A 134,325-nucleotide genomic window follows, 5' to 3' on the forward strand; every position below is an offset into this window, starting at 1 on the left:
ATGCCATCTTCTTATGACAAACCTTTCTCTAGAAAAGAAAATAGAATGTGAAACAACTCCTGCGTAAGTATACAGGGAAAATAACTCACTTCATTGCACACAGTCTGCACAGATAGTAGGGACACTCACTTGGTAGACCTTTAGCCTCTCCTTTTCCATATGAAAGAATTCAGCCACAGTTAGCTTGGTGAAGTCTTTCTTCATGTTTAAGAAACCACAGTTAGGGGAGCGTTTAATGTGTTCAGACCTGGCCAGAGAGAATGTAATGGGAGATCAGACACATCTGCTACACCTATGTATATCTAGCTCAACCAGAGTAGCCTGCAATCTGCTGCCAAAGCCAAAACACCACACAGCAATAAAAAGATTTTAATTTGGCATCATGCTGATCGAGATTAAAGAGCCGGTGTGTAGGATTTAGTGACATCTAGTGGTGAGGTCTGCAATCAACTGACATTCTATGTTGAGGTATCATGCATTAAGATTTCTCTTGTAATGGCTAAGTTTGGAATAATACAAATTCAAATTCATATCAAAATTCATATCTGAAGCTACTGCACCCTCTGACACTATAATATTCAGAAAAGGTAAGAGTTGTTTTTCTTACCAGGGATCGTCATCCGGCTCCCATCCCTCAAGCTCGATCAGACAGAAGAAGCAGCAGGCGACATCAGGCTCATTCTGACTGGGGCAGTGAACAAACCCAGCCTTGGCCATCTGCAATGACAAACAAAACCGATGCCTTCATGTCTGTAGCGCTTTGCGGCTACTGTAAAGTAAAAACAAAGCTGACAACACAGCGACAAAGATGACAAGTGCCATTCAAGAACAATTGACCAAAGCTGCTGGAGGATGAGTGTCGGTGAGACTGACACCAGTGGAGGGCCTCCTTTTGGCTCGGGGGCGGTGGTTAAGAGCTGGTAACATGGCATAATATGTTGCTCATCAAGTGAGGTGTCAGCAGCCCATCCATCATGACAAGACCAGGGTGGGCAAAGGGTCTGAGCACTGGACACCCCATGCAGTGAAACTGAATCTGGCACCTGCTTAACCACATCACAAGTTGTCACAGCCTTGGATATCAGGCTGTGGTATGAAATCGCTGTGCAAACGAGGCCGGGGCATACCAGTAAATATTTTCACCAGCTCTCAGTCATGTATTTTGTAGGTTATTGTAAATCAAAGCATAAGAGCTGTATGACACATCCCACACATGTGACCAGTCTGACCTCCTGCTGGCCCTGCCCCACCTATAAAGCTGTTAGTGCCTTTGTTGCAGACAAATCCCCCTCTTGTGTTTTGAAGACTTGACGGGCCTTCTGCTGCAGCACAGCAGCCTTCTTACCTTCTCAGGTGTGCAGTTGCAGTCCTCTCTAAACGGCCAGTCTGCAAAGCTTTGTTTGCGTGACTCCTGACTGTACATTTTGTCATACGAGAAAAACTTTGTCGTCAATGCATCTATGCTGTCCATAGCATCAGCAAAAACAGGCTCAACCTGAGTTCACTGTGTGGCTGTTGGTGTGTTGACGGCTCTTGCACACCTCCACAAGTGTTTTCAGTTTTGGCTGATTAACCTGTGCTCAGGATCAAGGTGGGCGGAGCGATGGCGGGCTGTTTGGTATGTTCTACATGTGTGACACCTGCAAGTCAGTTTTCCTCAGTGCTGCATTAGACTTGCATGTTTTTCATGTGGCAAAGACACATCTGTACATCCAGTACAAAGCGATGTTCCCTTCTCACCCGTCCAGAAGCTGCTGTGCTCTCTTCATCATTCACAATGCAGCTTCAAACACAGTTCAGAGCCACTCAAATTTAGTTAGTTATGAGTTTCCTTCAGAGTTTTGTTTCTGTCCTGATGCAGATCCAGTCGATTATATATGCAGATCACAGCATATATATTAACATAGCATATTTATACATTGTTTTTATTTTTATTATTCAGATTTTTTACTCTTATTCTCATCATTATTCTTCACTACACACTACCCCTTTTAGCACAACCTCAGGAACACCACCCACCCTACATATCAAGACTCATGCTAGGAGAATGAAACCTGCATTTGTTAGAAAAACGTAAAAACCAAACTTTAGCTAAAGATAATGTGATCAAATTCTCAATTTGAACGTGTCAGTATTGTTTTAAGACAGACTGTATTCCATAGCTGTGAAATGACAATTCATCAACCACCTGATTGAAAAAGGATTACATTCAAATAGCTTGAAGTCACATCAACTGTGTCGTCCTCATATGACACCTCAGAAAGAGAAGGCATTTAACTCCCCCTGGTGGCAGAAATTTAAAGATGCTGTTTGTTGCAGTGATGAATTCTTCCTTATTTCTCTTTTCCTGTCTCACAATGCAATAAAATGTCCAAAAAAAGCTTAATTAAAGACTCTAATGGCTTCGTAACTTACTTTTCTCTGCTTTTCCCTAATCTCTCAGAAACAACTTATATTAAAAGCCGTGCATCACATCGCGCTTTCCGCTCTGTCACAGATGGGTATGAACACATGGCTGCCACAAAAATGTCCAGTAATTCTTAGAGGGACACACTTTTCAGTCTTGAGTAACAGTTTTCTGCTGAGCATTTTTAAAGAGATTTACAAATAAATATAGCCGTAACCACCATATGTCAACTGTCCAATTTAATGGTTTGTGGTGTAAACTTCACTGCCCTGTTTATTACTGTGAGAGACAGGGACAGTCCTGGTGCGCAGTGTGTCCCTGTAACACTACCCCTCAGGCCCCTGGATGCTGAAATGTGCTTACAACTGTAAACTGCCGTCCTTTCCCCCTTCTAACCTTATCTTCCAGCAGAGCGCCTGAGGGAGCGCTGAGACGCACTGCGCCTGATTATAAGGCTGAGAGTGTGTGATTTTTATACTGCGTTTGTGTGTGTGTGTATCACACTTTTATAGCTGGCAGCCCTTGATGCTGTGCATGGTCTTATTGAGCAGTAGCCCCGGAGTGAACTGGACATCCACTGTACATTTGATGCCATGTTGCTGCAGCTCCAAGTGGCCTGCATGGTGGGCGGCTGCTCCCTGCAGTCAGTGCAGCCTAACATCTACCCCTGAACTTACGCATGTGCGTGTTACTGTTGTCACTCAGCACTTTTCCATACGTTCAACTCTTTTGCAATTTTTCTCAACATTGCTGCAGCATAGGTGCGAGGCTTATCACTTTGCTCTCCTTAATTCACAAGCTTTATGCCAAAAGTGGTCGTCTATGTCGCACCACTGAAAATATTTGTGCGGTTTGGAGCTTCAGCATAAAAGACCCACACTGGTTATTTACAGAGGTTTAAAAATGTTATATGTTTCTTCTCCTCCCCTAATGGGTGCACATTAATGAGAGACAGTTTTGCAACTGTTGGAGAGTTATTTGTCTCCCATGTGTGTCCTGTGTTTGACTCTTACTCCTCATGCCTTCATTGACATTTGATTCTCCCTGCCCTCATAGCTTCCCTGCTACTGCCTTCAACTCTGTGCTCTCTCCCTCTTCTGATACAACTGCCCTCACTTATTAAGCTCTGCCACGATTAGCTGCTGGAATCTCCTCCTCATGCTTTGTTTTCACACAGGGCTGAGAGTGGGAGAGAGGGAGGGAGGAGGTAGGATGTAGAGAGGTGGAGGGGAGGTGATAGAGGTGTTTGTGGTCTCTATTTCCAAATGTCCTTTAGATTGCCATCGTGGGTGTGAGGCTGCGTTGTCTGAGTTCGTAGCTCTTGGAATCTTTCTGAAATACAGTTGAGGATCTTTCCAGTTATTTTTCCTCCACTTGAAGAGCCCTGACTGGTTTCATGCTGGGAAGGATTTCACAGAGGAAATAGTTGTTTCTCACTGTGCTTGTATAGGATTCACAAAGTAAGAGCAGCAGGAGGACCAGAGGCACAATCAATGTGGAGCACAGGTAAGGAAGGAGCCTATTACCACCTACTGCTGCTGTATGTTTCTGCTTAAAATGATGCAATAGTATCTCTGTGGGGAGCAACAAATACACCCTTTTTTGCTCCCATCTAGTGTGTATGTGCAGTCATGTGATTGTAGGATGAGTTGTTGGTGCAATAAATATGCTAAGATGCAGCACAAAAACGACATTGAGTGAATGATTGGACAATGTGTGTGTAATAGATTGATCTTCAGACTGATTCTTCATTCTTGCTTCAAATGTCCTGACAGCTCCACCCGTTTTCTGCTGCCCTCACACCATCACTGAACATGGCACAGTCGGGTGAAGCTGATCTCATCTTGTCTGTGTCTGTGTGTGTGTGTGTGTGTGTGTGTGTGTGTGTAAATTCCATAGCAGGGATGTCGTTGACCCTTGACTTCCATGAAGATTGTTTTTCATCTGCCACCTCACTCTCAGTTGAGGAATGTCTGAGCTTTAGAAATAGACGATGATCCGCCGAGACGATAATCACTTCAAATTGCCGTGATTCTGAAAAACACACCACACTGCTAAAGACTGACTTGGAATGTGTCAGCCTAAGTATTTTGTCTAGTAAGGGCAGCAAAACAGGAATTAGCGTAGTGTAGTTTCAAGTATGAACTGGAAGCAGTTGAGGGGCAAATGATCTGTGGCTGGAGAGAAAGACGTCCTGTCCTCTGGCGCTGGTGTAAAAATGTCATGGGCGTGTGAGACTGTGACAGTCAACATCAACATTCTCCATCTCTGTAGGCGGGTGTGGATTCACAGCGCAGGCACACCCACCTGAGTACACACACCCGGGAATCCTCCAAAACCTTCAGTCTCTCTAGTTCTTTTTCTCTCTGTGAAGCTCTGTTAGGACCAAAAAACATGCATATACAACAACAGCAACATAAACATTAACAATGTATGGCTGGAACTAATGATTCCTTTTATTATCAATGAAGCTGTTGATTGTTTTCTCAATTAATTAGTTAATTGTTTGATTTACAAATATCAGAAGTCACTGTATCTGATAGCACAAGGTGGTATCAATTCTTTGTTTTGTGGGACCAACAATGGAAAAAATGTTAACTATAATATAAGACCAAGAAAAGCACCATATTATTAGATCTGTGAAGCTCGGAGTGTTTGCATTTCTGTTGGACAAGACCGATTGATTAGTTGCCAACAAATATCCACTGATTTATTAATCCATTAATCTTTGCTGCTCTATTACAGCAAGTACATAAAAAGTTTTTTTTTATACGATAGTGACTTTAATGACACACTTTCTACAGCATTGTTTTGCTTTCAGAACTCCTTTCTGTGTCAACCTGTTAAAATGTTCAGTTCACCAATCACCAAGCTTTTATAGTATTTAGTTAATGTGAAAGCATCTTTGAAGTAACTTAAGATCAATATAAAATGATAGAATTCAAGTTTTTGAACTGACTCTCTCTCTCTGTCTCTCTCTCACACACACATACACACATTTACACGCATGCACACACTCATGCGTTCGGGTGGGGGTACCTGCAAGGGAGTGACTGACACAAAGTACTGACTGATGTTGCCTCACATCACTTAGTGTGTGAGGCAACAAAAGCCCACCTTCATTTAGAACAATCAAAACACATGCATTGGTTTCTGAAAGTGTTTCCTGGGGGGAAAATGAATGCACAGGAAAAACATACTGTACAGCTGGCCACATTTCCTGCACATATCCACACCTGATCAATAGTCTAAATTTAGTGAGATGATTATCCCTCACAGTTGCAAACTGATATGCTTAGCTGTCAGACTTGCAGGCTCAGGCCAGTTCAAGGGGAATGCAGAGGGAATCGTTCATACTGAGTGTGCGCCATGACGGGCTCCGTTTTTGGAGAGAGAGATGATGGCTGGTTACCTGAGATTTTATAGTCTAATAAGCTGTGATTTAATGCCTGGTAGCTTTAGTAGATGCTTTGCCATATTTTGAGGGGAAGTGCAAGTATGCTGATGCCTGGTGCTTGACTCGCTCCCTCACCTTTGACCTTCATAGACAGTCTCTAAATTCACCACCGCAGTGCCAGGAGACACACGAAGCATGATATATGAGCTAGGTGTGGACTCTGTATCGACAAAAATCCTTTTCATTACACCGTGCAAGCAAACACTAGGAGAAGAAAAAGGCCAAACTAATGTTTCTGGAAAGTCGCATAACGCCCGCAGGCCCCGGCTCATGAAATATGGCTCGAATTTATGATCAACAGAAGTTGCATTTTGACACTGCGTTTGAGCTGCTGTAAGGAAGTGAGTTACAGTCTGTCTGGCAGAGCCGAGTGAGTCTAGATTTACTGTGCTTTCCCCCTGCAGCAAAGAATGAGGAAGACAGATCATAGCATTGTATGAATGGAATAGTTTGATGTTCTCTCACTCAAGTTTGATAAATCTCCCGCAGGCTGTTGCTGCACAACAGCTGGCAAGTCCTTATAAGTCCTTCATAGTCAGCCATCATTCCTTTCACATTTGACCTGCTGCACTCAGGCTCATATGCACTTTGCACAATTCACCAATTTACAGATAAAAACAGTTCCAGTAAGGGCACTGGCCTCAGCAGCTTTGTTCCGACTGTTGAACAGTTTTCTGCTTGAGTAAGGTATTTCTGATTCAGTCTGACAGGCCATCAATACTAGACCAGCTGTGCCTCATGTCTGTTTGGTTCTCTTATTTACTCCTGTGTGTTGACATGGCGCCGGGAACATATAAGCTTCTCAGTTTACAGGGGATCGTTTTTCATTATGTGACTTTACCAGACTGTTGTCTAGTACCGGGGTCGCTAAATCTGGAATACTTCAACAGATTCCCAGGGTCTGTTTGCAGGGAATTTATCCTGTGTTTACATGCTTACACCAGTAGAGGGAAGCAAAGGTTAACCACTAATCACCAACCAGGCTCAGTAGCCCTCTCTTGGCCTTCACACTGTGTGTATTTGTGTGTGGACTTTGGTCAGTCGCACTGGGAGACCTCACCTTCAGTATCCAGACAAAAGCTGGTCCTCATAAGGTTAACCATTTATTTTAGGGTTAAGAGTGAGACCTGTTTTCAGTCTGAAGGTGAGAATTAGGCTCAGGTTAAAGTCTCTGTGGGATAAAAGTTGAGGTTGGCATATGGTGCTTAAGGTCAAGGTTGGGATAAGTCCTCAGGGGATGAGTAATAAAAACAGGTTTGTGTGTGTGTGTGTGTGTGTGTGTATAAATGTGGCTGACAGGTAATGCACTGCTCATGCCGCAGAGTGAGAAGTCATGTACTGTTTGTTGGTTGAATCCATGGATCACCGTCATCTGGCCCTGAGTGGCAAAACACAACAATATTGGACATAACACAATAACAAAACAGAAAACACAACAGCCTGTAGTCCTGTTCAGTTTTCCCATAGACAGTGTTGTGTGACTCACAGTCAGAACACTTCAATGGCTTGCTTGGATCAGCAATCGTCGACCCATTCAGTTCTGTTATTGTGGTTTGTTTGGTGTTTTTCTCCTCAGAGCCACCATGTATTCATCATCATGTAGATAGGCACACAACACACACACACACACATACACACACGCACACACTAGACCTATTTTGTGTTTGACTCTCTCACACGAACCTTTTACTACAAAGTAGAATAACTCAGTTTAGTTAATTTGCTTATTGAGCATGTTTCCTGAGCTAGCCAGAGAGGCGTAGTTTAGTCAGGACAGTCCCTGGACAAAAAAAACTGCAAAATGGTCTTATAACAATACAAAGCTTGCTATTTTACTGGTCCTGCCTGAATCACATCCTCATAATTTCCTGAAAAATAATTATGTAAGTTGGTCCTTTTAAATGGAAAGTAGAAACAGCACATGTCCAGTTAATTAATTCCACTTAATTGCTGGTATAACCAATGGAATTTTTAGTCAGAACACAGCCGCTCAGCTGAACATGCAAAAATGGAAAATTTGTCTCCATCAAGCATACAGTTCAATTTGTATGAATAATAAAAAAATGAAAGGTTTGTTCTTTCAAGGAAAATCATTTTTTCCTTATAATTAGCGTCAATTAAATTACACAGAACTTAGAAATAATTTGGAAATTATGGACCTGTAAAATAAACTGCTGTTTCTCCTGTAGCTTGTGAAGAGGTATTTGTGACTGAAGTGCCTCTATCATCTCACATGAATAATGTCAGCTCATTATTCATTGACGATGTTCCCCTAGTGGCCACCTGACACATGTCCCATGATGATCACCCATCCAAAGGTGATAGAGGTCAGCGCATCATCTCTTGAGTGACCAGCCTGTGGCCAATGGCAAATGAAGGGACATAACAGGCCAGTTTCCTCCCCTCTTTCTTCCCTCTTCTGTCTGTTACCCACCAACACCCCTCTGCTCATATACCTGTCCAATGATGCCATCTGTCCTCCCCCCAGTGGCCTTCACCCCATTCCCGTGTCCTAACTCCTCTCTTCTGCCGTGTCCTCCCTCCCTCTTCTTACCTATGGATGACACAGGATCTCCATGCTCCGATTTCACACTCTCATCATGACATCCATTAAAGTGGCGCTGGGCCCTGGGCCCCCGTTGGCCCGACAGCACATTAGCACTCGGCCCATTGAACGCCAACAAGGGCCGGCTCTGAATTATTGATACCAACACAACTAATGAGGAAACCTTATCTAAGCTCTTTCACTGACGCACAAACACACACACACACACAGATGATCATGGAAGGAGTTGCAGGCATAGCTGTATTGATGATAACTATTGTTCCAGCTGCTGGTGTCCCATTTTCAAAAACTAATATTCTCAGCACTCAGTCCATTTCCTGCAGACACAATATTTGTTTATGTGTTGGATTCAGGGACCTGGAGGCTCGAATTCCTTTTCTAACTGAAGTTTGTCCTTTGTCCAAAATGTTTGTTTCTCATCTGTAAGCTCATTATTCTGCGTGTATGCCTGCATATTTTTATTGCTGTTGCAGGTGTTAGATCTTAGTGGCAGTTGTGAAAGCGGGACTTTAGTGCACCTTCGTAAGAGCTACCATATGCTCCATAATACCAACAGCTTTGAGTCTGTGGATTTTAGCCAAACTTACAGTCTGTAAGAATTTGTGTGGGTGTTTGTGGCCCCTCAGCGTGCCAGTGTTTACATACAATGCCCTAAATGTGTGCAGTGGAGCTGCTGTGCAGAGAGGTATTGGAGGTGTCAGCCACCCTCCTTAGTATTCACTCCAACACCCTGTGACTCACAGCCTCAGCCAGAGAGCGTGAGAAGGGTGGGGGTGTGGAGATAGAAAAGAAAAAGAGAAAGCGAGAGCAGGACAAGAGGAGGCGCTATGAACATCAGGCAGCGTTTTCTGTAGCCCCCGGCTCACGTGTTTGTATCTGTGTGTTTGCAAGCATGCCCGCCCAAGGGGATTAATTTTTTGACAGCTTTGTTAAGCCTTCTCTTAAGTGCTGAGCTTCTCAATAGCATCGTGGCTGTGTTATTTTCAAAAGTCTCTCGCTAGCTATCCTGGAAGAGAGACAGAGAGAGAGAGCGAGAGAGAGACAGAGGGTGGTGTTCGGGCATGACACCAGACGTTGTTTGAGCGGCTTTTTGGTGTGGAGGAAGTGGACCATAAGAAGCTGGCTGTGAAGCGCCTCTTCAATTAGTGACTGCATTGCTATGGTCCACGGTTTAATTCTCTCACAGCCCTTCTCCTGCATCCGACTGTCTGTCTTCGTCGCCGTGCTCCATCCTCCTGGTCGTCTCTCTTCTTGTCTCTCCACATCTCTTCATCCCTCTGTCAGTTTGTGTTTAGTTTAATCTCTGCCCCTCCTTCTTCTGCTTCCTCTGCTCTGTCGCTTTCTATTTCATCTTTCCCTTTTCGCTTGCCACCCCCCTACTCCCAGCCTAAATTCCATCCCTTTGACGAAACCACAGAGGTTGATAAAATGCGTAACCTTGCCTGGGCAGGTTAAGAGATGGACAGAGGAAAAGGGAGAAGGACAGAGCCACACGGACAAAAGGTTAATCTTTTAACAAGTCCACATACACATGGAGTCAAAGGACGGGGGAGGGGGGTAATAAACAAGAAACACAATAAAGAGATCTGACAATCAAGCTCTGCATAAGCAGGAGATGGATGAGAAGAATATGGGAAACGAATGGGAGAACAGTAGTTGAGGGGGGAGACGGCATTTTCAGTCAAGCTCTGTCTCTCCTTCATGACTTCCACTCTGCATGATGACAGGCGTCTGCCGTGGTTCCCATTGGTCGAGGCTGCCACCAATCAGAGCAGAGGCATGTAAGGTGCCTTTAGGTTATACCCAACCCCAAAAACAAGAAGCAGGCAGAGGGAGAGGAAGCCGGAGTGGGAACGGGAGTGTGTGTTTTGCAGAGAGAGACCAGAGCAGACAGTGACTTCACAGTGCATGGAGGACCTTCCCTCTGAAGCTCCCCGTGAAATGACACAGTTCAGAGGAAACTGCCTGTCAGCTGTTTGTTGGAGACCACTGCAATTCCTCCTGGCTGCTGTGGAGAAGAAGATCTTGGCTCTGTAGCCTCCTGCTGTGATTGGCTGTCACACTTTAGGCTCCCCCTCCTCTCTCTGACTCCCCTCTTCTCTCTCTCTCGCTCTCCTCTCTGCTGCTAACCCCCCTCCATACTGTCCTCAGGCTTACCTGAGCCACAACTGCAGAAACACTGGACCCCCTCCTCCACTCACACCCACACTCTCTCTCTCCCTCTCTCTCTCTCACACACACACACACACATACTCAGCTTTTCACCTGGAGAGGGCAGGCGCATGAGACGGCATGTGTAGCAGCAGCAGCAGTCTCTCCTCACATCTAGCGCTGCCTCTTTGAGTTGCCTCTTTCTGGAGAGTGGAGAGGAACTCTGAAAAGAGATTTTGGAGCCATTGTCCCCTGGCAAAAGCAGGAGAGACGGGGGCAGTGAGGGAGCACTTGTCAAGCCAGGGACAGCAAAGGCAACGCACAGCATGATTTTGGGTGAGTTGACGCTTTTTTCGGTGCATGGGATTTTGGAGAGGTCAGTCATGTTGTTGGATCATTAATCCCTACTTAAACTTGGCCACCAGCAGCTCTTCATTAATAGCGCGCTCGGCTTGGTTTCCATTCCACACAGACATCTGTCAATACTGAGCTCCGGGACGAACCTTTAAATCATGCTTAGTGCTTGTAATTACGATAATAGCGTGCCATTAATATGGCAGGTGTGAGTGATGACAAGGAAGGTCAAAGTGTTTGGAGCTGGACTATATCATTATGGGCTGTTTGGTCACATGACCAGACTCCACCATTCTCATGTCCTGCCAGAAGAGGTGAAGTGACAAAGACGGTTTCATATCGACCTACTGATAACTGATGACATGCAAATTTATACAAACTGTCAATCCAAAATTCTCTCTCTCCATGTTCTATATATCCCAAAGTCTATATATGTTATTACGCGATGTGTTCTACCACCACCTGATTTCTTCCTAACCTTTATAACCTTGTTAACCGGCGATGAGCACATGGTGCATCACACATGGCGTTTTTGTTTTTAAAAGAAAAACGTAAAAGGTTCAATCTTAGTTTGCAGTACAGTACAGCTTTTAGATGTTATACAGGGTTGTCTCTGAGTCAGCCAGTGCTTCCTGTTTTAGTATTCTGGTCTCATAGTGGCCATGTCTGAGAGAGGGGATTCTGTGTGGTCTCCGTGCTCCACATAGTCAACTCGTACGCTCATGCAGAGGATGGGAGCTTGTCACTGTAAGTCCAGCGATATGACTGATCCTGCTCATGTGCTGCTGTGTGCGTGGGAGGAACATGCGTGTGTGTTTAACAAGCATTGCAGTGCATGTAAGCTTGTGAAAGTGTTCTAGAGTCTTCTAATTTGTGTACGGTCGCGTCTGTGAGACTGTGTGAGGTCATTGTGTGCGCATTTGTTTTGTGTGTGTGTGTGTGTGTGTGTGAGTGTGTTGCTATGTTCTCTGCCGGAGAGGCCACTTTGTTTTAACGCATGCCTGGGCTGATTCAGGCGCAGCTCTGCTCCTCTGCTCTCCCGGCAGGCATGTTTTTCAGGCAGACATCTCTAATGATTATAGGGAGTCATGTAGTCTGAGGTGTGCAAGTCTGAAGCGTGCACGTTGAAGAGTACGTGTTCCTGTGAGTTTAAGGATCCAAGCAAGTCAGTAAAGTTCATGTCTGTGAGCATTACTGTTAATTAAATGGCTGTCTGCTAAACTTTCTCACTCTCTCTCTCAAGTTTTTTTTCTGGTTTGTTTTACATGGAGATTTGCGCCATTTAGTGTCTGTTTTTACATGGACGACATTTCCAGTTTCTGCCGCTGGTCAAAAGTGAACAATTACCTGACTTGAGCCTCATTTAACACTTAAACAAGCACTGTCTTGATCAGGTTGCAGGTGGCAGCAGCTCCCGTAAATGATATTTGGCCAGGATATGTCAACAGCAGCCTCGACCGCAGATGTCTCCCTGTAACAAACAGGTAAACTTGCTCATCAGAGCAATGGTTTGAGCTTAGGGTGCTTATTACTGTGAACTGTTTAGCACTGCAGGTGTGGTAGGGGTAATAAAACATGGAATGTGACTTCTGTTGTGCAGTACCATGAATTTTGCATTTGCAGGATCACTGAGTCCTGTCAATAGCTGTTCGCTGCACGTGCAGCAGCGTGTTACAGCAGCAATGAATGGCGTATCTCCCAAATCTGTGTGTTTTTCATCTTCTAATGGTATGTAAAATATTCTCCCTTCACACCTGCCAAAAAAGCTGACCTGGACTTCTCCCAATTAAATTGTCACACAGATAGGTATCTTCCATTATTTCTGTCCGAACATGGAGATTTTCCACTGCCTAACATTCTGCACCATTTGTGTGATGATGTGGCTGCTGAGCGATTTGACATTTCTGGCTTTCCTCCTCTGAAAAGGGTAATGTCATTGTAATGACCTTTACAATTCTGATGCTGGCTGATCTGGACCTCCAATCAGCAAATTTCCTGATTCAGCTCACTGATATAAATCTGCAAGGTTGTGATAACATATCTCTGATGAAGGGCAAAATGTATCATTTTTTTAAAAATTCAATTAAAAAAAATGTGTGTGATGTGTGTGTGGCGTGTGCATGCCTGTTTAAACCGCATATATCACCAGCTGTGTCTGTATGGCTATGAGTCTATTCCTATCCTTTGTTTTGTATGACCTTGAGGAAACCACCTTTCTCACTGCTGCTCTGTCCTTGACGTATTCACAAGTCCATGATAACTATCGTCATAGGCAATCCGGGGCCCTGCCAGAGGTCTTTGGCTGCTGTGATAGTGATGACAGTCCTGATGCTGATAATGGCAATGGACTTGCGGTTGTGCTGTACAGTGAGCGCCACACAAAGCCAGCTTAGCTCTCTGCCTGACATGGGCTCTGCATCAAGTTAGGGGTATGGGGCTGCTGCTGATGCTGTCTGTGTTTGCGTGTTAAAGTGCGTCTGCACTATCTTGGCAGAGAACAGAGTAGAAGCAGCGAGAGAACAATGGCAGGCTAATAGAGAACATGATCACCAGGCTCCTGTTGACGTAGAGCCTCTCGATTGACTGTGGTGTCATTGTGATCAGCCGCCATGTTGTCTAAAAAAACCTCCCACGCTTTCAGCTCGCTGATGCCTGGAGGGAGCTCCTGGTATGGAAACCGCTTTTAGATAAGAAATGTCTATCACGTCCTCTTGCTGTCACCCAAAATGTTGCATGAAGACAGTCTGACAAGCATTCCTGGGACAATCCACTTTGTTAGCTTCAGCTCAAGGTTTTTAGAGCAGCCTCAGTCACGATCGGTTCATGTTCGGTTGTTGTTTTACGTCGCATCTGTCTCGACTGTTTGAGTCAGAGCTGACCTCCTGAGCTCAGGGCTGTGAAGTCTATCTGTCTCTTTGTCTTTGTGTTTGTGTGCCCACTCCGGCCTCATCCGTCTTCCTAAAATCTGTCTCTCTGTTGACCTGTCCGCATAGCTATTGCTCATTCCATTCCCCCCTTCCGCTAACAGCCTGCGCACACTCACCTGGTTCCAGAGGTCAGCTCAAAGAGAAACCGGAGAAATATGTCTTTGAGCACATCAGCAGTTTTTTAACCCCCATTTTCTCCATGACTGCTCTGCTCTCTTTGTTTATGTCAAAGTGACACAGTAATTATAACTCCTTAATGAGCCAGATATTTAGTATGCATGGCACAGTTTGTTCCTTTAGGCTTCTTTGCATATCCAAGATATAACTGGAACGCTTTAGTGCAGCTGAAACTTGAGAATTCTGCAGTGAAACATGCTGAACAAACTATGCATGGCTAATTCTTAATGCTTTGGCAACACTGAGATATAAACTTTCCAAAGTGATTAGCACCTGCAAATAATAAATCTCGCTAAATCACTCCGCTAACTGACGGCTGCATTGGCTGATCTGTTATTTTAGTTAAAATGATAACAATGACAATAATAATAATGCACAAAGTTTGTTTGCAATAAAAAAATCAGTGTGCACTCTTTGCCGTTTTCAAGCAAATGGGCCATTGGCTTAAAATTTCACCATGTTGCTTTGCAGAATATCTCCTTTCCTTTCAGTGGGAATATTTTGTCTGGGAGTGGGGGGATGGCTGTGACATAGTGCTGTGTGATGAGAGAGTCCACTGCACTTGACCATATCACCTTTCAATAGCTTCTCTATGTGGCAAGGCCCTCAATGAGAAGACTTATTCTCATAATCATAATTAGAATAGGCCACATTTCTCAGGAGTGACCTAGGATGCGAGATTAATCTCTCTTCTCTTCTCTCTTCTTTCTCTAAGACTGGCTCTCTCCTGGTTTGCGGATAGGACTCCTCAGTCAAAAAGCCATTATAACGGGTCCCTTCCCTTCTTCCCATCCCTTCCTTGCTCTCCTCTATTGCTCCATTTGTTTATGCTGGAGTGACTGTGTGTCAGCAGGTTGTCAATACTGTCTGTAAGAGACTTTAATGAATAGGCCTGTTATCGGACTGGTGGGAAGGCAACCCATTGTGTCTGTGAGTGCACCTGTGTGTGTGTGCGCGTGCGTGTGGCCCATCTGTGTGTAGCACTGCAGAGCAGAGGGAGGTGGAGGTGTCTTTTCCTCCTGACTCCACACTGCTTCCCTGGCCCCACTGCAGTGCCCTCCTTCAAAGACCATTCAGTAAAGGTAAAGGCCAGAACGGCGCACAAGCACGCATGGTTTCATTTTGTGAATTAAAGTGATGAGGTCTCCTTTTTTACTCAAAACACACAGAATGCAAACACGATGCAGCTTTACAGCGCTTGCGTACCCTTGAATAAAACGTACAGTTTACAGCGACACACACCAGCGCTGGCACCTGCCACCACCAGCAGCCCGGTGCTGTTGCTCTGTGAAGCACAAAAATGCACCTGCGCGTGATTATGGTGTCACATTAGTGCATTCACCAAGGCAGCCTGGCTGACTACTTACTGGGAATCCTGGGGCTACAAGACACCTGGGAGTTGAAGCCTGGAAAATGTTCTGTATGCTTCAACAGTCACTCTGATCACAAAGTGGAAAGAGGCACAGATGATTCTTCACACTGCAGCTCTCTAGTGTTTGCAAAGAGGCACTGTTGGCTTTATCATGTTGAACATTTATTGTCGTTTACTTTCCTAATGTCTTCGCAAGACTTACCGCTTCTCATATATCTTACTGATATCTAGTCAATTACCCTTTGATTTGATTAATGCACTTGTACTATGACATGCTGGATCTTAAGAACCAAAGTTTACTATATTTACCATGTGCACTTGCACAAACAACTCTTTTGGCTTACTTTGTGTCAAACATATGGCCTGATGAATAGTCTAACTTCATTGCATTTAAGTGTGCACAATTTGGACACTGCAGTGACGTAACGGTTTGATTTTATACTCACGTTGCAATTGACTTGTCATGCATTGCTAATTAGCTAGCATCGGTACAGAAATCTAACTGAAATGGAGGGAATCTCTGTCTGTTTGTCTCTCCTTCAATTTTCTTGACATCTGATTGACTTCACATTTGGTGGGCGTGTTGCTCAGGACCCAAGGAAGTACAGTATTGAATGTGAAGCAGTTTGGGTTAGTGGTTCTTGAGAAACATAAAAAAAGAAACATTGCCCTGCATGTAATATAATACCCAAAGCCATGTGTAAAGAGGGATAGGGTTAACCCTCTCTGTCTCAATTATGGACCAGAGACCAACAATGTGTACTGACATGATCAGGTTTAGTATTATACATGTTTAAAGATATGCCTGCAAAGCACCCATGTGTGGCCACTTTGTGGTTTTTCACCAGTTGTATTTAACTTTTTTGTATTGAAACAAAACAATCTGCTGCTGCAGTGCTTGAAATAGCAGAATGCTACACGACATTACAGGCCAGATTTATGAAAATAGAAGAGGTGCATGTTCGAACAGCGTCTCATCCAGCCTGTGTGCTTTCTTTGTACAAAACCTGCTCATCAAATGTAAAAAGTCAAACTGTGTTATTGATCTACTGATAGGATCATTCAGTAACGGCGTTGGAAGGTGCATGAATAACAATTTCCCAAACAGCAGCCAAGCATAAAAAGGTTGAGCAAAGCTAACGTTTGGCGGCGATAGATGTTGCATTAATCATGCCTGCTCTATTTCTGTGTGCTCAGAGGAGAAGAGGGGTAGAAGATGAGGGGGGGGGGGGGGAGTGAAATGGAGTGAAAAGTGTCCTCATGAAAGAGAATTAGCTCCATCCAGCTCTGGGGGGAAGAGGAAATTCCTCTGAGTGCTGTTGAGATAGGGTTTCACACAAAGACCAAAAGAGAAATCAATTCTCCTTGAGATGCAGCAAGGTCAATTCACAGGGGCATGGCTAGAGAGAAGGAAGCTAAAGGGGAGGAAGAGGAGGAGGAAGAAGTTGATGAAGCAACCAAAGAATGGGAGAGCGGGATTTAACGAATAGTGTAGGAGGATCGAGATAGACTTAAGGGAGCATTGAAGGGATAAAAGCGGAGAGGAAATGAGCGAGCACCAGGATGAGAAAGATGGGATTTGGGGTAGGGTGACAATTTTTTGGTTAAAGCTGGCCCACGGGGAGAAACAGATGCTTCCTTCCCGTAACAGGCATTGAGCTGCTGTCTCTCGGCTTCATCTGACCCATGCAAAGAGGAAACCTGAGCAGTATATCTGACACACTGTTGGGAATGTCATTCTACAGCCTTGCATGAACTTTACTTCCTGCCACAAGGACGTCTCCTCACTCTGCGACCTCATCCATCCAAACAGCTCTCACTTTACGACCACAGGGTTAGCCAAGCACACAGACTAAATGAATAGTACTAGCTTTTGCTTCCAAGAAGCCTTGAGCGAGCTTTTAATCCTTAATGTTACATGAACAGCTCAAAATAGCCTAAATCTCCACCCCAAACGCCTTCTCCCTGCCAACTAAGTCTGTTCCAGTGTGTTTCAGTGGGGTGCATACTGGCTGATGGGATGCGGAAAGGCCTGGTGGTAAAAAGATGGCATTGGGTCGAGCTCTGACCTGCCCTCTGTACCTACTGTAGCTCCAGCAGAAGGGCTCTTTGGAAAAGGTGCTGGAAGCAAACTGGGGAAACCTCACTAGCAGGTAGTTATGGGATCTGTGTGGCACAGGGCTTAGTGCTGGCGTCTGGTATGCACACCTGTCTTCGCACAAGTTCTTCCCTGAACAAGCTGCCCTACCTCTATAGGGAGAGAGAGAGAGAGAGAGAGAGAGACAGAGAGACAGAGAGAGAGAACAAGAGAGGGCTCTGCCAGGACCTGCACCATAGCTCCCTGCCCCTGCCTGGGGGGAGCAGGGGAGGAGAAAGGGAGGATCAAGAGGGTGAGGTGCCAGAGGTGTGGATTAGAAGGCTGTAAGGGACACACAGGTAATGTGGTGTCTGAGGTCATTCATTTACAGTGTGATACTATGTTTGTTTATCTCGTTGCTGGCGTTCGTCTGTGTGTGCTCTCGGGTTCCTCTTGGGTCAGTTCCTGCGCACATTTAGTGGAAGAAAACTGAAGATCCAAGCACAGATCTTAGCGGTACGTGTAGAGACTGAAGCCTGGACGGAATCTCTGCACTGTCAGTTTCTCCTAATGTAGTCGCAGTCTCTATTATGGGATACACGGATGGCTGATTTCCCGCTTATATGTTCGACACAGCTCTCAGCGAACACTGAAACTCAGACAGTGGCTGTTATTGTGGTTCAAAAGAGCACTGATGAGATGTTACAAAGGGGAGGCAGGGAGGAAGGATAGAAACAAGCATTTCCATAAAATTAGCATAGTCTGGATCATTGCAATTGGCCCGATGAGACAGGAATAACAGCATAAACATAAGCGACTTCACATGGCATTCCTCACATCTGAATAATGTTTGTTAATGTTTGGGCTTGTAATGCTTATTAATTTAGCATCAGGGGTTTGACAGAGTGGCAGCAGTGCCACAGCAGTGGCCAGCACACATTGCAGCAGCAGCGTTTCTGCATCCATCCAAAATTTTTCCCATTTGTGCCTGTGATGACTTGTGTAAATGTGAGAGATTGTATTTACAGTAGCACCGAAGATGGTTTTTGTCTCTGTGCTGGGCCAATAATCACCAGCTAGCCGCCGCCACAAATCTTCATTAGCGGATTAGCCGGCAGGGAGACAGCTTGTGTTCTTTTGCTTTTATTGGTGGCCCTGTGTCCAGTGCTTTCAGCCTTTCAGCGTCTCCTCTTCCTGTCTCCTCTACTTAAACCTGTGAACATGGCCACGGCTCACCTGATAATTGCGCACTCGCAAAAACACAGACGTAGGGGCAAGCACACCCATGCGTGCCATGCTCTTTGTTTCTCTCAGTCTTTACCCTTTGTATCTCACTCTATCTCTTTCTTTCTCCCACATATGCTCAAGCCCACATGTACACAATGCTCACGCATCCTGTCAGTTTGTACCCTTGAGGTGCATCAGCTGCCCAGTGGGCACTCATACTCAAGACAGAACAAATTAAGGTCACAGTAGGGAGAGCCGAGCCAGCAAAGGACAACACGGTCTGCCAAGTGTATCCGTGTGTGCGCGCGTGTGTGTGCGCCCATATTTTTTTTTTGTCTCTTCCGACCTCTAAACAGTGGCATGACTCCAGAGAGAGCCATTGTGAAATGGCTCAATGTCCCACTCAAAGGAAAACTGACCCTCATTGCACCATTTTTTGCAGGATAAAAGGTGCCATCCCCTCCCTTTGAATTCAGCCTAGAAAACATAGCGATGAATGCTCTTTTGAAGGTTCTTTGAGATCACCTGATGAAGACTACTATTCAATTCCCTCTTGTGCCTGCTGGGAGTGTATTGACTCATCTAGGGCTGTTGTTGGCCCATCAGTGCTGTTCTGATACCCGAGGGTTGCATTTCACACACTTTGCTGGTGAGCATACAGCAGCCACGCACCAGATAGATAGACAGACGAATCATAAACTTGAATCCAATGACTTTTACATCTTTTTGTGTCCAGTTTCTGTCTATTTTACTCCTTTCTACCCTAGTACCCTCTACCTTTCAGCGGCACTCGTCTAGAGGTAGCTACGTTATCATACCGGCTGGTCCCAGTGGGGTCCAGAAGTTCCAGAGGGCTCGTCTCTGCCAGCCCAAGCCTCAGACCTCCCCTCAAGGGCAATATCGTATTCTGCCTGACTGTGCGCGCCTGTGTAATCCATAGCTGCAGGGAGGGTGACCTTCACAGCAGGCAGCCTCACAGCAGGCTGCGACACAGGCACTCAGGGAAGAGGACAGGCTGGGCAAAAAGGGTGCTGGGGGCAGGACACGGCAGTTCTTAGATAATTACCCTTTCATATTACACTTGCTACATGTGGTTGCTCTCTCTCTCTCCTGTGCAACAACTGCGATGAATATGAAAATGTTCTTCTCTAAAAGGCTATGTTTTAATAATAAATTTTACATTTTTGACAAGCACAGATTTATACATATATTCTCTTCAGCACAGTATCAGTTATTTTAGTGCCATGACTCCTAGTGGATTAAAGCTCAATCTAGTCTAAGATAGTCCTGTTGGAAAGAAATCTGTCACCAATCACTCAGTGTTAAAACAGTTTCCTGCGGTTTGCTCAGTCTTGGAGAAAAATGCTATTTATCATTGAACATTTGCTGTGCATCCGGTGCACCCCGCTGCCTGAGTAAAGGTGAATCCAGAGCCAGAAAAAGTTATTGACAGTTATGTGAGGAGATGACGCAGCCAAATAAGTCCCTGCTCATGAATGATGCATGTCCCCACCGGCCCTGATGGAGAAAGAGAGCGAGGCTGGATGACAGCTGGGGTGCTGTGTGTGCATGGTGCAGAACAAGGTGAGAGTCTTTGTGGTACAGAAAAGCTCTCTCTCTCTCGCTCTCTCTCGCCCTCCCTCCTTTCCTTGCTCTTGCCTGCTCACAAATATAAACAAAATCAGGAGTTGTCAGTGGAGCTGTTACTCTCCACAAGTCTCCTGAGCATGTGTCGCCACACAGTGACCTTAAAAATGGTCCGCCCTAATGCTCTGTCCCTCTCTCCACCCTCCCTCCATTCTCTCATCATCCCTTGGCTCCCTCTCTTTTTTCTCCTGCCTTCTTTAGCGTCTCCCTCTCACTGAGCCCCTCTATTTTCGTCAGAAACAATCACTGTATTTTCCGTCTCACTGCCCTGCACTGCCGCAGTCTGAGACTCTGATGGCAGGACGAAGAGTAAAGGGGGGGGGGGTGGGCGTGGGACGTGTGCAGCACGCAGGGCAGAGGCAGAAACAGGAAAGGCTACATAATGGTTTGTTGTCATCACCACTGTAGCGTCACATCTGTCTGTCCTTTTAGCAGCAGTGGAGCAGCAGCCAGCACACTGGCTGCATTACCAAGGCTTCCCACCACAGCGTCAGTGACATGTACAAGCATGCAAACTGAATATGCATACTGCACCACTGCTGTTGAGGCAAGATGCTTAGAGTTGCTGTCACAGCCGTTGCTTTTTTGGCTTCCCTTGCCACGCATATCCAAAATAAGCACATCAAGAGTGAGGCCAAAAACATATATTTTAACCAAGCACGAACATGTCTTTAACTCTGATGGCATATCTGTGTAAAGCTGAGGTCAAATCGAGAATCCCTCAAAGAACTGTAATTGCAGGCTTTCATATGTGCTTGACATTTTAGCAACAGTTCGTATTTTCAGAATAGTAGCAACTTGGCGAAAGCCGGGGGAGTGAAATGTAAATGATGACAGGGTTCTGCTTGTTTCCTGTGGCTATTTGCATTGTTGCAGATACAAACCAGTCTACCAGCTTATCCTCTTTGTCCTCTTCTTTGGACACATTCACAAACATGCATACACGCGCATATACATACGTCAGCATTGGCCTCAGGGGCTGCATCAATATTCATTGAATCTGAAACTCTGACTTGTCCCATTTGCTTGGTCTGAGACAGACGGGAGAGGGGTATTACTTGGAGGATAATTGTTGGTGATAAACTACCTCTCCAGACGCGGCTACATTGATTTGGACGGAGCGTTTGTGTAAGGGAAAGTAGCAGTGATAGATCTCAACACTTTACCAATGGGCCCAGCAAGCATTTGAATAAAACATTGTGCACAGGAACAACATTGTTGGGGAAAGCCATTAAGTCTCAGATTAGTAGCAAGTGGCTAATGCAGTCAGTCAGTGTGTAAAGCAGTGCAGCCCTGCACCACTCAAACAAACACATCAATCTGACTAACAGTGTGTGTCAACATGCTCCATGATTACCATGCTAATCCCAGTGCAACACACAGGAGCCCACAGGAGATCATTACAATCGGACATACGGTCTCGACTCAAATGTAGAATTCATTTTCACACACACACACACACACACACACACACACACACACACACGCACACACACACGCATATATGCTCCATTTTATAGGCCATTGGTAAAATTATGTTTTGGACAATCAGCACAATGTAAATGAGTGTAAGTGGTTGTGCTTTGCCATCACACGTACAAACATATACAAACAATGCATCTTTGCAGTTGCTATTCAGGCACCAATTTTAGAGCACTTCAGCAGTAATGTCATGCAAATGTACTGTGAGTGTTAGAGATTTCATGGTGTGTTAGTGGAGGGGGGAGTGCCTGCAGGGTAGAGAGGACTATGTGTGTGTGTGTGTGTGTGTGTGTGTATGAATGTGGTTTTGTGTGTATGGCGGGTAGATTTTAAATGTTATCATCACAGATGATTATTATAGTGGATGTAAATATGAATGTGGGAAAAAGAGAAAGGAGAGCTGCATGATGGTTATCCTGAAGATGTTTGCATGAATTTAATGGACCTGCGCTAAAGTAGTGTTTAATGTGAAATGGCAGCGTGCCCATGAAATAGTGTGTTGCTGCCTGACTACCCTCCTGATGTGACACACCACTGTGCAGAGCAAGGTCATTGTCTTCTGTGAGACAGATCTTTATATGGACTTGATATTCCTCCAGTTTGAGACTTAATCTAAATTAGTGATGGGATGTGATGCATAAATGTTTACTTCTGGTGTTTGGTTTGGCTTTATTCTGTCCTGTAATAAATATCACATGACACACTTATTATGTATTCACAAAAAACACACAAACAAGATATCATGAAACTATAAACAGCATATATGAATAAAACTGAAGCATGACATAGGATAAAAACACTAAAAGTCAAAATTATTTTGTTTCTATAACGGTCTTGAATTGTCTGTATAACCAGGTTTTTACCATCACTGCTGTGATATAAAGTGTTCATGGTCCAGCGATTGTTGATTGATTTAAATCATGAATATGTCTGACTGGATGATGGCTCGGTGTACATTTTCTCCTCGCTTTGTTCTTGAAACTGTAAGGTTTCTCAGCTTTCCTGCATGTGAACTGAGCACTTGGCTTCTGCACTTCTTAAATTAAACTTAGAAATGTATATTTTAATTTTATGATGCATGTTTGATGGCACTGAAAGAAAAGACACTTTTAACTCCGAAGAAGAGAGAAGAGAGAGAAGCCACAGTAATTTTTACTTTGTATGTGTGTCAAAGAACCCAAAATTACATAATTCTACATTTTCACACTGAAATATAGCTGAAAACATCTGCGAGAACAGTCCATAGTGAAACTGTTTATTTGCATAAACCACATTCTGATTCAAATAAATCTCTCCAGCAGCCTGTAGTCGATGGATTAAGCAGCTTTGTGTGACAGGAAGACCTGAAAGCATTAACCTAGCTCATAAATTATGTCATTAGTAAATCTATCCAGTCTATTTGAAACAGACTGTGTGACATAATGTGCTTTGTGCCTTTTTGTATCTGATCTGAAGGCCCGATCACTTGCACATATTTTATTCTGATGTTTGATACTAAACTTACTTGATATTAACTCTGATGAGAAAAAAGCAGCTATATCTGGACAGTTCATGCAGCACTGACTGCCATGAACTACCCTTTTGCAGTGTTGTTCAAATTTGGGATATGAGTGCTTCTATGTGCTTGCTTGACATCTTTCATTGTCACCTGGTCTCCTTAGGATTGGAAATGTGCTGCCGCTGCACACCCCAGTTTCACACACGCAGACACACACACACTCATCGTACCATTGGGCTGTCCTCCAATATTAATACACAAGGCTGGCGATGCTGTGGGACTGCATGCATGTCACACTGTCACAGCACAGCAGAGGAGAGCAGAGCAGGAGAGAGAGACAGAGGGAGGGGGACAAATTTTGGATGCATGGCATGTGGAGTTAGGATAACCATCTTTTCTGCAGCTCTCCTCCACCACACTGTTTGTTCAATTACCATTTACTGCAGAGAGAGAGAGAGGAAGAGAGAGAGAGAGAGAAGGGAAACAGAGGAAGAAAAGAGCACTGGTGATGGAGAGAGAGAAGCGGGGGTTGATGTGGAGGGGAGGTGCTCAGTGGTGCAGGGGATGAGGAAGTAGCTGTGAAAGAGTTGGAGAGAATAGAATGAGTACAAAAACGGGGGGGGCAAAAACATTCTGTATACAGCGGCAGGGACAGAGCGGAGGACATGGGGTGAGATGTGGTGCATAGCTGACAAGAAGAAGAAGAGCAAACACACACTGTCACATAAAGGCGTCACGTGCAGTGTCGTGTCCTAACAGTACGTGACGAGCTTGTGTGTGCTTTGTTTATGCTCGAACATTTGAAAACACAAAACCTGTGCGACATAGTTTACTCGTGTAACAGCTCCGTACATGCAGGGCGTCTGTCACGAAAAACTGCCACTGTTTCTGCTTTGATATGTGTCGTGGACTGTGAGTGTAGCCTGAAAAAAACATATTCAAATAGACTATTCCCAGCTCTCTGCATGGGGCTCCAACCATACCAAATTGAGATATGTGGTGATGTAGCTCGATCCACCAGCTACTCTCATCAGTTCTCCCCCTCATACTTGCATCCCCCCTTTTTAAATCCTAATCCGTCCCTCCCTATCTTTCTTCAACTCTCCCTTTTCCTCTACAGTTTCTCTCTCTCTCTGGCTCCAGTATACAGAGCAATTACAGAGATGATATCCACTGTCAGTCAGCGGCTCACAGATGAAGCTGAGCCTCTTTAACATGCTAATGGAACGCCAGATTCAATCAGGCCTTTGTATGGCAGAGGGGAGGGCAGTGCTGCTCATTAAAAAATAAATCATAATAACAATGAGGCCCCGGCTGGAATGGCAAGCAGCACCTAAGCCATGGTGTTGAACTCTCCCTCTCTTCCTCTTTACTCTGGAAACACTCCTGGTCCGTCATCCCTCTTTTTCTTCTTTTTTTATACCCGTCCTCCCTTTTCCCTCCAATGCAATCTTGGTGTGGGGGTGGATGTTAGCGAGGAGGCGGAGGAAGAGGAGGAGGAGGTGGAGAACAGGCAGGGTGCGTGAGGATGCAGACTCCCTGAATCATCTGACAAACAAAAAGAGATTATGTCAAGTCAGCACTCTGTCCTTTGTCGCCTTTCTCAATCTTTGCCCCTCTGTTCTCACTCTCCAAAAAGACCTCTGTGCCCCAGCCCTCCTCTGCACAGGCACGCACGCACACACACACACACACACACGCACGCACGCACGCACACACACACACACACACACACACACACACACACAACCAGCATAGCTAATTCATGTTCTTTCACTTCACCTATTAGAGCTCAAGGTCATCTCCAGGTCTTATAAATCCATGGTGCCCTCCCACATAAGAATTTTAGGATTTAATAGCAGGAACTGTTATTTGTACACCCACTAAGACACTTACTGTAAATACTATATTTACTGCGTCTGTAAACACTTAATCACAGGGCTCAGGACTCAGCGGTGGCCAGTTGCTCAAGGTTAAACGAATACTTCGACGTTTTGGGAGTTACACTTATTCACTGGTACCACTGACATATCTGTCTTTTTAATGTAAGGCTACAGCCAGCAGCTGGTTAGCTTAGCTTAGCACACTGTAAACAGGGGGGGAACAGCTAGCCAGGCTCTGATCAGACATAACAAAACCCGCCTACCAACACCTCCAAAGCTCAGTAATGAACACATTGTATTTTGTTTGTTTAATCTGTACAAAAACTGAAAGTCTGCGAGCAGTAGCTTCCTGGAGTCTCTGCTGGTTGCCTCGGAGCCAAGAAATAGTCCACATAACCTCCCATACAATGGCAAATTCTCATTTTTGTACAGATTAAACAAACAAGAGCCTGTTAATTAGTGAGCTTCAGGTGGATTTTGTTGCGATTTGACTGTGTCAGATGTTGCCTTTACGGCACCTGACTAGAGTCTTAAGTTCAACAGACAGATAAATGAGTGGTATCGACCTTCTCATCCGTCTCTCTGTCAGAAAGTGAATAATGCTTTATCCAAAACGACAAACTGTTGCTTTAAGTTCGGTGTCTTGTTTAAGATTGCCCTCCAGTGATTTACTATTTTATTTCCATGAAGTGTGTTGACTTGCAAGAGGCAGATTAAAAAAAATGGTCAAAATTGATGCATATTTTTTTTCCCGTAATGCAACCCAGTCATTCTTTCATTAGTGCCTACCGGCCTGGTGTGCACCAGTGTCTCTTATGCAAAACATTAGTTAAAAATGTGTAATCTCCAAACCCAAAATCATTCCCTCCAGAGCCACAGAGGACATTATGCTGTACAGCTGTTTTTACAGGCTGGGCCCTTTTTGAGTCGATTTTGATGCACAAATTCTGTGGAAAAGCCCTTTATCTCTCTTTGAGGCTATATGATCCCAACCCTCCACTGGAGGACTAGTGCTGCCCATCACCAGATGTCCCTGCTGCCCTTGTTGCAGGTTATGTTCGGAGCGTGAACCTGTCTCTGACCATGCCTACAGTAAGGTGTCCTTAAACGTCAGTGTGAGCTGAGGAAGTGTTTGGCCACAGGAGAGAATATTTGCTTCAGCGGTGTTTGGCTTCACAGTGGCGAACCTCTGATGTAATTCAGCTGTCACATTTAACAAGCATATTGCGCCACGTTAAGCGTCTGATATCCTCATTACTCTCATTACCATGCTGCTTTGGATAGGTTTTCAAAAGCCCAGGGCTCCTTTCATCCATGCTACTCTTTGTTTAAGATCTCTCCACTGGGGTGTGATTCATAGACGCTCACTTCTTCTTTATTCATCGTGCATCAACACTGGAGAATGCGAGTTTGTGTGTGTAAGTGTGTGCAGGTTTATGTCCATGTGTCTGTAGACCAAAGATTTATTACAGTCAATATCAACAAGAGCTAACTGAATAATGCATCACCTGCTATCCTGGAAAAATATGCTGAATATGCCTCAGCTGAACTTCAAGGTGTGGGAAGTGGCATGAAAAAGAATAAAGCTTGCTCTCGACTTAGCTTGTATGTATGAGACAAGAGGGGGAAAACACTGCTCTCTGCTTTGACAAATGAGCTCAGGTCTGGTTCAAGGAGGTTTCCCTTTTTCATATAATGAGCTATGCCAGGGGAATTAGCATCCATGGGGGGACTTTTTGTGTGGGTTTCACTTACGAAGTCTCAATCACAATATGCTGGCGCACAATCTCTGCGTTTTAAATTTCGGGTGTTGTTTTAACCTTTAAAAATTCTTACTGGCTTGCCCTGATTCTCTGAGCGCGCACGCCTCCCCGGCTGCCCGCAGTTCTTTACAGGGGGAAGGTGACAGATGCTGATTTAAACAAAAGTGTCATTTGTGGTCACACCAAAGACAAGTGACATTACAGACAAGACCCCTCCAGCACTTAAAGAGATTGGGCTGTGGTTGAATTGCCCAGGGATGAACACAGAGCACCGCGTTAGAGGACATGCTCATTTGCTGGGCTACTCCATATTCATAGACAATACACTGCAGGGCTGAAACGAAAGCAGTGGCCGTCAACCACATAAAGTCTCCTCCCCCACTCTATTAGGCTGATAGCGTATTGCCCTCTACCCTCCTTGGGGAATGGAAGTCAATGAAATGGGCTAGCAAACACTGGGGGTACATTATGGTTCCTGTTCTTCAAAGAGCACAGGTATATATTTTTTCAACCCCCCACATCCCCCTTTCACCACCCCATCATGCCACCTCCTTTTCTCCTCCCTTAGAGCTGGGGGTCTAATCTCGGACAGAATCTGGTGCCTTTGTTGTCGTCCTCCGAGGTGGATTTGGGTTGATCCACCTGTTTGTGGCTGAGTGATAGAATTCCATACCTGAGGGCACAGGTTTCTGGGAGGTGCATGGGAATAAAGTCGCCGGCTATTGTTCCACCTGGGTGTGTGACCACCGCCTCGAACAAGGCAAGGAGGGGAGGAGATGGGAGAGAAATGTGGGTTTGGGTGGGGGCTGGGTGGCAGGGAACAAGTGGGAGCAGATTTGAACAGGCTGCAGGGAGGAAAACAGCGGACAACAGAGGACAGGTGGAGAGAGGGAGCGAGGCAGAGATGGTACATGTTCCGGTGTGCTGCCTTCTCGGACTAAGAATGTCACCTTGTCCTCTTTCTCTCCCTCTTTTTCTGGTTGTCTCCCTCCATCCCTTTATCCCTCTATTCCTGTTGCAATGCACTGATACACAGGAAGCATTTTCCCTCCCCTTTCTACCAGTGCCATAAGTCTAATCTCCCTCCGCTGCAGTGGATCACTGTCTTTCAACAGACACAACAAAGCAATGCTCCGGTTCCTCCTCCATAGCATTCCAACAGTCCATCCGTCACTGACTCAGACATTGCCTACAGCCAGAGACATTCAGACACATCTCCACCGGACAACTCTGTGATCATCTTACAAACCTGACTGGCCCTCGGCCAAGGGAGGAGCATTCATTACAAAAGGAAAATACATAAAAAGATAGAAACCTGAGAGAGAAAGAGAGCAGACAGCAGGGAATTTAAAAGAGGACAGGGGAGACGGAGGGGAGGAATATGGAATCTGCGGTGAAGCTGGTTGTCTTTCTACAGTAGCTGCTGGGTGATTCACTCAGTTTATGCCCAGTTAAGGTGTGGTCACTGAAACTAGTTGCTGGGCTTAACATAATTGAGATAGTTACAGCACACCAAAGCACATCTGCAGGTAATCTAATTCATCCATGTAATGTGTGGCTATGCAGTCTTTTTTTGCAGCCATGGAAATATACAGAGGAGCTTAGAGGAATACACCACTGAAAGTCTTTTGAGTATAAAAGGCTCCTGTTGCGTGCTCCTTTTCTCAAGATGGAAGCCTATATTTCACATTGTTGGCTTTAATTCACAGCAACAATGAATTCCAACAGTGACTAACAGCAAAAAGTGTCAAATATCCATAGAAAGTTCTCATATCATTCATCACTACACATTCAACATTCACCTGCCTTACAGCTGCTATTGTCTGCACAAAAAAAAAAGAAAGCTACCTCTAAAGCTTATAGCCGGTGAGTGCTGGTTGCTCAAAAGATTAGTATCAGTTTGAATTTTCTTTCAAGGGTCCAGATTTACTTTAGAATTAAGCTTATATAAAATAGGTTTTGCTATGTAACCATGTCAGTGAGAGGAGTGCTAAGTTAGGGAATTAATATAAGCCAGTGCCCTGACAAGGGTAACCAAACAGGGGTGTGTGTTTGTTTTGTGCTCTCATTGTGACCCTCTCTCTGTGTGAACACTGTAGCAGCACTGTGTCGCCACAGTCGGACTGCGTTGAGCTGCGCTGCTCTGTTCTCTCTGTGTACCCATCATCCCTGGCTGTCCCCTCCCATTAGCCCTGACAGCTATTTGTCTGTCATTACTGACCTCAAAACAGCACAAACACTCTCCGTCACCACACACACGTACACACACAGGCCGCACACTGGCTGAGGCTTGCAAAAATCATTTTGTGCCTGCGCTATAGTTTAAACTTAATTACATGATTTCATCAGGCAAGGTGTTATAAAGATAAATATCGCATTGGAATGTAATGTGACTGAGGCCAATTCAGACATATTTTCATTAAGTCTATTAATCCTGTCCTGAATGGGTTGCTGCAAGTTGCAACACGAAGCCCAACATACGGCTACTCTCCCAAAGTATCATCATTATCAGAGCTGACATTGATTTAAGGTGGAACCAGAGACAAACAGGATATAAGTCATGTGTGAAGGAATAGAGTTGCATCATTTGACCGGCCCACCTTTACTGCCCTTGGATGGATAGATAATACAGATCCAGTGTAAAAAAAAAAGGCAGGGAAAATTACTGAGTCAAAGGATTTGACTTTGCAAAGCTGATCACAGCTCTACAACACATCTACGTTATGAATCAGGAAGGTCGCAACCTACTCTGGAGAGATCAGCCCACTAGATCTGTGTGCATGCATGTGCATGTCAGTGTGCGGGCGCGTCTCTGTGTTTGCGCGTTGCACCAGCACACAATCCCTCAAGCCCACTAGTAACAAAAGCCAACAGCCTCCAAAAGTTCAGTCGCTGCCGGACGAGGAGCCAGCAGGAGATTTATCTGAAGGATTAAAGGGGTGTGCATCTGCTTCTGTAACTCAAGGACATGCATTGGCCCTAGTGGGTATTCTAGACACTGTACTGTGGAGCTGAGGGTTGACAGGCAAGGGGTATCAGCGGCGGGCTGTCTTTATCCTCATTCCATCCCATTATTTTTGCATCATACCTCCTCCCTATTGCTCCCATCTTTCTTCTCTTCGTCTCTCTTGGAATCCCCAGTGAACTCCTCTGTGTCTACCAGAGACACAGACTGGCAATTAAATCCTCCCAGCCTTGATTCAGCTACTTAGGAGAGATCAAGGTAGGATCTTTTGGGGGGCTTTTTGGGGCCTGCCACTGTCATATTATCTCACTAGGGTGTCATTACCACCCCATCCACTCTGTCATTATCCACAATGCTCCCCTTTGGGAGAGACTTAAGGTTTACAGTGCCTTATCTTTGTGTAGAGTGTGCATGGTTTCTTAAAGAGCTGGTGTGTGTCTGGTGTTATTTCTTATATGTGACAATATTTTGAATGAGATGCTGCTCTTGACTTGTGTGTGTAATTAAATTCTCTGATCAGATTGCAAAGGGCAGCAGATTGACTTACTGGTGTGTGTATGTGTGTGTGTGTGGTTGTTGTGGAAGGATGGGAGGAGGATGGTGACCTCACAATTGGTTGTCCTTTCACCTAAAAATGTAAACTATGTGTGTGACACTTGCCATTTTGGAAGCTTTGATCACTCATTGGAGGCTGTTTTAACTTTGTCTAATCTTCATGTCGCTGCAGCTAGAGTATTTTTTTCAGAGCATGATGCCACACATGCTGCAGTCTGTACTTTTCTTGTACCTTACAGTACAATGAAATTAGCAAAATTGCTGTTCTCCAAATTGGTAGGTTGGGCAAAATCTAAAAGACCTGCAATTAGAGGGGAAAGTTTAACACCCTCCCTCTGATGCAGAAAAATGTACGCAGACACAAACATGTTAGCTTTGCAGTTATGCTATGCTGATGATAACCCCCACCCCTCCCCACCACCACCAGCACAAACTGAAACAAAGCCAGTATTCAGATGGGAGCCATTTATATAACCCATCATATTTCACCACTGGCACTGAACTGTATAGGGTCATTTGCAGTTTTCTGAATGTGTGTGTGTGTGTGTGTGTGTGTGTGTGTGTGTGTGTGTGTGTGCCAATGTGAATAACACACATTTGCCTTCTTTAAGGAGACAAAGCACAAGTCCCCATAAAGTATATCAAGAAATTTCAGGGTGAGGACTTGGGTTAAGGTTAGGGTTAGGTAAGTAGTGGTTATAGTTATGGTTAGGGTAAAAAAGTGATGGAAACACAACTCTATGTGTGCGTGTGCTTGTATGTGTGTGTGTTGTCACAAGTCTCACTGCAGTGTGTATATTTGGATTAAGGACTGAGACATGTTCTGACTAATACTTAGCACTGTGCCGAAGACTTGAGTAGAGGCCGCCGCATCATTTCATCGTAACTAAGCTCTCATAACCCCTGCACACTACCTGTCATATGCACAAGCACACACACCGTCAGACAGGCAGACACACAAACACACACACACACATACCTTACATGCACCATAAATGCACGGAGAAGCCGACTCGCATTTGAGGCAATGAAGCAAGTTTCAGCTTTCCCAGCTCTACCCTGCATAATCCTCCCATTAAAGCGTGGCATAACACCAGCAGTTCCAGGCAGCAAATCAAACAGATCTTTATCTGCATCCACCTACCATGTATTAACCTTCATCGGAAGCTAGAAATTAGCATACCGTGATTAGAAAAGATGGGGCAGATAAAGTTTGAGAGTTACATGTGGTTTTTACATTTCATAATCATTTTCAGGCACTAAAATAAGAACTTGAAGTGGCTGCTTTGAAGTTTCACAGAGGGGCTCAGTAGCACACTCTTGTGGTCACTTGCAGTCACACCTGCTCAGGTTTTGGGTTTTCCACCAAGCTTGAATGTGGAAAGCTTCGCATGCGTCTCCCTGCACTGTGTGAGCCTTGTTGCACTCAGTGCTTTCTCCGATGAAGCACATCACTACCTGTGAGTCAGAGGCTGTGAGTTCATAATTCATTCCTAGCAGAGGCTGAGGCAGCTGTCTGGAGCAGGGCTGCTGCTGCCACAGCTGTCTGTGAAGAGAGCATCCAGGATGGTAAGCAGCTCAGGCAACAGCCGCCAGACAAACACTCAGGGCTAATGACCTGAGCAGCACCCTGTGCTTCAGGATCTCGAGGTGACAGGTGAGGCACTGGGCCGATCCTGTGCTCTAAATGAATGCGGGAGAGCGTGTGTGCGTGGATGTGTGCAGGCGAACTTTAAACAGAGTCAGCTGCTTTATGATGGACACCGTTAAAAAGGCGGAGAGACATATGAGTCAGAGGAATGTTGCCTTTCATGGACCTGGCTGGATAATCCTCTACATGTGTAAAAGTGGGTGCAGTGAGGTGTGAGAGTGTGTTAGATAAAAAGTGAATTAAACCTTCTGGAACACCCTCTGTGCATGTGCACACACGTGTGTCTTTGATATGTGGGTTCATGCCAACCTCAGTGTGTGAGTGCGATTTTCTTTGTGCCCTTGAGCGAGGCTTTTCGCCAGGCCTGTGATTCTGCTGATTGCCCTTGTGGTCAGGTGAAAGGGAGGCACGCTGTCCTGCTGGGCCCGAGACATGAAGGGAATACTGAATGGAACAAGGCCAAATTTTCATTCTTTCTCTCCCTCTTGTACCCTATGTGTCCGCACTCTATCCCGCTGCCTCCGCTGCTGAAATGAATTGGCTATTCCTGCAGGCCCGTGCACAGCTGTGTACAGCACAGAATACACACCGAGCTGATCGTGAGGGAGGGAAGGAGCGAATGAGAGCGAGAGATAAAGGAGAGAGAGCTGGTAAGAGAAACAGAGACGGACAGACAGACAGACAGACAGCCATCCATCACACGCTACAAGCCATATGAAACAGTAGACCAGTGAGGACGTAAGAGAAAAACCTGACAGCTTTGTCTGACCACAAACACTGTAATGATAATAAGCCAGTCATTTTAGCTCCTGCAAATTCTCCTCCTCAGTGGTTACGAAATAGTCTGGCAGCTTCAGTTTGTATCTCTTCCTTTAGTTAGACGACGTGCAGACAGCCACCGTCCTCTGAACTGTCAGACAGGGTTTGAGGAGCTGCTAATGGTATTTCTACAGTACAAGTGTGGTGTACTCTGTTGTGTGTGAATGAGAGAGAGAGAGAGAGTGGGTGGAAAAGAGGTTTGATGAGGTAGACTATGTTGGGGGTTATGTTGAGGAAGCTCCCAGTGCAGCCCCTGGTCTCTTTAAATCATCTCACTGACTCAGAGTTCTCTCAATAATGCATACATAAGCCGAGGGCAGGTTTTCTCAAGATTTAGAGCCAGCAGTTAGTCTGAAGTCTCAATGCGGCGCACACACAAGGCTGATAAAGTCAATTATGAGCGCTGCACAGATAATCACGAAAGCGTCTGCGTGGCACAAAACTTTAAGATACCAAAAAATATTTCTTAGTTGTGATTTCATTATCAGATTATCAAATGTACTGAATCTTAGAAACGTTTCTGTTTTTAATGTTCCGACATCAAAGACATCAGCGGCACTGATCATAAGTATCATGAGTATTCGGTGCTAGTGTCTCCCTCCCCTCCGGCCATGTGGAGGACAGGTGCCCGCTTCACGGCCCGGCAGAAAGGCAAGTTGGCAGCCTGACTGCTACCACCTCCTTCTCCCGGCCCCTGCTGCCAAGGACCCTGGCACATCTGTGTCTGTCCAGCATGCCTGGTGCCAACTACCCTGCTCCCATTGTTCTCTCCTGAATGCACCCAACGCCCATGGGAAAGAAGGCTGAACACAGTGTGGCACAACCTACACAGCCGGTTAGATAATCTCAAGACATGAAAAGATTCTCTTAGCCTAGATTCTGGAAACAGCTTTTTGTCTTGCAGCAGAGATGAGGAAAACACCCGATGGTGATTTTTATAAGATTCTTCCTCCATCAGCTCCAGTTTCTAGACATTCACTGGAGTGAGTGAGCACAATCCTGCACGGGCATACTAACGTTACATAGTGTTGATGAAATATTTTAGCATATACAAAACAAAATTTGCTTTTCATGTGAAACTCATGTGGAACCCCTTTAAACATTTACTTAACTGGGATTTATTCATTATGCAGTTATGAAGTTGTGCACTTAATTTTGTGTTTTCAGCTTTTTCATGGTATCGACATCAAATCGTTATAACTGTTTGAGATGGGAAACACAAAACAGAGGCTGTTACCATGGGAAAATGCTCTGATCCTCCATCTGTTATTTGCACTTAAGTGGTGTGTTTTTTTCGTCCACTAGTTCAAACACAAATGCATGCACACACTCTCACACAAAGTTAGGGAATTAAAATGAGTCACAAGGAAAAGTATGATTGGGTAGCATTGAGTTGTGTGTGTGCCCACGTGTGTATGTGTGTGTCTAGATGTACATGTATTTCCCCAGTGGAGGCGGGGATGTGGCCAATAGCAGATTTATCAGGGCCACGCAGGCTGGCGAATTATTGAATCATCCGCTCTTGCCTTTGATCTCTCTTCTGCCTGCTCTCTAATTTTAACCCTCCTTCTTTTCCCCCTACACTCTATATATCTCTGCTGCACCAGTTTCCATCTTTAACTCTTTCCCCTCTGCCTCCACCTGCACAATTCGTCCATTGTCTGGCTCTCCTGCTGATATCTCTGGATCCACAACGACAGCGTCAGCATCCCTTTTTTATGCAAGTGTGGCCACACACACACACAAACACACACACACACACACACACGCACACATTTAAATGCTTCTACACTTGGCAGGACCCTCATTAAAAGGCATTTCCTGGCCCTCAACACAGACAGTTACCAACTTAATGCCTTTTCCGAAAACCTTCCTCTAACCATGATCTACTCTAACCACGATCTAAACCTAAACCTAAATTCTAACCAAAACTGTGTCTAATTTCACGGCACAAAACCCAGAAAGGTCCTCACAAAGATACAACCGTAGAAGCCACTGGCTGCTACACCAAGCCCTCTGGCAGTGTCCCGCAGGCCGTTTAAGAGCCCCTGCGAGCCTGGTAGGATTCCTGGCGTGTCAGAGGGTTTAACAACATCCAAATCACTGTCTGAGTCCTCTCAGCTCTTCCAGACTCGCCTGTCTGTTACTCTGCCTCACACAGACATTCACACAGATCGGGCTCTAAAAGCCAGTAGGGAGAACAGAGGGCGGGAATGTGAGAATACACAGAGTGAAGACAATGTTTTGTCTTCACTTACTTCTACATGCGGTAATCAGTTTTTGCTTTATTGGGGCTGCAGTTTACAGTTCAGATTGGCTCTTCATTGTTTGTTTTTTTATGATTGCTGGCCATAACAATTTTCATTGCTCAGTTAACTGGTGATAAGTTAGTCCATAAAATGCCAGAAAATTGTGTAAAATGTCCATCACAATTTCTAGCCAAAGCTTTTCTCTCCAAATTGCTTGCTTTGTTCTGCCAACAGTCACCAAAAATATCAAATCTGCCATGATAGAAAGGAGAACAGCAGCAAATCCTCACATTTGAGAGGCTAAAACAAGTGAATGCTTGGCATTTTGCTTTTTAATTAATGATCAAAATTATTGTCAATTAATGCAATTACCTGCTGATTAATCAATGAATCCATTCAGCACTGGTGTTACAGGTGTATACACTGTTGCGGCGCAGTGTGAGCTGCAGTTTTATCGTGTCATGTTCCCTTGTTCTGTTGTTTAATAAGAAACACCTTACCCAACTTATCATTTAATTAGCTCTGGCGCTAATGCAAGATTTTGTCAATGTGCACAGCAGAGCCCGGTGGGACCACATACAAGCACTCACTTATGTACACACAGCGCACAAACAGATATACGCACAAAAACTTGCGCAGGTCACACAGGCCCACTCCTGCGCCATACAGTGATTCGTTTGATTTACCCTGTGACGAGGTCCCTGAAGAGAGGTTTAAATTAATGGGGTAATTACACAGTGGGAGAAGAAAGCAAGCACATGATTTATGCACACTGACAAACACACACATGCCTCCACACATACACACACACTCGACACATACACATGTACACAGCGTCCCTGATGGATCAAGCTTTGTCTTTGCTCCAAGGAGGGCTGCTCCTCTCTCTGCTTTCTGGTCCTGAGCTCCATTCACTTCTTCAGATTTCAGCTCCACCTGCTGCTGCTGCTGCTGCTGCTGCAGAGCCACATTCTGTTCCCAGGTCAGCCAATCTCTCTGTTTGTCTGCCTGCCAGAGGCTGGCTGACCCACTGCCAGTAACAGTCTTCGTGTTCAAGTGCAGACTCACTGGGGAGCCTCAAACATTACTACTGTGCAACTTCAGCACAGACTGTGTTGCTCCTTCCAAACAAAACACACACCCACGCGCACACACTCACACACGCACAAATGCTTGCTCAAAGAGTCATAGACACGAGCATAGGCCATGTATTAACATGCAGTGTGGTGTCATGATAAATGCAGTCAAGAGGCAGCGTATTAGTCACGTTGTTAGTGGTGCAGCCCCAGAGGAGGAGCAGCCTTCATCAGTCATCGAGGTAGAGGTGGAGGAGAGAGCAGCTACAGGACCTCCCATCCTCTCTCATCACAGCAAACAGCATCTAGGAGGAGCTCAGTTTAACAGACTGAGTGAGGAAACTGGATGTTTGTACTTCTGAGAAATTTGTGAAGGTGCATACTTGAAAAGCGTGTGAGACTTTCTAATTCAGAACGCAAAGCACCTTTCAGTCTTTATACTGAAGCATAACAAAAACAGTTTTGTATGATACTGAAGAGTTCAAGAGTGCTGTGTCAGCCTGTGATGATGAAACAATCCACCAGCTAGAAAACCAGCAGCCATGAACTTGTTTCTCCTGCCGTAAGAATGTGTTGCGTGCGTGGACAGTGGTTTGTGCATTCGTACGTGTGTGTGCGTGTGCATCTTTGTGTTTGTTCAATGGAAGAAACTTACATGCCCAACTAGATGTAATGATGCAGTCATCTGCACCTCGAGGCCCACAGATGCGCAGCAGAAGGCAGCTGGGCTTCAGCTGAGACAGCACTTTCACTCAGTCTGACAAAGTCAGTCTCCCTCCCTCTCTCTTCCTCCCTCTCTCTCCTGCTCTCTCTAATCCAAACTTTGGAGACTGCATCTGCTAACACCACATTCCCCCAATGCGGCAGTGATATTATTTTCTCTGATCACATTCGGTTGACATAAAGCTCGATGAAAATGCAGAGGTGTCAAATAATGCACAAATTACCATGTGAAAGTGTGGAGGCAGGTAGAAACGAACAGCAGTAGGAAGCAGAGCGAGAGGTGGCAAGTAACGGAGCGAGAGAGTAGCTTAGAGCAATCCCAAAAAGGAGAGCAGCAGAGCTTTAAGTCTCGGGGGAATTTGAAAGCCACAGAAATCCAGTTGCGGATATTAAGAGGCTTAATCTAAGAGCTTGCTGAGGCTGAGTTTTGCTGTGTGGGCCCATCACTATCATCCTTGACAGAGGTTAAAGAGGAGACGAGGGGGGGGTGAGGAGGAGAGGAAGAGAAGGCAGATGGGAGCAATGGCGAGAATAGGGAGCCGTGTATCATTATGACAGCCTCGCATGCTTATATAGGAGAATTAAACATTGACATTGTGCACAGGTGTGTGCGTGTGTGTGTGTGTGTGTGTGTGTGTGTGTCTTTGTGGATGTGTATTACTCATGCTTTGGGGACATAGTATTGCACAGTCACTTTGTAGGGTAAATCGTTAACTTTTAGGCTGAAGACTTGGGTTATGGTTAGTGTAAATTTCCAGGAAATTAATCTAAGTCAATGCAAGGTCATCTGAAATGACGGAAACATAACTGTGTGTGTATGCGTGCAAGTGTGTGTATATTTTGTGTGTGTGTGTGTGTAGGGTACCCTTGCAGTGGTGTTCACAAGCAACTGCGTTTTTCAAATCCTGTGAAAATCTCCTCAAACAGCATGTTGGATACAGTCAAATCCAGGGAGCATGTGTCAGACCTGAGCAATCAGAGTCTATGATTCAATCATTCCACAATTAGACAAAATCAAGTGATCCAACTCCGGTGCATGAGTCAGGATGACAGAAAGCAACACACGCTGAGATGAAACTCATTATCATCAAGCTGCAGATATCTCCCAGGAGAGGAGAGGCGACTGGCAGGCAGGTGGATAAGAGGAATCCCCCAACGCCTCTGTGGCATTCTTTTCTTCTCCATGGCATTCCTGCTTCATTTGATGTGAATGTTTTTAGTATAATGAAATGCTTCAGTGATGTTAATTCTACAAAGCCCACACAACCCTCTGTATCGCAGCGTGTGTGCGCAGCAGTGCTGCTGCACTTTGGCACTCCAGTCTTGTCGCCTTGTCAGGAAAACCAGAACGTCTGTCCACAGCAATGATTTGGGCGTCCTTAATGGCCCAAATGCTGCTTTTCCGTCGGGGTGCCACAAAGCTTAGCTCTGTCTGCGAAGAAATAATTACTTTGCAGTGCAATTATGGCTCATTTGGAATTCAATGGCACAATCTAGGCAACAACAGCATGCAACCCATAATAAACAACTCAGTGATTGTTTTCTTTCTCTATTTTTATTTTATTCTTTATTTAAGTATATTACCAGAAGCTTGTATTGCTGGTTATTATCTTAATTGTAAAAAAACAAACATGGGAGCAGTCATACTGTTTTAGACATACGTTACCACATGTACATTTATCTATCTCTGTCTTTTTCTGTCTGTAGGAGGCATAAACCGGGCGGGGGCAGCAGTGCCGACGTTCTTGCGGACCCCGACTATGATCCAGCCTCACCTGGACATGAAGCCCTTCCTGCAGTTTCCCATGGAGACCCCCCCTCCACCACACAGCATGAGCCTCTTCCACAACTTCAACACGGTGAGAGCTGATGCAGACACACACACATACCGCAGTCTTCTGACTCACTCAGTGCAGTGAGGCAAACGCACGGGAAAGGCCGGTTTCTCTCCGTAATGCTTTCACATCGATGACTGCCGAATGCAACATATATTTTTCTAATGCCTTAACTTGCTTTAAAATGCATCTTTAAACCGTTGCGATGGGGTGTGGTTTTAGGTGACTTCTCACCCTTACCTTTAGGGGTCGTTTCCTGCATGTTGGGTTTCAAGCTCTCGTCATTCTAAGGTGCTGAAAACATCAGGAATGCATGTTGTGTTAATTAGGCCTCACTATAAGGGAAGTGGGTTATTTCTCAGACTCCAGTAATTCATGTACACGCACACTGTGCCCCATTCCTCAATTCAAAGCCAGTATTAAAGAGAAGTTCTAAGGCCATCTTTATGGCTGTGCATTTCAAACACCGCAGATTGTTTGATGTGGTATTTATTTCATTGGAGATGGACCTTCCTGTTTCCCCAGGCCCCAACTAACATCTTATCATTAAGATTAGACCGTAGAGACATTTAGCATTTCACCAACTCAGCATAATGTGCCGCCTGCTCCTCCAGACTCCATTAGGGAATGTCAACACATTCTCATCAGCAATATGTAAAATCACTGAACTTTGTATGTACTGTATGTGGGGCGATGCTATTCTTGGACCCTGTCTGCAACAGAGTTATTCTCTGCATGTGTCGGCCTGGTATATTTGGCTGCAGTTTGCAAAGGGGAGACACAACAATCTCCTGTCACTAATTGGATATTATGTGGCACGTGTCTCGACCACGTATGGCACCACAGGGATAGTAACATGAGGCCAGACACTGTTAAACACATTTTAATGATACAGTCATCTCAATTGCCCTCCATGGGCTGCGAGTGGAAGCTCTCACTGATGTTAAAACTGCAGTGCACCCAGCAGACATGGATTAATAGAGATACTGAAACGATGCAGGCACTCAGTTTCCACTCTTGCGTCTGCTAGCGCTTTCTTTCTTCTCTCTGTCTCGCTGGCCCCCTTCTGAATCTCTCTCCCTCTCCCTCATTCCGTAACTTCCCTCTGCTCCCCGTCCTCCTCTTCAGAACGTTAACTACGTCTGAAGGTCCAGAGGGATGCTGTGAATGTTAATAGCTGTTGCTGCTGATGACAGCGAGCCAGCCCTGAGCGGTGTTTTACAGCCTGCTGGCCAGGAGATGGGGCCATAGGAGAGGCTTGGAGGACATTCTGACCTTATGGATGCACCGCATACTGCCACATACGCGTGGACAGTACTTAAATGCTTTAACTGCATTGCATTAAATGGAGCCTGGCTGACGCATTCAACCTGATAGTACATCTAGGTCTAGTAGACCTAGATCCAGGGGAAATGCCAGAAGTATGCATTTTGCAGCCATATAAAATGCAAAACTAAAAGATTCAGCTTTGGTAGCTGCTAATGAAGGCTACGTCTTGATGTTTCCCTACAGAGGACGTCATGGCCATCAGCCTTCGCAGAGATGTTTTTATGTTTAATTTAGTGTTTTGCAGTTGAGTAAATTTATACAGGAAGACCTAGAGTAATAGAGTAAGTGTTTACAGCTCTGTTTACATCACTGACTATATTTTATGGCTTGTTGGGCTTTTAGGCAGACGGATGTTTGAGCAATCAGAGACTCCGCTTAGGTCTGGTCTCTTTCATATAACTGTATAAATAAAGGGCGAACTAGGATTAATTCACATTAAAGGTACCGTTCCCAGTGTTTTAAATGCCTCCTGGTGTCTGTCTGCACCAGCGTGCTGTGATAAATATGCATATGCACAACACTTCAATGAAGACACAGCATTATAGCAGCGATAACACTGAGAAATGTCCCTGCACTGAGCCGGCTGCTAGTTATTTTATCATTCTGTCTTAATAAGCGATCTGTGCTGAGTTTGTACAGTCTTAATGAGCCTCACATTGAGGGTTATTAGCCCCATAGTAGAGGAATGGCCTCTCCTAAAGCCATATACAGCTTTAATGGTCCCTCTAATGTGATTTGTCCTCTACCTGCCTGTCTCGCCCAATGTGCCTCGAGACAGTGACGAGGCTGAATTATTTATCTGCAGCAGCTGGTCCTGATATAGACGCACGCTTGCACACCTCCGAGCTGAGCTGCCTACCCTGATGTGGACCTAGGCTGCAAAGTCAGGAATTTTTGATGAGCGTGTCTAATCATGCACAACCACGTGCAAACTTGTTGAGTCTCACCTGCTGTCTCACCTCCCTTGAATTTTTATTTTTTTTTGCTCTCTTCCTAAGCAACACAGTCTCCAACAGTATGGGTCCTCCTTCAAGGCACATTTATTCCAGCGCTCCAGATTAATTAACTGATGAGTTAACATACTTGTTACTTTTATAGGTTTCAAACTGAGGCTCAATCAAAATAGTGGTCGTTCAGAGTATGTTTTGTAGGGCTTCATCAGATATGATGTGCACTGATGCCAGGCTGAAAGGCATCACATATGTCTTCGAACCACTGTAGCAAGAAACCCGACAAGAAGAGTATTGTGTCGGCGTGTGTATTCATGTGTGGTTTGGTCGGGGGTTGGCAAAAGCACCAGTGGCTGATGATGACATTTGATAGATGGTGCGAACTTTGGGAAGACGGAGGGGGGTCGAGCAGGAGGAGAGCGGGACACACAATCCTGGCTGCATCTGGACCGATCAAGTATGCGTGAAGAAGGGGGTGAGAGAGAGAGAGAGAGAGAGAGGGACGGAGGGAGAGAGCGAGAAGGGGAGGAGAAAACTGGAACCCAGAGTGAGGAGAACGCACTACGGGGAAGCGTGAGGCAGAGGCAGAGAAAGCAGCTGAGAGGAGAGGGAGGCTGAACAAAAGGGACAGGCACTTGTAAGGTGATGTGTCAGTGAAAAAGAGAGACAGTAAGGCAGAGATTTGAGAAAATCCTCACAGCATCCAGTTCTCTCAGAGCATTTCAAAGAGAAGCAGAGCGTGTGCCAAAAGAGGAAAAACAAAGCAATCTTTGCTGGCAATGCATCACTAGGCACAAGCCCTATTTTATTTATTTTTTTGTAAGTTAGTTTGTATTCAGCGTTGTCAACCAACAAGAAGGCTGAATGAGTGAGGAAGGTGCACCACACACTCTCAGTCTCACACATGCTGAGACCCAAACACACACCTCGGCCAGCAGCACACACACAGGAGGACCAATGCAGCTCCAAACTCCTGCAGACACGGAGGAGAAGAAGGTGAGTACCTTAATGCTCGGAGCTTCTCGCGTTTTTTTTGTTTTTGTTTTTGTTTTTCGCCCAACAGTATCTCAATCTGGGCACAACTCAAAGCAGCGTGCAGCTTTGAGCTTCAAAGGCTGTTTTTATCTGGCACGGTGCAGACTTCACGGTGACTGCCAGAGTGGTCCCACCGAGAGTCACAGAGCAGTGCATTCCTCATCGCTGGAATTCAACCCTGCCAAACGTTTTGTTGCAGGGAATTGATCAAACACACTAGAAGAAGGGAACAGAAACAAAGTAGGGATGAAAGAACGGGGGGGGGCGGTAAAGTAAAGACAACAAAAGGAGATGTTGGAGAGTTTAAGTGCATGCCGTTGTGCAGTGAGAGAGATGCTTGCTTGCTCTTCGGCCTTGTTTCTCCACAGAAGAAGGCCTGTGTTAGCAAAAGGCATTAGGGGGTTTGGGTCTTGAGGCCCTGTGGAGCTGTTGACATAACCGCTGAGTGATGCTGCTCTCTTATGTCCGCCAGAGCTGTCACCGGTTTCAAACAGCTCAAACTGACATGAAAGCTTCCAAAACTCACTCATTATTATTAGATTTTAGAGATAAAATTGATTTAGTCAAGAACTATTAACGCAGGAAACTCAAGCCAGTTTCAAATGCAGTTTCAATGCAATGCTGATTTTTCTCAAAATTGGTCAGAGAGACTCAGTGAGTTTTGGAAAATCCCTCTTCGGTTACATCACAATGCTCTGCTCCTATTTCATGAGGATATGTTTTGGAGAGCTTTCGGGTAAGAGGCCGTGTGAGCTGCCGGCCAAAAAGGCTCGCTGGCAGCTGGACTGTGTTTTTAACAGCTGAATCAACTGGATGGATCATAGCTGACCCACACCCAGAGTACTGAACCGGCTGGCTGGGGAGAAGCCCATGATTCATGTGTACAGTTACTCTACCGAGCCTGTTCGGCTCTTGTTAAAATCTCATCTCAGGGGTGGTGATGGGTCACAGCATGGACACCCACATACAGTATTTAACACAAAACTCTTCAGTTGTGTATGCTCTTAATGTGGGAGTTGGGGTAACTTTGAGTTGCTTGCTTTGTTGTCTTCAGCTGGGCAATGCGTGCTCACTACTGAGCTTTCTGTGCAGTTGCTCATGACAGTTATCATCCACCAACATCTTTGCTCAATATCTGACCCCCCATCTATCCATTTGAATTCACAGAAACAGCAGCAGCAGAGCCTGCTTTAGGCTGTTTCTGGGGAGAGGAACAGAGGGAGTCATGGAACGGGGAGTATGGGAAAGAAAGCCAAATGAGATAAGAATGTGCGATGTGAGGATGTCCGGCCTGGGCCTCCTTCTCTCTCTTTCTGAGCTCTTTCCCACCCCCCACCCCCTTCTCTATCTGTCCCAATTCATCTTCCTCTCCCACTCTCACTCATTCGCTCCTCCAGATGGTGTGTTTCTGCAGCGTCCTGTCACCCAGCTAAATGTCTTGGACCTCCTCCCCTTTTCTTCCTTTCTCTGTTTACCCGGTTTCTTTGGAGTTGCCAAGTAACAAGCACCATGCAGAAATTCAAATTGTCTGTGATTGAGTTATGAGGATATTCACTTTAGCTGCTGTTTTCTCTCCGTCTCACCAGTCTTAAGCCATTTGTGTATCAGATGAGGCTGTGGCTCTGGGTGCAACATAGCTTAAGGGAGAGCTTGGTGATTAGCCATATTAAAAATAGTGATGAGCCAAATTGAGTAATTTAGAGTCTGTTGGGCTCTCCAAACCAACAGACTTGCATCAGACTTGGAGGACTCTGTGGAACATTCCCTCACTGCCATATGAATTCAAAGCACACAGTATCATATCCATTCTGTTCTTCGGGCCAGGACTCTTGTTTGTCTTCATTCCTTTTCGTACCCATGCACTGCCACATCATCTTAGAAATTTTGCCCGGTTTTGCTGTAGACACAGTGCCAGGCAATTGTCTGTGGTGGAAATCCACACCAGTCATTGACTCCAGACTAATGCTAAGGTCAATTAACAACAGTCACTAGATAAATTCAGCTTCAAACACAGATAAATAATTGGAATGGAGCCCTTTTAGATCCGTACAGGCAGGGTCTTTTGTGTCTGGGACAGAGTTTAAGTGGGCGACTTAGCCACTGACACGTTGGGGAGCTGCTAAAGCGAGTCAGTTAAATTTATACGAGGTGCTTAACACAACAGAGATGATCGACGTCCCAGCTGAAACAATTAGCACAGGGACAGTATGAAGCTGCAACCTGGTCGGGATCAGATGCTGAGCTCGGGTAGGATGCAACAGATGTCTCAGTTGTGGCAACACAATGTCAACACTGACCACTGTTTGCAGCACATAAGCATAGACAAACAGTACAGACAGACACTGTAAAACTCCAATCTGTGTACTTTATCCTGCACTTCTTGTTTTCATTCAGACTTTTAGGTTTAGTGTAAATGGGCAGAAAAACTGTGGGCCTCTCTGCTCCACACTGGCCTCTATCTGCGGTAGAAGGCATAGCACATTTACACCTTACATCATTATGATGGACTGGCCTGTCGACTTGTACCACAGAGCTGTAGCAGTAGTAGAAGTAGATGAGTATGAATTACAGCTCACAGATTTCTAATGTTCTCTCTCTCTGTCTCTCCTCCTGTCATGTTTCTGTCAGATGGACCCGGTGCAGAAGGCCGTGATCAACCACACCTTTGGAGTACCATTGATCAAGACCAAGCGGCCAGTCATCTCCTGTAACGTCTGCCAGATCCGCTTCAACTCAGAGGTGCAGGAACATTAAAAACAAAAACACTTTCCCACGTGGCAGTAAACATGCTGCATCCTGCTGTTTGAACACTTACACTTTTCACCTCTTATACAGTTTCTGGAGGAATGTGTTGGAGGGCTCTCTGTCCTATTCTCTCTCCTGAGAGCGGGTATAGACACAAAGGATGTGGTGCATTTGTTTGGGCTTTGTTTTGGCAGTTGCGACCCCGTTGGAATTCAATTTGTTTCAGTTACAGTGTAGAGTTAGTGGAAGCAATAATCACTGCAGCACAAAGTCTCAAGAGCTGCCGCAGAAGCAGAAAGAGGGGACCAGTCTTTTTTGCCTGCAGAAAGGTTTCCTCTTGCCCGTTGACACGGACAAAGCTCGGTTCAGACTTTGAAAATGTGTGAAGTTAATTTCATATTTGTGTGTCATGAATTAAGGATCTCTTTAGAATTAACAGTAAGTTGTTTTCATGCTTTCTATAATTCTATCAATTATTTTTAACAGCAGCTTCATCTGTTTGTCCATATGGTGTAGTTTATATCTAAACTCATAATGGGAGCTTAATGGCACGTTATACCCACGGGCAACTTGCACTCATGACTGATAACAAATGAACGAAAACAAAAATCAGGTGGAAGTTTTTTTCATGTGAAGCAGTCCTACCTCAGTCTTTTCCTCTCGCTGTGGTTCAATGGGGTAGACACATGACAACATCAGTGCCAAATGTCATGTGTGCAATGTATAATTTGGCTGTGATTCTCCTTATTCAGTGGTGCAGACTTCAGGGCCAGGGCGTGCATCCATCCACAGTACACAACATTAAGGAGTGGACCAGTGCTATATATACTCTTCAGGTCTACAATCATGGTTTCCATGTGGTCAGGGAGCTTGCAGGGCTGTAATCTTGAGCCTGCTCTTTGCTGAGTTCTCTGCCGTGTGTCTTCACAGACACAGGAAACAGTTGGACAGAGATGTTTATATGATGAAATACTCTGAGCCTCACAGCTAGCAATCAAATAGGGGCTTCTTTAGTGAAGACACGTCCTGTCGGATAAAGTTAGGATATACAGTGATTCTGCAAAGAATTTAAAGAATTTAAATATTTAACTGAAGGGTTAAAATAATTTTTAATGATGACAACGAAAAGGAAAATACATGGAGCAAGAGAAGCAGCGAATGTGTCCAGATTCTACTTTATTTTTGCCATCACATCTATCTCAAAATAGAATCAAAACGGATTGAAAGGTATGTGCAGAGTGAGGTTGTAGCAGTAGGTTACACTTTTCCTGTCAAAGAATAATCCATGATGGATTTTCTATTTTTTTGACCCTGAGAGTGATATCTGGCCATTGTCTGGCCCCGTCCTGGACAGATCCGTCCTCCTCCCCCTCCTCATGCTGCCACTGATGTGAAGCACTGGGTAACTGACTCAAGACATGACTTCATTTTCTTCAGCTTCCTTTATTTAACCAAAAATCTTAACCAACCAAAACAAAATTAAAATCCTAACCAATGTAACCAACACAAATTAAACAAGGATAAATGTAATCTCTGTAAACACATCTGCATCTGAATACAGAATCTGTAGTAAGATGTTCGTATTGAAAGCACTTTCTATTTTCTATTTGCAGTCTGAGTAGTGCTGACTAATCACATTTGATTAGGTTTTGGTTGTATGCAGGTAAACAGAGTGGAGGGCAAGACATGGAGCACATTGACCAAAATGCCATCTCAGAATCCACCAGCAGTCACCTGATGATAATTTAACTTTTTATTACCTTTATTTTCATTTATCTGCATTCTGATGCAGATATCTAAAAGAGGAAGTCTTGGCCCGGATATCCGTTATATATAATCAGGATATCAGCTGGCTACTTTGCCGATAGGTTCCTCAGACTTAAGTGTGGCAAATTACAGTATACAACATATCTAGATCATATGCAGTAAAAGACAAAGTTCAGACAAAATCCAGTTACTGTAAGATGCATGAACAGGTTTCTATCTATGAGAAAGTAAGGGTCATGTCATTTTTATTTGTGCAGATGTGTGTGAGGTTACAGCTAGTGACACCTAGAGCAGCCCTGGATTACAGCATGTCCCCACTCCTGACAGATAAAAGACACACACAAACACACACTCTGCCGTCATTGTCACATTCGCTTCCAGTGTGCACAAGAAAGTAAGCACACACTGCAGGAAATCAGCAATGTCAAACTGTGCGTCTTTTGTGCTGTCCTACTAAACCCGGCTGGAGAACAACTGTCCTCCATGTTGCCGTAGAATGACTCCCCACCCACACCGTTCTTTTTTACATGGTGTCAAGTCAGGATGAATATTTCATGGATGAAAATAATACACTTCGAAGAACCCTGCGCTGCATTCCCCACCTCATATTTCCAGCCCTGTCTTGAGAAAAGGGATTATTTTGCCCTTGTTGCTGACATTTCTCCGTCTTCTTCTGCCATTTGTGAGTTGATTGGGTTGCTTGGGTCAAAGAAAGCAGCCCACCATGTAATGTCGTGATCAATGTATTTGTCTTCGAAGGATCCGGCTCTGCCGTCCTGCTCCCACCCCCTGCTCCCCTCATTTCACGCATCATTTTGCCAACATTCATTCGCCCCATTTGATCTTTCTCACTGTGCCTCTCTCGTTCTCTGACTGTCTCACTCTCAGCAACCTTCTCCACCTCTTTCTATCCGTCTCCCTCTCTCAAGCTGCATTATTTACAGTGTGGAAATGCCTAAAATTGCCTGCCACTACTTATTATAAGATGCATTCGTCAAGGGCATGGATTAGTGTCTGGCTCTGACAGCCCCAGTGCATCTTGGGAAAGAGGGAGAGAGGAGACTTGGAGGGGAAGGAGAGGAGAGGAGGGAAGGACAAGGGGGGAGGGGGGGTTTGTGCCTTGCTGTCCCTGCGTCGTGTGGTGGTGTGAGGTGTTAAACGGTGGTTTATGCAGAATAACCTTGGTGGCGTGCTGCATTAGTGACATCACAGGCTCCGTCGCGCTGCATTGACCAACGTCACAGTTGCTGCAGCGGGACCAGGCTGATATGCATCCCTTATTCTCTCCTCTCTCTTCTTCACCGCTCTCCCCCTCGATTCTCTCACTCCCCCCCCCACCACTCTGTTTCCTGCTTGTTTGTTGTGACAGTCTATCTTCTATTTTCTCTCACTCCTCTCTCCTTTTTTTCCTTCCTCTTTGTCTCATCTGGAGCTGCAGCTGTAGCCATGCTGTAACATCACAGCTTTCCCCTCAGAATGATAGTCATGCTGGAAAGCGCTCGTTCAGTTTGAACCCCCTGCATAATGAAACACAGGCATAACAAGCTGATACGGCGCAGCTTTTTTCCTCTCTCTGAGATTTGTCTCTTTCATCATTCACATTCTCGGCCCAGCTCTTTCACATCACCTTCCTTGTCTTGTAGCTCGCTGGCTAGGCACCATTTCGCCTTCATCTTCCCTTCATTCTATTTCCCGTCTCTCCATCCAGGACCTCACACTGATACTCAGCTGCTTGGCAGTTGATCCCCTTGGCTTGGTGGGAGAGGTTAAGAGAGCCTCTGTGACCACCCCGCCATGCACTGCCATATACCTCTCTATCTCCCCTCATTCCTTCTTTCATCTGAGAGAACACTTCTCTCTCAGCAGTCCCCTGCCCCGCCTCCCCCCATCATCGCTCTCTCCACCTTGATCTTCACACTTGCTAAAGCAGCTCCTTAAGACCCCTTTGACAGGGTACAGTTACAGAGGGTCAGCTATATCGAGAGTGCTGTTTGTCATCATGATTTGCCAGAAACGTGATCTTCTAAGCACTATAGCCACCGCCCCTGGATTACCGCGCCAGCTCACGTCCTGGATGCCATCAGGGACACACGTACAGCAAACATACACAACCGGCCTCTCAAACATTACTCATCACCCCCTGCCTGCTTTACCAATCCAGTCTATCCCGACTCCTGAGCCTCTGGTCAGTGTGATGTCCTAAGTGTCAGTCAAATTCTCCAAAGCCTTTCAGCACCTATGGCAGCTGTCAGCCGCTATTCAAGACCCCGTCTCTCCCTGGCAACTAACTGTAATCCAGCCACTTAATAATCATTTTCATGATCGGCCCCTTGATACGAACATTATTTGCCCAACACAGCACATAGCATGAAACATCTGCTGTGTGAGAATACTTGTGGAGATAGCAGGGGGCTCAAGTGCAGTACTGACATAATGTGTCTGTATCAGCAAGGAGCCTGTTTGTTTGTTTAATTGAGGGACACTTAAACCATGATAGAGGGGCCATAAAGAACGGGCGAACAGATGGCAAATAAAGTTAAATGAATACCCCCTGCGAATATATATGTGCATGACTGTATATGTGTGTGCTATTGTTTTGTTACTGTGAAGCTAAGCTTCTGGCGGCAGCTCAGTATAGCAACCCTACATCTCATCCGCCATGTTGTCCCTGACTCACATACCTTTGTGCAGACGCACAAACACAGGCGGACTGGAGACAGACTCCCCTGGTGTCCCGGCACACTCCTGACAAATGACACAACTCCGGTGTTTACTCTCTGAACAAACACATTAGCTGCTACCTAGCCTTTCATCAGGAGATTAGCCACCCTAGCTTCTGTAATGGATCTCTGCAGCGTTCTTTTTTCTTCACTGGAATGCCGGATGAGCTCCAGTCCCTGAAAACCTCCAGGCTCAGGGTCCACGTCCCCATTTTATCTTTTTTATGAGATATTACAGACAGGGGCTTTGCTGCCTGCTAGCATGTATATTTAGATTTTGACCACTCCACAAGCAAGCAATTAAGTCTGGGACTGTGCAAGAGCCTGACCCTTTTCAGCGAGCAGCTGAGGGCGATGGCTGAATTTATGTTGTAGGAACCCGTGTATGACAGCTTCTCACTGACAACGTACTGTAAGAATGTGTGTGTGGGTTTTGTATGTGGGAGTGTCAGTGCAGAACTTATGGGCCCTCCAGGCAGATAAAGTGGCATCCCACTGGCCCCAAGTTCAACTCTCTTTGGCATGTCTGTCAGCGTGACTGTAGTAATGAAAGCTGGAGCCAAGTGCTGTCAGGCTGTATGTAGAGGTTTAGACGGCAGGGTATGCATGTCAAGACTTTGAGCTCAGCAGTTGTGTCCAATGCAGACAAACAGATGATCCAAAAACAGATGTACTGTTTTTTTCTGCATGATAATTTGTTGTTAATTTGAAAACCTGACAAAAAAGATGATTAAGGGACAAGGGTTGTGGGGGTTGACAGGTCTCGAATGTATCCATCACTGCATCATTACATCTTTTTGTTCCCATGCTTGTAATCCATCTGTGTATCCACTGTAAACCCGCCTGCTGTCTGTGGCTCCACAGAGCATATTGAATAACATGCTGTCATAATGACATGCATGTGTGTACGGATGTCACAGTGAGTCTAATCCCGCCTGCAATGTTTTATTCACCTGTTGGCATTGGCGCTACCACATTAACATGTTGTTTTTTCCATGTTCTCCTGCAGAGCCAGGCAGAAGCCCATTACAAAGGAAACCGCCATGCCAGGAGAGTCAAAGGCATCGAGACCTCTAAGACTCGTCCTCAGGAGGGGGACAAGCCTCACACAGTGCCCCCCACCTCCTCCCCGTCTCCGCCTGGCGCCCCTGGCACTGCCCCAGACAGCGAGCCCAGCAAAACGGGTGAGAGAGCAGACGGTACTAACAGACACAGAAAAGGAGCTTGTGTCAGTTTTGTTGCACAACCTTGATCCCAAAAAAGTTGGGACACTATGTAAAACATAAAAAAAACAACAGAATGCGATCATTTGCAAATGACCTATGCTGATTTTGTTCCTGAGCCCATGTAGTAATTTCCTAACAGTAATGTGCTCACAAAGTGGTACCCAATCATGATTCGATCACCTGTTACCAATCAACCTGTTTACCTGTGGAATGTCCAAACAGGTGTTTTTGGAGTGTTCCACAACTTTCCCAGTCTTTTGTTGCTCCTGTCCCAGCTTGTTTGAAACGTGTACAAAAATCAATGTTTTGTCATTTGTACTGTTTTCAATTGAGTATGTGTCAAAAGGACTAGCAATCTGTCACATTCTGTTTTATTTGTGTTCTACATAGAGTCCCAACTTTTTTTGGAATCGTGACTGTAGAAATAATCATTACAGACTGCACAGGATGTCCAGAGGCTTATCGTTTTGTTGGGAAATGGAATGGAAAATATGCAAGAATAACAAAGGCATCTAATTAAAGCAGTTTTGCAGTGTATTGTTCTTCTTGTGAGCATCTCAGCTCTCTGTGTGGTCTGATGTGGTTGCAGCAGAGCTTATGGCCAAAAGCACTGTCACACAAACCACAGAAACTATTTGCACTCACAGTTGTGCCTCACACACTGACTGACATTTAGAGACGCTTCTTTTGTGAAAAAGCTGAATAAAAAATCTCAGGTGCCAGGACAGTTTAACAGTCTGCTTCTTTTTGATATGAACTGTTTTTAATGATAGTTAAGGTATTTTTGATTTCAGAATAGTGAGGAAGTGACTTTAAAAGTAGGACACAGATGAATAAGTTCCTTTCTGTGGTTCTGGACACATTAAATTACATGAAGAAATTCAATTTAGCCTTAACTTCAAAGCAGCCGGCCCAAGTCAATCTGAATGCAGCTACAGTTAGTAAGTTCTGGCAAAGGCTTGATGAAAACAGCCAATGATCAGGTGACTAAAGGCAAGTAGGCTGATAGAAAAACAGGAGGAGTCTGACCCAGTTTTCCAAGATGGTTGAGAAGCCTAAATTCAAATCATAGCACAGACTTAACCGAGTATATAATATCCAATATGCATTCGCTGCATCTGCTAGAGACTGAACAAATGAATAAATGTTCACTGTCGGAAGAGATACTCATGCTTCATTAGTATTTTTTTTTCTGTCTTAATTAGGGACAATAATGATTTATCTTGATTTGCTAAAAGCTGAGCAGCTCAGAGAGGAGAGTGGACTAACCAGCATGAAAACCAGACGTCTGGCATCCCACTTGAGTGACAGGCTGATCAAAGCAGAAGCATCATTACTGCACCACAGACAATCCTGTGTATTAGTCCGGTCTAACCACAGCAATGCTTTGTTCATATGAGCGATCCGGTTTGGTGTCCATCCATTTACGCCGTTGGCATACATGGCAGTTTCTTGGCGCCTTTTCAAGGAACCCCACTGTGGCGTGCATATGCTGGTGTGTGTGTGTTTGCACACTCCTGAGTGACTTATTACAAAGTGCAACACCATTTGCCACAGAGTCAAAATAGACCATGTTGCCTCAGCCCAGGATGGTGGTAATGAGTGCTAAGACTGAGAAAAAATAAAGATGACACCACTGTGGAAGAGTCTGATAGACCAGGATCTAAGCCAGCGTCTGATAGGACAGAGACAGCAGCTGATCTGACTTTAATTCACCACTGGCAGATTAATCTATTAGTTGAATGAGGATGGTTGAGGCGTCGCAAGCTCTTTCTTTAGCAGTATGTCTTTAGCTCTGTCTGTGTTGTCTCAGTCTTATTTTCTCTCTGTCTTGCTCATCTTCCTATTTCTAGTCATAATGCAGAGGCTGGGTACTGTGTGCCTCTGCCCTTCTCTGTTCTCCACCCAGAATTTTCCATTCCCTCAGTGTCACCGCTCTGTCCTTGGATCACACATGAGGCAACGAGTAGACAGGCCACGTTTTGTTGACATTTACAAAAGTTTCTGTAGCTGACTGTTTACCAGACATTTCCACCTTATTGACGGGAGGGCACAGGGCAAACATGAAGAATGAAAAGATGAAACTCGATTCCAATAAAGGCCAAAATGCAGCAACATAGCAGCACAGAGGCTTTAGCATTTCACTGTCTATGACCCTTATTTTATCCATAAAAATAACACTAAAGCTAAACGCCTTCTAGCTGATCCCAGAGTAGCAAGAGGGCCAGTCCTTTTCACTCTCCTTTCCTCATGGGGGATCTGAGATCGGCTCCAGGCCGGTTGCTATTAGTGAGGCCTCAACTCCAAGAGCACGAGGAGCCAAAACAAGCCTGCCATGATCGAGATCTGAAAGTAGCAACATGTGAAAGAATGCCTTTTTCCATCCAAGCCTCTGTCTCGTGACCCTAGAACCTTGTCTCTTCCTGGCTTGCCTGCACGCCTGCTTGCTTGTGAGTGTGTGATTGTGTGTGTGTGTGTGTGTGTGTGTGTGTGTGTGTGCATGTCCTCAGTGTGATCCTGTCCCTCCGCTCCATGGTCTCATGGGACAGATCTCTGGGAGCAGGCAGCTGTGCGTGGCCTCAACTGGGAAAGCAAAGTCAGGAGGATGGACACTGTGGTTTGGCCTGTGGAGACTAACACAGGTCACTCTGGGGCGGTTACTCTGAAACTGACACACAGATATGTAGGCTATACACATAATGCATGCACATGCATATGCATGTACACCAAAACACACAGCACACAGATGGAAGGACGAGAAGTTTTCCCACAGTGCAAATCCCCGACAACACAGAGCGGCATTTGTTGTTGATGTTGAGTGATTTTTCCTGTAAATGGCCTGTTTGTTGATCTGGGATTTCACACAATATCGCATTCCTCCGAGACAATCACAAACGATGCCGTAGAAGTACTGCGCATTATAACACTGTTATGACCTTCTCTTTTACACTGCATCATTTCTCATTAACATATCAAATGCAGTCAACAGTGATGGCCATGCTGAAGGCTAAAACGGCGAGTCGCAGCGGACTCTTTGAATGCTGTTGCTTCCTTAACCTTACGGCTATCAGAACAGGTCACACATTTTATAGCCCTCAAAGGGTTTGTGGTCAGAGTTGCCCCCAAAGAGGAGGCCCTTGGCTTTGAGGGATTTGGAACTGTGAGCTGAGGGTTTGGCTGGGCCTGCGGGTGATGGAGAGGCAGCTGTTTACTTGGAGAGAAGCTCTGCTCTTCCCTCCCTCCTTCCCCTCCTCTTTATCCCTCTGCTGTCTGACACTCCCACTCTAATGAAGGGCCCTGTTAAAACCGCCCTGATATTATAGCGCTCTTTAGGCCACACAAACACTCAAGCACGCACACACACACACCCAAGGTCAATTAAGCAGATGACTTTCATGTGAGGGCTAGGGTTGCATGGCTATGAGGCGACTCTAGTGTTGAGTTACACAAAGCTGATGCATATTTGTTGTTGTTCTTGGAGTTGCAATTGCAGGGATTTTTTTTCTTAGTAGGGAGTTTTTTGATGAGATCTACCTGACATAATCAACATAAGTATCTAATAAACATAGCTTAAATGTGTGTGTGTGTGTGTGTGTGTGTGTGTGTGTGTGTGTGTGTGTGTGTGTGTGTGTGTGAGTGTAACTCAGAGTTCAGATGCAAGCCAGACTGAGAAAAAGGCACCCAACTGCATAATGAATGAGGTTCGGCTCGGGCCAGCATTGGGTTTCGTAGCTTGTAAATCATTAAGAATGGGGGAGCAGGGGGGCACTGCTGGTAGACGGAGTCATCCTGCCTAAGAAACCTTCACCCTGATCTCTCACACACAAAGAAACAGGCACACACACATATAGAAACATGCCCACCTTCGAGCTGTCACGCCCACACAGTCAATACACCAGACCCGCGTTAAACCTCCTGGCATTTTTGCCAGAGCAGTTTGTTGATGACTTGTAAATCACAATGAAGCGAGCCTCTGTAATCTGTTTACCTTGGTTTAAATTGCACCGCTTTCATCCGACATTTAACATAAACAAAGCGTATCTGTCACCGCATGATGTTCCACCCAGGACTGATTACAGCAATAACTCTGTTGTTCTGCTTTCAGCTTTACATTTCACATAACAGCAAAGAGCCAGCTCCTCATGTGGTTCAAGACCCGATGGGATCACCCACATTCTTTGCACAATAAGCAACATTTGCTTACACAGGCACTCCTTTTTATAATGCCTTCCGCGCTAATTCCACCATCAGTTTTAATATTTCCAAGAAGCTAATGCAAACTAGAGAGACACTTAAGGAGCCAGGATGAACTTTGACTCTTGCAGCAAACAACGGAAGTTCTTTTGGTCTGAATTTGAAGTGGACTGTATCAAATCCCACGGCTTTATCAACAAAACCTCTCCCCGTGGACTGCATACTATACATAGCTTTAATTTCCTGAAGTGGATTAAGGCAATGCAGACACACCAGGCTATAGTGTAAAGCATCTGGACTGAGTTATCTCCCTCTGCTGACCTCTCCCAGTGAATAATGTCTTCTTCTGTTTGGCTACGAGGTCAGCTAGCAGGGAAGAAGGTCAGTTAACTGCCTTATCAATGTTTAATTAAACTCCCGGTTTCTGGAGAATTAAGTAACTCTGACAGTCAAATTTCCAGGGCAAGAAAAATACAGGAATTTATGTCTGCTATTCGGAGAGAATACTGGAGCAAATCTTTAACACTTTTCGTTTTAGTCAGTAAATATGATTAAAAAAACCTTTGCTGCTCAGTGAGATTCAGAATTTTTGGTTGCTGAGAAAGACAGTGAATACTGTGGCTAAGAAGGCCCCGAGGGGTTTAGCCTCAAGCTGAACTTGTTCTCAGGGGGATGAGTGTAGGAGAGATTAACTGTGGTATGAGGTGAAAACAGTGACTGGATGTGATGGTTTGGTATGACAGACCTCATGAAATCCCTCATTACTATTTGCCCAACCACCTCTATTCCCCCGCACTTGATCTTAACTGAAACCACATGTTATGGACCCTGTGGATTCTGGGTTTGTTTCTCCTCATTGCATGTGTACGTGCCTGCCCGTGCGTGGGCAGGATTCAGCAACAATACTGGAGAGAACTGCTTTTGCCTCGTCACTCCGTCTTTCCTGCACTTGCAGGTACAAGCTCTGCAATCAACTTAACCAGCTCAGTCAGCGATGTGGCAACATAAGCACATTATGAGTCACAAACCTCTCCAAAAGAGCATTTACCCTCACAGTGCTCTTTGATCCAGGCCCGGTTTATTGACTCCTCAATGCCATATAGATCCACAGTAAGAAATATTCTTTTTTTCCTCCTTTCAGCAAAACATCTGTTTGACAAACGCTCTGCGCAGCCAGAAGCCTTGCAGCTGGAAACTTCCAATATGGAAAGAGAGAGGATTTTGATCTTGGACAGCAGTGGAATGGAAAGCACTCACAATGGCATGTTCATCAGAGATGATGTAATGGAGTAGCCAGGGCAACTCTGAAGTTATACATATTACACAAATGATCATATACTGGCAGGGTGGAACAAAATCACGACCCCTGTGGACTTGTGTAATAAAATAATAAAGCATGCATGTGGGAATCCTTACAAGGAAGGAACTGCTAGGAGCAGTTAAAGTCAATATTTGTTTTCTTCCCATAAATATTCCGTGTTATCCCTTTAATACCGTAATGCAGCGGGGCTTTTCTATTGCCTGCACTCGACACTACATCCTGTGGAGTTTGGAGAAGGGCCTGCTAGTGCCTGATGATGGGGGGAGTTCTGAATACCCCACCCAAATTTAGGGGGTCTTTTTTCAGCCAACACCCATTGCTTAGCGAATACCAAAGTCCTTGCGAATGGGAGTGGCTGACCAGAAACATGTGTCTGGAAATGCAAACATGTTCTGTGATGGAAAAAGCAAAAGACGCCGTCGTACAATCAAACCCATGCAACAACAAGAAATGAAAACTGCCGAGAGAAAGCAGAGGGAAACCGTAAGAGGAGAGCTCACTTCATGATATTTTCTTTGGACTTCATGTCTCGCCCTGTGACAAAGCAAGTGCCATGTTGCTTCAACCCCAGCCAGAAACAACAGGTGTGCGGGAAAGAGTCAAAACACGCACAGGCAGAGGTATCTGTCTCCTGTTTCTCCCTTCAGAAACGTTTAAATAAGATGAGACCACATCAGTGGCAGACTGGCGTGAAAGCTTCAAAAAGCTTAGAAACATTAAACGCGTCCCTTTACACTCATGGGACATACGATTCCCTCCTGTGATCCACTTTATATGTAACTTCGATGAAAAGGGGCTCTTTTCAGCCAATTATGGTGTATACGGTAGGAAATAAAAAGCACTTCCGTCTGCGAGGGCTTTATGTTGGTTTGTCTGATCTACGCGGCAGGCAGTGCTGTCCACATTCAACTGGGAGTGGTTAGCGATGCGGTTTGCCATAGCACAGAGGCTTTTTCTGGGGAACTTCACCACAGAGTTTAAAGACAATGAAGTCAATAGTAAAACACTTTATTGTTTGAGTTATGCACTTTTTGGTTGAGAAAATCAGGTCTTGCATTCATTTTTCTTGCTTTGTTTCTGTCTTTGCTCTTGTAGATGAACCACGGCCTCTGTCACAGTTAAACGGGCCCCTGCTGGCCCCAGGGCCCCTTCCTCCTCTCACCACCCCGCCTACCCCGCCCATGGACTCCCCCGTGCCCTCAGTGTGCCCCCTCCTGCCCACCCCGACTCCTCCCCTGATGCCCCCTTCCTCCTCCTCCCCAGGCTGCGGCACTGGCAACGCCAGCTCAGAGCAGCCCGGCGCCGGACCCCCGGTTTCAGGAGCCACCGGCACCTCGGCCTCTAACAGCCCATCCAATCCAGAGACAGAGGAAGACAAGGCCAAGAAGTTGCTGTACTGCTCACTGTGCAAGGTGGCTGTCAATTCCTTGTCACAGCTGGAGGCCCACAACAAAGGTGAGTTCATCGTGAGCTCTGACTTGCTGAAATCACCAAAGTGCTTCTGCACTTTCCAGGAAAGAGTCAGTAATCCGACTATTATGTATTCTCCTTGGATCTCCTGTTGGTGAAGTATGAGTTTCTGGAGAAGGAACTTACTCCCTCTCACCAGCAGCTATGGCTGGATTCTTCTCGGTTTACTCAACCCGCACAGCTGTTGTTGTTGCTGGAAACAAAACACAGCACATCCTCTGCGTTAGGAGGAATTTTTCCAAGAAAGACCAGTTTAGCAACGACTGAGCATGTTACGACCCTCTAAAATGGAATTTAAAAAGTACACTAAAAGCGAGAAAAAATATGCTGCGGTTCTTAATGTAATACCATAATATAAAGACGATTAGTGGGCTCAGAGAAAACCAAAAATTGGCCAATTTAAGAGATGGAAGTCATTGAAAACCCCAGTTCCAGTTCACAACTCTGACAGCTTAACAGCACTGTTTTTAAATGATGATGTATTTTTTCCCGCCATGACAATAAAATACTAGTTCATAAAGAATATCACACATTGTAACCAAAAATTTAGCGACATTAACCAGTCATGTAATAAGATCTGCTATTAAATTCTCACTTATTGACAACATTTTAAATATATATCAGTATTTATATATTTTTTACATTTTACACTACCTCTAAATTAGTAATTGCCTCTTTTCAGACAGACTCCCAACATGATATTTTATTGACTTCTTACAGTCACCGGGTGTTTGGAACAATGCAGCAGTTTTTTTAGGAATGGTGTGGAGACTGAATCATGTGTTGAATATGAAATAACACATCTTTGTCGCGCAAAGACACACAAACGCACAGTCTATTACCTGACCGCCCTCCTGTCAGCGCTACCGGCTGAGTTGATGACTTGACTGCGACCCAGCAGAGAGGACTGAGAAGAACACTGATCAGCAGATAACCGATCTATTTGACACCGACAGCCTTGGCCCATGTAACCGAGCACTGATCTGGTTTCAGGAGCTCTGTCAAGGTGCCTCACCTGTGTGTGGCCGGTCTCCTGTACAGCCCTCTGCAAACACACTCCATTTGCTTCACCCACGCGAATAATAATTCAGGAGAAAACTCTCCCGCGCTCAAACATTAATGACTTGTCTTGTCATTTGCAGCACGCAGCATAAAAGCTGTTCCCCATAGCCTGAAGCCTTCCACTTGAAAAAGTTGCAGAGGAGGACGGTTAAAGCGGGTAACCACTGCATGAGGGATTTAAGCAGGGGAATAGGAGAAAAATAGGTTGTTGTGTGTGTGAGCTCACCACAGCACCAGCTTCAACATTCTGTCAGACAGCTTTCACACATGACGACACTTTCTCAGGGCCCCAAATACCCCTCAGGTGTCCGCTGCCTGCTTTAATCCTTCATGCCCTACCAATTTAGCAATCTCTCTGACCTTGTTTCCCTCTGGGGACATTTTGAATGTGCTGACCTCCACTCTTTATTCGGGGGAGTTACACACCCTCCTGCACATAAAGAAAAACTACAGAGACACAACAGACAATGAGGCACTGACTCAGTGTAACTGCATTACACTTGCCTTGAGTAATGTTTGGTGCAGCCAGTTCAGCCATGAAAGCAGCCAACAAATACCTCTTAAATTTGAATAATGAGGAATAATCAATAAAAGTGCAATCACTGCCACGATTAAGGCTAGATTAGCCTCTGGAGCACTTTTGGATTACATGCTTTATCGTGGGCTGATTAATCGTTTATCAGATTACACAATAATACATCTGCCTACTAGCATGTTGACGATGCACACGCACATGTGAGTATGAAGAGAGATGGCACATACACAGAGGTCACAGCCTGCTGTCACCCAGTCGACTCCACATGTCAACCTCTGGATGACTGAGAGCTGAAACAGTTAAAACCCGGGAAATGATCTGGAAGCAATCACCCTCGAAATCAAAACTGTGCGTATTAGCAGGACCCGAAAATAAAAACATATGTCGTGCAGACACCAAGACATGAGCAGCGTGCGTGGCACAGAACGAGCAGCAGAGAGAAACAAAAACAGAAAGAAAGTATGTTATGTACGTAATGTTATTTCGAGATTTATGCAACAATTTCCTGTCAGCCCAGTGCCTATTTATGTGTTTTCAAATGTTCCCTGTCTGCTTGTGTATTGGTCTACATTATGAGTCAAGCTTACAAAGACAAAAAAAAAAAAACACTGGACCTTCCATTGTCAGACCGAAATAGAACGAAGGCAAAAACAAACACGCCAAGAGCAGATTTCTGGCCACGAGCAAAATCCGTCATTCCAGACCCTTCCTCCGCAGTGGAGCCCGCAGCCTCCGTGTTCCCCACCGGCCACCCCATCCCAACAATTTCTCTCTCCTCTGTAACCTTAACTCTCAGAGGGATGTCAGAGAGTGACTAAAAGTCAGAGCCAATAACCGTAGGACGCTTTGCTTTGAGAGTAGAGGGGCGTAGCAGTAAAGGCAGGAGGGGGTAGCCAGGAACAAAATGTATGATTACTTCATGACATTCTTTGGCGTGCTGCTTTGCAGTCCACTTGACAGGGAAAAGTAATGTGCAAGAGCACCTCTCATCAGCCACCTGGAGAGGGACTGCACAACTTCAGAAAGCACTGCATGCAGTAACAATACACATAAAGGTGTGAAACATTCATCCCCACAGTTTTGAGGCTCCTATTATTTTTCTGATCTTTCATTGACAATATGAAGAATATGTTCAAGATTCAAGATTCAAGATCCTTTATTGTCATTGAGCATGACATGTCAATGAAATTTTCATTCATCTATGAATTGCTGAATGTTTGCTAAGTTTTCATTCTTGCTGATTAATGATTAAAAGCTGGGCGCTTGGTGGATCAGCCCACTATGAGGCCTGAGTTCACATCTAACTTTTTATTACTTTTTGTTGCTAAGAAACACATCTAATGATAATGTTTATTTGATTGTTTTGTGTGCTACAAATCATCTATAAAACAGTTTTGATTGCCCAGCGGTATTGATGTTTGACAAACGTTGGCGTTTAACCAGAAATATGACCATATCAAGTGAAATACAGCATGAACCTCTTCATTTGTTCCCCGTATGACAAAAGACAGAACTACGGCCCTTAAAGCACTAGTGTTTCATCATAGAAATATTTAGCGAAACAGTAAAAAGTACAGGTGACACGATCGGCACAGCAAACGTCCGACTGCAAATCCATCCTCAGACCAGACGAACCAGCTTCTAATAATACCCAGGCCATAAATTTCCAGACTTTGACATTTACAGTCAAAATTATTGATCTTGACAGTGAGGGTTCAGTGGTCCAGCACTGTCATTGACGGTGGCACATATGGTGATATAATTTACCACAGCACACACTGTGTGACCTTATCTCACCCATCAAAATGAATCAAAAATGAAATACTACTTATTACAACATGAACATCAGAGAGAGGTCTTAGCTCATTGTAAAGATCTCTAGCTGTCTGATTGCAGCCCTCTAGTGGTCAAAACTTAGCACTACAACTTCATACAGTGACATGCTCTGTTGTGCATATGTGGTAATTTACTGGAGAATCAAGCATGTGGTACGTTTTCTTTTCTTTCATGCCCTGATATTTGTCACTATCACTTTTACTCTGTCAGTGTTTTGAGTTCCACAGACACACAGTCCAGACTCATTTTATTTCAGACAGATGGAAGCTGCATGACTCATATGTTATAAATGGAGATTCATCTCCACTGCATTGTTTCATTCGATTCTATTAGCTTCTAAATGTGTAATTTCATCTTGGTTAATGGCATTACTGACCTGTGTTTGCCTGCAGGTACCAAACACAAAACTATCCTTGAGGCACGGAGCGGGCTAGGCCCCATCAAGGCATATCCTCGCCTGGGCCCCAAGCCCAGTGGAGAGCAGGGAGGGGGGCCGGTGGACCCCAACACTCAGGAACGAACCTTCCACTGTGAGATCTGCAATGTGCGGGTCAACTCCGAACTGCAACTCAAACAGGTACCAGGAAGAAATCATGCACTATAAGTATTTTTATGTAAAAATATTTTGAATCAACTGGATTTGATAGTTATCTGTAAAATACTTGACACAGAACATAACTGGCTCTTTGGAAGCATTTTGTGAGAACATTTCTAAATCTAGCAACCTAATATGGAGCAGATTCTCTTTTCATTACATCTCATTGTAAAATCCATGGTCTCCAGAATGGTCTCAACATATAATCATTCCCAAAACTGTGCATAAATCTGCTTTTTCACATGCCTGGGTTTTCTGTCTACGGCAAATATTTTCGCTCAGGGGAAGTGGTAATAAATTGTGTACCTGCGTTCTTTCCTTTCAGCACATATCAAGTCGAAGGCACCGGGACGGCATGGCGGGCAAACCAAACCCCCTCCTCAGCCGGCACAAGAAGCACAGGGGAGCTGATCTGACGGTAACTTTTCGAGTTTCACTGTTGAATCCTGACTCCTCTCGTGGCACAGTCAGCAAACCTTAAGATCCAAAGATCAGATAGACAGCGATAATCGAGAACACGAGGTCTGCAAAGCCATATGTGGTTAGAGTGTGTTCATTTGATCCATACAAAAGCTCTGTTTCACTGTGTATTCCTCCTGAAGATATTAACTCAACTGAACTGAAACATCTGCATTATCAATGTCAATATATTTCCCCTCCATGTGTTGACCTTCTGGAACTAATCATTTTATCCCTCTCCTCCCTCTCTTGTCTTGTGTCTCTTTGTGCACTGCCTTCTGTTTGTAGTCTTCTTTGACCTTCTCCAAGGATCTCACCAAAGCTTTGGGTGCAGGGCTCTTGCCCAACCCCTTGGCTGTTGCTGCAGCAATGGCCGCTGCAGCGTCCTCGAACCCCCTGGCTCTCCGTGCAGCAGCTCCTGCGCCCCACCCGCACCATCACCTATTGCAAGGCCCGCCTCTCAGCCACGCCATCCTGAGACCCGCGCCCGGGCCCATCCGCACCACCCACGGGCCAATCCTCTTCTCCCCGTACTGACACATCACCCGCTGACTTCGGCCAGTCAGGAACAGCCACTCCAAAAGCACACTGTGAAGATACAAACATGATCAACAAACAGCAATTGAGAGGGGGGAAAAAAAATCCAACCATTTTAATTTCGAACTGTGAGAAAAGCAAGGGACAGAGCAGCGGAAAGGAGTAGAAGTATGTGTCTCTCTTTCTTCCCTTTACCTGAAACTCTCCCTTCATTTCAAAGACTTCTGAGTGATCCACAGATGGAATGAGCAGGGGAGAGATTTTCATTATGCATTGAACTCCCTTGTACATCTCTCACCTCCCCCGGTCCCTCTCCCTTGCACTGTGGCCCTGTCATGGCCGCCTCGATAGCTACAGAAGAAACACACGCAGACCTTTCTAGAAACATTAAAACCACATGTAGTGTTGCATAATTATTCCGGGCCAGGTTGGTTTTCTCCTGTCATCGCGGCTCGACGTGTTCTTCTCATCCTATGCACCTCAGAAACCAAGATGATAATGTTATGTCAGTAGGGTAGCTGCTTCCATCAGTCTTTGCTGTACGCGCCACATGTAGCTGTGGCGGCCTCCACAGTACTGTACATGTCCCCTTCTGCGCCGGAGGCCAGCAGCTCTTCAGTTTGTGACACTAGGTCCTCGCTAGAAACAACATGACTTCGGCTGACAGGCAGGTGGTAGCCGCATCTGAACATGACTGGTGGCTGGGGGGGGGGGGACTGCAGTCCGCTGTCATTTCCTGAGACAGTGAGGTGAGAGGAGGGCTGGCACGGGTCAGTGGATGGATTGACCCCAGGCAGCATGCAGACACACACAGGGCCAAGCGAATCTGTGTTTTAAAATAGACTGTACCAACAGAACTCGCTACAGGGTACATCTGCCAACCTCCATAACAGTCAGAGAAGGGGCCTCACTGAAGGGGAGAGAGGATGTGAGGAACAAGCAGAAGTCACACATTGGTACATACTGCACCGCTGTATTTGATGCCCATCTGCAGCTTAGATTAGGTTGATGGCGAGAATCTGCTCTATTACTTACAGTAATGAGAAATGCTGTACTGGAGAGAGCGCATGTATTGGTTGACACTTCCGTTGACATTAAACCATCAAAAAGAAGGTTATCAACATCCTCACATTTCCCTGGTCTTCATTCGCAGGCTGATTCACTGTGTGGGTGGGGAGGTATGACTTAAGGGTGACCCTGTGTACCGATGTCTTTATGTTGTTTCTGCATGCAGCCTCGCAATAAGTTCCTGCAGGGTCAGGCTTGCGCATCATTGGGTTGAACTCTTCCATTCCTGCCCTACCCTCCTCCTCCTCACTGCACAGCGGTTCATATGAGTCTATAGTGGAGGGCACGTAGACGCTGGCAACCATAATGATCAAAGGGAACAAATTATAGAGGGGAAGATGAAAGCCAAATACATTCTCGGAGAAATGATCTTGAGCTGGAGTGACAGCCGAGCTAGAAGCCCAGCGAGGCGGCCCAGAGCGGGAGCCGAGACATCCAGCTCAAGGCACCTATCAATACTTCCTGTCTTATGACTGAAAGCCATGAAACGCACCATGATTTGTTTTTCTTTTACAAAGACTGGTGAGCACTTTGTTTTGTTTGGTTTGGACTGTTGGTTTGCATTTATATCACATGTTAAAAAAAAGCAAAACGGAAAACACGATAAAAATATTTTTGTAGGTAGAAAATGTTAACAACTGCATCCATGTAGGGAAAAGAGGAAAGGGGTGGAGTAACTGGATGGTGGTGTTATATAATTGTTGACTCAGACAGACTGACATACAGGCAGACCGACTGATTCAGCGGGGAGCCACAAAAGCTAGAAAAGCAGCAGCAGCAGAACGATCTTGCTCGACGGCTTGAAGCTATCGCCCTTTTCTGAACGAGATGTACACTGTGCCCTTTCATTGAGAAGCAATGAGCTCTAATGTCTTACCTTTGTCTGAATATTGCAATGCAATGAGCAATTTTTATCAGAGTGACTTGTTATCATTGTGACATGTTGTGACATGTTGTCTGGAGTCATGTGTAAACTGGGAGCACGCCAGCTGACAGACTTTTCTGTTCTTCCACGTGGAGTACGAGCCCTCGAAGGGACTGAGAGGGGGACAGAGAGAGAGAGGTGTAACTGGGCTTAGGGACCGACCCTTCATATTAAAGGGCCTTTTTACTATGGTAATCTCTGCTTGGGGAACAGGGTTCGACGCCAGGTATCAAGGGATTAAAGCTAGATTTGTTCAACAGGCTTATTTTCAGTTGGACTTAACTGAGTTGCATTTTTTTTCTGTGTGTGACAAATGTGTTTAAGTGAAAATCCTGAGGAACGTTATCAATGCCATTACTTAAAGAAGAAGCTGGCTTGCCGTCAGCTTCCACCGTCGTGCTCTTTTCGTTGCTGATCGAAAACTTCTTCGCTGAGTTCATTTTGTGAGTGAGTTACTATTCCGGGATCCGTGCTCTCCTTCCTGTTGGTGTGTGTACCATATGTATTCGAGTGTGAGTTGGGACCTGCTCTCTCCCCACTTCCCACCAATCAGAGACAGAGGCAACCTGGCGCTATAAAGTGGCCTAACACAGTAATGGAGATAAAAACCTGCACGTGTTTGGTTTGGGGAAGATTGATCAGTCATCCTGGATGCTGTCAGAGACTTGATCGATGACTCAGCCAAATCAAAGTCCTGCAATATTGCCCCTGGTAGGTCAGCCAAGTAGCAGTACCACCACAGATATGTTCATATTGTCTTAGATATGTTCAAACTGTGGTAATTCCCACTGATTCATCCTCATTATTCATACCCATGGGAAATAAATGTTAGATTCCTATTTTCTGGGCAGGTATTTCATGTTAGCTGTGTTTAGGCTACTAGCCTTAGCCTTATTCTGCCCTCAGCCTCTCCCAGAGCAGTGAGAAAGACGGAGAGGCTACGGTGTAATTTTGTCTTGCCAATAAAGTTATTTTTGAATTTCATTGTCTGAGGGGACAAAGAGTTTGTATGGCGAATTGTAGCAATACCTGACTCATTCTGGCTACTCTTGTTTATTGCAATAAGAAAATTAAACAATAAATGTGTATGTGAGTAAAACATTATAAATGTAATTTAAATGAAAAAGAAACTTTATGGTAAATGCTATTGGTATCAAGAGAAACCATGGTGGGAAAAAAGTAAATGTCAATAAATCATTAAATGAGACAAATGTCTTCAGAGTTTTTATGAATCAATCACTGTTGGGTCCAACACATTCTATCAAATGTCATAACTCAGAAAGGGAAGCAGAAGAAAAATGATGCTTTATTGCTAATACGTGTACAGACAGGGTCTCTCAAAGAATCACAGTCCTAATATGTGCATGCCACAAATAGTGTGTGCACCCTAAAATAGATTTTCATCATGTTAGTTCACTTCAAACTGTGAAATACTGTTGAGGTGAGAATAGTTGCAGTGAGTCCAATGGCAGGGAAGGGGTGACTGACTCATAGATTATTTTCCTTAAACATGACATGCAGAAGAGTTTAAAATACTGTAAATTAAGGGTTTACAGCTATGAATCACAAAACACTTCTCCCTGTAAAATCGTCATCCCTACTCTCATAAATTAGGAGCTGTTCTATTATTAACTGTCCACGAGGAAACTCCAGGATTTGTCTCAGGGTGACATCATTGCTACCATCTGGTCTCTGGGCCTTTCAAACAAAGGAAAGACTTGTTCACGTTCGATCAAAAGGTACACAACTTAGCATTGCAACATCACGGCAGTGTGAATTCAGAAAATGATCTGGAGTCCAGACCTCTCCAACTGGGCACAGGATAAATCTGAGGGGCCACCAGATGATTAATAGGAAAGAAAAGAAGAACATTATTGTTCTGCTACTCAAATTGTCATTATTTTTCAAACGTTTCTCCAATTTCTTGTCAAAAACTGGAATGTTTTCCCTTTTCAGGCCTCTAAAAGTTATTTATGATGCTCCTTAAGGGGAAACGTGCCTAAAACGTTGGTAATTTCTGCCTTGACGCTAAACTCAGAAGTTGGAAATAATCACAATCGCTCCTAATGTAAATATTTCCCAGTAATTCAGAATAGCATATGTGCTTAGTGGCCTCTTTATTAGGCAAAGCTCACAACGTGCAGTTCTTAGGGAAGTTTTTGTTCAGAAATGTCTAAATTAAATCATATGTCTGTTTCTGTGGTCTCACTTAAAGGCCGTGTTGTGCTGGACTTCGTTATGTTGATTGTGTTCCTAATTTTTCCCTTTTACATACATGAGGAGGGCACCTCTCATTGTACTGTATGCAGTCCAATACAAAGCCCTCACCAATATTACCTCAATGCAACAGTGACAAAAAACCAGAATATTATAGGCATCATAAAGTAGACTTTATGGCTGAATGAAGAGGGCACTGAGCTTATCTGCTATCTATGATCTTTACTACATATCAAAAGCTTTTATTATGAATTTGAAAAACTGAGCATTTGCTCCACTTGAGCATGTGACCATGCCACGTGTGTTTTTGTAACCGGTCCAACAGAAACATGAGCATAAATGCTGCAACTTTTTTCAGTGAGTCATTCTCACCTCAGCTGCTACCACACGCTGCTGAACCTTCATTGTGAGCAACAGATGCAGCTAGTAGGAGTAGTGGCTGACTGGTGCTGCATTGTACTGTCTGATGAAGAGCTACCATTGTTCTGTCTGGTTGGCGTTGCTGATTTCCCATAATGGGCAGCCCTCATGTCGTTCCCCTGGGACTTTTTTCAAAGATACCAAAACAGAGTGACAGCTTGCCAAAGTTCCCCGCATCCTGCAACAATACACAACTCAGCCACTAGATGGTCCCACTGCCATGACTACCTGGCAAGCAGGTCCACTTGAAACGATGCAGTAAAGCTGCAAAGAGCTGTTTCATTTTGCATGACAAGCTCAGTAAAAGTGATTCACACATCGAGAACGTGTAACACTGCTGTGCTTTGGGTGCAATAATAAAGATGGGTGATCAAGGACATTCAACACTGATATTAACAATATGCATGAGCACCTATTATGCTGAATATATACAGTATGTGGAGCTACCTTTCCAGCTCTGTGAATATATAAATGAGCAATGCACAGCCATATGTCAGCGAAAAGGCCATGAGCTAAACTGAACAGATGATTGCTGTGTTATACCTTCTTTATGGCCACGCTCGTCAGAGACGTTGTAAAACTAAATGACTCATCGCTCTGTGCTCTTAAGGGAAAAAAAAAAATCAAATGTCACTACACTGAGATGGATCTTCAGATGGTTTGTTGTAATCTGAAGTGCTGCTGTCTCAGGCATTCAAAGCTTAACTCTGCTGAGGCATGTATTCAGAGGTAAGTCTTGCACATTTGCATACTTGCTTGGAAATTTGGGGAAATGGCCATGTTGTTGGAGTGAGAACTGCACAGTATGCAGAATATTGTTTCATAATCAACTCTTTTATTTGATGACTTAAAGTTGCATTTTATCAACAAATATTATTACTATTAACTATGATAAATGTAATTAAGTATCCAACTGGGGTTGAATAAACATCACTCTGCCTTTTGTGTAGTTTTGTCAATCATCATAGTGTACAAATAATGATGCTCCACCATGTTGACTGTGGAACAATGACACCTTATTTTTCAGCTATTTATACCATTAATTAGTTACTTTCCTCAAAATAAAACAGAGAAATGGCAGACAGAGCCCTCACAATTTTTGTTACTCCTTATGGACTTTTGCACAAGGCAGCTATACGAGGCAACCAACTACACTCTTCTTGAGAGCTCCATGCATTGAGATGTGGCAATAACACAGTGAGATGGTCAGACAGGGAACTTCAAATGGAATTTGAAGAGGGCGCTGAAGCACCTGCACTTTTCTCTAAATGGAGGTCTGTGCGTGAGAGGAGACGACATGTTCTTTCGTCTCTCTGTCTTTCTTCCCCACTGGCTCCATCTCTCCTTACAGACTTTTACATCACACACATTGTATGCAAAGAGAGGTTATGAAACCGATCTTTGGTAGTGATGCGAAGGCAAGACTATCTTTTTCCGCTTGGTGAAGTAAGATAGAGTTGTTTTCTAACTGGATCCAGACAAATTAATTAGCCGCAAGGAAAAGAATGAGATAAAACAAACCGGATAAATTTTGTTCCACAAAAATGTTCTAATTGCATGCTGTGCACACATTTCCAATCTAATTCATGTAACACATTCTTTTTAGGGTGGAATAAGATCACAAAAATAGAGATCTGAGACAAATGCATTACAATTTTTTAAAAAAGGAGCAAACTATAGGAATCAAAAAACGAGAGATAACAGTCATGTCATGTTCACCACGTATTTTCACACTGCTGACTCAGTAAATATTATAGAATGTTATACACAGTATATATGTAATATGTATATATATGTACAGTATATATGTGTGTGTGTGTGTGTGTGTGTGTGTGTGTGTGTGTGTGTGTGTGTGTGTGTAAAATAGCAGCTGCAGATATCTGAACAATAAGCCTCAGTGGTTCTCAGACTGTTTGTCATGACTGTCATGGACCCCTTCAGAAGCTGAAAAATGTTCATGCCCCCGGCCCCACAAATTGTATCAATCAATAACAATAATTAACATTAACAATAACTAACAATAATAATAACTGGGGAAGCAACAAATAAAAAAAAAATCCAAGTTGAATTTTAGTGAAATAAAGACCAAAACAGTACTCCTTCCATATTTTTCCTCTGGTCACCCATGCAGCCCCTGCAGGTGCTTAGTTATTGAAAGTCATCGACAATGACAATACAAAACCTTGTCTCCAAGGGGAATGAATCATCTACAAGATATTGGTCCATAATCTGAATGCAGACAACGACCTTGAAGGGCCTTGAAATGGAAAAGGTGAGCTGTACTTTTCAAACTACGCTAGTTTGAGCCAAAAAAAAAAAAGTTTTAAAAGCTTTTATGGATTAGGAAAAAAAGTCATGACAGCCATTAATTTTTATGGTATCTTTTGAGCAAACAGATGTCACTGAGCGAAAGCGTGCGCACACTGAGCTGCATGCCAACGACAGGGTGAACACGCTCAAGCACGTGACGACAATTAAAATAGTCAAAACCAACAAATGATACCATATCAGATGCAGAGTGAGATGATGGAGCGGGACATCATCATCAGCATGGCAACAGATCTCTCTCAGTGTCACAGCTAAGGTTCATCCATGCGTGTACTCTCCCGTCTGCCTCCACAAACATGAGACGGCAGCTTCAGGTGCATCAGTGAGGAGATAATTAGTCCCGTCTCCACAGACAGTCTGGGAGGAGAGAGAGAGCGACAGAGATAGAGAGAGAGAGGGAGGACACAGCGGCACAAATGAGTCTATAATCTCATTTCCTTAACCAGTCGCAAAATTGTGTTGAGACCAACCGTCGGGCTTGTTCTTTTCACTTTAGCTGTTTTTTTTTTTAATCTAAATATTGGATGTCATCAATATTAATGTTTGTGCAGCTACTTGGGGTGTTACAGCTGCTTATATACTACAACAGTGTACTCTCATTGTCTCAGAAGACAACAGATGCCTCTTATTGGCGTCTCATATTTGACCTCGCCTCCCTAGTTATGTCCAGCTGAATCACAATTATTTGCCTTTCTGTATTCTTACTATTTGGACTAAAGGCAACGCTCTGCTGTGGCAAGCGTTCGGCAGTCCTCGCTTGGCTGAAGCACCTCTGTAGATACCTCAAGACACAGCACAGATGATAGTGGGATCGGTCCTCCGACTAATATCTTGTCCTCTTCAGGGAAATTAAGACAATCCATGCAATAACTCCCACTCAGGGTCACACAAGCCCCATTCCCTCAGGTAATCTCTACATATAAGGGCACCGTGTCATGCAACGTTAATTTAGGCGCGGTGAAGTAAATCTTGAGCCTACTAAGACGATCATTAACGACTCGAAGGTGATAGTTGCCCAATATGTTGCTCTCACAGGGCTTCTTAGCAACGTTTCAGCAGTTTGAGGGCTGAGCTGACAGTAGCCAGGCTGTGTTGGCATGGCAGCAGCTCGAGACAAAAGCCACAGTTGTGAGAGAACAGTCTGCAGTCCTTCATGCTGGAGTAGGCGGTCAAGACAAATTGCCCCTCTGCACCGACGCAGCACAGGCCGTGCAAGGAGAAGATCTAATTAACTGTTATTGGCAGTGAATGAGGATCCTTCGATAAAGTGTGTGGTGGATGAAAATGTGTACAGTTTGCTTACAATGATTTTTGTCCTCGAGTGAGGAGGTGACTCAAGAGAGAAAGCGAAATGTGCTGTAATCTAGCACACTTATTAAGTATCTGTCAAATGTCAGGGATTCAAATTGTGTCCACACTTACAACATACAGGTGCTAGAAAAAAAACCAAGGCAAACACTAGTAACCTGAATGGAATCTATTACAGTAATACATGTTGGTACATGTTGGAAGCCTCTGCTCCAAACTCTAACAGCATCTCTACTTTCTATGCCGACTAAGGGTCTATGGAGTGGAGCAGAGGATCATGTTGCTCTTCTGCACTGGAATTATCATCAGATACGGCATTGCGGCCTGGTACGGCAACCTGACTGTGCAGTCAAGGTCACAGATTGCCAGTCTGGTGCGGACTGCCATGAAGATTATAGGGGACAGGAATCATCCTCCCCTCCAGTTGCTTTATGAGCAGTCCGTCACCAGACTGGCACAGAAAATTGGGTCTGACCGACTCACATTTTACGCCATGAGTTCCAGCTCCTACCTTCCACCAGGAGCGTCAGGGTCCCCAGAACCAGGCTGAACCGCTACAAAAACTCATTCCAGCCAACATCCATCAGACTACTAAACAACAGCAGAAACAGATGCATCCATTTGAACTAATGTAAACAGACTGCCTTCATACTTCTATATGTCCTTTTCATTGGTATGGATGTTAAACAGTGCATCTGTAATGTGGGGGTTTGAGATGCGGTGGATGGACCCCAGCAGGGTGGACTTTCTTAAGCAGCACTTAACTGATGTGTATGTGAGGGAACCACAGAGGTAGATTCAGCAGGTTACTGTCTTAAAGATGCAGATAAAGACTTAAACATACAAATACAAAAACAATAACTATGCAAACAGAAATATGTAAATAGACAGTTAAGTGTGTAAACATTGTTAAAGGATAACTTTCGTTTTTTACAACCTGGACTTTATTTGTAGCATTAAATACGACCATTTAGACACCCAGACAACTTTGGTGGCATTTGGAGTCGTTTTGAAGAAATTAGCCCCAGAAGAGCGGCGCGTATATCCGTATAATGCGAGTAATTGGGGCACCCGTGCGTAGCCTCTATAAACGCATAATCTGCGGCGAAACTCGTTCATATTCCAAAATATTGTCATGATATGCTGGCGCTATTCCCCTCTGAGCCCGTGGTGGCATGTTATCAACATCCAGCGTCTCTAGACAACTACCACGTTCTGATGTAAATGACGTCATCCACGTCAGAAGTAGTTGTCTAGAGACACATGATAACATGCCACCACGGGCTCAGAGGGGAATAGCGCCAGCATATCATGACAAAATATTGGAATATGAACGAGTTTCGCCGCAGATTATGCGTTTATAGAGCCGTCAGATGCATCAAACAAATACTCTGGACTAGACTGGAACCCAGTAGGCCTGCAGTACATACACACTGACTAAAGACAGAACAGATGTGGACTTGTGACGGATCGGGTGATAAGCAGTCGTGAGATGATTTTAGAAATCTTCACACTGGATGATCCTGAGTGGCAAATACAAGGCAACCATAGGGAAAACAGGAAATGAAGCAGATGAAACTGCCTCTTATAGGTCAGTATTGTTAATTCTTATTTTGCAGGACAATTCATTCTTATCCGCAGCTAACAGAAAACAGCGGGAGAAGGCATCACCTTTGGGCACTAACCCTCTGGAATACAAGCTCTCATCGCCCAGCTGATCTAATACTGTCCATACTGTACAGCTCCTTGCTGATGTGCTTACCCAAAAGGCACAGTGAGTCACAGATGTCCTCCTGGGGAAGTTCTATTTAAACCCCCCACAATACATGCAGTGTAAACCCTGGAGCATTTCAGGAAACGATGGTGACGAAAACGATGGTGGGGCGAGTGGGAGACGGGGAAACATCACTGAAGCTTGATGGTCAGACACTGGATGTAATGTGAAAGATAGGGTGCCACCTTTAATTAGATGATGAGTTACTGGCGGAAGGAAACAAATGATGTTGTCATTCAACAGTATCCTGTTTTGACAGCCACCCGCTAATTATCTTTTTGTCCTCTGACGCCTGTGTGTCCCTTTCCTTGGGTCCAAAGCGATAGCTCGCTTTCACACCCCATTAAAATCAAATCATAAGTAAGGCAATAAGTGAGTCTTTGTGAAGAGTAAAAATACAGATATTTATGAACAAGTGTTTCTCTTTGAGATAAAGTTAACAAAGGTTAACAGGAACTGAATGTAAGAGGGCAAACAGGTTGCATGCAGGTGCAATGAATTGTACCTAATCAGTGTTTTACCTTTAAGTGTTTTATATAGATTTTTATGGAATCAAAGATGCCATATTAACAAAAGTTACAATAATCATCATTGTGTTCACCAGTTTACAGTTTTGTCTTTGTGACTGTCATCATTGTATATTCTCCATTCTGTTCTGTTCAACGAACCCACACGGGTGATTGAACCTCTGCTCAGGCTGAAGCTGGGCAGAGCTATACTGGGAACTGAGCTTTTTTGGAGCAATTCTTTCTTTTCATAGAAGGTAAATGACACCTAATGGAACTGAGCTATCATTATTAATGATGCATGAAGCAGGCCCACATGCAGAATAGCAGTGCCCTGGAATTAATGTTATAATTGCGCCTGTGCTTTTCCTGCAACAACATCATCACGTCTGCCCGGAAAGATAGTGGTGCCCAATTACATGTTACGCATGAGCTCTAAGGAGGTTTGGAGTGTGTGATGTGTTCACACTGAAAAAGTGACTAAATTAAGTACTCAAGAAAACAATATGCACACTAAAACATTTGATTTTTTGAATGTACACTGTTGTCCCACAGTGCAATGCACAAAAGAAATGAGAGAGCTCCTCACAGTTGTAAAACATTAAGAAACATATATGAATGGTGGTAAGACAGCTCAAGGAAACTCAAAAACAGCATGAAATCTTTGCACAAACTTTGTCCTTTTGTTTAATTGGTTGTGGTCTTGCTCGATGTCCATTGGCTGACATACTGCATAGTTTCTTGCAGTTTTAAAAGACTGAGTCCTTTCAATTATGTATACTAACAGCAATTTAGAATTACAATTAGCATACATATAATACAAATTTCATAGGTCAAATGCATATTTTACCTCTCATCCAAAAGGATTCTTCAGTTTCAACCAGAGAGTCCAGTTGCCTTTCACTATTTTTAGATGCTGCATTATCATAAGCAGATCACAGTACATTCATTATAATCAGGACATGGCGCTGTCGGATAAAAGTCTCATTACACGGTCGTGGCAGATTTATAATGAATTATAATGTGTGTTATTATCAGATAGCGATGCATAACAGGCTTATAATGTACTCCCCACGCTCACAATAGACTTTAAGTGTCCTCCCAGTATCTTATCAGTTTTTATCATCCTTGGCCATCTCTGACATCCTCTGGCTGAGACGGCCACAGTTTCTACAGTCAGTGAGGTGGAATAAAGGTGCAGTCCATCCATCTGTCATGTCGATGACAACCCTCTTGTTAAGACAAACCTAAAACACAATCCATAATTTTACATGGACTGAGCAATTCGCCCCCATGTCTAGCGTGACAGACGTGGTGCCAGCTGTGTTTACCAGGACACCGTGTGTTATGAACGTAATCACTTTACCAGCCCCTGCCTGCCTGTTATGGATGGCACTTGTCATTTACAGAGGAGAGCCCAGGGCCATCAGTCATCTGTGGTGTGTTTCTGTGTGAGTGTGCGTGTTAAGAGAGCGGTTTCTGTGTGGCTTTTATTTGTCCGTCTGTGACTTTGTGGAAGATGGCGCAGTGAAAGCTTGTCACACATAATGACTGATCAGACAAAAATGAAAATGCAGCACTGGGAGCACGCACAATTACCCAGACAAGCACATGTGAACGGTCAATTACATACGAAACACACACAAAACAGTTGGCACTTATGATGCTGCAGCACAGTCAAACCGATTGCAAAATACCCAATTTTAAACACGGCCGTGATCTCATTGCTGTTCATTTAAATATGAGTGCACAAGCCAAAAATCACCACTCATACTGAACACCAGAGAGACTCAATATAACAATGTAACCACTTCATGAAAAGGGATTGTTGAATGACTTAATCACAAACAGCGAACGGCAAAAATAGGGCTTTCAGGGGTCGGGTAGTTCAGCCGACACAGTGTGTCGCAGGGTGACCCCAAATTGTGTTCGAGGTTCAACTTCTTTGCTGAAGCCTTCCCACACTATGTCAGTTCAACATGGTCGTGCATGTGGAGAGACAAGCTGTGAAGTCTCTTGGAAACAGGCCGGAAACTGATCAGTCCCGGTCGGATCACCTCTATGAGCCCTGACTGACTCCAGGTACTATCCCTGTGTGTGAAGTGCATCACTAGATGTAAGTAAATGTCACCGCGAACATGCTTCATTCAGCAAGCATTAGGATTTATCTGGAGTCATGTGTCTCTCCACCTACACCTGTGGGAAATATATGGCTGCTTAATGCTCCACTATATATACACCAGCTAGTCTCTAACTTGGTCCTCATTGCTGTTATTTGGTGCCGTGCATAGTGTGCAGTTGATTTATTAGAGCTTTTGCCTGCTGCAGCAAGAAACGAGGATGATGAGAACCAAAATAAATAAAACTTGCATGCCATAAAACCAACAAAATTAAAACACATACCTCAACTTGTCTCCAACACACCATAACTTACATGCAAAACATTTTCAGCTATTTTTCCCTCATCAGGGCGGCATCTGAGATTGTTTTTGGTTTGGTCCATCGATCAGCTGTCTGACTTGTAGATTATCTGAGATACTTTTCTGTGTTTGTGTGAGTGCCCCCTGTGACATTACTTGATCCATTATTAATACAGAAATATTCATTAGTGCAGTGTTTAAAATCTTGCGAATCTCTTTTTAATCACTTTTAAAATCCATAACATTTGAGAATCTACCACTACCTGTAAACAGCTGGTGCTGTCCATAGCTACTGTAGCTTTGCCTTCAAGAGAAGCTGTCTTCATGTGTCAGAATTGATCAATAGCTGACCCCTCATACCAGGAAAGCAATAACAGCCGTTTCTTGAAGGTAATGCGACCAGCAAATTAGGTGAGCTCTCCATGAATAATGTGTTTCATTGGCTTGGTCTCCTGTGAAAAGCGACAAAGCGGAGCACAAAAATGCCAGCGGTCATTTGCAGCTGAGTTTTTTATTGTCTCAGAAATTACCTTTATGCGGGACTCACCTTTGGTCCAGTCTTATCATTCAATATATGATACATATTCTGTTATGAAATTCGGCAATCATGAGCACAGGGCTTTTGTCAGAGGTGGAGCAGACACTCAAACCTCTTTAAGCTCGTTATGTATCTTAACATTGAACGCATTGACCGCATCAGCAAATAAAGAATAAAGTACTAATTCAACGCCCACAGGAAATGACTGTGGTTCTTAATATAGAAAAGAGCTCAGATCAATGTGGCCCATTGTGTTTCCAGCACTGTCATGGGAGATTTTCCACATTATCTCATGGGTATCTGTCACATCACAGCTGAATAAAACATGTGCAGTTTGTTTGGTGTTTGTATGTTTATATGCGTGTCTGTGCAATCTCTTCAATCTCTTTTTCATGCTCTCACTACGGCACCTATGAACATAAGTATACCCACATGGATGCACACACATGCAGAAATGCACACACACACGCAAAGGAGGAAGTGCCAAATCACAGAATTCCTAATATCAAATGTTCAAATTCAATCAGAGGTTGAATAAAGCAACTGTGAAGTGTTTCATGGTTTCCACTTTCTGTCTCAGTCACTGTGTTGCATACTTTGATCTCATGATTTCATAATTTCCCTTGACACAATTTTATGAGCAGGTGGGACAGAGCAAGGCAGCGAGAGAGGTCACGTCTGGGCAGAGTCAGTCGTCTAATAGCCACATGCAATGGAGGCTCAGCTTCAATATTGCTCTCATTCACACCACAGTAATGAGCTATAAACCCTGTGTTACACCTCCATCATCTGCACAGAGCTCCAACAAGGATTCAACTGAAAACATTAATTGAGGGCCTGGTCTCCTGCGCTCAAGTCGGTTATGACCCCTCAAGAAGCACTCATTTTTCAGTGACTTCTGCTGCGAATTCTCCGTTACGATAACAAAGCTTGTGATTGGCTGGTTTGGCAGCTCAGTGGCCGGACTGACAGCACTGTTGGGTATATGAACAGACAGATGCCTGCAGCTATGGCAACGGACAAAAAACAGACCAACAAAATAGAGGTGGAGAGTACAAATCCCTCTTGATTCAAGTGTTCAGCACTAATACTTGCAGCCACTGACTGTCATTCATTAACTTTTCTTTCCAAGCAAAGCAATCGTATCAATGCTCAAATGCACTTCAGGAGTTACACTAATAATCAGACACATCGCTGTTTGTGATGCCACTGATGTTCACGCAAGCTTTTATGATCAAGTTGGTACAACACACGACAAGCGTTGTTTATGTGGCTATAAGGTTAGTGGCTCAGCAGTTAACCATTTAACCTGGAAGTAATCATGGTTGACAACAGTGCTTTCAGTCGCCACCGAGGAGAGCTTGATGGCTAAAGGCTACCGATTTTTTCTGTTGCAATGATGATTCAGTCGTTTCTGTTAATGCTGCTGTTTCTGTAGAAATAGCAGATCTACGCCTCTTAGTAATAACCCAGTCAGCTCACTGCGATGTGTTTGAGGGCTTTTCTGACGTTCAGTGATCAAGTATCTTTCTTTTATGTCTCTTCTGTGCTTTTGAAGTGAATGGTTCACTCCTCGTTTAACCAGTGTTCAGGGCCCATCTGTGGCTTGCCTCACATATCTCTGACCTGGCTACAACTCATTCAAAGTTGACAGATGTGGTAAAATCCAACAATCTTTTCTTTGTTAGAATAACACACCTGCGTTTATTTCACTCAGTTGTCCCTGATCGAAGAATATGGCCATGACTGCAAAATCCAGTGAGTTTCTGCAGGCATACAGGGGTTAAATACAAATGGACTATATTCAAGCTGAATGCAAAAACAAAGCCGTGAGTGGTGGTAGCCAAAAGGTTTGAAAAATTGGCAGTAGAGTTAAAAAAAAAAAAAAAAAAGCCAAATAGCAGAGGAAATCAGTTCAGCATGACACCCATTACATCTCACGACAGAAGAATGGAGGCAGTCAACACCCCATTGCAAATGAAAAATCTTCATATCTCAGATATGGACATGTTTAATAATAAATTGTCAAATTAAAAAAGCAAAACCCTATGGCAACAAACAAAACTCTTCAACAAAGTTACAAGGGCCCAAGTTTGTGTGATTTATGCACCCCTCCAGGACAGAAAACACAAGGGTTAAAAACACAACTGAAGCATCTGATTGCAGCCATTTTATCAGCTACAGTGCAAATAAAAGGATGTAGGCAGGACACTGTGATTGCCTCTGCAATGAATAGGATGCTAATGTATCTTCTGGAGTATTCTCACTGCATCATGAGTAGAAAATAGGCAATGCTGTTATAAGGCAGACCTTAACAGTCACCAATAGAAAAAAACAGATTCAAGAGCCGAAAAAGCATCAGAGAGTCTATTTTCTCCCATAGGCCTCTGTGCCAACCACCGTCAGTGAGAGAAGATTAAAGTGGACAAAAACCTTTTGACAAGAAGGGAGCAGAAAAACACTTTTAGGAGCTCTTTGGAAAACACTGAAAAAAATAATGTGTTTTGGCTTTGCGGCGCTACAGCTCACAGTTTCACATATCCAACGTGGTCTGATGCAAATGGACTTTCAAAGCATATCAGCATCCATGCCAGTCTTAAAGAAACAGTCTTCAAATTAACATTTAGATGGAAGTGACACTTCAGGACCTCGCGAGTCAGAGATCGGGGTGGAGTGGGCGGAATAAAAAAACTGCATCCATCAAAGTCATTTTGCATGCCCCACGGAGAAGTATAAAGTGGACTCTAAGTCAAATTCCTCTCCCTATTAGATTAGAGCCCATTAACTCAATTATTGACAGGTGTGTCTTATGATCTACCGTGGAGAGGCCTGGAATCATCCAGATCGGCTTATTTTAGTCTTCATGTCGCCACAAGCAAGAGCAAACAGCAGGGATGGCACCGAGTTTGTGAACGGCTGCTTTCCTATTACTGTGTTCACACATGCAGAATCCCCTTTGGACTTATTGGCCAGAGATTCCAAGCTGTGCATCCAACCCCAGCCTGTATACAAATATAGCTAAATCTACACCCTGCAACTTCTCGCACATCTTTGCATTCTCACTCTCTCTTCTCACCCTCGCGCACTCTGCTTTCGCGTCTCCCTCTGGTCTCTCGCAACATCTCTCCCATAAAAGGGCTGTCACGTCACTGTCCCCTCTCAACTCTGAGGTGGAACTTGCTTTATCTTCTGCCTCTCAGGCCGTAAAAGCCAGCACAAATGGATGATTGGCAGCTCCATTAGAGAGACAGGAGGAGAAGAATAACAGTGTGACTGTACTCGAGGCTCTATCCGCTGCTCTCCTCCACAACACAACCAGAGGAATGAATCTGGATTTTCATGTCCTTGCATGGACCTCCAAACAAACTGAACTGCCATTGCGTTTACCACTCTTTTTTGAGGCCTTTTTCATTCTTGGCCATGTTGGAGAAATTAATTATGCCAGATACACACAACACAATGTGTCCAGAAAGACAAAAGCTGTATATAAATATATATACTTCTGTCTCTCTTCTTTTTAAAATATTCCATATTTCTCTCTTTATATGTGTGCTGTTACAAGGTTATCGAAATCTGTTCAGCCTGTTAATTCAATAAGCCAGTACATGAAAAGTAGTATCAATGGGCAAAGTTATGGAATGAAAGTGTCAAAGTAGGTCGAAGTGAAACCAGGGGAAATTTTATGCTGACTGTTCTTTACACATATGCTAATAAATGTTTGAGAAACATCTGAATAGGAGAACGATGGCGCCAGACAATGTTGATAATTCTATTTTTTAAGTATTTTTCCAATGGTAAACCATTGCAAAAGAAGAGCTGTATGCTTTCAAGTGGCCAACTGACTGATTGTCACACTGATAAGCTGCATTTGTGTTCATACACAGACGCGCACTTCTTCATGTTAAACGAGGCAGCTCTCTCTCTCTGTCTTTTTAGATGCATCTTCTGTCATACCAGTCCACCTACAGCCAGCGTGGGCTACCTGCTGTTAGTGAGCCAACCGTGAACATCCTGCTGACCTGTCAAGGCGAGATATTGTCCAATCACCTTCACAACTGTCCACAGCCCTGAGGGAAGCTCATACGAAGAGAGAGTGCAGCAGCTCTCACTGTGAGTCAGGAGTGAACGACATCCAAATGCAATACAGCAGAGGGTGCGTGTCGTATTGTTCAGCAGTGCGTGGCACATGTGCCCACCTGTGATGTATAGCAGGACGTCCATCTAGCCCTGCATCACATCCAAACTAATATCCATTTGCCTTTCGGTTAGATGAGAAACCTCCCCCTGCCATGGCATGTTGTGGATAAACAGCCTCTGGCACTCCTTTGCTCTCTGTCAGTCCAAAAACAGGGTCGCTTTGATTACCAAGGAGGATAAAAAAACACTCATCAATTATGTAAAAATGCAGTTAATGACTTCCCCACTTCTGTCAGATCTCCCATCCCGAACCCCCACTCTGCTGCCGTCCCCTCACCTCACCCCCACGCTACTACATGCAGGAACAGGACAAATATGGAAATGGGAAGTCATTATTAAAACATAGCAGTTTTAACCTTTTTATGAAATCCACTATTTGCCTGGTGCTTTGTTGTTGGTGCCGTGCTCTCCTACATCAGGCCTCGGTCTCCAGAGGCCACAGGTATCTGCAGCAGATACCCCCTGACTGTTCCCCAGCTATGATCTCAAACTTTGCTTTGCTGAAATATTCATGCTTTTTTGCATTCTTACTGTGTGCACTAATGCCAACACAAGTGTAATTGCCTGTGTAATTGCGAGAGAAATGATTGTTTGGTGTTAGCACGAAATCTTAGTTGTTTTCAGTGGCTGATGATGTTGGGAAAAGACTTTTTCGTGATACACATAAATATATTTTTGGCATTTACATGAACACTGTGGTATTACTATGCTAATCCCCAGCCTGTGCCGATTTTGTAGGAAATGATGAAGTATCTTTACCACGCTGCCGTAATGCTGCGTGGAGGTAACTGTAAAAAAACAAAAAAAAAAAAGTGTCACACAATCGGTGCTTATTCGAGTTACAAGACAGACAGTTCATCTCACCACCTGTCAGAGTCATTTAAGAGAGGATTTAGCAGCCATGAAAAGTGACCCTCTGCATGTTACTCACTGTGTCAGTACTGGTATGAGGATGTGTCTGTCCAAACAACGCGTCTGTCTGCTCAGTGGCTGCACTCATAATAGTCACTTCTTGATTTGTGTTCTCGGCCAATACTGAAGCATCTCTTTTTGTATGTAGTACAAATACGCCGTGTGTTAAGTCAAGCTTAATTTAAATTCATATAGCACGGTGGGAAATCAAACTGTCATTCCATTAACCTGCCCAGAGGTAGATGGACAAATATTTATTTTCTTTTCACATTTTCTGTAAGAATGGGCCTTGGGCAGTCAATTAAAAGCACTCAGCTCTGCAGCCTATCTAGTCACATACATTATTGTCTCCTATAGTGAAATGCAGATGCAGCTGCTATCTATGTAATTACTTCCAAAAAAGATTATTATGTTTACAGTGATAATGTCGACCAGTTAATGGAGTGGAAAGAGGAGCAGTAAGCATGGTGGCAAAGAGATGAATAAATGAGTAAATTGCACACGTAAGTTTAGGTTTTATCTCAAACAATATGATCAGATGCAGTTCACAATTAGTTACAGTCACTTGGTTCCCTATTACCCAACGCCAACAGGAGCCTAATCTCAAAGACAATTCCCAAATATGTTCAGGGATGGGCTCGAGTGCACGAACCCATACCCTCGTGACGTTGCCAAGGCGTTTTTTTTTTTTTTCTTTTTGGATGGTGAGTGTGCGTGTGTGCTTGGTGGTGGGGCAACAGCTCTGAGCAGCATCATGACCATCAATGAGGAGGCAAGGCAGCCTTCAACTCAGCGTGATATAAGACATGATACGCCACCTACGCTCCAGTTGCTGATTGGCGTTACGCAGGTATCCAGCTATTATTTATTACCCCAAAGCGTGGACGTCTCATTTATCCTGACCGGCTCTCACTGCAGGATCTATCCGTTCCCACTTTACTCTGCACCAGGGCGCGCGCAGCTGACTCTTTAACCACATCATCCGCTCGACAGAAAACAGGTAAAGAGAAAACAAAAACTTTTAAATGCTTGAGGTGAAATATGAACATATTTATTCTGTTTACAACAGCTGTTTTTCCTGTTATGGGGAAGCGGATATAAGGTTTAACGTGACTTTTTGGAGAGGAAACACTTGTGTGCAATTATTGTCATGTTTATTGTCATTGGGTTTTTTTTTCTTTCTTTCTTTGTCGGATACATATAAGAGAATCAAAACAATAAAAATGATACTAATTGTATAAACAGTAAGTCTCGTGAACTAAATCTGTAAACCTTATACCACACGCTTTTACGCACCAATTACGCAGCGGTTTTTGCGCAAAAGAGTACATTTGTTTCCTTCATTAAAAGGCGACGCTGGGCGATGTTTTTCCCCATAAGGAAACAACCTAATAAAACACCATAACTGCACATATTCTCGCACAGGCGCTTCTGAAAAAATGAGGAGAGGTTTGCTGCTGGTGACTCTGTTCCTCATAATGAAACTTCGATACAGCCAGTCCAGATGCGAGGAGCCAGGATCGCGCAGATCAACTTCAGATGTAGGTTTCATGGCGCATAATGACCCAGATGACATGCAGACCTTCAGACTTTTAACAGAAACTGAGTTATTTTTCTTCTTCCTCTTATACTTGCAGCAAACCATAGGTTTGGACAACCTCAAACGGAACATTCTCAAGAGGTATAGCGATTTGGATTATGACAGCTTTGTGGGTCTGATGGGAAGAAGAAATGCTGGTGAGTTTTCGACTGGCGAACGTAGTCTGATTAGAATAAGTTCAAATGATAATAGCAATAGTATTAATGTTAATGATAATAAACGGAAAAACAAACATCAAAAATGGTAAAATACTTAATTCTCTCCTTCTCAGATTTGGTAATATAGTGCTCCTGTAACTTCTATTTCACAAAGCAGCTTTTCCCCTCTTTGATTTCATTTTATTTTCAGCAGATGCAGACGCTGTACAGTCACCACAAAAAAGTAAGAAATATCTCATAATGATATGAAGCGGTGGCTTTCTTTTAATTCTTTGAATTATTCATCAAATACAAAACTGAATGGTTCCCATTCTTCTCATCAGGGGAAATGCATGACATTTTTGTTGGTCTCATGGGAAGGAGAAACTCAGAGCCTGGTGAGTGTGGCAATTCTCAAAAGCCCAATATTCACAATAGCCCTGTTGGCTTTTGTTGGCATTTAGATTTAAGGCTTTCTGTGGTGTTCATCATACGGACAATATGTCTTTGATATGGGACTATCTTGTAATGCCTGCTCTCGCAGAGAATGGCCCCTGGAGGAGAGAGTACCCAGAGAGGAGAGGCATTTTTCTCAACAAGTGCCGGCTGAGGTGAGTGCCTCTTCTTTTTCACTCAGAAGGATGGAACATCACACAGTCTCCACTTTGAAAAATAAAGTTAACACTTAACTGGGAAAATAAAGGAGGTTCTGAAGAGTTCTGCTGTTCAAGGTTTCAAATCATAAAAGCACGGCTGACTTTAAAGGACTTTTTTAAAGATACATCATATGTCTCTAAGAAGTAAATGTCTAGTTGGTAAATCATTGCTTTTACACATTTAAAATGCATGAGTGTAGGAGTAATACTTCTATCTACATGTATGATGTGTTTTGTTGCAGGTTTCTTCAGGGGCTGTAGACATTCAAACTGAAGCAGCTCTCTCATCTGGCAACAATGACAGAAGATCACAGAGAATACAAACAATGAACTAAATGTCTGATGGAGACGACTTAATGATGTGATTCACAATGTAAACTGCCAGCTGGCTTATGAAAGTGACCATAAACTACACAGATTGTATTTGTTTTATCTGAAGACCAAACATGATTAGACGTGACAGCTGATATATTCTATTTCTTCATCATGTTATTCTTTTTCTCCAAAGTTCAAAATAAACATAATTTTTATACATAATTTATTCATTTAAAACATCTGTGCGTTTCACGGTAGTTTTGTATAATGCCGTGTTCATCACACGCTACAGTGTTCCTAAACAGATGCACGGGGGGTTTGAAGTACGCACTTCCACATCAGAGCGTCTCATATCACTCAAAGGTAAAGAGAGAAGACATCTTCACAGCAGTCGTTGCTTTTCTACATGTGAGTGTGGATTTAGAGTCTGCATTAACTTCATGACTGCAGAGGATTCAAAAGGGAAAATGCAAACAAAGACACAGAGAAAAAAATGATGGTAATTTCAAAGTCATGTTTCATGTTGTTTCAGAAAGGTTTTAAAATAATTAAAATGCAGAAAAGTAACACAAGAGCATCAGATTTAATGCCAGAAAAGGAAAGAGGCCATGAAGATAAGAGGCTAAGTCTTTTGAAGTTGTAACACACACACACACACACACACTGCCATTTGTTACTGCTCTCCATTTCCATAATGAAAGAAAAAAAAAGGAAAATCCAAAGTAATGAATTAAAAATGATAAAATCTTTTCATACTTATGCTATTGTATCATTGGCTCAGGTACTTCTGCAATACATTAAAATGATATTGTATGTTCTATTTTTCCTGCATCACTCCAAGCACTCATATGTGACTGTGTGACATCAGAAATTCATACATTTAAATGCTGATTTTATCACACGTAATGAAGCCAAACCAAATTTCTGGTTAAAAATAGCCATACTGGGCTGTCACTCTGCATCATATTCAAATTTTATCCACTCACACTGTGAGCTGTTAAAGTGCCATACTGACTGGAATATAGTGTGATCGGATCATGGAAGCCCCATCAGAAGAAAACATTATTTAGCCAACATACTGTGCAGAGGTACTGAGTACCTCTCCGGCACAAGCACGCACATTCAAGGTCAGCTGAGACGCAGCATCATCAGCGGCGCCTGCCTTGTGTGACCACAGTCCTGTTCTCAGTGACGCCAGAGTTTAGATTGTCTTCCCTCCCTTTCTCTGACTCTGCTTTAGTTTGGTTTCCACTAACAAAGAGGGCTGAGGTCGTGTGACTCCTTCCATGCGTCACCTGCTGAACCCCTTTAAGTCCCGCCGTCACGGCCGTCTGCGAGAGCGGGCCGAGGCTCAGGGCCTCGTGTAAGGAGGGCCGGTAGCGTGGCCTATAGCCATATGCTCTCAGGTGATAGGTGTAGTACTCCAGTGTGTACATCAGCTCCGCTTCTACATAATGGAAAGATACCGCCAGGTCAGAGCAGCACTGCGGACCCTGAAGAAGAATAACACACACAGCACACATGCAAACACGCACACATACATATCAGGATGAAAGTTAGATATAATATTTCAAAAAACATATCACGATGATATTATAATGCACTTGAAAGATGCCACATGTAGCATTTTAGCATTAGTAATTATGAGACATGTAAACAAACACAACCAATTGTCAGAATGCGACAGCCTCTGTCATCCACCAGACTGCATTCAGATTTCACAGGTTTTACTGCACAAATGCAGGACATGCAAATCTGCAGGGGCAACCACTGAGTGTCTGGATATAATTCCAAAACTAGAACTCTTGTCAAAACATGGTTGCTGGATCCTGATCATCTCAGCTGTGCATTTATTATGTTCTTATAAATCGGAAATATTTCACAAACATTTGTGAAACCCAGAAATTAGTTTCCACTGCTGCACCTTAGTTTGAGAAAAAAGTGTTGTTACAGTTGTGGCGATGCTGAAAGTGTTCATGTTCTCCACCAAGTTCCATTAAAAAGTAGGCCAGTGGTTTGTCTGACAAACAGACAAACACACTGAACCAAAAACAAAACCTGATGGAGGTAATACAAAGAAACAACTAATGTTATGCAAAGAAATAAGGAATTTAATGTGCAAAGAGGATTAAGAGCAAATATGGTCAATTCCACTGTCAAGAGGAATCTAACAATACCATAAACTATTGTGATAATTAGTGCCAGTGATCTATTCTTGTGTAAAATTGCTACATGTAGCACCTCTCATGTGTTTGCATTTTCCATTAGCTTCTCTTTAAAGGATAAGGTAATATTCTACAAATCCAATGGCAAGACTAAAGCCAACAAGATGTTAGCCTGTTCCCTCCACAGACAACACAAGTCAATGGCACAGAGCTATAATCTATCAAACTCTGGCTACAAAGGAAGTACATGCTAGTGGGAACACATTGTTGTTGGTTTGGGTTTGTCTTAGACCACAATAAGAAGAACAGATAATATCATCAGCCTTATCCTTAAGCTCTTTGGCCAATATTGTCATTGTCATGTGCTGACAGTTACCAAACCACAAATTTCCATTTTTACAGTCTGATTGAAAAAACATAATTACCTTGACATGAAAAGTAAATTTGTTTTCTTGTTTCCCTTTCAAAGACAGAAAACAAAGCAGCTCCATACACTGGCAGTCAGTGTGTGACAGGATCAGTAATGGACCTGTCTCATTTTAATTGCAAAGTATAACAAATTAGTAACGTCATCAGTGACAAATTGACCAATTTTCCTTTTGTTGACAGCACACTGTCTCTGCTGCAATCATCTCCTTTAAAATGAGCTCATCTCTGTTTTAATTCTCTCATTCTATGGAAGGGGGGGGGGGGGGGGGGGTCATTTGAAAGTGCCAGATAATCACATATTCATTTGTTTAGTTATTATCCCCCTGATGAGTCATTTAGCAACACCTACATTCTGTGTAATTCATCAAAGGCAAAATTAAACAGTATGTTGTACACTACTCACTCCCAGGTCCCTACTGTACATTTACAAAAAAAAAGAAGAATTCTCTGACTGCAGATGTACACTAATGTTATTAAAGGATTATTAAAGGAAGGAACAGGTTAACCCGCACAACACAATGTCTTCCTAACCTGATTTGCCCCTTTCTAAGAAGGCTAAACCACTCCACAGGATGTCTGTGTTGCCAAATAGCCACAAACCACCCTGTGGTTTTATTAATGGCGGCCTATTTAGGCACTTTTTGGCCATTTTAGCTTTATTGGACAGCTTTCAGTGCTGCTATATATTAACCATAAGTTCTAGAGGCCTGATTCTTGAGCATTTTGACTTCAGGTATGATGTATATATGTGTGCTTTTACCATATTTACCTGCTCATACCGTGGTGCCATTCCACAGCATTAGCTCACAAATAAAACAGAAGTGAAGGGACTTGCCTCAACAATAGGGTAGTAACAATAGCTCCAGTACCAGAAGCTCTTGGAGAACTTGCTAGTTAGATGGTGCTCTGGCACGAACGGGTGGAAAGTTTCTCGATGCAAAGTGTCTCTGGAGTCCCCCGCCAGAACACCCATCTTCTCCAAACACTGCCCCAGCGCTAGGTCCTCCACAGGCGTGGTGTGTGTGCAAGCTTTGGTCCGAAAACCTTCCACAAATCTCCTGAGGGCCTCTTTGCTAAGAACATAGCCTGCACCTCCACTCATGTAGCCTTGCTTGGTGTAAGGCTTGAAGCGTTTGCCAAAGTAGATGGGCTCCTCGGGGGTGTGGTTGGACAGAATCCAGCGCAGGTTGTCCACCACCACATAGGTGTCATCGTCAGCTTTTAGGAACCAGTCAGCTTCATTCGCGTGGTGCTTGTAGACATACTGGAAGGCTCGAATGGTCTTCCAGTAGAGCTGGTCGCGGCCCTCCTTTGTACCCAGGCCCACAGTGGGGAAGTCTGGGTCCTCCACCGAGCTCATGAACACCACCACATTGCAGTGGCGACTCCAGGTGGCCCTGACATGGCGAGCTCTGCTCTGCAGGTTGTACGGCCCGGTCATCACCCAGCAGAGGACGCGAACCTTCTTGTACAGCACGTCTGCCACCCGGCTGTCCTCATCTGGAGGAACACAGTGATACAAAATAACATTAGCTGGTGTGCAGTGCAGCTACTGTATGTGCGGTTGTACCAGGAATGCCACACACTGATTTGTCCAATCAGTTTACTGCAACCAGTCAGTAGTCACTGGCAACAAGATTAGACAAATCTTATTGAATTGTGGTATATTTAGCAAAATCTGTTTTAACTGATTTAATTTAGAGGGAAGTATCTTAAATTTATTACTGTTTTGTCAGGCTTTCAGAGGTATGAAGACTAATAATTACTTTTAAAACTCTCTGTTTGGCACCCCATACATACTAAATGGTTGCCTCTGTAGAGGACCGGTGTGAATGAGTACCTGCATGGTGAGGGTGGAGCAGGTTGATGAGAGCAGCTCCCTCTTTCTTCCAGCTGGTTGGGCTCTCCCCCACGGCCGTAGCTTTTTCCTGAGCCTCTGACAGCACGGGATAGCTCCTCTCAAACCACACCTGGCGCAGGAAGAAGTAGATGCTGCACGCACCCACCAGGAAGCCCAGGGAGAAGGCCCACCTGGAGCTGGAGCTCTTCATGGTGACGCCGCCTCCAGCACCGTGACGTTACAGTTACAGCATGTCTGCACAACACAACAGCATCAATTTGATGACTGACAGACCTGAAATGTGTCTGTAAATGTCTCCCTCTGGCTAATGATCATTGACATTGCTCTGTATTGTTTGTCACTTCGAGCTGATTGCATGTAGCTGCACGCTGAATTGTGTTATGCAACCATGTAAAAAGGTTTTAAAAAGATGAGTGTTGAAAACTTCAAGTACCCTCAGTATTATTTTTTCCAAATCATTGTGCCAGAGAAGGCAATAAACTCTGCAGGACATGTTTTTCATTGTATGAAATATTCACTGATGCAAAGCGGTTTGAGTACCCTCTGTTAGCCCTCAATCATACTGGATGCACTTTTCCGACCCATTTTAAGCATTGGCCCCTGGAGGCTAATCCCCCCTTCCACATTCACTGGGACATTTTGCCTTAAAATAAACTTCAAAGTGTGTTGTAGCAATAAATTTAGATGTGAAAATCTAAAACCACAGACCATCTCAGTGAGCTGGAAATCAAAGCGCCTGGACCTGACAGTTACTGGAGTCGATACACTGACTGAACTGTGAACTTGTAGATTTTTTTGTTCCCAAATCAAACGGTTTTCACTTGAATGTGGGACTGACTGTAAATCAGAGGGTGTGCTCCAGTAGGACGGTGCTGTCCCACTAATCACCGCCTGTGGAGACGCTCCAGGACTGGATTTGCTCTCATCCCTCACGCTTCCTTCTTTTGTTTAGCTTTAAGACTGGTTTTAAATCAGTTCAGACTAGCTGTAATAGAACACATGGACACCGTTTGTCATTTCGGCGTGAGGACTTCAGAGAGATCCTTTGTGGACATGGACTTCACACTTGACACAATGTCAACATATGTCAATGCCAAAATGTTTTCGCTGGACTCCTCGCGGATGAGGTTAAAGACCTCACATTCGAGACATGTTAACGATTAACGAGTTGCTTTGGGCCAAAAAAAATATCCACGTATGACGCTTCCTTTCATTATCTCGACCATAAATAAAATTAGGCGACAATCCAATCACCCCGATCGAGGCATCGCATTCTTTTATACCACGAACACATGACTGAGGCTGCTGTGACAGCGAAATAAGGCCATGTGGAATCCAGCTCTTTGTCCGTAACTCTGCTGAAATCTTGTCATTGTCCGCAGCAGCTGTGCGCGTATTTCCACTCAGCCATGAATAAGTTTCATTATAGATCTACGCCAATATGTGCGTGTTATTTACCTGTGCTGGGGGGTCAGTCATTTGTGTGCACCATATGCTTGCAACTCCTTGAGCAGCGAAATATCTCCGGTGTCTGTAAACGGCACGAGCCTGCTACACCTGTCAGTCATATCGTCACGTGCCGGTCGCGTTCATCCGATGTGTGGTTTCTGATTGAAGTCGTCCCTGTTTTGTGTCGCCGAATAAGATGATTAGTTAAGAGGAGAGCCACAGCGCAGATTTACTCCAGCATCACGGGCTAAGCTCTGAAAGTGCGGCCTCTCATTGGCTGGCTGCGGGTGACGTGTAGAGGAAGCCGCTTTTCACGTCCTGAAACGCATGAACGACAATTAACTGATGGTTTTATTTGTTTTTGTTTTTTTGTTTGTTTTTTGTAGACGTATTTGTTAATGCTGACATTTTTTGTTTAAAGATGTTGAGATAGAAGGCGAAAGAAAGAGAAGGAAAGCTGTTGCTCTACCGATTCCGACCGCTAGGTGTCGCCTTAACAGAGCCAACAAAATGAACATCTCCAAGCCTTCCCACACATCCTCACTGCTGCACTTCTGATAAACTTCTACTCTATATGCTGTGGTGGAAAGTATATTTACTCAAGTGTTGCACTTTCTACATTTTATGGAAATACTATACTTCTTTACTCTATTAAATTGATGCGACTAAATATGGTGCATTCTAATTGGCCTAGATGAAATGACCTGAATACCCTCACAGGTGTTTTCAGTGGTGTTGGTGCTAGACAGCTCTGAGCTTTGAGGTCAGCATGTATGAAACTGCAAATTGTCCCACAACAAATCTAAGCCCCCAAAGTCTTCATACATGCTACTAACTTACTATTGTGCACTAACAGTATCTTGTGTGCATAAAATTAAAAAAAAAACTTCATTCATGACCTTGAAGGCTCCATGATTTAATGCTCTGAAAGAGTCAGTTTTTTTTTATTATCATGTCTTGAATTCCCATTGTGGCAACAGTGGCAACAACACACATGTACAGTTAAAGGCAAACCAAAATCAAGATTTAGGTACAGCAAAATGGAAGTGACACACCTATTATATGACATGCCTTTGTTTAACAGGGCCATACTGAAAGATATGAAGGTCGTCTGGGCACTGGTGGCCCAGCAGGGTGGTGTCCTGCACCTCTGCCCTATATGGTGACATCTCATTGCCACCATACAGTGGATGTGAAACGTCACTGAGGGTTGTCCACCCTTTCCTTGCCACCAGGCCTCACAACAGCAGTGTCATGCAGGGTTCTGTTGGCAGGGGAAGAGTGGGAATAAAGATTCATGATGACACATAAATAGAGCATGCCAATTGCGTCAATAAAAGAGAGGAAGGGGCCAGTTTGAGAAGGTTAAAACAACTTCCTCCCAGGAGTCAAATTCCTGTGAGGAAGTAGTTTTATTGCAAGCTTAATATAAACTGAAAACCCTGTTGGTTTTGTCTTAACAGCATTACTGCAGTGTGAGCATTCTTTGTTCTCAAGAATAGCTCAGTGGCTCTCAATAGTTTATCAGAAAACAGAAGGAAAATTAAAATTGATTCTGGAAAGTCATCAGTTTTGCCCACGAGGAAGAAAACTGTTTTTTTCCACATCAGTTGTGTGGGTCGCACACTGCACCGTGTTCGCATCCGATGCTGTAACTTCCTTGCTGCGCGCCACAAACGTGCTTCATCATGCTGGAAGAATGTATGAAGGACAAGTTTCAGCTGGTGAAAATTGTGGCCAGACTGTCTCATAACGGGAACGTCAGCTTACCTCTATAGGAGCACAATCGCTTTCCTATTGGACCAGGCCGCCTAGCCTGGAGCTCTACCCCGTGCTTTGAGAGGAGTGGCTGTGAGCCAGCTCGCGCCCCCGAACCCACACGCGCGTGACTGCAGACTCAGCTGTCAAGCGTCCGTTCCTCCAATTTGACCAGAAGCTGGAAATATTTATCTCACGGAAATCCACAACAGTAAGACACATGTCCATCTCTCTTCCTCTTGTCTTTTTGTCTCTTGTGAATTGAGCTTTTGGAACTTCCCAACATGTCTCCACTGATGTACTTATCAAAGACAGTGTAGGTGTTTGCTTGTGCGCCACCATGGCTAACATCCGCTAGACCTTTCTTGGAATGTCTAATCTACTTTTCACTGCTTTATAATATAATACTCATTTAAATAAATAAAAGAAAGAAAGAACTTAATGAACGGGCTGAAGTTGGCATAAATAAATGCGCACGGGAGGTCAGCCAGACAGATCGAGAAAGACAAGAAGGAGGCCGATCACTGTTTCGTTTCATGCTTCGGCTCCATGTTTATTTATTTATTTATTTATTTAGTATAATCAGTCAAAGTCGCTCCTTTAACTTAATCTTATTCATCTGGGAGACAAACTTAACTGTAGAGCAGCCTTCTTGCTTTTAGGATGTAACAGTAACCCTAGACCAGGGGCGGATCTAGAGAAATAGTAGTCATGTATGGCAAGAGAGTAGTGTGGAGACTTTAAGGGGTTTGTGTGTGTGTATGTGTGTGTGTGTGTGTGTGTGTGTGTGTGTGGTCTTATTTTCGACACACACACCCCTTATACCGTATGTATACACACACACACACACACACACACAACACACACACACACACTGACCGATCCAACAAAGTCCTTTTCTCTGAGCTTCTGTGTCACACAAAAACTGTCACTGCATTGCTGAATGTGGTTTTTTTTTTTCCCATGTGGTTTTAGTTCTTTCTCAAGTTGGGGGTTTGCATGTTGGACTTGGATGACTGATCTGATATTTGAATGGGTTTGTCTGCAAATTGTGATGTTGGCAGCTGCACACTACCTGTAGATACTTGTAAGTGAATGCCTCAGTTAAGTCAGGTGTAATCCATCCCACACACAAACAAATACGGGTAATGTTGCTGAGCAAACACACTTCAACAATGCAACCCACTACTATCTGTGTGTGGCTGTTCTGTATTTCTTCCAGTGAAAGTTGGCACCCACACACACATTTAGCAGGAAAAAATGCCATCAGCAGCTGCTGTGTACTGCACATTGGACCAGGAGAGGCTCCACTGGAAGCTGCCAGGGCTGAGCGAAACAAAGCTGCTGTCTGGTGCAGGGACGAGGCCAGCTAGGTGCAACTGGTCTGTTACCAACCCTGTGTCCTCTCCCGGCTCCTGGTACCACACTGCTGCTTGGCTGTTTAGCCATTTGTTTCTTATTTCATGGTGACAGAATCTGTTTTTGACTTCCCCTCCCATCCTCACAACTCATGCTCCATTCACTTGTACTCAGACATGACAGTTTCACTCTTAAACCTGCCAGAACTTTTCATACTGAATATATTTTTGAATTACATAGTCCAAAACTGGGGTGGCAAGGCAGTGTTTTTTTTTTTACAACAGCCGTGCTTGTTGGTAGACTGACTAAGATCCTGATCAAAAATACAAACCAACAACAGTATGGGACATTTTCAATTCTATACTTAGTAAGACTTCCAACTTCTACAGTTGTGTGTTGTATTTAGTCTGTTTTTGAGTCGTCAGCACACTCACCCCACATGGTCCATTCAACATTTCTCATTGGCTCAGATTACTCACACATGATCATCAGGAGTTTCAGCTGCAAACACTAAACTAAAACTTATTAGTTCATTCATTAATTTTCAAAAAAACAGAGCTTTTCCAAAACGAAGACGTAAACCATCCCAGTGTGTGCATTTAAGTTGATTTTGTCAGACAGCATTATGACCATGAAATAATGATTTGGTCACCTTGGCTGTCTGTCCCACTCCTTACCTGATGCTGCCTACATGTGCAGTTTTTCTCGCAAACTGAAAAGAGCACATAGAAGAGGAGATTTTGCAGTTTCGTGTTCGTTTAGGTGTTAAACTGCAGACAGAGGTCTCTGCTAGCCTGCTAAAAGGTCCTGGAAACGTTGTTGTGGATGCAGGTCATTTTCACTTGATAATGACATTTTAAAGTTAGAGGGCACAGTTGGGATGTAGCCACAGTTGGAACTTGCCTATATTGAACTTTGCAAGGGCCCTCAAAACACCTACAGGATCAGCTGTACTGCAAAGCGGCTGTGGCAGTTGATATGCTTGAGTCAGATTTACAGGTTCAGGTGTAAATGTCCCATGTCAGTGTGTTATGTCACGTATGACATATCACGGTATACGGTATATTTACGCAGTCATTATTATTATCAGTTACAGTGACTCTTAAGTCCCTTGTGATGTTCCTACTGACTGACTGCCTTCTGTTTTCATGTTTTGCACAGCGTCCCGACTTTTTTCAGGGTTGTACAGGAGCTTGAATAGCAGCTGCATGGACAGTAGGGCGTTACATTGTTTACTTTTCACGCGATGGTTAAGCTTTATTTGTGCAATGGCAGCATGATACATGAATATGGGGAAGCAGTTCCAGATCTAGATCTAGAAATTTAGAGGTAAATCCAGATAAATTTGAAAGGAGAGACTTAATTAAGGAGTCTGTGGCGATTAGACCCCACGGTGACATCACATTTTGTCGGAGGAGCCATGGACACTTGATGTGATTGTGAATTGCATGATGTGGAGGCTGGTGACATCGATCTGACATGAAAAACCAGCTGACAGCAGCAGAGAACGGCATTTTAAAGAATTCTTTCAACTTCGACAGCTAAGAAATGATTGGCTCACGCTTGGCGTGGCAAAATCTGATCTGATCTAACCCTGTTTAACCGAAAGGGAAGGGGAGACAGGATGTAAATAGAGTAAGCAACAAAGATAATCTTGAATCAGATTGATCTGCCACTAAAATTAATTTATTACCATGTGAAACACAGAGCCTGTGTCTCTCATGTTCCTCCTTGTTTTCTGTATCCTGTGAGGCTGACATGTACACAGTTTTGACATTCCCTTTAATCTTTTTTTTCTAGATGCGTACCACCAGGAAGTGTCTTGGACTGATTTTGGCCAGTGGACTACTGCTGCTGGCCCTCTTTTATGCTTGGAGCCCTGGGACCAGCTCAGGAGTCGACATATGGCAAAGACAGGGAAGACCAGTAAAGAAACTCAATGCAAAAATGCAAGACATCATCAGTGGCAATCCGGACATTGCCTATCACATCAAGGAGGACGTGGCATGGTGTGTTATGAGTCAACATGTCTGTTAGTTTGTCTGAATCCTTCTCTTAACTCTCATTTTTATCCTTATCAACTCACTCATTGCAGTGTCTTTTCCTAATACAGTCGTTTGGCTCAGAACCCGTGTGTGTGTCAGGGTGACGAGGAGACCTTTCACCTGCCGTTCTCCAATCTGCTGTTCCCACGCATGTGGGCCCACAAGCTTGACGTGCCATTCTTAGAGTCTCAGCCTGACCCTGAGGCCACAAAGCGTCACAGAGCTCAGGAGTACAGCAGCTTCCGTAGGAGGTAATGTTGACTTTATCAGTTTTTCAGCTGTCGTCAGTACAAGGAGGATTGCTTAATAATTTTGTGAATAAGAGATTGGCTCTCTGACCCTCAGGGTTTAGTCGTGAATGACGAGGTTTGACAAGGCACGTTTGAGTCATGCTTTATGTTTCAGTTGACTGCCAACCTACAACACCACAGGACACTGACAGTGTGGTCTATTTAAAGGCCTCACTCACAGCCTGGGTGTGCACCCAGTCTTTCCCCCGCCCTCATCCTGCTTTAGGTCTGTTTGCCTGCAACCTCGTTGATCTGTGCAGTATTTGTATGAGGGGTAATTTGCAATACTCGTTACATTGCAGTTATTAAGTGGATGTCAGTAACCTGGCCACTGTCAGCCTTTTGCAGTTTCTGTGTTGTGGTCGGGATGAATGTTGCCAGGTGAGACTGACTCACATAGCCTACCATGTCCTTGGGCTCAGTGCAGCCAAACGGTATCCATCCTTGTCTGCTGCTTGTATTATTTAGCCATGCAATTATATAAACAGAATGAAATTAAAAAAAGAGATAGTTTAGGTTCAAATCTCTAATGAGCAGAGGCTGTATTTTATATTTAATAGTATAAGCACTGAATGTTTTGTCTGTTGTGGAAGAAGTTAGTTTTATTTCTCTCTCTCTCTATTATTGTGTTGAGAGTAACTTACACTGATTAACAGACAGAGTGAGACCTTTTGTTGTTTATGGAGAGCCCCGGCCAGTCACACATTAACCATTACCATAACCATTAATAGCAAATACAACACTGAAGTTTAACCTGTTTTATGCAGGAAGCCTGGAATTCAACTCGTTGCTTTGCTTGGCAGCTGGTTTTAGGAAATCTTAAAGACAACTGGATTTGCTGTTTTAAGGCTTGGGGTTTCCTCAGTTCAACTTGTGAGTTACTTGATGCAAATTTCACTGTAGCCCTCATTTTGTTATAGCACTCGTTATGTTAGTTTTTCTCATTTTGTTATGTTGCTTTGGGAGTGAGCATCCTCAAGACAAGAGCTGTACAGCAAATTCACAATTTGTCTTCTGCGTGTGTGTTATAAGGTCAAACCACTGAAGTGAGCGGTGCCCGACGCAAATTAGGTTACTGAAACTAAATAAACAGAGCGATAGTGTTTGTGTGTATTGCGCAGTGCTGTCTAATTATGTCCTGTATGTGTAGGTCCTATAGTCCTGCAGATGCATTTATTGTAGCTGAGGCCAACAGCCCCCTTCAGTATCCTATCCAGGGTGTGGAGGTGCGACCCCTCAAAACGATCATCATTCCAGGTGACAGCATATCTAACACGACACATACCGAAGAAATTAAACATTACGTCTTCACCTGCTTTCTTTTTTTTGCTGCATTTGCTATTCAAGTCTGTTAGTTAAAATGTGACCACTAATATACTACCCTCATTCCAGGTTGGTATCCCCAGTAATATCTGCTCTCTTCTTATAGGTTTGGGTCTTAAAGAAGAGACAAGATCAGACCATATGGTAATTTCTCATTCTGGGGTTTTCATTGTGGTTGACATGCCTCATTTCTTCTGTCTAAATGTTTCAGACTTTTTTGTTTATTCTTTCACCCAAACCAAATGCAAATGGTGTAACAGGTATATTTGACAGCAGCACTGGGGACTTTCGATGTTGCTGCTACAGTGGCCAACGTCTCTCTTAAAGGAGAGGGGGAGAAGCACATGATACTGTCGAGTCCTCTTCTGCCCGCTCTGAACAGGCAGCTGCAGTTTGTCACCTATACAAACACTGTGTTCCATCCCAAGACAGCGGATACAGGTAAAGTTAGCATGTGGATGTTCTCTTGATCCTTAAAGTAGAATGTCATGTTCACCTGTTCAACCTTACGGAGTTTCATCCTAATGCAATGTTTTGCATTCTGTTGGATCAGTAAGTGATGAATTAATAGACATTATTGTAAATGGATTTAGTAATTATGAATCAGTACAGGGTTCACAATTACTATTAGATGGTTAATAACTACCAAAAAGTCTCTTGGCTTATTCTTACTGCCAAGTCGACAGCATGTCACCCTCCAGCTGGAGCGTTCAGCAGTCCGGTGTGTTTAGATGCGTCCGTGTCAGATTCTGTGTGTCTGTACTGTTACTCACAATATATCCAGGCTGGGTGGGTGTGGGGATACTCATACAAAGCCCCCAGATCAGTGCTACACAGTCATTTGCATCAAAGTTTTAGCAGAAGTCAGTCTAAGTTTCCTGAGACTGCATGTTAATATTCCCATCCTCTTGGGATGCATTAGCTTGCCTCTGACCGATTGTTGCTAAATCAGAGTTTTCAACTTTCACTTTCTGGCTTTAGGCACCTGCTTACGGGAACTGTCTCTCACTCTCAAGCCACCCAAGCAAAAAGGGAAGCCATAAAAATATAGCTATATAGGTTATGTAGGCTGCACAAAAGACAACATCTAAATGTCAGGCTTTTTCCACATTTCTGTAATTTCCATCAACATCCATCCTCAAAATCAAGCTCCACGAAAGCTGTTGTTTTTTATTATAATTAAAAGACCGAACTGTGTAGAGAAATGCAGAAATAGAAGGAGGAAATGGGCAGAAACAGATGCAGCAGACTCATCTGAGATCTTTCTTTAGCCCTGTGTTTCTGAACAAGTGCAATTGTAAATTCCAGACACAAGTCTGTCTGTGCATGGAACTTTTTGAGGAGACGCCCTTCCTCAGCATGCAAGCTGGGAACAATGCAGCCACATTAGCACTATTTCCTAACAGTCGTTCTTACTGTGTGCTCAGGAAGGGGAAAAGGGACAGAACTCTGTGTGTATGTGCGGGTACATGTGCATGTGTGTGTGCGTGTGTGTGAGGGGGCGTTACTAGCTAATGTTGTTGAAACTGCCGCCAGATGCTGAGTAAGGAATTATTTAATTCTACACATTGTGACAATCTTTGTATGGTTTTATTAATTAATGCACTGTAGCGACAAACTGAAATATAATTTTTGGAGAGAATCCTCGTCCATGTTGCTCCACTAGTGACTCCCTTTGACCACTTGGTGTGCGAGCCTGCACAGCAGACTGTGGGAAGCTGCCCACGTGTTATGCCCATGGGAAGAGACATGGTGCATGCCTGTCTGCAGACCTCTCAAAGCAAACAGTAACATTGTCAGTGACAAGGACCGCATTGATTTTTGCGTTATCTTAGCGATGATATGAATGTGCATTGCTTCATGTCCTCCCCTGAAATCTGAAACCTGGATTTACCACAGCTGTTGTTTTTGCCCCGCAGTTCAGTTTGGAACCGAAGGTCACCAGTCTTTTTTCACCATCAAAGTTGGACATGCAACCATCCCGAAACTTTACTACTCTGGATACCAAACAGGTCTGTGAGCAGCGGAGTCATTTTCACTTTCATTTTCATTTTGAAGTGTTGAATGTCACAGCACGTCACTTCATGGGGTAATTTTTTTTTCTGTTTTTTTGGTTCCACATAGAGTATAATATTAGTGCTCTTGTTACCATCGCCACCAAGACCTTTCTACGCTATGACAAACTGAAAGATCTCATCGACAGCATACGGCAGTATTATCCCACCGTCACCATAGTGATAGCAGACGATAATAAACACCCTCAGCCAGTGACTGGGCCTCACATTGAACATTACATCATGCCATTTAGCAAGGTAAAGAGGTATTTGTCTCTTTGAAGCATCATGCATTGTCATTATTAAACAGTGTGGTTCACGAATGTTGATCCTCCTTCATCTACACAGGGTTGGTTTGCAGGAAGAAACCTGGCAGTGTCTCAAGTGACCACCAAGTATGTGCTCTGGGTGGATGACGATTTCATCTTCTCTGCAAACACCAAGCTGGAGAAGATGGTGGACATCCTGGAGAAGACCACTCTGGATCTGGTGAGATGCAAATATGATTGTAAAGGGTGTGGTTAGCGACACAACTAATTAAACAATAGAGCACAATACGAAACGATAGCTGTTTCTCTATCGTCACACAATATGTATCATAATATCACACACCTCTCGTGTGTGTGGCAAGTATCTGCTGCGATGATGCCTGCTGTTTGTTTATAAACACCAATATGGTGGAGTACAGAGGCAGAAAATGACATGTGAAGTGAGTCCTGCTACTAGATACTAGAATAAAATTAACCAACATGCAGTAAAAATATTCGTAAATGCAATTAAAAATATACCAGAAATGAAAATATACTAAGACAATAAAAATATACTAAACAATAAAATATACCAGTGAAATGTGCCAACAGCAGCTGAAATATACTGAAATGTATATACTGAATGCAAATGGCTGACCATTTAGTTAAGCGTGTGTGTACTTAAATGTTAAGTACACAGAAGGTGCAGGTCGAGGTGGAGGTGAAAGTGTAAAAGTGCAGTGTGCAGTGGCTCATAGTTCTCACAGTCTCTCACTTAATTAAAGCTGATAGTAAGCACAATTTTGCATGTTTTTTTCCTCCCAAAGAAAAAACAATGCACGCCCACCACCCACGCCTTTATGGTACCAGACGGAAGCCATTCCTCACTAAAAGGCACATGACAGCCCGCTGGGAGTTTGCCACAAGACAAGTTAACGACTCAGACCATGAGAATCAAAATCCTCTGGTCTGATGAAATGAAGATTGAACTATGTGGCCACAATTCCCAGGGCCGTGTGTAGAGGAGACCAGGCGCTGAGCATCACCTCTTTAATACCGTCCCTACATCAGACACGGGGGTGGCCCGGTCTTGCTGTGGGATTGTTTTCCTGCTACAGGGACTGGGAGACCAGTCAGGATAGAGAGAAAGATGGATGCAGTGAAAACCTTTTCAAGAGGGCTCAGGAGCTCAGGCTAGAGCAAAGGTTTATATTTTAACAAGACAATGAAACAACCTTGTGGAAGTGGCCCGCCCAGATTCTGGACCTGAACACCATAGAGCATCTCTAAAGAGATTTGAAAATGGCTGTATTGAGTTTAAACGAAACTGTTGTCAGTAAACACATGACTTTCTTTACATTTACACGCACAGCGTAACATTTTTGCTGTCTTAATGACTTCAGGTTGGTGGTGCAGTGAGAGAGGTGACAGGTTACACTGCGACCTACCGCCACACCATTTCGGTGGAAGAGGGGGGAGAGGAGGGCGACTGTTTACATATCAGAAGTGGCTACCACCATGTCATCGAGGGGTTCCCTAATTGTGTGGTAGCTGATGCCGTCATCAACTTCTTCATGGCGAGGAAAGATAAGGTGCTGCAGGTGGGCTTTGACCCCCGCCTGGCACGGCAGGGTCATATGGGTGAGTGTGTCTGTAATATCTGATATCATATATATTAGTTTATATTTTCTATATGCAGTACAGCTGTGATGGCGGTTGCTTCAAATCTGACAGAGGAAATCCAAGTGAGAATTGTTTTCTTTTGACACTGCAGAGTTCTTCATCCAGGGTCTGGGCTCCCTCCACATTGGCTCCTGTAGTGACATCATTGTAAACCACGCATCAAAGATCAAACTCCCCTGGACTAAATCAGACTCACAAAAGGCCTACGAGAAATTCCGCTATTCATCTTCCAAGACTAATAACATTCATAATGAACTCTTCTATTTCAAGAACAGGTTCAAGTGCATGGTCAGCATCTGAAGCCTGAGCATCCACGTGTCTGTTTGCTGCCTTAATGTCAGGATTAAAGGGAAATGACTGTGCCAAGTTAACTGCCTTAGCACTTGCTGTTAAACAAATTGTGCTCAAGATTACTTAAGCGAGCAGATTGAGATTCTTGATATTGCTATCTCCAGCAGACAGAAACCTCCATATACAATATGCACTCAAAGTGTCATGTTTTTTGTTGTTGTTTTTGGAGGCTTTGTTTGTTCTTAAACGCACTATGTTGATTTTTATATGTACTGTAGCTTAAAAAAAGGATGAAAAGACAGGATCTTGTTTGATTTTGTGTGTGGTAAAATGCTGCAGAGGTTCGACCAGGGTCTACTAATCCAGCCTAGTATGATGTTATCTACCATAGGTGAGTGGTTCCCTTCCTTTTTTGTTCAACACACACCCACTCCCCTATCTGATGAGCCCGAGTAACTTACCTGCTCAATAGATTGGATGGCTTTCCCGAAAACAATTCACCACGACGCAACGGTGGCTAAAACGTGTTCATGGCTGCACTTACAAATTCAAGACAAGATGTAAATAGTGATCCAGTAATTGTTAAACTTTTTTTTTAATCCAGTATTTTAAAGGTTGCACTAGAACCACATGAAGTAGCATTTGAACACCTTTGCTCACTTGCTGACTAGTTGCAACGCTTGGTGATAAGGCCCAACCACTGGCTCGAGTTGGTGTGAAACTGAGATGTGATCATAGTACAGCTATGATACTATGATTAGTGGTACGCATTAGTGGTATTGTTTTAATTTAAAAAAAAAGCGGTATCACACCCACTTGTATCATATAAGTGGGTTGACTTTCCTGCAGAACACAAGTTGAACCTGCAGTGAATCAGTCTAGACCAATGAGACTGATCAAATCATATGTATTGATGCATTCTGATCAGTATACACACACACACACACACACACATACACACAGATGTGACGACAGCTGCAATTCCACAAGTGGCTTCTATCTCTTCTAAAGTCACTGTTGCATCCATAAACCTTGTTGCAACATTCAAATGATTTAATATTGATTCAATGTCTTTCTTTTTTTAAATACATAGGTTGTGAAAGGTTTTTATTATTATCACTATTTATTGTGGTTTCTTACTCAGGGAACGTGTACGTTAATCAAATGTTGTTGAATGTATTGCGACGGATGCTGCACTTGTGCACTTGCATTTAAATTGAATGTTAAGGCTGTGAAACTGTCATCATTTGTACTTTGTGTGCAGAGGTGAGGAAATAGAACAAAGTTTATCATGCTCTGGATTGCTGATCATTTTTTAAGAGAATTCACTTTTTGCCAAATAGATGGAATGTGAAAAACTGCATCATTGCCCACAGTTTCCCTTTTCCAGGGTAGCTCTGTTATTTCTACCTGTTACTCAATGGAATCTTTCTGTGTCTAGCTAGTAGTTGTTGTTTCTCATTACTGTCTTCTGCTGCACCAACTTCCTGCCACATTTTCAACAGTGCCGCAACCTCACCTTCCTGTTATGAACAAGAGTTATGAATCCTTACACTTTCCCATCACCCTTGAACACTACTTTAAGTTGCATGTACTCGCTTGAAATCATTTTAACTCAGCTTGTGTATTTTATTAAATGTGTTCTTTATTTGGTATCAACTCAGTATAACTGAATTTCTTTGAGAGTTGTGGTCACTTCAGCAAAGCTGACATTATTTGGTGCTGAAATACTTCTAGCACCAAATGAAAGTACACCAAGCAGTTTTAACATATTGGGTTTGAGATGGAAGCTACAGGTTAAGCTACAGATTTGCAGGTACCTAAAAAAAGTGACTTGTAGGGAGGTCATAGTGCTCATGAAAAGTTTTAACAGTAGGCTACTGCTGTATGTAAGTATATAAGTATACCTTTCACGACCACAAAAAATCTGGCGAAATAAAGATCTAAATGAATGAGAGTGAGGGGAGGGAGGGAGTGCCCTGCCTTCCTAATAATTTTCCACAACTTTAAGGCATTTTGAAGAAGAAAATTGTACTTTGATTCATCTGAAACTCACTTTTTAGAAACATTTTATGAAGAGGAACTGGATCCAGAGAAGTATTTTAAAACCTGTGACTTCTCCTTGTGGTGCGCGTGTGTGTGCACCTGTGTGTGTTTGTGTTGCTTGCGTATGACTGTGTGACGGTATGAACTGCTTGTGTTTAGGTTTGGTCGTCTGGGGAATGTCTACACGTATAATAAAAAACATTAACCCTAGTAGGCTACAGTGCTTCAATAACAAATGGACACACTTGGATTGTACTTGTGTATATCCATATGTGACTTTACACTTCCAGTCCACTAAATCAACAATGTACCTTCCATCCAGTTTTTGAGATTATGTTTAAACTGCTCATTTTCTTTCAGTGAAATGCTGCTTACACAAAGTTGCATCGGTATTAACAATCTGATACTGTCATATATAATAAATTCATCAGTCAAAGGAAACAAGTATTTTTATCTTTTTTTTTTTAACTTTTTAACACTTTAAGTGCTGATAATGCTCCTGCACGTTTACTTTTGATTATTTTTCATGCAGGACTTTTAAGTATCATGGAGTATTGTACTATAGTGAAAGCTGACTGTGGCACTAGAAAGTCATGTGACCCTTCATCCGGGAAAAAGAACCTGCTGAGAGACTGTCGTTCCAATGCTTCACCACAAGATGGAAACAAAAGATCAGAGAAAAATACCACACAAGTGCAATAATCCTCCGTCATGATAATCATGTGTCATGAGGAACCTAATGTTGTCATTACCACCATTATCATCTTTATCGTACCATTACTAGTAGCAGTGGTGGTAGTGGTAGTAGTAGCAGTCTTTATATTCATTTTCTATCCCTGTTTTTCTTTTCATTTTTGTACGTGAAGTGCTTGGTGCATGCAGGTGACATGAATGTGCATGTAATTCCTTTTTTTGAACTTTGAGCTGCATTCCTTGTATGAAAGGTGCCACACAAACTAGGTTTATTATTACTATTATTATAATTCTAGTAGTAGTAGTAGTAGTAGTAGTAGTAGTAGTAAAAACAGTACAGGTATATAGTAGTAGTGGTAATATAATTTCATACTAGTTATGAATACTTTTGGTTGAATTAGTGTCTGTATTTTACAATACATTTTAACACTTGCTGTTTTTGCTTTTTCAATGCACTCTATTTAATTAGAAAAAATAGAAATGAGTTCATAATTTATCCTTTTATAACAATTGTTTCACTGTAATCACTGTTTCAATTTGTTCTATTTCTTTTTTCTCCAGTTGGCTGTGTGTGGGTCAGCTAACATAACTCTAAGTATATGTTGTACACATCACCTGTGAGAACCTTTTTTTAACAGGTAAAATCAAACACTTTGTCATGAAATCTCTGGCCTCCTGGTGGAGTTTGCAGTTCTTGAATATGTGCCTGAGTATGTGCGCATGTTAGTAGGTCTACTGGTGGAATCTGGCTTAGTAAACATTTGGCCAAAGCCTTGTGTACCATGTTCTAATTGAAGTGGACTACTTCTTGCCAATTAGTGAAACACTCCTTTAGCTTTAAAGGGAAAACCCAAAGGGTACAGTGTCTAGAGGCCTCTTTGAAATATGCACTGGAAAAAATTAATAACTTGGCTATCCAACATCAAGCACGGAAATAATTAGGTTTTTTTCCCTTTTTTGTCCTGGTTTTGAACTCACATTACATATAGTTTTATCAGGTCAAGGTAACAGGATTATGATGAGGAGCAGTGGGAGGAAAACCTCTAACTGTTGGACAGCAGAGGGCAGCATGGTGGTAAGGTAAGACATCACTTTTGATTAATGCAATGGCATGTACAGCCTCTGGTAAAACACACCTTAAACATCTAATAAACGAAGGCTTTTTCAGATATAATGTGCAAACTACTCCTTTCTAGAGAAGCACGGTGGATCAGAAGTTTCTTTTTATATAGTAGCAAGTTTATGCATTTGCTGATATGAACCTACATTAATGGCGTGTTGCACAGTGCATGAACCAGAATTCTGCAGATGACCTGTGGTCCTTCTTTCCCAGTCTGACTCCTTCCTGTGCCTCTGCTGTCATTTGAATCCTGTGTTTTTCATTCTTCATCATATCTCAGCGCGGACACACAGGCCTACAGTACCTCACCAAACACAAAGACGGCTCTTCTTCTCTCTTCAAATCTGACAGAGTGGCGTGCTTCACATTCCACACTGCGTTTCCTGCTAAAATGTACTCATACTTAATAAGCACATTAACCCAAGTAGAAACCTATGACCCAGTTTGCTCTGACATGTGCTACATTTATTTTGGACTCACAGAGTTATGTTTTTGGAGACATATTTATTGTCAAAATGGCCACTGGATGGCACAGTCACTGACAAACACAACAATTATTCATAAAATATTTTGTGCAGTCTCTCTGGAGTTAAAAGACAGAACATTTTAAGGCAGGGCGACATTTACTATACACAGTTGCCTATTCAAGCACATATTACAAAAAAATATAAATATACAAAGTATTTGACCAAGCTATTCAGTGCACTTTATATTCATATGTATTGCAAACAGCAAACAGAAATTAAATAAATATTACTATGGTAATATTCCAGCATATATGACAATAAGGAACAGAGTAATAATAATATCTGTCATATACAGTTTTATAGTCAAAAGTCAAAATACTACATATTTGTTTTTCAGTTTTTTTCACACTAAATGTATAATGAGATTGTTTGTTGTGGAGTTATTCTGCTTGATTTAAACACCTCTGATATAATAACGAATATCAGATTAAAGTGTGCCAGGAGTGAGTCCAATATCTGAACTGGTAACACTGTAACGTAATAATAATGACTGTAATTCATGACATAGTGCTACAACAGGCTACTGCTTCTCTGAAACACTGGAATACGGTACAGTCTGGACCGTCCGCTGGAGCGCTGCTGTGCAGCTGAGAGACGCTGTCTCTGGTTATAATCCAGAAGTCTTAGTGCCCCTCTGACGTTTGAGGTCCACACACGTGGCTGATGGGAGCATGACTCATCACTTTCCTCCTGGTTCAAACCCAAACAGTCGTAGTGTTCTCTGGAGGTTTTTCCTACGGCAGACAACAGCAGTGGCACCGTTTGTTTACGACCGTCATTAGAAATCAAAGCATTTTGCATATTTGTGAACATGTTTTCTCGCTTACCTTCTGCTGTTGAATATACATCACGGCATCATGAACGGTGACGAAAATATGTTGAGGGTTCATGTAATTCATTAGACCACTTGATGTGAGGATCTTTAGGATGCTCTCTATGGGGAAAGAAGTCATTGATCAGTATTCGTATCATATCTAAAACAGACAGTGTAACAGAGGAAACCATTAGGAAAGGAATGGTTTGGATACAGAGGCCTTACCATTGCAATTTGCCAAATATACGTGAACTCCAATTTTCTGGCATTCAGTGCACATCTGCACAAAAAACAAACAAACAAACAAAAGCAGTGCATGAAGAAATGGAAAAAAACCTTATAGCGAAGTTTGAAGCATAATGTCTTGCTTGAGCAGACTAACCTGTGTAAAGAGTCTTGCTCCAGCAACATCAACAAATATCACGCTGCTGCAGTCGATTAACACCGCCTGAACATCACTCTCAGATGTTTCTGCGGAAAAGAAAAAGCCAAATGAAAAGAAATCTTTCTTGGAAATAACCTGCAGTGCAAAAAATGCAAACGGGGCAATTAAAAAAAATGTCATTGTAATGGCCAAATATTGTTATTCATACAAATACTTTTTCTAGTTTCTTGTTTTTGGAAATACATGCAACTATATTTAGTATCCTCCACACAGAACCACCAAAACCACAACATACCAGATTTAAAGAACTCATTTTCTGAAGAGAATGATGTGTTTGCGATCCCTCTTTCCTAAAGAAGAAAAGAGAGAGAGAACAATAAGGCGCTGACATTAAACTGGATTTTCCGGGTGTGAACTGTATATTCTAACTCAGCTCGTTCAGCAGAGGTCATACCACAGTGCTGACGGTTGCCTCTCTCTCCCGTTTCTCCAGGGCTTTTCTCGCCTTCTCCCGGCTGCGGATCTTCTCTGGCGTTAGGCCCAAAAGCCTGCTCATCTCCTCCCTGAAGAAGTTACGGTTGCCATAGTAAATGGGCCCATTGTAAGTCAGGATCTTTACTCCAGGCACCTCATAGCACTGAAAGGAAAACAGGATCGTCTCTATGCAATTCTGGGACAAACAGCATCATCTCTGAGATTACGATGATCAATTGATGTTGGAATAAGAGTTTATGTGCCTCATATTTAAGATAAAGGACCAGATTCTAAAAGTGTCCTATAAGAGATTTTTTATTTGCATGTATGTTAAATTAAAAAAGACAAATATTAAGCGTCCTTAAGTGTCCTCTCACCTTGCTGTGGTTCTCCAGAGGTCTGTAAATTTCTGTGTTGCTGGCCCGACCAAGCACTGAACAGCCGGCCCTGTTGAACCATGGGTGATGAGTTTTAATTAAACACACTGTAAGATATGATCTGCATAGATTGACAGGTATGAAGCGATTCTCTGCTCTTTTTTAGCTCAGAGCTCGAATACAGGTACAAAACATTCAATATCCTTTTCAGACACTTTTACATAGTTCTTGCTGCAGATGAGTTTAATCTTCTCAGTTCACGTTTCAACGCTCAGACAGACATGGCAGTTCTTACAATAGAGAATTTGGCAAGAGCACGAACCAGATTGCACCATATTTGTGCAGAGGGAATGGAAGACTGTACCTTTGTGTGCGGCAGATGACGGTCATCATAGAAAAAACCACGCCGATGGCCAGGCCAAGGTCCACGTTCAGTACCACAACAGACAGCCAGGTGACCACCCAAACCATCTACACAAAGACACGGCCACAATAACATATTGTCACGGCAGGATTAACAACTGACAATGAAAATTATTGTTAATTCCAGCCAAGCAATCGCTGTGAAAGGGAAATCTCATTTGCTACCCTTGCTCGAATATTTGCCAAACTACTCGATGCCCTTACAAAGTCCATCTTGCTGATTCTCCACAGCTCAGGTAAGTCCTGGAACTGCAAGAACATCTGCCTGAGGCTGGTAACATTGATGCATGCCAGCACTGCCTGGGGAGAGAGATAAAGGACGAGATGAGTGCACTTTCCTTCCCTCTTTGTCTGTGTCATGCTTGTGGAGATACACACACGTGCATGTAAACACACCTTGGGTAGGAAGTAGAACAGCGGTCCAATCAGAAGCAGGACAATCAGAACGACCAGACTAGTGAACAAGCCGGAGAGCTGCAGGAACACAAACGACATTCATGTGGCGCCCCTCGATCTACATTTGAATTGCAGTTTGCACTTTTAATACAAAGAGCCTACAGGTGGCTTGTGAGACATAAGAGAGGATGCGCAGCAGCTGTTGTATATAATGTACACTACCTGTGTGTGTCCTCCAGCACTCTCCAGTATATTAGTGGTGGCTAGGGTGGCCGAGCTGGGGAAGCAGGTGAAAAAAGAGGACACTGTGTTGGAGACACCGTGGGCCAACAGCTCCTGAAATAAAACACAGGTTCAGCGCAAACAGTCCACAGACTGGTGAGAATCTAACACACCAACAAGCAGCTGTGACATTCTCACACTTTACCTGGTTGGGATGTATGGAATATCCATGCTTATCGGCGTAGATCATTGCCAGTGAGACCGACACGGCGTAGCCAACAAATGTGATGGCTACTGTGTCTCCAGCGATGTCAGGGAAAGTGTGCAAAGCCGGCATCCGGGGCCTCGGGAATCTAGGGATAGAGGAGTTAAAAGTCAAACTACTGGAAGCTATTTCAGTATTATAAGGTTTGTTTGTTATTTCCAAATCTTAAAGATTACCCAGCTGGGATGTGGCCAACTATCTCAATGTTGTAAGCAGAGTCCAGCGAGGAGGCATAGGCCACTCCTGTAGCAATAATCACCTGAAGAATGAAGCATGAAATCATGGTTTCAAACCTGTTGATTACATTGTTAATGTACCAAAATGTAACATTCATAAATCCAGCTGACTAACCGTGAGGATCTCCACTGGGATAGGTGTGCGCAGGCGCTGCCGGTAACGCGTGTTAATTTCCTTAACTGGCACCAGGACTGCCAAACACACCAAGGAGATCAGCAGCTCGGCCGTGTTGGTGTGAGGCAGGTTCTCCATCACTGATGCTAAAGTCTGAACACAAGCCAGTCAGCTGTGAGCAAACACCACCAAACACCCAAATAACATGTTGGATTAGACGCTGTGAAACATTGTTTACCTTGAAGAGGGAGAAGGTCCCGGTGTGGCGGGGCAGCCGCAACCCCAGCATGCTTTGCAGCTGTGAGACGGTAACATGGAAGGCAGCAGCACTGGTAAAAGCCTTAACTATTGGCTCTGACAGATAGGTGGAGAGGAAGCCCAGCTGAAGACCAAACATGCAGAGCTGGGGCACGAGAGATTAACATAAAATTACAAGAAGCGTCGGGGAATCAAGCCTGCTTAACAAAAATAAAGATCTTGTTGCAGCGTTATTTCATCTTGTGTTTAATCTTTCATCTGTCTTACCATAATAATTCCAGAGAGGAGTGCTACAGCTGAGGCCACTCCGATCCTCTGGGCCTCAAACTCAGCCGCTTCAGACGAACTCGAGTTCATCTCCAGAGGAGTGGGAACCAGCTGCTCCACCACAGAGCCAGTCATCAGACTCACCACAGCAAAGGTACCTGAGAATACACCTGTTCTCTCAGTAACAGAAAATGTAATAACTGACACTCTGCATTGAACTGAAGGCGCATGCATGAGAGCATGTAGCTGTACTGTTGTCCACATGGCACACACACCTGTTGATTACAGTGATAGTCCCTATGTCTCTCTAGAATATACAATTGATCTGTTGTGGGCATGAGTCTTACCTGTGGACACGTGGCGACCTGTGCCAAAAAACATGTAGAGGACCACGGGGAAGAAGGAGCTGTAAAGGCCAAATATTGGTGCCACAGATGTGAGTAAAGCAAAGGCCATGCCTGTTTAGAGAGGGACATCCAAAAAGACACTTATTCAGTATTTTTTTGTTGTTGTCGTTGTTGTTGTTCAGATTGTAAAATGTGTCTGTCTGTGGGTTTAAAAGACTGAAGAATTCAAAATTAATTGAAGACAAAAAATAATAGAAGTGACAATGTAAAGTTTAACAATTTAGTTCTATGGTTGTAGTTTTTAAATTGTTTCCTTTTTATACAAATATAAACACTATCTAACCTTGCAAAACTTTTCTTTTGTACAATTATCATTATGAATTATTAATAGCATCTACTCAGCAATTATTATTAGTAGTAGTAGTATTACAGTTGTATTATAATTATCAGAAAGTCTTTGTTGCATTCATGCTAAGGTGAAATAATTTTCTGATTGTCATCAGCATAATTAAAATAATGAAAGCTTTCTTTTCCCTTTTTAAGGTGCCTATAATCAGCTGTTCTTTAATGTGGATGATAACTCACCTTGTGGAATGTGAAGAATACCAACTGTCAGTCCTGCTATAGTATCTCCTAAAATCCATTTCTTTAGTCTGTATCTTGGCAGCCAGTTGAAAATCGGCACTCTCTCCCTCAACAGGTGAAGGCAGGCTCGCCTCGAACACCTGCACCTCCCGGCGAGCTTTTCCCGGAGCCGCAAACTTCCACTGGTGTCATCACCGGAGCCGTAGGCCTGTTTGAAGCGGTCCTCCGTGTAGATATTCCTGTACACGGCCACAGAAGCACTCATATTTCCCCTGTACAGATGAGTGATGATAGCTCACCATACAAGCGCTGTTGCAGAGTCACTTAAGGTGTTGTCTGTTGCAATACATATATAGCAGACTCTGCCCTGACCTCAAGAGCCATTGCATTTTCCTGTCGCACTCTGCTTAGCCAATGACATTAGCTCAAAGCTCCACCTTTTTTGTTACACTGTTGGACAACTTTTTTCACATCTTTGTCCTGCCTCAGTCAACATAAAGGTGTGCTGTGGCCCTTTTTTTGCTCTTCAAAAATCCTCTGGGTCCTACTGCTAAAAGGGTTTTTCAACAGAGAGTAGAAAGTCAGGCACAAGATCTGCTTTTCCTTCACTCGCAACCCCTCCCTCCAAACACACACACACACACACACACACACACACACACACACACACACACACCATCCTTTGCATTGCACAGTCCTATCCTCCCTTGTTTCCTCCAGAGAGCCACGTGGGAGGTACAAGCTCAGAGGAGGTACAATTAAGTCATACAATGTATACCACTGTGAAACGCCTAAAGAGATCAAAGTCGTATTGTTGGTGGAGCTGAGGTGTAACCTCAAACCATGTCTGTTAGCGAGGAGTTCATTTCCGAGAAGGATGGATGTCTGTAATGGGTGGGTGTTTAAACTGTGTAGCCATAAGGAAAAGGGTCTGGTACCCATGGGAGCCCCGTGAAACTCAATCACACATGGCAGCCTGGTTCACGGATCAAACCACACCTTGACTCTGATCAGAGACTGTGTGTGTGATGAGTGAGATGTTGTTCTTTGTCAGACAGGAGTGAACACAAGAGGGCTTTGGATAAATACAAGATAAAACAGGATATGAGTGTCTACTGGCCATGGCGGATTATAGAAAATGTAATTTGGAAACATAACCATCTTATTATCGAAATAGAAACTGTCTGAATTTCAGTAAGTATGAGGCAGGAAATCACAATGTCAAGAGAGCTTTAGTCTGTCTCCAGTGAATATAAAACAAAGGAAATGGAGAATTTACCTCTGGTGTAAGCCCAGCATTTGCTAGCGAGAATGAAACTCTCCTATCTCGTGAATGACTTCTCCCATCGTACAAGGCTACGTGAGGAAGTGCAGGCTATGCCACAGTTTTCTATTGTTGCGCAGGACAACACCCAAGGATTTTTGCCTGAATGGGCTCAGACCTTGGCTAGAAGGGCACAAAGTTTGAAAATGTTCAAATCTACAACACAGACCATGAAGCATTTTGTGTTGCATTTGCGAAGCTGTTATACCTTGTTGCTTCATGAGGTGAAAATCGACCGTCCGGCCAAGTAGCATGAAAGCATACAGTGTGTTTTACTGGCTCCGTCAACTTGACAGGTGCAATGCAACATGTACGATCAAAAAAACCCTTTTTGAACCTTTATGTTAAAGCTGTGATGCCACTTAAGATGGAATTATGTTTCTCCAGGCTGCGCATAGGACTTCTGGGGTCACTTGGATACATTTGCATGGCTGTTTCTATATATGTATACAGCATACTGTATGTACATATACTGTATGTACAGTATATGCTTGTATAGCTGAAATATCCAATCAGCTTGTTTGAGGTGCAGGCTGAGATTTCAGAGGTGTGCGTTCCTGCCTCTCTGTGAGCCTGTGATGGGTGTCTCCCAGATACCTATAACACCTTTCTGTATGCAGGTTTGTTTGCCTGACGTCATTTGCCTTAAAAAATTGTGACATGTATGCAAATACATTTCTGTACTTACACATCCAGCAGGCGCCAGTCAATATAAACATTCATTAAGAGTTGTTTTTCTGGCTACTTAATGAATTCAAGTCCAACATTTACTCCTCTTTTAGCTTTGTTTTGGTCTCCTCCAACTCCAGGAGAAAATGTCTGTCTCTAACTTGGAAGATGTTTGACTCTATGTTTATCATTTTATCTGTTTGGGTTTTGTTTTGTTTTTTTTTTTTTTACAAGAATAGGCCATCTGTTGCTACTGGAAATGAGGTTGATCAATGTGGCAAGACTGAAAATTTTCATCTAGAAAAGCAACAAGCTAAAAGGGTCTAAAAAGCTCTGTGGAGCTGCAGAGTTGGATGAGTGAGTTCATCACTGCGACTGACCTCTGACACATTACGTGCGGTTATTTCGTTCATTGGTTAATGTAAAAATCTTCACTGGTGTAGCTTTAATATTATGGATATGAAATCATTTGTGTTTTTATACAGCGTGTCACCTCATCAGCCAAGACTAAGCCATAATTAGCAGGGGGTGTTTGTAATCCCACATACAGCGACAATGCTGGAGTCAGGTCAAATGATTTAACCCCGATAAACATCTCCATTTCTCTCTGATGAGTATTATTGATTCTAAATTTAAAAAAGGAAAACAATGGCTAATGTTGAGTGAAATCTTGCCCATGCTGTTGTTATTCTATGAAAAGAGAATTGCTGAAGATGTGACTGGAGCCAAACAGGGTGTAGGTGAGAGGCCCAGTGATGCGTTACAAAGGTAAAGCACTGGATAGACGCCCCCCTCCCCCGAAGTGTACCATGTAACAAGCTAAATGAAATAAACAGACACGAGTGTAGAATTGTTTTTGTTCCAGTGTCATATTCCTAGAATTGCTGTCTCTGGTGGAGAGGAGACGCAGTGATATAAGGGACTTTAAATGCCAGGAATGTGGGCCATTGTGTTGATCAGCTCCAGAGGATTTATGAACATACTGACGGCGTGGTGTGTCTGCGGGCTGTTTAAACAAGATATTAATCAGTGGTAAAAGGAACAATGAATGGAAAAGGATATGGAGTGTTAACCCCAAACTCGACAAAACCCTTCTGCTCCATCATAACACAGACAGCTCTTTATAAATTCAAACAATGACAATGTGAATACCTGAGTGGCACAACAAGCATGCGTCATTTATACAACCCAGGGTGCATTCAGTTAGCCTAAAAGCCACAACAAACAGGGTATCAACACCTTTTTGTGGACACTGAACGCGTGAAGTGATATGTCTGACAATGGTGCGTGTTTTAAACACATTAAGATCGCTTCAACTTTTTAACTGTGTAAAAGCAGATGAAAATCAACAATATACTGCCGCTCTGTCGCATGCCTTGTTTCCATTTTCAGTGTTGATGTTTCTCAAGTGCAGCATTTTCCTGGAAGACAAGCAATTATCTTGACTCATGAAAAGCACTTATGGAGTGTTGTGAGGCTTGTGAAAACACACGTTTTGATGGTAGACGTAGTTAGGTCTGGCAGCATACTTCATGATCCCGCTCTCCTTGTTGCATTAGCATTAATCACATTATAAAAATATCTCATCCACCCTGTCGCCTTCACGCTGAGTGTGTGTCCTGATCTTAGAGGGTCTTTCTATTATTCTCGCCCAGGGAGAGGCTCCAGTCATTTTGTGGCCTATAGTTCCTCCTATTGTTCCTTATCTGCTTTATGGGATGCTTGTCCCGACCCCCCATGGCATGTTACTTTGGAAGTGACCTTGTCTATGCGGCTGACTGCTGGCAGCCGAGCCGCTCCTTGTGTCCCTGTCTCCTTACCTCTCCCATCCCTTTCCGTTCGCTGCTCCTCTCCATCCATTAGTGCCTCTCCTCGCGCTGTCCAGGTATTTACATTGTCCGACTTCATGAATCACGTCTCTCTGAAGAATTCTTCCTGTCGGTTCATGAATTTGTTGTAATTTGTCACTCACGCCATGCAAAGTTCCTGCAGGGGTTAAGAGCCGAGCACAACCCAGGAATTTGTCAAACAGCCCTTTGATGTGCATTGAAAAGCGTGTATTTTATGGTAGCTTGTCGGGCTCTATTATTTAGCAAATACAATAATCAAACGAATGTTGCCCGCTTAGCCAATGTCAGACACTTCTTTTCTCTGATAGTTCTGTTCTTGACTGCAGCTGTAGTTAGCCATGTCTTGATTTCCCATGGCAACACACTAAAATGTAATTACTTTCAGACAAAGATCTTTTCCCTCCCATGTTCACATTTATAAATCTTATACACATGAGGCAACGGTTGTGAAGTGCTTCTTTCACGCTTTCCCTTTTAAAACAGTTTTGCGTGACTCCTGTAGGCTTCGGAGTCAGTTGATGATTTCCTGCTCGCTCTTGATGAACGTCTCCTGACCTCCACCACACCTACACCGGTCAAGTCCATTCGTCAGACATCTGGGTCGTGCATCTCCTGGGCGGGTCAGGCAGCACCCGCCTACATCCACAGGCTTTCCAAGGAACTGTGCGTTACCATTATGCTTTCATTATGTGTCTGAAGAACGTAAGGCAGAACGTAAGCAGGGGGTGGATTTTGTACGGTCATTGTTTGGTGCTGGTGCTCTAAAGAGCGCCATCTCTTCAAAAACATGCCAACACAGACAATTAAGGGGTCAGCACCTTGCCTGAACAGCCTGCGTATCATCTGAAGAGAACAAAAGGTGAGACCTGGATTCCCATCCGGCCTTCCTCCTTACTGATAGTCCCTGTCTGGTCTGTCCCCTGTCAGGATATGGTGCCACAAATTAAAAAAAAAACACTTCTGCCATCATGCAGTACAGCAGTTTGGTTCCACAGTTATTTATCACCTCCACACAATTAGATTTCCTAAACCATGTAGGGGTGCTGTTCTGACCCGCGCAGGGAGAGTCTGGTTATGGGATGTGTCACTTCCTAGCCCACGCCAAGGCATTGTGCAGCTCAACACAGCGACACAGCCTTGAACCGCATTGAGAGAGCCGCCGCTGCATTGTCCGCTTCACCTCAACACTTCTGTCAGCGCTGGATTCACTTTCAGCTGCAGAGCGGTTATAACGCTCAACACAATGAAGAAACAGCACTTCCCTGTGTTGTGTGTCATTTGAAGCCCTCAGGCAACACCCTACTGTAAAATTTGTCATAGCTGGTGTATGTACACTGGAGAAGAACCATTAGTCCCAATGCAATACACATAAAATAGCGGACTGGGGAAAAAAAAGAAGATCTGCATTTAAAAAATAATGTGCTGATATTTGTTTTCTGCAGTTCACAATGATGCACATGGGGGCTGAAGGGAATGGGATTTTGCATTGATCCACTATGGTGACTCCAGTAGTATTTGGTCTTGTGCGTGAGACTCTGATGAAGTGGGTCCTTGAGAATCACCAGTGCAGCCAGGTTCACCTCACCCAGAGTTCAGGGCAGGTATGTTGACTCAACAACTTTTAGTAGTTAGAATTTGTGAACGGCAACACAGTGATCCTCAAGGTCTACATGCAAGAAGTTTATTCATTCAAATTGCAAAAAAAAGATCATATGTTCTGTTTTACCTCAGCTGGTACCTAGCTATGGGGGTTGTTTTGATTTAGTTTACCCAGTTTTTCAGATATCGATCTCTGAGGCCTTGCTTTTTCTGAGCTTTTCTGCCTTTTGTCCACACACAAACTGTGGTCACTGAAAATTGACCTTTAAGAAAACTCATTCCAGGGTGAAGAAGTTCAATGTTTCAGTGTGAACGTTTCCATCAGAGTGTGTGCTGTTATCTCCTTTGTTAAGGTTACATTTTCCTCCAATGGCGGATGTGCCCAAAATAGTTCTGGTTCTAACCTCGCCAACAGAACTTTTTATAAATGTACAATTCCTCTATATTGAGGGACAGTGGTGTCAGAATCCACTTGCTCTGGATAATCCACAGACCTCCCTGTTACTTGCTGTCCTCACAGCTTTCGTTAGGGACCACACATAAAGTGGTTCACTCAAAGGTGAAGTTTTTGCCCCTGATTTGAACAGAGATTGTCCAAACATAGTTTAGCAATCATAGCAAGGCATGCCGGTCCCATCAAGAATAGATGTAGTGCTACCTGAGCGCTTTTGCAGTTTGCATAATCGGGTTGAAATTCATATACATTTTTTTCGGTTCTAGATGCAATAATCACATATGTCATGCCAGAGAGGCAATGAAAACAAATGGAATGGTCAAAGTTGTCATCATGACATTTAAGGTGTGTTGATCGATTCAGGACGTCAACTCGTGCACTAATTAACATGCCAGAAAACCTTAAACCCTGAAAGTTGCTGGTCGCTGCTGGTAGCTTTTGAGCAGCACAGTGCATTAAATAATTTTTCTGCAGTCTATAGCTAGCTAACGTTGATGAGTAAAGATGAAAAGGCAGCAAAACATCCATTTACTCATCATTCACTCTTCTGACAGTTTCTTTATTTGTGATGCATTTGCAAAGAAACATTACAAAGCCAGCCTGCTTCACAATGCCTGCAGGAAATGAAAGCTTGCTTAGCGATATTTTCAAAGACTTAGATGAGTGTGACCTCTGCCTGCACTGCAACTTTTCTGCAGAATGCATATTTCAAATGTGGTTTCATTTACTCTGCTTGAGTAAGTAAATTAAAATGATTCAAAACACAAACTACTTGTGTTTATTACAACCTAACCTACTACATCCATGGTACGATCAATACTAGGCCTACTAAGCTAGATGCTTGGCTGACTGCCATATAATATTTTAACATAACACTGAGTGGTAACAGGTGATAGTATCATGATTGGGTATGAAAGGAGCATCCTGGAAAGGCTGTCATTCACAAGCAAGGATGGAGTGAGGTTCACCACTTTGTGAAAACATGATTGGATAAAGGATGTTACTACATGGACTCAGGAACGCGTCATAAAACCTTTAGACACAGTTTGTTTGCAAATGACTGCACTCTGTTTTTATTTGTGCTTTAAACTGTGGCCCAACTTTTTTTAGAATTAGGGTTGTAACTGGCCGATGTATGTTAACTTGCTACCGCAGGAACAGTGGTTATATAATGTTTGTAATGAGCCACATCTTAACCATGTGTGTGCATGCATACACATGCATCATTACAGTGTATGTTTTTCCTTGAAAATACCAAAGAGGTTAGAAAAATAGCAACAATAAAACAACTCCAATCCGTTGCTTTGCCAAGTATATTTTTCTATAATAACTAAGATAAGCATCCAAATGGGGATTATCTTACAATGCAGTCTTATCTTAAATTTCCTTATTGTGCAGTCTGATCTTAAATTTCCTTATTGTGCTGTACTATCAGTAAAACTAGAGCTAACTTACTCTACACTGCAATACAACAACAATTCTGCTCCCATCTTCTATGTGCATCATCAGCTCCTGAGGATGAGGACTTTTTTCATGGGATGCATCTGATGAGCATTTGGATTTCTATTGTAGCCCACTTTAATACACTTCTGCGTGAAATCAGTAAATAATAGTTTCAACAATTTGAGTGGTATAAAACTGCAAAACTGTCAAAATTTTTATCTTCAACAATGTTCCAAAGCTGCCGTCAGCCCAAGAGCTCCACAGGGTGGTTCACAGGACTGCTGCATCACCCGACACCCTCCGCAGCACGTACCAGGCTGAAAGCAGCAGGGTGGAGTTCAGGGAGACGTGAACTCAGGACTGTAGTGGCGGTCACTGCCAGACAACCTTCCTGCCACACCGTGCCATCGCTCATGCACACACATCTGAGGCCAGACGACAAAAGCCCAACAAGAAAACAGGGTTTTGTGATACACTACATTATGCTAGAAGTAAATAGTAAGTAAAAAAAAAAAAATCTGAGACCAGCATCCCCTCTTACTTTAAGCCAGGTGGGTGTCACATGCATAAAACTCTCAAACTGTAGTAGCATGTGACCTGAACACAAGCTGACAGATGGATGCTTTATTCTGCAGAGTTCATGATGTACCTTGTAGCTGAGTAATAATCACAATATGAGGCCAGGTGAGTGTCATGTGCATGATACAATGACGCAATCTGTCACAATAATCCTCTTTTCATTGGGCTCCTGTGAGGTTCACGCCTGAGCAGGTTTTGAATATGTTCTGGCACATTTTCACTCTTAATAGTGAGATCAGCTCCAGTATTTTATGGAGGCTTTTTTCCCCTTTATCCCTCATTTCTCCCTTCATTTTCCCTCTTGCCGCCACCTCTCCTTTCCATTTCTCTCCTCTCCTCTTACCTCTCCATCACCTTTCCCTTGCTCCCATCCATACTTATTCAGCATCAAAGGGCACCCCTGGCTCCAGCTGTATGGCCACTAGCTTCTCATTTCCTCTCATGCTCTCCAGCCATTCAGCAGTGGCGTGCTCCGTCAGGGCCGAGCAGACCCCAGGGAGTCCACCAGAAGCCTCGGCTAGGCGCTCACCGCCGCTTCCTGCTCATTTAAGAGAGCCCTCAGAATGGAGCGCCATTGTCCTGGCTGTTATCTGATGGCCCCACTCAACAGGCAGACAAAGCCAAGAGCCTGGGGGCTCCCCACACCCCCACCCCTCCACCCCACCTCACTGGCTGTGTCGAGACTCTCTTGATTTTTTTTTCTTTTTTGTTAAACATGTCAGTAGCTCAAGAAAGCAGCTCTGCAACCACTGATAGATGCATAAAAGCACTCCACATTTTCTGAGCATTTAAAGGAATCCACAGCCTACTAGACCACACAGGTATGTTCAGAATAGTTATAAGTGATGTAGAGGAACCTGATCTATGCAAGTCAAGGTATGATTACGTACATTATACTGACAAGGCCTGCAGACTGGTCAACAAACTAAGTGTGACCGATGGAGCAGAAATACAATCACAACATATCAGTGAGAGTGAGAACAACATGTTTGGTTTAATTCTCTTGGAACTAAAGCTTTGTTTCTGTTTCGATGACTTGCCGCCACTTTAGCTTATGTGTGGAAGTCGAGTCAAATATATAAATCTAATTGCAGCCAGATGTGACGCACACAAGCCTCACAAGATGAAGAACCAACTACTAGACACACAATGTAATGTACAATGACAGGCAGGTTCAGCTTAAGTGCCGGGCAAACAAAGGAGACTTGTTGTTTTGGTGGGGAAATGAAGTCCCTCTGCAGGGGGTCTGCAGGACAGTGCAACATGACACAAGCTTGTGAGGTTCGTGCTTATAGGTCAGATTTAAGCTCCCTAAACAGGCCATAAAAACTTTGCTTGGATTTGTTGTACATTTTTAGAAATGAACTTGTTTAAATGCAGACCTTGTTGTCAAGCACTGCATCCAGATACATGTAATTTACACAGGATCAGTTCTAGGCCCCACAGTAACTACAAGTCAGAGGCTGTGGTTTAAGTACATGACACAAAGCCATCAGCTACTGCTCTTGATGTAGCTTGTCTCCAGAGGCTAATTATGACTGAAGCATTGCCAAGCTTCTTGTTTCACACATTTACGATGACAGATGTTTAGCATAAATAATAAATGAGAGTCAACACAGAACACATTGCCAGAATGAAGCAGTAGATGAGTGTGAGGCTTAAAGGACACTCCAATCTGCCAAACCTGTCAAAAAAAACATACATCCCAACGTCAGTATATATATCTGCTGTTTATTTTCAAGCAAACATTTTTAATTGTGTTAAAGGTATATGAAATTTTTCTAAACACAAGTCTTGTGTGAGTCAACAGATTGTGAGCTTAATTCAGCTCAGCGAAGTCATGTTGTCATCCTCTGCAAGCAAACTGCAGGTGGTCAAACGTGAACGCAGGAAACTCTGGAGCTGCCTGTTTTATGATTTTCTCCAACAATCTTAATACAGGCCTTACAGTAGTTGAAATTTTATGGATTGCATTTTAAAAATAGGAGTTTCGCGCTAGCTTTAATACTCAAGAGATAAGAGAAAAACTGCTGAGCAGTTCTGTAGAAGTCTGCCTGACCTGGGTCCTTTCTGCACTCAAGTCACTTTTATTTATATAGATTGAAATCAAAAAATCACTAATTCAGCTGAAAGAGCTTCACAGTCTGCATTGCATACGACAACTTCGGTTCAGAAATGGAAAAACAGAAAAAAAAAAACCTTTAATGAGAAGAAAAGGGGAAAAAAAGGAAGCGCAAGAGCAGTTGGTGTGTCTGAGCTGGTTTAAAATCAGCTGCTTGACAAGACTCGGATGGAACCAAGTCTGTTTGATCATGGTTATTAGAGTTCAGGTCTATGTGACTCTTTTATGTATAAACAACACCATAATATAACCCTGATATTAAACTGTAGCTTTCTTGACTTCTGAAGGTAAGACATTAGGGGTTTCTGTACCAAATAGCTGAATCTTGTACATTTGCACAGCTTGTTCTTTGGAAAAAATCTACAGAATCTTTTCATAAAAGAAACAAATGTGCAGACTTATTCAGTGCATTGATCTTTGCCATCTAAGAGGCACCGACCAATGTGTGCCCTCAACCTGTATATGATACTGTTTTCACAAAGCTTCATAAAAAAAAAATATTCAGACTAAATAAAGATCAGACAACATGTACAACTGGTCTATCTATAGACCAACACTTGTCTACATTTTGCAACAATTCACAAGACAAAGAGTCAGAGAAACATCAGAGAAGCTGATAGAGGGTGGCAGCATGGAGTAGATACAATGAGGGAGCAGTGTCCTCTTGTGGAGAGATGCGATAAAACAAATGCACCGAAGTTTTTTCCTCCTAATCCAGAAGCAGCTTTGTTTCATTTAGCTTCTTTTTTTTTCCTTTTTTTCTTTTTTCTTTTTTTTTTTTTGGCCGTGCCATTTTCTTCGTCTGTTTGAGACTTTGCCCCACATACGGAGAGAAGTAAGGGGGTTTCCTATAGAGACACCATTGTGTGTGCTGTATCAAAGGGAGATTTGTTAAAGGAGCTTTGGTGTGCTGTGATATCACCCACATCAGTCAGGACTGCCCGTGCAGATGCCTGCGACCGGGAGGTCCGGTTTCATAGACTTCTAACCTGACAGGAAAGAGTGCAGCAGCAGAGGGGAAGGTTTCGAAACCAGAAGGAGTCACGTTTAAGAAGGCTTTAAGCAAACCGGGCATTAATCTCCTCCTTCCTTTAGATCGATATGTGAAACAGCAAAATATTTGTCCTCTGTGGAGATCTGATCATGTATAGGCCTGTAACAGAAAGTCTTCAGTATATTTGAAAGACATTTGTTGCCTCCTCAATAGCCCTCTCTAGTGGGGTGGCGATAAATTGTACGCTACCTCACCCTGTGTGGTAAAAGATATAATGTAGGTGGAACAATAAGGGTGTGAGGAGTGAATCGAATACCTCTGAATCTGCTGCTGTAATTGATGCAATTCAGCACAGTTTAACTACCCTTCCATGTTACAAATGTGCACATTATTTCACAGCAGAGAGGTGCCACTGTGCAAAAACTAGACATCACAAAGTCAAATATTATTGTTTTAATATTAATATTACAACATACAACTCATCAATGCATGAATGCCTGCTTTACCGGAGAGAAAATAATTATTATTTTAATGCATTTATGGCACTTTGTTGTATTTCTAGCATTTGAATTATATTGTATACAATAATATGTTTCAGGTATTCAGTCTTAATGAGTTGTGTTTTTCAGTTGCAGGTTAACTTTGCTTGTTTTTTAAAAAACAAAGTGAAATTAATTGAGCGAGAATAGAGAATCCAAATGTTTTGGAGTGCGGTCCACGCAGCACATGAGCATATGCCTGTTTTACCTGCGCAATGAAACAGCACAGAACTGAGACATTAAAGCCGCGATGTACAAGTAAATACACCAGACGAAGAAAACGAAAGCTCATAAAACAGCTGAAGAACACGCTAACTCAAACTGATTCATCCATCCAGATCTCCCCTACTTTTTCGCTTCTCTTTTTTGAAGATCAAGCAATGGCAAAAAGTTGAATAATTCTGCCTCTTTGATCTGCACACACAAGTGAGAGTTCATTTCCATTTTTGATTTTTTTTTTCTTCCTTTCTGTAAGAGTGCCAGCATCAAGATTTACCTTGGTGTGCAAATGTGCTGGAATAGGTTAAAAGGAAATCTCGCTGCTCTCTCAAAGCACAAGTGCAGATGTTGTGAAGTTAATTAAAAATTTAGCAATTCGTTTCTCCCGTCCCAATTTAGGCTGCATCAAATAGAAGAAAACAGACGGAAAAATGACTTATGAGAGGAGTCCACGCAGTCTGTCTTTTCACATGCATGGCAACGTCAACAAGGAGGAACACTTCTGTAGTGTAAAATTCAGGATGATACACCAGTCCTCTGCAGTTCTTCACACGGGGTGTAGCATTAATAAATACATTCAATCCTATAAATATCTGTCTGTTTTATAACAGAAAACAATTCATCAAATGTAAAATTATAATTATAATCCAACGTTCCTACTTATTGAATTCCTTATTTCTATATACAGTAAATGTGGCCTATGATGTGACTGAAGGATCAGAGATTAGTCCAGTCAGCTATCATCTGTTTTCCCAAAGACATTTCATGCAGCCTGCCTCATTCAGGAGACAACAGCAATAAACACGTTTTAAAGCCTCCCCCCCATCCACCAATCTTCCCAACAAGTAACCCGGCTTTATCCGTGTTTACTAAAATTGCATCAGTATGTTGACATAGGCCTCGCATCTTCTACCAACTCTTCGTTCTCCTCCCAAATAATTGTGCCATCCACAGAAAGGATGTCAAGTCTCAAGGTGCTGCCCACCCCTCTCCACTCCCCCTGTGCGGATGATGCTCCAGGAGGGTAGCAGCGGGAGGAGGCGGCGAGGGTGGAGGGGTGTAGTTTCTGTGCAGGTGTTGCAGCTGCATTCGTACATAATTCCTTTCTGTGCGAGCAGTGCTCGGTGTTAGCCTCTGTGTGCTGCTTCCCCCCAGCGGGACCCCTCCTCCACTGAGTGATATTACAAGCGGCAGCCGTGCGCCTCTGATCTACATTCGCTGGGCTCCCTCCTGGTCCTGGGTGAATAGCGCTTGACTTGTTCAATTTGTTTAGAAGCCGCGTTCGACGCTTTGAAGCCACACATTTTAGCATAAATCATAACCTGTCTCCTTGCTCACAACTGCTTTGAAATGCAACATCTGCTTTTGAATCCCCTGCTTTACAATTAGTTAAGCAACATCAATAGATTGACTCCCTATAATTTTTCTTGATAATGAACTGCTTTGTACACGTGCAAGGGCATTAGTGGTGGGCCCATTTGATTTTTCAAGGCCAAGGTCCTGAGACGGATCAATCTTCATCAGCCTCACTAAACCGGGGTGGCGCGAACTTCCTGAAGTTCTCAGCCTGTTCTGACTACAATCAGACACACGTGTTAAATTGGGTTACCCTCCGTGGTAACCTACTTAGGAAGTGTCATGGTTGTGGGGCATGTTACCGGGCCATGTTGTTTACTCTTTCATCACACTCTTCAGGTTCTCTGTTTGTTGGTTTGTTTTGCAAAGCACAGCCTTCTGTTCAGCTGTGGGAAAAGTGCGGAATCAAAGTCCCGGAGAGCAGCCTGACGTTGACACTGATAAGCTTGGCCTGTCACTATCCATTTGTCTGAATGACACTGACGCTCAGGTTGGATCTCTGGAGGAAGTGGCGCACGCAGAACCCAGGTGCATATGCTGCTGCTGCTGCTGCTGCGTGCCGTGAAAAGAAAAGTCTGCTCCATCCAAGTTTGCTCAGTGAAGTTAGTTCAAATGTAAGGCTGATGTATGGATAAAAGGAAATGCTTCCGATATTGGCAGGAGCTGCAGCTGCTCAATGTACTGAATCAAAGTTCACACTCTCAAAAAAACTGATCCATCAGTTAGAAACCTCTCATCAGATGCATTAAGAATTCTTTTTGCAGGTTGAAGGGGAAAATAACAATCCCAAAGATTTTATTTTCAAAGGCATGCATTTGATCAGTAGTCATCAATTAAACTTACTGAGGTGCAAATTACACCACAAGGATTAGATGAAAGAGCCTCTGTGTCATTTTCTCCCCTCCTCCTCAAAGCTTGGCTTGGTTCGCGGTACGCACAAACAGCAGGCTGATCCCTGGCATGGTGGTGACAGGGTGACACTTCCCCTCACATTACGCAGGCTGAGCTGACTGAGGGGCTTAACAGATAGTGGCATCACAGGCGTACGTTTACAAATAAATCTACTGCTCTGGCTGTGCGGCACTCCTCTGCACATGTAGCCCTTGTATCTCTGCTCCTGCTTTGCATTTCTGATTTCAGCTGGAGCCTTGCCATAAGATCCGGTTACCATACCGACGTGAGTCCCTCATCCCAGATGGCACGTTGGGGCTTCCTGGGTAATATTTATGAAACGGGATCCATGACATTTTAGGTTTGGTTTGCTTTCTTAATGCTGCTATAGGCCTTCTGCACACACAACAATAATCATCTGCACAGTAATTTTCTCCTTTGAGGTTAAATACAGCTAAACATGGTCATGATACAGCATGACAGAGTGCGGATCCAGTCTTTTGATAACTCTTGTGATCTTATTTCTGTTTCCTTCTGGAGTCAGTCCCATCTGAGTACAATAGTTCAGATCATACACTAATATCATCGTGACAGGTGCTCACATCTCCCACAGCCACTGAACAAAGCTATAAGATCAATCAGCATGGTCCCTGCATGCTACAATACCCACATTACATTGATGGCTGTAAATGATATTGTCAAGTGTTACAGCTAATTATTTACCTTTGTTCATCTTTGTCTAAATGCGTTTGGAGACGCTTGATGATTGATAATCCCATTGTTTCTTTTTCTTTTGTCTCCGCGTTTGCTTTTTTATTATTCATTTTATGTGGCATTGTACAGACAGGCAATTGTAGGGAATTCATCTTTTTAGGGAGTTTACACAGCAAAACATATGAATAAACCATTCATTTTTTTCCCTGGTAAATTAGTTATCATTAATTTTAAATATTGCGTTGAGGATATGAATTAACATAAACGTATCACGCTCGGAAAGGGTGCGACAGTGGATACTTTAAGCACCAACAGGAGATTCACTGTTATGCTGTCAGTGTGTTGACATGCAGCTAAACAAAGATAAAGCAGACATATAAATGAAAACAAATATATTTATATACTGTATATACATAAACACCTGGACAAACATATTGTATCTATATGGAGATCAAATTGTTGCTGAAAAATGTATAAATATGGGTGGTGGTTTGGTTTGTAGTGTTCAGTCCTATCATATATGTGCAGTTAAGTATAGATCATAAACATTAAAGTTGACACAAGGTCTGTTTTTTGGGCTAAAGGTATAGTTCAACATTTTGGGAAAGACTCATACTTGCTTCCTTGCAGAGACTTGATGAAAATATCGAAACCACTCTCATGTCTGTACACTCAATATGGAGCTGGAACCAGTAGCTGCTTATCTTAGCTTAGCATAAAGACTGGAAACAGGGGGAAGCAGCTAGCCTGGATCTGTCCAAAGGTAACAAACTACGCCTAACTCGGCTCATTAATTAACATGTACATATCTCATTTGGTTATTTGTTGTCACTGTGAGGTTTCCAACAGACACTTCAGGCAAGCTGTTTCCCTCCGTTTCCATTCTCCATGCTAAGCTAAGCTAACCGGCTGCTGCCCTCAACTTCATGCAGAACAGACAGACATGAGACTGGTATCAAACTTCTCACCTAACTCTCAGCAAGAAAGCAAACATGTGTGTCTGGCAAGATGTTTAACTAACTGACTGTAAATGACTCAATTTATTTCTCTTGCACAGTGAGCTGTAAGCCGCACCCGGGGCGCTACTAGTAGCAGAGTCACTTTTTATTTTTGATTGACTACACGTCTTTTCATGCAACTTTGCCACAAGTCTCTTTTTTCAGATCAAACGCCATATTTTATGGGCCGAAACCTTCAAAGCATGTCATATCCTGTCGAGATGATGAAATGATTATGAAGCACCATGAAAGTGACATTTGGCAGATGGACTGTATTCATCTTTATCACTGCCGAGTTCCTGTACTACTTTCCTTTGATAAAACATGAAACACATCCTCTACTCAGATTTTCAGTCTGTGACAAGTGTTGAAGCTTCAGCGGTGGTACATAAGTGAAGTTATTGTGAATCTTGAGCCCGTTAAATAAAAAGTTAGTGTCGGTTTTGTGGTTATTTTGTGACATGGAGTTGCCAGGAAAAACATATTTTGTTGACTAAGATCTGCTACATGGTAAAATTGTGTTAACATTTTTAGTAGATTACTTTAGTAGCATGAAGGGCATTTCAGTTCATTTTATATAAGACTGCCACAAAGGTGAAGAAGGCAGCGATTTCTTCAATCCATTTCTTTTATATGTACTTCCCAAACCCCCTCCATGTTCCCTGGATCTCTCTCTCTCTCTCTCTCGCTCTCTCTCTCTCTCTCTCTCCCCTTTCGTCTTTCGTCTCTGGGAGTATGGGTGCATGTCAAGTGATTGTTGAATTGAAATATTGATGTGGAGTATCAAAGCGTGGCGTAGCACTCCTGTGTTTCCAGAACTAACCACGAAGCGCTTTGATCAGATACTCCTGTGATCTGACTTCTGAAGTTGTTAAGAGTGCTGGAAAACAAAATGCAAACAAACTTCAAGTGCTCTTGGTATTGATAAAAGTTTTCTTTGACAAGTGGAGAAGCGTGCTGTCTGCCTGTGTCTGCCCGAGACTGGAGATTTTGGGGTTTTCGTACATGCTAATGGACAAGAGATGAGGGAATTATGATAGTTTTCTACTTCTCGCACACCTAGCAGTGTAAACTGTAGTACAGCAGTGGGAATCATCACAGAATCCTGCTGTGATATCAGGGATCGAAAAAAAACTGCTGCAATTCTGTGATTTATGCTTTGATTTTTATTTATGCATAAAAGGATTTATCATTTCATTTCATGTGCAAGCTAAGAAGCTAAATTAAAACCTTAAATGACATCCCTTTAAGCAATTATAATGCTGCTATGCTTACAAGCAAAAACAAAGCAATTAATTACTAACTAACAGACGGACATGTTATCTGAATCGTTTAATTGAGGCATTCCTACAGAATTCATTCATCACCACATTGACTAGAAGCAGGAGAAGAAAAGCAGTTGTTTCCATCCGTTTTTCCGTCATCTCCTTGGAAACAAATTGACGTATTGCTGAATAAATGTGAAATGTAGACAGATATTAGGAGCTGAGGTCATTCTGAGGCTAGATGAGAGAGGAGTTTTGAAGAAGTTAGCCAGTGAGCTTTTCAGCTTCACGTCTCCAGACTGTTCGCCAACAGGGGGGCGAAGCCGCATCTGCACAGATGAGGAGGCACAGCTGACGAAATAACATGAAGTGAAAAGTTTCGGCGTCGCGTCTCGCCGGTGTGCTACTGAGCAAGGCACAGGAGGCTACAGAGGAAAGAGCCTGGCTCTAACTATCAATTTCTCTGCAGTATATCTCTGTGCACCTCCCTCTCAAACACTCACACACTGACACACACATTTCTAAATCAATAGGCGACAGGAAAGAGACTCCTGAATGAGGTATCAAATTGTTGCACTGTAAAGTCCAGCTGTTGCTGTTGCTCCTCATCTCAATGAAGCTGAGTGTCATGGTAATTACGCCCCATCTTGTCCCGGCTTGGATTGCTGAATGGTTAAAGGGTGAAGCACTACTGTTAGCAGCAGGCTTTTACATGCTGTCTGTCTCATCCATTAGGCCGCATTTGTCACATGAGGGCCATTGAGTCAGCACGGTGCTGTAAAATTGGCTTTTTGACATGGCCACCAGTACAAAGGCTGCTCTCCTCCGTGGCTGGCCTTTTCCAGTGCAGATGGTCAAGACAGCTGGGACAATTTAGTGATCTGAGGCTTTTAAACTGCCCCCTAGGCATGATAAAAACAGCTTGAGTAGCCACTCGCATATTCTACGCTCTGAGTTTAAGAGTAAGATTATGTCTGCAACACAAACAACACCATTTGTTTTCTACTGTGAGCAAAAGGAGTCTTCCAGGACGGTGAGAACATTACGCTCAAACGCCCCGTTGAGTTTTAATGTGTGATATATTTTTCCTGGATGTATTTCCTGTGTGTTTCTGTTTAGAAATGGGTGCATCGGAGTGTCTCGCCTTGCCGGGAATGAGTCTGTGTCAGTTTTGAAGTTGAATTTGCTGGTAGCCACCCAGTCAGGGCAGCCTGCAATGTATGACGGAGCGGGCCTGATTACCAGCAATCTCACCAGCTGTTTAATGAACACAGGGACCTCTTTCTCTGGAAATGAGTTTTCCCTTGAAAACTGTGGAAGCCGTATCCAGGTCTATTTAAATGAGGTAACATGGGGAAGGTAAGCACCACCACATGAGCATTGTTTTCACAGTTCAAAGTGAGGAGAGAGTACTTTGCACTTCAAAGCCACTCATCTGGGAGGCAGTACAGTGGGGGTGGGGTGGCGTGGGGGAGAGGGGACAGGAAATAAGAATCAGGGTAATTAACAACTTCTGCTCCGTAATAAACCAGAGACGTAGTTTACCTCTGCCTCCAAAATCCACTCCTATTTTCGTGTCCTCTGCGCTCTTTTCCTTTACTACTGTTTTCTTTCATCCTAAATGTTCACTTTAATTTGGAATTAGACTATTTTCCTCAGTGTTGTTGGAGTTACATCATGTTCATGATTTGCATGGATTTGCACTGATTGTATCATACACAATCTATGCATCCTATGTCTTATTTTTACTGCACTACAGCCTGCAGATGTTTGTCATTTCTGAACTTATTTTGTGAATATTTGTCTTTCAAGGCAGAGGCTTTGGGAAACGTTTGGACAATTAAAACACATTAAAATGTGGCTTTTCTAGCCTTGCTGCTTTTGCTAAATCTAATAATTAATCTGGTCTAACATCTCGTGAAAAGCTTTTATAGAGAAATGTTGTCATCATTATCTTTTTTTTTTTAATTCCAGCACAAGGATTTTCAGATTTGCTCAGTTTCATCCCCACCTGAAAAGACAATGTATGATCTATTAGCAGGCTGCAGCTGAAGTCTGCACGTCATTGTGAGTATGGAGAAATCTTTTGTTTCGAGCTGAGGTGTCTCTCTGTCACAGACACAATGTAAGCTGCACTGTCTGCTCTGCTTTTGCACCAGTAACTTCAAAAAGGCCTAAAGAAAATGGTAGTTTGGTGTTGTCTTTGCTCTCTTTCTTTTATTTTTAAAGCTGTTAATTCTAATAATCACATAATAATCACATCTTAAGTGGAGTACAAGAAACTTAACATTTCTGTTCCAATTGATTTATACAGTTTATACATTTCTAATGTTTGCTGGCTCCTCCTTGGGGTATGTTTATATAAGGATCACAGTCTGTGAAACTGGCAGAAGTAGATAAGCGAGGAACTCGGAATTTACATGAGAAACAGGTTCCCAGCCTGGATTTAAACTCTTAACATTGTAATGGTGAGCAGACTTACAGAATGAGATTAAGCCTCAATCTGCATTTAATGGAGCAGATCTGAAGCGGCCTCTACTTGAACTCTGAAATGTGAGAATGTCACACAGGGCAGCCCATTTGACATGTCGCCCACTGGTGAGAACTCTGAGGCTTTGATTGAGTTTTATCAATTAGCTTTGTGAGGGAAACACTGTGACTGTCCTCTGTGTGCTCACCAGGCTGAGGAGCTGCACTGCTGCGGCGCTAAGAAACAAAAAGTTTGACGGTGAATTAAATTACCTCCAAAGGACTGTCTATATATTCATTCATCTCTGCACAAAAAAGAGGTGGCAAACATCGGCATGTATTATTACCAGAAATTTCATTAACAAGACCTAAAGTAAATTTACTCCCATTTTTAGCCTGACGTCAATGCCTGTGACACATCCTTTCATGCTTCCCTGTAAGTTTGAAATTGTGTTAAAATTGTGTGTGTTTGTGTGTGTGTGTGTGTGTGTGTGTGTGTGTGTGTGTGTGTGTGTGTGTGTGTGTGTGTTAACAGGAGATCATAGTTGTTGTTTTTTTACGTTTTCATTAATCATCACTGGCTGTTGTCAAAAAAATAACTATAATCATCATATATTTGCTATCTTTACTTCGGTGCCACAGTGGAGTTGAAGCAGTATGCAAATACTCCCACAGTTAAAAATATTTTGACTAAGCTGGCTGTATTAATTTTAGATCTTTTAACAGACTAAGCATTTTGTTCTTGTGCCAAATTTGCTCCTAAATGTAGATATCGAAAGTTGCTGAAACACTAGATGTTAATTAAATCATGTAGCTGTGTGGGTTTGTATGAGATTTACAGAAGTGGGACGTGAACGCAACATGTCCAGAGAAGTTCAAACAGATGTAATATTCTGGCTGTGACACTCGAAAAACAAGATATTACGAGAGACTTCTTATCATGCCTCAAATCTTCTTTTTTTCCAGAACAATTGGAGGAGGAGTCAGTTCTTGGGGTCAGCGTTTGGTTGAAATTGAGGGAAATTATGAGTAGCCCACCCCTTCACCTAACAATCCCCCCTCCTCCCTCCCTCACACTGACTGGCTCTCCTGCATCATACTGGAGACCCCGTTGAGAGGATCTTTTCTCTCTATAAAGAGAAGATGCAGCTCAAGCGCCTTTGAGATGATCGCAAGGATTTACCGCGCGCCCCTCTGCCTCTAACTTCAGACGGGCGTCCTCGGCGGCTTCCGCACCAAATCATCTGGACCGCTGGCGTCTCGAAAACATTCACCTGGCGGACTGAGGGACGTTTGAATGACGCGGGATTTCCAGGTCTATTCTGCCAGAGTGCCTGAGTCACCCAAAACGCGAATGTGAGCATCGCTTCCCTCTGCGCTAAGAGCTGTAGTTGAGACTTTGCGCGTCGTCGCCTCTCGGCGCAGTTTGTGTTGCAGGTGCGTGGAGAGCGCGAGGACAGATGGCTGCGCTGGCGATACAAAGGACTGACAACTTTTTGCACACCTTTTTACAGGTTTGTTGTGTTCTCATCTCTTTTGACGCAATGCACGCGGATTTGTGAATTGCTTTTTTCTGGTCCTGAGAACCGCAACTTGCGCGTAATGAATTGATATGCTTCACGTGCTCGATCCGTAGGAAAAAAAGTATTGTGATTACAGAGACGAGTGAGACAGCAAAATTATCAGGAAAAATGATATTTAATTTAAAAAAAAAAAACAATACATTTAAATTCTTTAGATTATATATTTTTCCAGTTTCTGAACGTTTTATTATGGTGTCATTTAAAAGAAAATATTGATTACATGAATGAAGCAATAAAACTTGTGTTTGTGTATCACCACACAGGACCGGACGCCCAGCTCCTCTCCAGAGGGAGCACCTAACGCCCTCTCCTTCCTGGCCACCACCTGTAGCCAGGCCTGGCAGGTGGGAGGCTCTATGGGCTCAGAAGGCTCCCAGTTCCCCTATGAGGGCACCGTCAGCTCCACGTCAGGAATGTTTCAGCTCTGGAGCAACGACATGGCACCCAGCACGGCCCTTAGCACACACCAGATGACCTTCACAGTGCCCAAGGTGCAGTTCCCCGGACACATGCAGTCTGGCCTGGGTCACCATCACCATCACCCGCATCATCACCACCACCATGAGCTGCCTCTCACTCCTCCGGCTGAACCTCCCTCTTCCTACTCCTTCGAACTGTCCCCTGTTAAAGTGCTGTCCTCGCAGCCACAGGCCAACGGCTCCTATTACCCTCAGCACAACAGTGTGGGACAAAACTTCCCCAGCTTCCTCCAGAACTCCTCAGCCAGGCATCACCTGCCTGGAGGCCATGTGGAGGACGGGCAGCAATGGTGGAGCCTACCCCAAACCAACGCCACCCCATCCAACCACCCCTTCTCCCTCGGCAGACAGCTGGTTTTGGGCCACCAGCCCCAAATAGCCGCCCTTCTCCAGGGCACCTCCAAGGGCCTGCTGAGCTCCACGCGCCGCTGCCGCCGCTGCAAGTGCCCCAACTGTCAGGCCAATGGCGGCGGCTTAGAGTTTGGAAAGAAGAGACTGCACATCTGCCACATCCCAGAATGTGGCAAAGTGTACAAGAAGACCTCTCACCTGAAGGCGCACCTGCGTTGGCATGCCGGGGAGAGGCCCTTCATCTGTAACTGGCTCTTCTGCGGTAAAAGCTTCACCCGTTCAGATGAGCTGCAGCGGCACCTCCGCACACACACCGGGGAGAAGCGCTTTGGGTGCCAGCAGTGCGGCAAGAGGTTCATGAGGAGTGACCACCTCTCCAAACATGTCAAGACCCACCAAACCAGGAAGAGTCGGTCTGGGCAGCCTTCACAGAGCACGGACCCTCTGATCACCAACATCAAGAGAGAGTAATCTCTGTTTTCCATCCTTCAGAAATAATAATCAATCAATGACTGTGTGACGTACACTTACTGCCATAGGTTTGCACTAGAGGATAAGAATCAAGCTCCCCGAACATCTCCTGTTGTCGAAGTCCTGCTTCTGACTTCAAGTAGTACCATAACGATATATTTAGAGGCCATTTTTGATCGAAGTAATTGTGTGCTGTTTGAGGGCAAGGCACCTTTAAAGAATACTTGAGGCCTTTTTCAGTGACAATGTGAGTTTTTACTGCATTCAGTGTGCTTTTCAAGACAGATTCACCTAAAACAAAACTGACCACCTTGATAATTTAAGATTTGTTTAATTTTCAACCGATGTGAAAATCTGAATTTTCTCAGAGTTAATTTTGTAAATATTCTATCCGTGTGAAGGACGGGGCAGACATGAGCAAAATTCCACAAGGTTTACCTTAACACGTTGTCCATATCATCATGTTCAAGATAGATGTATGCCTCAGTACGGCTAAACGGATCGTCTCTCCTCTCTAATACAAGTTCAGAATAGGAAAATGCTTGTGTTGCTGTGGATAATTCGATTTTTACTCCAAAACACTTCCTAATTTGCCTGCCTCAAGGTAGGGATCCTTTTTTGAAATGTGCGTCTTTGATCTACAGATTCATCTCGTCTGCTCTTTAAGCAGTAGTGTCAAGCACCATTGCTCCAGATTAGCAAACATTTCACATTTTTAAGTGCTTTGTAAATTATGTGTATATATCATGAACAATTCTATTGGGGTTATGGCCGCATGTAAATTTGAATAAACATTGTCCTTGCTGAAACAATTTCACTGTTTCTTATTAAGTAATTTTCTTGCATCTTGATGACTGATTGTGAAGTAAATATGTGTGACTGACAGTGAGAATCAATGGCTTATGCCTTCTTAGCTCATTCAGTAAATGTGTGAATCTCTGATGCCCCTGGAGCTCTTAAAGATCTAACATTTTATTTAAATGATAATTCAATTGCATTCGGAATACAAATGCTGCTCGTTGGGCTGCTGGTGTGAAGGAAGCAGCTCCTAAAGAAGCCCTAACATGGTGGGCTGTTCAAAGATTTTCACACCTCAAAGTAAATACTCAATCCATTGATGGGGCTGTTTGTCTCGCCTGCTGCAATCAAGTTCACAGTCATGTGGCTTTTAATGAGTGTTTTCTTTTCTCTCAGTGGAGAAGATTGAGTCAACAGATGCAACAGAGGGCACTGGAGAGGAATTCCCTGTGAATGGGACCCCTGTTGTTGAGACCCCCTCAGTGGTGACAGGAACTCCCTTTGATTTTGCACCCTTGTGAAAGTTAATACCCCCCCCCATCCCCAGCCTCCATATATCACAGCCGTGTTACGATCGGGCCTGCTTTACAGCTCAGAATGGGGCTTTATTCAGAGGCCAGCCAACCAGATGTCTGCTCATCCAGGGGTTTCTTCTCTTTGTTTTTAATCCTGTTTGAACTTTCTCCAAGG

At 43.6% G+C, this 134,325-nt stretch overlaps 7 protein-coding genes across 10 annotated transcripts in view; 4 read left to right on the plus strand and 3 right to left on the minus strand.

The window, feature by feature from the left end:
• birc5b (baculoviral IAP repeat containing 5b) overlaps window positions 1-1,471 on the minus strand; it is a 1,533-nt gene extending 62 nt beyond the window's left edge. The window contains exons 1-4 of the mRNA XM_041946602.1: window positions 1,346-1,471; window positions 608-717; window positions 130-247; window positions 1-28 (exon numbers count right to left, since the gene is read on the minus strand). The exon at window positions 1-28 is cut by the window's left edge and continues 62 nt beyond it. Coding sequence (XP_041802536.1) covers window positions 1-28; window positions 130-247; window positions 608-717; window positions 1,346-1,471 — 382 coding nt within the window. The remainder of the gene's footprint in view (window positions 29-129; window positions 248-607; window positions 718-1,345) is intronic.
• Window positions 1,472-10,594: 9,123 nt separating this feature from the next.
• znf385a (zinc finger protein 385A) lies at window positions 10,595-65,771 on the plus strand. Of its 2 annotated transcripts, XM_041945662.1 has the most exons (8): window positions 10,595-10,917; window positions 38,734-38,885; window positions 44,804-44,914; window positions 50,417-50,591; window positions 57,244-57,603; window positions 61,444-61,628; window positions 61,972-62,064; window positions 62,394-65,771. In XM_041945662.1, the coding sequence occupies exons 1-8, from the start codon at window positions 10,908-10,910 to the stop codon at window positions 62,640-62,642; spliced, it is 1,335 nt and encodes a 444-aa protein (XP_041801596.1). In that variant the 5' UTR covers window positions 10,595-10,907; the 3' UTR covers window positions 62,643-65,771. The 2 variants fall into 2 exon arrangements, with proteins under 2 accessions (XP_041801596.1, XP_041801597.1); XM_041945663.1 differs by lacking the exons at window positions 10,595-10,917; window positions 38,734-38,885 and adding an exon at window positions 41,755-42,136.
• Window positions 65,772-82,694: 16,923 nt separating this feature from the next.
• tac3a (tachykinin precursor 3a) lies at window positions 82,695-84,145 on the plus strand. 2 transcript variants are annotated; one of them, XM_041946499.1, is made up of 6 exons: window positions 82,695-82,796; window positions 82,893-82,992; window positions 83,204-83,236; window positions 83,337-83,390; window positions 83,537-83,603; window positions 83,891-84,145. In XM_041946499.1, exons 1-6 carry the CDS (start codon window positions 82,695-82,697, stop codon window positions 83,907-83,909), a joined length of 375 nt encoding a protein of 124 aa, XP_041802433.1. In that variant the 3' UTR covers window positions 83,910-84,145. The 2 variants fall into 2 exon arrangements, with proteins under 2 accessions (XP_041802433.1, XP_041802434.1); XM_041946500.1 differs by having other exon boundaries at window positions 83,207-83,236.
• Window positions 84,146-84,501: 356 nt separating this feature from the next.
• On the minus strand, window positions 84,502-90,095 carry c1galt1a (core 1 synthase, glycoprotein-N-acetylgalactosamine 3-beta-galactosyltransferase, 1a). The gene is made up of 4 exons (XM_041946463.1): window positions 89,877-90,095; window positions 88,398-88,652; window positions 87,393-88,057; window positions 84,502-85,456 (listed from the first exon to the last, which is right to left on the minus strand). The coding sequence occupies exons 2-4, from the start codon at window positions 88,606-88,608 to the stop codon at window positions 85,112-85,114; spliced, it is 1,221 nt and encodes a 406-aa protein (XP_041802397.1). The 5' UTR covers window positions 88,609-88,652; window positions 89,877-90,095; the 3' UTR covers window positions 84,502-85,111.
• A 1,550-nt stretch (window positions 90,096-91,645) lies between these two features.
• On the plus strand, window positions 91,646-101,219 carry b4galnt1a (beta-1,4-N-acetyl-galactosaminyl transferase 1a). Its single transcript, XM_041946557.1, has 11 exons — window positions 91,646-91,836; window positions 94,785-94,993; window positions 95,098-95,280; window positions 96,470-96,576; window positions 96,749-96,786; window positions 96,903-97,083; window positions 98,562-98,654; window positions 98,767-98,954; window positions 99,045-99,185; window positions 100,348-100,585; window positions 100,719-101,219. The coding sequence occupies exons 2-11, from the start codon at window positions 94,785-94,787 to the stop codon at window positions 100,925-100,927; spliced, it is 1,587 nt and encodes a 528-aa protein (XP_041802491.1). The 5' UTR covers window positions 91,646-91,836; the 3' UTR covers window positions 100,928-101,219.
• Window positions 101,220-105,356: 4,137 nt separating this feature from the next.
• Window positions 105,357-110,819, minus strand: slc26a10 (solute carrier family 26 member 10). 2 transcript variants are annotated; one of them, XM_041946319.1, is made up of 18 exons: window positions 110,469-110,819; window positions 109,884-109,994; window positions 109,537-109,694; window positions 109,250-109,414; window positions 109,012-109,164; window positions 108,837-108,919; window positions 108,601-108,748; window positions 108,396-108,509; window positions 108,174-108,251; window positions 107,982-108,077; window positions 107,719-107,825; window positions 107,355-107,424; window positions 106,958-107,140; window positions 106,799-106,853; window positions 106,501-106,589; window positions 106,344-106,398; window positions 106,132-106,238; window positions 105,357-106,038 (listed from the first exon to the last, which is right to left on the minus strand). In XM_041946319.1, the coding sequence occupies exons 1-18, from the start codon at window positions 110,731-110,733 to the stop codon at window positions 106,000-106,002; spliced, it is 2,076 nt and encodes a 691-aa protein (XP_041802253.1). In that variant the 5' UTR covers window positions 110,734-110,819; the 3' UTR covers window positions 105,357-105,999. The 2 variants fall into 2 exon arrangements, with proteins under 2 accessions (XP_041802253.1, XP_041802252.1); XM_041946318.1 differs by having other exon boundaries at window positions 107,943-108,077.
• A 20,594-nt stretch (window positions 110,820-131,413) lies between these two features.
• Window positions 131,414-132,837, plus strand: sp5l (Sp5 transcription factor-like). Its single transcript, XM_041945422.1, has 2 exons — window positions 131,414-131,467; window positions 131,800-132,837. Exons 1-2 carry the CDS (start codon window positions 131,414-131,416, stop codon window positions 132,835-132,837), a joined length of 1,092 nt encoding a protein of 363 aa, XP_041801356.1.
• The last annotated feature ends 1,488 nt before the right edge of the window (window positions 132,838-134,325 follow it).

The sequence above is a fragment of the Chelmon rostratus genome, chromosome 10, assembly GCF_017976325.1.
Source record: "Chelmon rostratus isolate fCheRos1 chromosome 10, fCheRos1.pri, whole genome shotgun sequence".
Lineage (NCBI taxonomy): Eukaryota > Metazoa > Chordata > Actinopteri > Chaetodontiformes > Chaetodontidae > Chelmon > Chelmon rostratus.

What these genes read in the sequence shown, in the direction of transcription:
- znf385a (XM_041945662.1), top strand. An exon ending in GCTGGAGGCCCACAACAAAG is followed by an intron (nt 57,604 to 61,443) that starts GTGAGTTCATCG and finishes GTTTGCCTGCAG; the next exon opens with GTACCAAACACAAAACTATC. An exon ending in CCGAACTGCAACTCAAACAG is followed by an intron (nt 61,629 to 61,971) that starts GTACCAGGAAGA and finishes CTTTCCTTTCAG; the next exon opens with CACATATCAAGTCGAAGGCA.
- tac3a (XM_041946499.1), top strand. Translation starts at nt 82,695, where the DNA reads ATGAGGAGAGGTTTGCTGCTGGTGACTCTGTTCCTCATAATGAAACTT. An exon ending in TGTACAGTCACCACAAAAAA is followed by an intron (nt 83,237 to 83,336) that starts GTAAGAAATATC and finishes TCTTCTCATCAG; the next exon opens with GGGAAATGCATGACATTTTT. An exon ending in AAGGAGAAACTCAGAGCCTG is followed by an intron (nt 83,391 to 83,536) that starts GTGAGTGTGGCA and finishes CTGCTCTCGCAG; the next exon opens with AGAATGGCCCCTGGAGGAGA.
- c1galt1a (XM_041946463.1), bottom strand. Translation starts at nt 88,608, where the DNA reads ATGAAGAGCTCCAGCTCCAGGTGGGCCTTCTCCCTGGGCTTCCTGGTG. An exon ending in GCTCCACCCTCACCATGCAG is followed by an intron (nt 88,058 to 88,397) that starts GTACTCATTCAC and finishes GTGTTCCTCCAG; the next exon opens with ATGAGGACAGCCGGGTGGCA. An exon ending in GTTACTACCCTATTGTTGAG is followed by an intron (nt 85,457 to 87,392) that starts GCAAGTCCCTTC and finishes ATTCTTCTTCAG; the next exon opens with GGTCCGCAGTGCTGCTCTGA.
- b4galnt1a (XM_041946557.1), top strand. Translation starts at nt 94,785, where the DNA reads ATGCGTACCACCAGGAAGTGTCTTGGACTGATTTTGGCCAGTGGACTA. An exon ending in CTACTCTGGATACCAAACAG is followed by an intron (nt 98,655 to 98,766) that starts GTCTGTGAGCAG and finishes GGTTCCACATAG; the next exon opens with AGTATAATATTAGTGCTCTT. An exon ending in AGAAGACCACTCTGGATCTG is followed by an intron (nt 99,186 to 100,347) that starts GTGAGATGCAAA and finishes TAATGACTTCAG; the next exon opens with GTTGGTGGTGCAGTGAGAGA.
- slc26a10 (XM_041946318.1), bottom strand. Translation starts at nt 110,733, where the DNA reads ATGAGTGCTTCTGTGGCCGTGTACAGGAATATCTACACGGAGGACCGC. An exon ending in TCCTCTCTGGAATTATTATG is followed by an intron (nt 109,415 to 109,536) that starts GTAAGACAGATG and finishes CTCGTGCCCCAG; the next exon opens with CTCTGCATGTTTGGTCTTCA. An exon ending in ATTCCATACATCCCAACCAG is followed by an intron (nt 108,510 to 108,600) that starts GTAAAGTGTGAG and finishes GTTTTATTTCAG; the next exon opens with GAGCTGTTGGCCCACGGTGT.
- sp5l (XM_041945422.1), top strand. Translation starts at nt 131,414, where the DNA reads ATGGCTGCGCTGGCGATACAAAGGACTGACAACTTTTTGCACACCTTT. An exon ending in TTTTGCACACCTTTTTACAG is followed by an intron (nt 131,468 to 131,799) that starts GTTTGTTGTGTT and finishes ATCACCACACAG; the next exon opens with GACCGGACGCCCAGCTCCTC.